The sequence below is a fragment of the Sphaeramia orbicularis genome, chromosome 13, assembly GCF_902148855.1.
Source record: "Sphaeramia orbicularis chromosome 13, fSphaOr1.1, whole genome shotgun sequence".
In the NCBI taxonomy this organism is placed as follows: domain Eukaryota; kingdom Metazoa; phylum Chordata; class Actinopteri; order Kurtiformes; family Apogonidae; genus Sphaeramia; species Sphaeramia orbicularis.
The window spans coordinates 22,301,884-22,446,062 of record NC_043969.1 but is presented as its reverse complement, the minus strand read 5'-3'; the positions used below and the strand labels follow the sequence as shown (position 1 = coordinate 22,446,062).

Below are 144,179 nucleotides of genomic sequence, written 5' to 3'. Positions count from 1 at the left end.
ACCTTCTTGCTGTGAGGCAAAAGAGCTAACCACTGCACCACCATGCTGCCCTTTGAGCTATTTTCTACTGTTTTCTAAGTCGGTGTATGCTTATCAACTATTGAATTAAGAGACTTGCAGAAATTGTGGAGAGCTTTTTCCACATTTTAGCAGTATCATGAATATTACTTCCCTAAACACCATTCATGAGGTGTCTGTCAACATTTTTGAAATTCTGTTTAATCAACATATGCAGATGTTTTGACCTAGCACTAATACAAGCTATTTGACAATGGTAACTAGCTAAACAAAGCTAAAATCTTCCAGGGGTAGGGATTTCTGTCTGCTTTTTTTCAGTTAATACATGTACTTTATTTGGTCAACACTTTCAGATCAATTACAAGAAATTTCACAAGGCTATTAGCACCAACAAATAAAAGGGGAAGAAAAATAAACAAACAGACGTAGACAGAATTTAAAATGAGTTGAATTTACAATATGCCAACTAGGGCTGGGTGATAAAACGATTATGATATTTTTCATGATATATCTTTTCCTTAATAGAAATATGACACATGCTCAATACAATTTTGATACAATTCATTTGTCCATGTTTTCACAGACGTAAGAACAGCCAATCATAATTAGGTAGTGCTGAACTGAACCAATCAGGCTAGAGCCACGCCAAGTTAGGCTGACACACACAGCACAGGTGTAACAGCAGCCGCAGCACACACGCTAATGTTTGGGCTGTAGCAAGAGATAAATTATTGTATGTTCCCTTGGGAGAAAATCTGACCAAGAATTTGGGTGACCGGGTTACTGAAAAGTAGGATGCGGCATTGAAGCCAGGAGTCGGACATTCAAAGCGTGTTAAGTTTCATTTTCGGCAGTTATGGCAGTTACAGGACGCACCCCCATGTGTATACCCCTGGCATTGTTTGGTGAGGATGGTCTGTTTTGAGTTCTCTTTTAAAATTTTAAATATATGTACCTGTTTTATTCATCTGAAACAGTTGTATAATGTTCTTCAGCACATCTGTCATGTTCAACCTCTGACAGAAAATAAATCATATTTAATTCAAAAATAACCTTCTGATGTCTTCACAACTAACTTATGAGTAACAGAAAATTTAAGTTTGAAAAAAATTGTGATTTGATTTATATTGTGATACATATTGATATCGTCTGATATGAAAAAATTATCGTGATATGATTTTTTTTTTTCATATCACTCAGCCCTAATGCCAACATTAGGTACATGCCTGTCTATAAACCAGTTAGTGTCAAGGATAAGAAGATACAGAACATGTAGGTGATGTTGGTGATTCCCAAAATTTCTGCATTAAAAACAAAATACCTACGACTGTGAATGCACCCTTTGAGGGGGTTCTTTAAGTTAGCTCTTAATTCAGTAATTTTCCATAAAATATTAACACTGCTACATATTTAATGAAATAACATTAACAGCAGTGAGAGGTCCACACTTTCCAACCACAATAATGTAAAACAGTTATCTCAGAATTTTAGACCCAATTCAAAACATTTTTCTATTCTAACGCCACAGAACAGAATAAGTAAAAATATCATCTTGTAAAATATTCTTCATCCTCTAATATGATATATTGACATCGTAAGGTGTGTGGTGTTCTTCAAACTGATCTCATATTATACTATCAGCTTTCATTTGGAATTCATAATATTGTTAGCAGTTAGCATATTTTCTAAAAATTTCATCTCAAAATCTCAATCTCCTTTTAGGTACAGTAGATATAAATATAATTCACATGCTTTCACAGCTCTGACAGGCCTTATTTCTCGAATGGATCAATTATAAAGCACTTTACATTAGTTGCAATTCTTTTTCATCACTGGATTTTTTCCACCTAATCAAGAGGGATTACTTTAAGCCTTTACTTGAGGCTGTTACTGTAAGAGGAATAACTGCTGCTGTGTTTCTGCTTGTCAATCTGCCATGTTCCTGCTCAAAAAGTCATCACACTGTTTAAACTGGATCATGTGGACTTTGTTATAAAGCCGATAAAACCTCAGCATGACGCAACAGGTGTGCTATGAGTACTTGAACAGGCTTGATCCATGTTACAGAAATAGATGTGACACGAAACAAACCAAGAAAAATAAAGTATTGGTGTTATGGATGCAAGTAGTTTCATGTGCACAAGCTAGACAAGAACATGTATTCAAAATGTTAACAGAAACAGATTTACTTTATTGATCCCCAGAGGAAAATTCACCATTTTCAGCAGAAAGAAAGCAAGAAAGAAAGAAAGAAAGAAAGAAAGAAAGAAAGAAAGAAATCATTAGTCCAATGAATCATCAAACTGAAGTGTTGAGTATGGTGATTTCCAAATTAATGTTTCGATATCTTTCAATCTTTCCTGAGTAATTTATATACACTGTTGCCCATAAAGTTGGAATACTTGTGTTTTCAGACACATTTCTCTTTTTATTCTTATTTATACACATCAATAATCACCTTTGACCAGATGTAATGATTACATACTGAGTCACATTTACACTTCACCAACAATAATAATGGATTAGATTTCTATAGCACTTTTTAAGGCACCCACAGCACTTTATGTTATTGATCAATTACTCATTCTCTGTCACATTCACACTCTGGTGGTGATAAAGTATGTTTGTAGCCACAGCTGCCCTGGGGCAAGCTGACGGAAGTGTGGCTGCCAATTCGCACCAAACGGCCCCTCCGACCACCACCGAATATTCATAGGCATTCACCAGGTATTAAACATTTTATATCAGTAAACCAGTGTGAGTGACACTGGAGGCAAGGTTGGTGAAGTATCTTGCCCAAGGACATAACAGCACATGACTAGGACAGAGTGGGATTCAAATCACCAACGCTATACCTCCTGAGCCATGGCCGTCCTATCAAGAGTAAATCACAGTATCACAATTATTTCATGAAAAGAGGACAGAATAATGTTCTAATTTTATGGACAACAGAGTAATATCATTGAATATAATATTATCCTTTGCATTTTTCAGTGAAAAGCAAGAATTTTCCTATATTTAATTAATCACCATGTGGAAAACAATGCAGCCGAAAATAAAAACAAGTCTGTCCAATCACTGTCATTTGTCAAATTACGTAGATTTTACTGGTTGCAGAAGATGACAGTGTTTTCATGTTCACTACGGAGCCTCTGAGCGTCCAAATGGATTATACATGGTGTCATTGAAAAGCTGAGAAACTGTATTATACCCAAATTATTTTCATGTACTGATAGGATTAGTGGTTCAGTGGTTATTAAACATTTTAGATCAGTGGATGCTTTTGGTCCCCAGTGTATGTTTACTCACTGACATTAACCCATAAAGACCCAAACATCCATTGGCGAGTGAAATTATTTACTGATATAAACTGTTTAATACCTGTTGATCCACTAATCCTATCAATACATGTAAATAATTGGTGTAAAATACAGTTTGTCATCTTTTCATGGTGATCAGATATGACCCATTTGGACGTTCAGAAGCTCCATAGTTACCATGGAAACACCCTCATCGTCTACAACATTGATTCACCAGTAAAACCCACGGAGTTGGATCAATGACAGTTAATGGAGGCACTTGGTTTATGTTCAGTTAATTGTATATTTTACTGAATTAGTCACTTTTTCTTCAGTTTTCTCTGTTTCTGATATAATAACCCTGAATTGTAATCTAAGTTTTCATGGACCTCTACATGATCAAAAAATTAAATATGGGAAAAACTGCAAAATTCAGGGCATAAATTACAATAAATGGTAATAAATCAAAAGGTAAAAGGTAAAAAAATAAAGAAAAAATCATTTGGGAACTCCCACAAAAGTAGCTCTAGGTCTTTATGGGTTAAGTGATGGCTTTTAATATGCATCACCCAAACACACACAGCCACTAACATCATCAAGAAGAGCAACAGGAAGGTAGAGCCACTTAACGTACTATTTATAACTTCACATTGCTCAAGCAAACAACATATCAGCAGCCACACAGTGAACAAACTGAAAATGTGTTTAAATGCAGTATAATCACAGATGGACTTTCATTTGATACCAATAGAAATGTGTGTTTATGCAGAACAAGGCAAAGAAAAACCATGAAATGACATTATTGACGAAATTGAAGAAATGCTTTAACATGGCTCTTGCATAGCTGTGTCTCAGTGTGTGTGTGTGCACGTGGGGGGGGGGGGGGTGTCTTGTGTGCATGTACACTATTAGCCGGGTAGAGAGTGGCCTTCCTAATCTGCTTTCTCCTAATTAAAAGCCTGTGACTAAATGGACCAGCACTGGAGCTGTCTGCCAGGGAAATAAAAAAAAACGAGAGATGATTAGAGGACAGAAGAAAGAGGGAGGTGACAGTGGGATGGAGGGACGAAGGATGAAAGGCGTTGAAGATGAAGTACAACAATGGGAGGGGAGGGAGAGGGGAATAAAGAGCGACAAGAGGTGTGGAATTAGAGAAATGGGGGGGGGTACAGAGGAGGAAGAGGATCAGATGTGAGGAAAGGGAAAGGAGGAACAGGGAAAAGGAGTCAGTAGCGATCAGAATTCAGTGAGGTAATAGAATAAATGAAGAGGGGGTTGAGTGAAAAAGATGGACCAGACAGACAGAAACTAGAAAAACATGAATCTCTCATCAGTAAATGCAACGGTTAACAATAGCTTGTTTAACCCTTTTTTGGGCAAGTGACTATTTTTGGTCATTTCCACACACATTACAAGTTAATGACAGCCACAGTTCCAGTGAGGACAGTGAGTTAACAATCTCAGGTCCAATGTGGTCTACAGGGTCTGTAAGGTCCACCTCTGCATGAACAGTGAGTGGACCTGCTTTGTTAGGTACCATGAAGTAATGGTACTAATGTAAAGAATGATGTTCAAAGGGATAATGTGGATGTGGACAGGTATCTGGATCAGCACTTATGTTCTAAAAGCGATATTCTAATGTTCTAAAATACAGTCAAGGAAAAAAATATTTGACCACCCCTTGTTTTCTTCAATTTCTTGTTCATTTTAATGCCTGGTACAACTAAAGGTACATTTGTTTGGACAAATATAATGATAACAACAAAAATAGCTCATAAGAGTTTAATTTAAGAGCTGATATCTAGTCATTTTCCATGTTTTCTTGATAATAACCAAATCACTTCAGTTCTAAAATCAGTATCTATGGCATTGTACTGCCAAAAACAGTGCTTTTAGGCATTCCATGTTTTCTTTTCTATCTGTTTTAGTCACATGATACACACAGGAGTTAGTACTTGATTGCATAACCATTGTTTCTGATAACTTTTGATGGTCTAATATTTTTTTCATGGCTGTGTATGTATTTTTTATATGTACTTCTTGGATTTATTTACTAATTTGTTTTGCCACATACGGGCAAGGAACCAAATACGGTAACTTCATTGATCTTGATTTTCCACATGACAAAAAAAAAAAAAAAAAAAAATTGAAAAATTTCACAAACGTAATAAAGTTTTATTATGTCCTCCCAGGGGCGCCGCTACCAATTGTGGGCCCCATGAAAGCATAAACATTGTAGACCCTTCATAAATTCAGTATGTTCTGTCGGGGGTGTGGGGGTCCGTACATAATGCCACTTACGCTAGCATGAAACGAAACCAAAACAACATGCTTTCAATGTCCGACAATTTTCACAACTTCTAACCTGTATCCAGTGGACCCCCTCCACTCCTCTATGGGCCCCCCACAAATGCTGGGTCGCATGAATTTGTCATGTTTACCCCCCCCTTATCGGCACCCCAGTGTCCTCCAATAACACACTAGGGTTGAAATTTTGTATTTCAGAGTATTTCTATGAGTGCCCTATAAAGGGTTAATTCAAGCTAAGCATTCTGAATTACTTCACTGACACAAAAACAGTTATAAGAGGATGCCTTTACACTGAATAAAAAGACACACACACACACACACACAAACACACACAAAATCATGTGCATTAAAGCCTCAAAAATGCTGCAGAGAACTTCTGCCCTGCAGCACATACATTTAAATTCTGGAGGATGCTGCCTTGTGTCCCACTAAGCTTTCCATCCACCCAAAAACAGAGCATGGATAAGAATAAAGGGTAGGCTAAAACAATAGAGGGAAAGAAAGGAAAAAGGAGGGAGAGGAATGCGTCGAAGATGAAAAAAGCAGCAGTGATAAAGACAGAGAGAAACTGTGCATGCGAGACAAGACAAGAGTGTTTGATCATCCCAGCTGAATCAGCAGTGTACTTTGGCTGAATGTAGATGTACTTGATCCTCACACTCTGAGTTTGCAGTTCATTTATATGTATCACTACCTCCTTCTCTCTTTCACTTAGACACAACTTGTCTTTTCCACTCCCCGTTCTGTATTTTCCTGACAGCCTCTTTCGCTCTTTCTCTGTCTGGCACTAACGCTGGCCCATCTTCTCCCTTTTGCTTCCACAATGAAAACCACCCTGATATGATTACTTATTCTCCTCTGTACGAAAATGTGCCAATTTCTTTACCCCGAGGCCTCGACTGTAAGAATAAGGAAATATACTGTAAAAATGTAATACACACAAAGTGAATGTAAGTGGGTACTTTGGTTTAGAGTGCCTGGAGGTTTAGGGAGTGAAACAGCAGTAACGGCCTGACACCAGCATGTGGACTGGCAAGCAATACATCTGTTTTAGCTGAATGTGACTACTTGCAAGAAGAAATTTGCCATCTTTATTTACAGAATGTGTTTATTTTGTGCCAATCATGTTGTGCTACAAGCCAGAGGGGAACGAATAATTAGTTTGTGAATATGAATACGAGCAATTGTTGCCCAGTTTGTTTATCTCAGGGGTCAGACACAACAAGGCGGCATCAAACTTCCACATTTTCCAGCAACAATTTAGAGTTTGGCGCAGGGAAAATCCACTGATATTACTCGCAGTTTTCAGTAAAGAAAAGTATTTTGTGTGCGTGTTGTGCATCAGTCCTCTGCTTTTATTTACTTGCGGTGCTAAATTATAGAATTGACAGCTGGATTACTTGAAAGATAGATTTACCAGTGAGTCAGGTTAACTCCATAATAAATCTTAACCCTTTAGGGCACTTATTAGGGCTGCACGATATTGGAAAAAACTGACAATGCCATTTTTTTTTAACCCTGCGATATATATTGCAATATGAAAAAATACTCAGGTGGATATTATAGCTGTGTGGTGCGGACATAAATGGTAAAAAAAAATTGGCTGTGTTTCCTGTCGTTGTGGCAACAGGTGCAAGGCACTGTCAACACAGTATCATCCTTCTTGTAGCCGAAATAATTCAAGATAACTGACATTGCTTTTCTTTTTGGCACCAAGTCTTCGTTTACGGTGATTTTCTCTTGTCTGTTGCTCATTACCTCCGCCAAAGAGGTTATGATTTAACAGGCGTTGGTTTGTCTGTTTTTCTGTCCGTGTGCAAGATAACTCAAAAAAGTTATTCACGGATTTGGATGAAAATTTCAGGAAATGTTGATACTGGCACAAGGAACAAATGATTAAATTTTGGTGGTGATTGGGGGTGGGGGGGTGGGGGGGCCACGGGGGCCCACTGATCTGCTGTGGCGGAGGTCTGCGCTCTCCAAATACTTTTCTAGAAATTTTCCTCAGAGTTCCTGAAATTTTCATCCAAATCCGTCCATAACTTTTTTGAGTTATCTTGCACATGGACAGACAGACAGACAGACAGACAGATAAACAAACATCGGGGGAAGGTGGGGGGCACCGATCTGCCTGAGCGGAGGTCTGCACTTTCCGAGTGCTTTTCTAGTTTTTCAATGTTGTTACCACCAACTCATTCCAAACTGATTTAGAATGATTGTGATTGGTGGATTGCTGCATGCAGTGTGTGTCAGGTACCCTTGAAACTAGAAGACAACACATTGAGTTCATTTGCAGAACTTGTGATGTGGCTACTGCGCACACGTACATTGTGATGACGATGCTCAAACAATATATTGTGCAGCTCTAGCACTCATTGAAATACTCTGAAATTCAAAATTTCAAGCTTGGTGTGTTATTGGACATCGTCATCTACCTCCTCGTCAGTTGGTGTGACAACAGTCTCCCCCCTCTTGTCGAAATATCGAGCAGCACTTGCAAAAAAGTAAAACTATCCAATAAAACAACTGTTATAAGGTCATAAATGGACAAAAGTCCCTCATATTCATTATTTACACCTTCAAAAATTCAATAAAATATCTCTGAATCACTGTATAGTTATAAAAACCAACATGCTTCTTGACTTCACTGAGGCACAGGATTAGCCCCATATTTAATGTTTGTGGAAATTACCAAAAATAGTCACTTACCCGATCCAGAGGAGATGTTTTTGATTTTTGTGCTCTTTTCCTGGTTGTACTATAATTCAGGAGGTGGCCCTGCTGCCTGTCAGAAACACAGACCAAATTTGAAGACAATTGCAAGGAAAAAACCCATGTGTGCACAGTCATTTCACAAGTGTTAACATGTAGTGGTTGTTTAGTTTAATGGTTGTACCAGTGGTTCCCAACCTTTTTTGCCTTGTGACCCCATTTTAACATCACAAATTTCTGGCGACCCCAGACATTCAAAACGGAAACTTTTTTTTTTGCTAAAATTAATTTGGTTTTGATCATGTAATAGTTTGCTATACTATGTTGCAAATAAATGTTAATGTTAGATTTCATTTAGTCTATATAATGTACATTATTATGGACAGAGGCAGAAAAGCCAGGTGTAGATTACTGCACAAAGTGTGACTTTTATTTTCCTTGGTCAGGATATGTACAGTCAGTCCAGCTTGGATTTACAAGGATGACAATTAATACTGAACAAACAATAACCCAAACTATGAATTATGAAAGAGCTGCAGCATCTGAAACTGACCACAATGAACATTTGACAGATAAACAGTACCACAGTGCTTCAGTTTCAGCTTCACAGTTTGTCATGTCTTTTACGTATTCGGATTGTCTCTCTCAACTCACCATGTTTATTATTAGTAAGTTCTTAGTTTTATCAATTACTAGAAATTTCAGGCCACCCCATTTGAATTCTAGGCGACCCCACATGGGGTTCTGACCCCAAGGTTAAAAAACACTACTAAAGATAAGGCACTACTCAGCGTTGAAACCATCCAGTTTGTGGTTATTGATGAGGTGAACCCTTTACTTTACATAATCAAAAGTGGTGCAGTGGTGGAGTTTTCTATCACATTGCTGACCTAAATGTGAAAGAAGTAGGCCTTTGAGAGGAGGATCATGGGTTTGATCCTTTGAATTGGCGAAAGAATAACAGAGAAAAAAAAAGACACTTAATCCCCAACTGTCTGAATAGAGCAGCTCAACGGTCAACAGAGGCTCCCCGTCGTGAATATACAAATTGTAAGTTTATGAATGTAAAGTAGGGCACAGTCGGAAAACAATTTCCCCGGACACAAAGTTTGGAGAAATTGCAAATTAAATTCAAAATCGGTCAGTGACTTGTGTCCACAGAGCCCCAAAAGAGGAAAAAGGGTTTAAAGAAAGAATTATTTTCAGAAGAATTACAGAGCACAAATAGATAGAAGTCTCTTTCCCAATGCAGAATTTAACCCTCAACCCAGCAATTAACTAGACGAGTTTGTACCCTCAATCATACCTCAGTAGATACATAATAAAAAGTGTGTTTCATTTTTTTATGGGTTTGGGAAGAATGTGTTCAGTGCATGCTAATCGTATGAATTCTACTTTCACAACTGAATCTATGAATTCATGATCATTTCATACTTTTCTTGATTTAAACCCACATCACCCATTATCTGTTGCTTGCTATCCAGTCCTAGACAAAAGTTCTGGCAGTAACACAAATTGATTCTTTGCTTAAATGTCATTTATTTATCAAAAAAACATCTTTGGAAGTTATCAAGGACTTTCATTTAGTCTTTTATATACTTCAGAAACACGTAGGAAAAAACTGAAGCAGTAATGTTTGTGAAAAACAAAACTTGTATTTGTCAGTGCCAATGGATGAATTCTAAAAAAAAAAAAAAAAAAAAAAAAAAAGACAGAAATCAAATGGTGCTTCTTGGTAACAGTTGAGCTGTGGTTCAATACTGAGCAAAACATACACCTCATAATGCTCTCCAACCACTCACCAGAGATGAGTCTGGCAAGGTCACACTACTGCAACTTCTTACTGGTCCGTCCGTCCGTCCGTCCGTCCGTCCGTCCTTCCATCCATCCATCCATCCATCCATCCATCCATCCATCCATCCATCCATCCATCCATCCATCCATCCATCCATCTATCTATCTATCTATCTATCTATCTATCTATCTATCTATCACCATTCTTAGTTCCACATTATCCTGAGGCTCATCAGTGCCAATGAAAGTAAAAAACAATTGCAGCCAGTGCCCTTTTGAATGGACCTGATTCTAAATGCCAGGGGTTAGTCCGTAGCCCATGCCTTACCCTTTCACCAAATTTCATGTGATGGATGGACATTCAAACTGTAATGATCACGTAAGCTGTGATGAAGGTAATAAATAAAACTGTATGCAGTGCTATAGAGACTGCAAGACACATAACTTCAAATGGAAGAATTAAAGAGCAAGTCCTTTGTCTAAGCCTGCTCAATGTGTGTGTGTGTGTGTGTGTGTGTGTGTGTGTGTGTGTGTGTGTGTGTGTGTTCGTGTGTTTGAGTGAGCATCAGGTTATCCTGTCACGTAACATGCTAAATATCTCTGAGTGAAGCGCAGGGATTAATGGGCCATTTTAGGCTACTTGACATTTCTGACGACTATTTTTTTTCCGCAGAGAATGAGAAATACAACTCTGGCAGCTGCTACACACAAAAAGCCAAAGAACTACAACAGGAATGTTAACAGATATGATTGTATTAATGCTGCAAAAGAGTTATGACAATGCTGCATTTTTGTCAACTTCACATGCTTTATGAAGTAATAACATAATAATAATAAAGTTTATTTATATGGGTGCTTCAATGAAACTGGGTACATTTTGGTATCTGGCACTTTTCCAGCTTTTAAGACCCAATAGTAAAAGACAAATTTAGACATATTCCCCCCAGGATGTACCTAATGATGACCTCAGATAAATGCAAAAAAATTATACTCCTGCTCTGAGCCATCCCAAAATTAATGAATTTTTAATAAAATATTTGGGCCAAAAATAGGACCAAAATTGGGACAGGAAAAGCTACCTAGGTGTCAGTGCATTTGATCAGGAAAACATGGCTTGAAATGGTCTTATATACTGCTATAAATTAAGACAGTGTTAAATTTGACGATCCTAGTGGTTTTTCTGATTCAGACATACAGGTTTTTCAGGAATCGGCAGTCTCATTCTAGGTTTTGTGTGCAACCCATCGTGTCCACTCACGTTACACACAGAACCTCCCCATTTAAACACAAATAAATTGCAAGTGATTTTGCAACAGTGGCCATTTTTATGAAACACTTTGCCTTGCATAATTAGTTCGATTCCCAAAATGTACCTGTGAGAGAATAAAAAGATATTAGAAAAAATAGTGTGTCCTTTTTGTGTTTTATCTGAAAAATAGTTTCTCTTTTATCTCAGTAAATATTTCTTTTAAAATAGACCCAAAGTGCCTCCAAACTTGCCTCATAACATTAGTCTACATCTGGTTTGAATTTTTAACCCCTCTGTCCTGTTTTTTAGGGACCAGTTTCATAGAAGCACCCATAAAGCACTTTTTGCAGAAAGATTTCAAAAAGTGCTTTACAATAAAATCTTTAGTAAAATACATAGGCAAAAAAACAACAACACACAGTTACATGCACAGACACAGGCATAAAAACATAAAAGCAAATGGTTATAAAACCCACCCCTAACTCAAAGCCAGTCTAAACAAAAGGGTCTTCAGTTGTTTTTTAAAAGACTCAGTTGAGTTTAAAAATACCTTCTAACGTGAGGAAAGAACCCCCTAAACCACAGGTGTCAAACATGCGGCCCGGGGGCCAAATCCGGCCCACCACAGGGTCCAGTCCGGCCCTTGGGATGAATTTGTGAAATGCAAAAATTACACTAAGATATTAACAATCCCTTTATTTCAGGTTCCACATTCAGACCAATTCAATCTCAAGTGGGCAGGACCAGTAAAATACGATCATAATAACCTATAAGTAATGACAATTCCAAATGTTTCTCTTTGTAAATGTAAATATTTTCATGTATTTACCCTAAAACAAAATAAAATTTCACAAAAAATGTGAATAACCTGAACAAATATGAACAACCTGAAATGTCTTAAGAGAAGTAAGTACAATTTAACAATATTCTGTCTGTTATTAAATGTTTTGTGTGTTTGTAGATCCACTGTGATCTGTAAGTTATAATGTAAATGTGGCAATGATAAACTGAGGCTGAATATTGTAAAAATTACAGTTATTTTTTCAGTTTGTTCATGTTATTCACATCTTTTGAAAGGATAGTTTGTAGATGTAAACCTTTTCATAATGTAAATATATATATTTTTTTCACTCTAAAACATAGAGAAAAGTTTGGAGTTGACATTGTTTATATATTATTGTGTTATTATTTTACTGGTTCGGCCCACTTCAGATCCAATTTAGCTGAATGTGGCCCCTGGAATAAAATGAGTTTAACACCCCTGCCCTAAACCCACTCCTTTCACACAGACACACACACACACACTGTAGGAGAGGAAATGAAAGGGGGAAAATTCTGCACAGTGGAGACGGAGCATGTGTGTGCAAGATGGCTGATGGATGGCATTCACTTATTTTAACATTATTTATAGACACACAAGCACATTTATTAATATACTATACACAGGGGACAGATCATTTATAATGTCAATATCAGTTAGAAACTTATTCTATTCAACTAAATTATTCACAGAGTGTGCACTTAATAAATCTAGGTAATAGACTAACAGAGCCAGGACAGACAAGTTAAACTTTTAATGGAACTAAATCCAGAGGGTCACACAAAACATGCGTTCTTCATCATACTTGCGCCTGGCGTCCAAAGCTGCTGGTGATTTATCTTTGCCCAAGTAGGTGGTACTGAACCTCTAGCTCCTTTCAGCACAAATATGGTTTGAGTAATGTTTCAGGTGGCTAAGCTCTTATCTCATGATCTATCTCTAGAAATCACTCACATTAGTCTCACATGTCAAGATTTTTTGGCTGTAACTTCAGGTTTTTACTTTGCTACAAGAACATTTTCATTGCCACAGTCTCGTAAAATAGTGAAACCCATTAAAAGCTGATAAACACCTTTTGTGTGTCATCCACTGTGTCGTAACTTTTCTTGTCAGATGGTTAGTTTTACCTGTTGTCTCCACCTCAGCTACTCCCTCCTATGAATAACAATATTTACCTGCTGGACTTTTATCAGCGCATGATAAGAACTGGAATATGTTGTGTATGTAAATGTAGGGTCAGTCTGCCTCGTCTGTTTGCTGTCCTGATAAGTCTCCATCTTCAGGTTTCAGACCTTCAACCTGTGTCTGTTGCAGTTGCCTCACCTGCTTTATCCATTTCAGTGTACTTCCTATCCGGTCTGTTTGCTCTGCTGCTTCTTCTGCCTGATATGGTTCCCTGGGTCGTCTGCTCCACTGATCCGGCCTCATGGTTCTGATCAAAACCCCCGATCAGGATCCCCACCCCAGTGTTGTATAAAGTACTGGAAAGTCACTTTTGAGTAGAAGTACAGGTACCCTACCAAAAAAAGTCCTCAACTGAAATGCTACCCAAGTTAATATCTTTAAGTATCCAGTATTTACTGTACTTAAGTATATCAAGTAATCTACAATTACATGTACTCAAATTATGAAAGGAAAAGTACAAGAAATGTTAAAAACAGTATTTGGAATATTACACTAGTCGCTTTTCCACTGACCCTCAAATTGCGCAAATATAACTTGCGCATAAAAATGTACCAAATGGAAAAACAACAATTTCACCAAAAGTCAAATTTTTCAATTAAAAGTTTTTGCGCTGGCAAGAGGTGGTTTTTCGGGCATAGTGCAAATAGTATATCATGCAAAACTGCAATGGAAAGACCTTTTTTCACAACTAGAGTCAGGTGAATTGAATCGGATGTTGACGTACGTTACAACAAGCGAAGAAGAAAACATGTCGCGGTATGTGTGAACACACCTGGAAACCCAATCATTTTTTAATTTAGTACGAGATAGAGGGGTAATATATAATAATATAAATGAATATATCTGTAAATCAACACCATATTTATGTTGGTCGCCATGTTTATGGAATGAGCTCTCATGTCATCTCACAATAATAATTAACAAATCATCACATTTGTGATTTAATGTCAAAACCAACATTACGCACTTCTGCTTTTTCAACATTTAGTGAATATCGGTAAAGTTTTGCGCAGATGTCCAATGGAAAAGTCACTACTGATGCAAACATCAACAGATTGCCAACAGGTTGAGTGTGGACCGTCGTTTGCATTTGTGCATTATTTGACTAGGTCCAATGACAAATCAACATCCTGACTTTGTTGCAGTCACTAATCTCAGCGGTGAAAATACCAAATTTCCTTTCATGTCTTTAGTGCATTATTTGTAATGAGTACTGATCATGTGCTTAAAAAAATGTATCAGAGTAGGAGTGTGCAATTGAGTTAAGAAATGTACTGAAGTAAAAGTGAAAATAAACAGAATAAAAAATACTCAGTAAAGTACAAATTCTCCCAAAACAAACTTGAGCACAGTAGTGCAGTATTATTACTTTGTTATTATACAACACTGCCCTGCCCTCAAGTCTGCTGTACTAGACCAGATTTATGAACGCTTTGCACAAACCCATGTTTGAGTAAAAATGAGTTTTATCCCAAACCTTAATGTTAAAGATCAGTGCAAGTTTTACTAAATAGGCATGTAATGAAGTTAGCATTAGAAGGCTACTTCTGCACCTAGCATAAATGATTGACACTGTCTATCATGCTTCTCTGAGGTTTATTACAAATTCTAAAACCATGACACATCATTGTGACTTGTATTCCAGAGTGGGCTGGCCTGCCCTGTCCACTAGGAGGCTGGGACACTGGTATACCTTCATTTATTAGGCCATACTTGGGCTACTGCCTTCCTATATCTGTGGTTTGATTACGAGAAGAAGTGTCGATTCTTACTGTCTGCGATCGAATGAGCATTTGTTCCTCTTTGTGCCATTTGCCCGTACATAGCTGGGAAAAAGGGCATTTGTGTACTCTGCTCCATCCACATGGAATATGTTGCTAAAAGACTGGAAACTCTCTGAATTGATCTCCCTGAATGCTTTTAAATCCAAACTCAAAGTGCTGGAGAAGAACTCAATGACTTGCACATGTTTTTCATAGGTTGACTTGTCCTGTAAATTATTGTTTGTTGTAACTGTATGGGGTAATTGTATGTTGCAACTGTGTTGTGTTTCATGCTGTCTCTTGGCCAGGACTCCCTTGAAAAAGAGGCTCTTAATCTCAATGGGATACTTTTCCTGGTTAAATAAAGGTTAAATAAATAATTTTTTAAAAAAATGCATTTGTGGAGTTTTGCTCAGTTTTAAAACAGTCATGCAATATAATTAACTAAGGTTTGCTGTTCTTGATTAACTGCTAATCACGCCATTATTTTAATGCAAAAAAAATTCTTGTCTTGACCCATTTGTGCTTGGCATCAGAACAGGTGGTAGGAGAGAGATTTTTACCTCCGCCAAGTGAAACGGCAGAGCTTATGTTTTCATCGGGGTTTGTCTGTCTGTCTGTTTGTCTGTTAGCAAGATAACTCAAAAAGCTATGGGCGGATTTTAAGGAAATTTTCAGGAAATGTTGACACTGGCACAAGGAGCAAATTATTAAATTTTGATGGTGATGGGGGGGGTTGATGAAATTTTCAGGAAATGTTCTGATTTGCTTTGGTGGAGGTCTGCACTCCCCAAGTGCTTTTCTAGTTTTCAAGTAATGTTAAATGAAGTTATTAACATAGTGTGGGCCTTGAGTAATTAATGTTAATGTTAATGAACACTGGTCACCCCTCATTTTTTATTTTGTTTGTTGATTGTTTTATTTATTTTCAGTAACAGCTGTTATGTTTCAGGCATATTTTTTGGTACGCTGATACAGTTTGATACAGGCATTATGGGGGCAGTGGTCCCCACAGGGTCCTCAGGTGGGACAGGCAGAGGAACACCTGTTGTCAGAAGTGTCTGAAGTGTATGCCTGTTTTGCTGCACAAAAGAAAGTAAACTTATTTTTGAAAAACTCATGCATACCTTGAACTCCGTTTGTGTCCGAGTGTGCAACAATAGGTTGATGAACACAGAACACCCGTCACATTATCTACTTTCCTGTGTTTCCTTATATTGGTGCGTCTAATGCCTTTCTCTTCTGTTTATCTCAAGTCTCACATTTCTATCCCCATGCCTTCTTCGTGTTTCCTCTCCTCTCTCTCTTATTATAGGCACCATGGGGGCAATAAGCCTGAAGCTTCCAGAGACATACCCCATCCTGAGCCTCTCTCCAGGAACGTCTTCCACCCTCCATTCAATCCATCGCCCTTAATCCTTCTCATCCTTTCCCCTTGACCCCTCATCCCTTCATACCTTATCCCTTAGAATCAGCAATTAAATAAACAGTATCTCATCCAATACAATGGCATGGTCTTTGTTCGTAGATTTACTTGTAATAACAGAGAAAGGTGTTATCAGATCAGACTTCCATGGTCCTGGTCTTTAGAACATTATTGGAAAAAGCACACAGTCATATAATGTCACTAAATGACCAGGAAGCTAAACCAGAAGTCAAGCAGAGGTTTAATAAAGGCTTAGAGCTCAGTTTTGACCATAAAGGGTTGTTTCACTGTCATATTTAGGTGTGTCCCTTTGTTTAAACCAAACTGAAATGTCCCTCTTTCCCTGTTATAGTCCCACTGAAACCATCCGTTCAACAGCATGCTTTTAATTAACTAAGTCACCGGCTATTGTGCCTCTGATTCCAACAATCAACCCCCACCTTTGAAACCGCCACATGACCTCCATAGATTATCAGTAATGATGACCATGTTGGAGGCATTTGTTGTTGAAAACTTGTGGGTTCATTACAGTAAACTGGCAGTATGCCCAGAAGAGGTCTGCAGCAAACATTCATTCACTGTCATTCCTTCATTTACATGATGTTGTACCTGTAGTTCATCTTCTTACTGAAGTACATGGACAATGTCTGCTGATGGTTGCACTATGACTGCACATATGATGTTTGTTATGTTTTATTTGATGTGTTTTCAGTCATCAGGAATCCCATCTGTAAATTGGTCAATCGCTGTTGACAGTTCTTTGCTCAAAAAGTCATAGAAATTACCTGCTTGGCTATGGCTTGGCTGTGTTTGTTGTTTTGTTTTTACATAAAATGTTAGGACAAAGACTGCCTGCCAACATGGCCATGAACTAACAGTAATGTTCAGCTTTTGCATCTAATTTGTAATCAGTGTATAATGACCTTGGCTCATGCCTGATCACATCTATTTCCTCTGTAGCAATGGCCACAGTTTCCTCTCTGCACTAAGAACAAGACCCTTTTTTTTCCTTGTAAACACTTAGGCTGCGTTCAGACTGCAGTAAAATGTGGCCCAAATCTGATTTTTTTGCCCATATGTGACCTGTATCTGATCTGTTAGACAGTTTGAACAGCACAAATCCGATTTTTTTCAAATCCAACCCAGGCCACTTTCATATGTGGTCCTAAATCTGATTTGTATCTGATATTTTGCAATGCAACTTCAGTCTGAATGGCCAGGGTGCATTTATCTGACCTTTACGTCATTGAAATAATAATAATAATAACACATTTTATTTATAATGTACTTTACATTTTTACCTAAAAACCTCAAAGTGCTACAAGCAGGGTACAATAAATACGATTAAAAGGGAAGTTAAGAAATAGAAAGCAAGTAAGACAGATAAAAACAGTTCAAAAACAGTTAAAACAGGTGAAGCATGCACAGACCAGGAAAGAAATGTAACAAATATCACAATTCTGCGTCCCAGGAGGAGAAGCGTCGGGAAAAACATATTTACAGTGCGTGCCTGCGTGGTCACGTATCATGTCAGGACCTGTTTTGCGTATGTGGGTCACTTCAGGGTCACATTCAGTTAATAATCAAAACTGATAGAAGTTGTATTTAATGTGTAATATGAACCAGCACACCAAAAAATCAGAATTGTGCTTTTAAGACTCGCTGTCTGAATGTAGCTGTAGTTAGATATTCATTAAAGAAATATCTCATACTGATCCAAATAGATGTTTTTAAATCTACAAGACAAACAGTGACATAATTTTCAGCAGATTGGCTGCAGCTTGTGGTCCCAAAAACTAAAAAGAAGTTTCATGGGGACCATTCCTTTTCTGTTGCTGCCCCAAAGCTGTGGAACCAGTTGCCTTTAGATGTTGGACAGGCTCAGTCTCTGCCTGTATTTAAATCATGTCTAAAAACACACTTTTTCTCACTGGCTTTTAATCAGTAAGTGAGATGTTTTTTAGATTCCCCATGTTGTTATTACCAGATTTGAATTTGTCCTTGTTTTTATGATGGTTGTATTTTGTTCTTAGCCCACTTTGCATCTTGTGTTATCATTGTTTTACTTACAGTATCTATTCCCTTGTTTTACAATTTGTGAACGGCACTTTGGCCAGCTGTAAAGTTTTTAAAATGCTTTACAAATAAAATTGGTATGGTATAATATAAGTTTGATTATAGAACAGACAGTTCCAGTTCTTACGTTGTGTTCCTGCTGAACTGAGTACTCACCTGTGGGCCACATTACATCAGTAATACTGCATCAAACGAAATGCTCCAAAATGTCTGTTGTAGTTGTTAATTGTGACTTACTGGGTGAACTAAGAGTGGATGAGTGTTGGAGAGAGATAGACAGGGTGGAGGAGGAATGTAAAAAAGAGAGGACACACACAGGAATTAATGAGGGGGAGAAAAAAAAGTCTATGATGCCGGCTGAGAAATTGTGTGAGTGACGGGGCATAAATGTGAATCGTAAACAGCAATAAGAGAAGACACTGAAGGGTTATCCTTGGATCTGTCACCACACAACTAAAGTGCACCTTCCTCTGCACAATTAATGATGACATCCAGATAGGTGTTAATTATCAACCCTATCTTTTACTATATTACATTATACCCGCGTTGTACCAATCATCCTGCATGTCATTGCTTGGAATAAGAATTAATGAAATGATTTGTTTTTTTTTTTTCAATAAATTGTATTGTTATGTACTGCATTTTTTACTTGTTTATAATTCATGACTTTTTTCCAGGTATATAGTGACAGCTACGAGGAACTGAACGTGACGCAAACCAAGGCCTGTTGGGGTTTATCGCTTCATTTCAGTGATATTCATGCCATTATGCTCTCATGTAAGCAAGTCATGTAGAAAATAAGTGAAATATTGCAGTAGATTAGACTCTATAGACACACACAAAATAAGGAAACTTAATCATTTTATCAATATTAATATCTATTTTATAATTTTATTGTGATATTATTAGTTATACTGTAGATGTACGTAAACAAATTGAGTCTATGTTTTATCTGGTATTTAATGTTTAGGCGCTTAATAAAGTGTTTTATATTCTTGTAATGGCCGTAAAGGATTTAATTTCACATTTTATGGCTCTGTTGTGTGCTTGATAATAAGGAGCTAAGGCAATTAAGTCTTATCAGCTCTGTCGGGAAGCATAGTGTATGCTTCATCTTCTGTTTGTGCATGTTTTGTGTGCATGCTTGTGAGAGAAAACGAGAACGTGTGCATGTACTGGTATGTTTAAGGTTGCATGTGCGTTTGTTTTTAAACATGCGTGACATGTGTAATTGTTTTTACTGTTTATATTATGTGCGTGTTCATACATCTTGTAGGTATTTTTATTATATAATGATCATTATGTCTAAATGACCTGTTTTGTGTTTACACTTTTCTTGTTATATGGACCAGTGTGTGGTTGTGTGTGGACATGCTGATGATTGTATGTGGAAGTATGTCCGTGTGCAGTGGTTGATGTAGCACGTGCATATGTTTCTAAGCTAAAAACAACTGTGTCAGTAGAGCAAAGACAATCAGAAGACACATTATCTTGCCATAGTAATCCTCCTTTTTCAAACCAGCTTAATACACCTACCCAATAATAATTTGTCTGACGCATCTGACAACTGGAAACAATACACACAGTGAAGAACAAATGAATGTATATCTGCAAAAAAGAAATAGCTTAAGCTGGGCACACACTTGAGGACTTGCACAAAGAAAGCATTCGTCACAAAGCACTCAACCACTGAGTCAGTCCACTACACAACACATGGCATGATTGGTTGTAACAAGTAGACATTCTCTGCTTCCGACACATGAACTTTTGAGCGCTAATTGTTCACTTGCTGCATCACACTAAGTGAAAGGTACCATTATAATGAGATATTCAACAGCATTACTATTTCACCTGTCAGTGGTCAGATTGTGTGTCTAACTTGTATATGAACCACATAAAGATACAATGAAATCCTGTTTATGTGATACATTGATTTTCTAAGTCTGTAAAAATTTCCTTTAAAGATGTTATGTGTAGTATTGATATTCTAAACTCTCAACAGTGAAGTTAAGTCACTTTCCAGAACACACTTTTGACAACCAAAACCATGACTGAATCAATGCTATACATCCACAGACTGCATCACTCGCTGAATAAAGCATAAAGTCCATTGTTTACTTACATCTGTATTATGGTATCCTTAAGTTTTCACTTTCAACTAAAAACTTATTGTCATTTATTCTGACAGTTAGTTAAAATCACACTGTCTTATAATCTTCACACACTGCAAAAGATGATAGTTTATAGGCCTGTAACCGTACACATACCAAACCGAACCGTTTTGGTACGCACCTGTTCGGTTTGGTACACAGCTGGACTGAAATGAATGGCACAGTATGTTGAGAAAAAGAAAAAGTAACTAAAGACGTTGGTTGATGCGAAACTTTAAATCCATGCAAGTTCCACACGGACATATTGAAGGAGCACACATTGACCCGAAATATGAAATAGTAGCTGATATAAGGTAAAAAAAACAAAAAAACAAATATGATGTTTACCTGGAAGGAAGAGATTGAAGACTCTCTGCCATCATTACAGTCCTGTTTGGGATCACTACAGGTTCAGGTGAAAGACAACTGCCTATGTCCGGTAGTTCTCAAACACTTACACTTACTCTCTCTCTCTCTCTCTCTCCCACACACACACTGTATAATAGAGGAATAGAACCAGGGAGTTGGACGTTGAAAGTATGTAAAGTTTCACTTGCGTTTCACACCACCATTAGTTATGGACTGCACATATATTGATGCACTGCACCCCCACCCCCACCCCCCCACTTCACTCCAACAAAAACAAAAAAAAGAAACATTGTTTTTGACAAATCGCACTCTGCACACACACACACACACACACACAAATACAAATACACAAAGTGGCCTAAACAGTTTGTTAGCTGTCCTAAAATAAATAATTGGTTAATTTTATTGTCAATGTTGCTCTTAAGTTTGTTAAAAGAGAATACGAGTTTGCCCTCTTGTTAATGTTGCACTTCACGTGGAATTTTTTTATTAATTTAATGCAGAATGTTAACTGACAGAACTGTGATTTGATTTTTGTTGTTTATTCAAAACTACCTTTCCGGGAAAAGTGCAATACTAATGTTTAAAATACATTTAGTAATATTTCATTTATTTTATTTTCTATTTGATTTATAGCAGCAGAATTATATTATTCCTGTTTTTCTATATTCTATTGTCTCCAAAAATTGGGGGGGGGGAATGTTCAAAAATTAATAATAAATGCATTAAAGACATTTTGAGGGGTTTTCTTTCTTCCCGTAGAGAACTGAAAAACAAACAAACCGTGGCTTTCAAAACCGAAAATGTACCGAACTGAAAATTTTGTGTACCATTACAGGCCTAATAGTTTACATTATAGCTTAGCTCTGTTTTAAGACAGTAAAACCACAAATCATCCATTTTATGTACAGATTGTGTTGTCAGTAGCTGCACTGAAGATCTGTTTGGAATCGTCCAAACAAGGTCAGAACTGTGACAGTTTAGTCTGAATGGCGATCTTCAAAAAGATAATAACATCACATAATAACTTTATACCTTCATAAACTTACATAATCAAACTTACCTGTGTAGAAAAAAAACTGTAATTTCATCATCAAACTCCATTCTTTCAGAGCTGTGTCCAGTGGTGAGAACAACAGTACTGATAGCTTTTATCAGTTTGTCACTTTCTTTGACTCCAAGAGCTGTTTTTTTTTTTTTTAGGAGCCCTCATCCCATCTCATCGTTTTCTGATGTTTTGGTTGTTCTGGTTGTTTTAGCGATAGTTTTCCTCACCATGGCAGACCAGCAGAGTGACTCACTACTCCCTCTAGTGGTCACATAAACCCCTTGGCCCATCAGTGTCTTTACAGTTGAATACATCAGCTTCTTTGGCAGAACTTCAGAACTCTTTATTCTAAACACTAAAGATAATTTTATGTATTTTTTTTTAAATATTTGAAGGCAGAAATACTACATATAAATTGACAACCTTTTTCTGTTTCATATTTGTATTGATGTGTATACAAGAGGAACAGAGGCACTTACATATACCTGGGCACACTGATGTCAGCATTAAACAGGTTAGTATACACCATTAGATTTAGATTTGCATATTTTTAAGAACAAATTACAAAAAATAAAACCAGATGGACAATACAATGAAAAGAATACTTAAACATAGTTCGTATAAAATAGTTAAACTGGTCACATAAACATAAGAATAAATAAAAATGAATAAATAACGGTGAATTAAAAAAAAAAAAGGGGGGGGGGGGGGGGGGGTTACATTGCCGCAAAAAAATCTATAAACAGTTGCTATCTATTGTAGACTTTGTTCAAGTTTCCCCTTTTTAATATCTAATTTTCTCTACTTTTAAAAAGGACATAAACTTGTTAATCCATTGTGTGCTCGGAGGAGCTGTTGTGGATTTCCAGTTTAGAAGGAGGTGGCGTTTAGCAATTACGGAGGTTAAAGGTATTACTTAACCCTAAAATGCCAAATGTATCACATTTGATACATGAGTTCTGAAGCCCTCTATATCACAGGTGTCAAACATGCGGCCTGGGGGCCAAATCCGGCCTGCCAAAGGGTCCAATCCGGCCCTTGGGATGAAGTTGTGAAATGCAAAAATTACACTAAGATATTAACAATCCTTTTAGTTCAGATTCCACATTTTGACCAATTCAATCTCAAGTGGGTCAAACCAGTAAAATGCTATCATAATAACATATAAATAATGACAACTTCAAATTTCTCTCTTTGTAAATGTAAATATTTTCATGTATTTAAACTAAAACAAAGCATAATTTCACAAAAATGTGAATAACCTGAACAAGTATGAACAACCTGAAATGTCTTAAGAGAAGTAGATACAATTTTAACAATATTCCACCTGATATTAAATATTTTGTGTATTTGTAGACCTGCTGTGATCTGTAAATTAAAATGATCACGTCAAAATGCTAAACTGAAGCATAATATTGTTAAAATTACACTTATTTTTTGAGTTTGTTTATGTTATTCACATTGTTTGAAAGGATAGTTTGTAGATGTAAACATTTTCATTGTTTAATTTTACTTATTCTAATAAATAGAGAAAATTTTGTAGTTGACATTATTTATATATTATTTTGTTATTATTTTACTGGTTCAGCCCATTTCAGATCAAATTTAGCTGAATGTAGCCCCTGAACTAAAATGAGTTTGACCCCCCTGCTCTATATGATCAGTGGGATATTTTTTGTCTTGAAAAACCTGATGTATAAAATTAGATACATGCAATACACAGACAATCCACCAGGGGGGAGGAATTCGTTTAATAGAGGCCTTTCCAGTGACACTACAAGATTGTCATTAATGAAGAAGGAGGCAGAACTTTGCCAGTTTTGAAAAGGAATTACCAATTTGTTAAACATGTTTGTGTTATGTTTTTGGTTGTTCAAAAATAATAATATTTGAGCACTGAGACCCGATGTATCAAATATGATACAAAATGGAAATTCATGCATGGAAATTGATATTTTAAAAAAAACTAAACATTTTTTGGTTGTTCAGAAGGACCAATAAAGGCTCCAGTTTCAAAAAACTGGAAATTTCTGTCAATGATTTAATGGTTCAGGCTTTACAGGGTTAAACTGACAAACTTTAGATGTGTAATTGATTCAAATGGGACCGAAAATGTTTGCGTTTCTTTTTTTTTCTTTTTTTTTTTTTGGGGGGGGGGGGGGGGGGGGGGCATCCAGAAAGGACGGGACTTCACTTCTCTATGTAAAGCTGTTTTTTCTCACTTGCTATGCATATTAAACAATATTTGCATGTATTTTTGTGGGCATTTTATCTGTGATAAATGTGCAGTAAATGTCATATGTGTTTGTTGACAAAGGTTACATTTTCACGGTGGAAGGTCATGTCTGTGTTTTCATGGTGAGTAATATGAATCATCCTCAGATTGTCATGGGGTCACTTGCCTCCGTCGACAGGATGCCATAACTCTGCCTGGAGTTACAGAATCCCTAACTACTGAGAACTGGGAATGGAACACGACTGAACGGAGCATGTCAGAACACACACACGGGACACACACATGTTCCACAGACATGTACTCACCTTTCACTTCTACACACTTACACAATGCAAGCACAGCAAATACCCTTAAAAACTGCATGCCTCATTGCTCATATTAGCCTATGACACACACACATGCACACACACATGAGTAGGCACACACTTGCATGTTCATACACACAGATGTTGAGCTCATTAAGAGATTCCCAGAGGGCAGCCAAGAAAGGCAGGCTACTGTGGGAACCTGGAGGAACCTGCCACTCTGACCTGAACGACACACTTAACATGTAAATAGAATAAAACAATAGAAGGTGGAAATATTTTGTTTGCCCTCTCCAACTCCACAGCAGAGTAGAAATGTATATGGAGCACAGAGATATAGAATGTAATTTAGTCTTAAAAATATCAAAACAGTTCAGGAAAATGAACTTACATCTGTATGTAGAGCAGGATCTGAGAGTTTAAGATGATATTCCACCCAGAGATGTATGAATTTTTTGAGACTATATCATCACAGTATTACCCCACAGACATAAAAGTAAATGTTAAAAGGTACTTTCTTCCTTCAAAGTTAAAGTGAAAAGATCAATAGGAATATCTCCTAATGCTTAATCCTCTTGGATATCCGTACACACAATGTGGTCCAGTTTTAGAGGAGAAGCAAAGATATTCACACAGCTTCTTTCAGGCTCCACATATAGTGCACTGTTTAAACTAAACTGAGCAGAAACGCCTAATGTACATTCAGTGAGTACACTAAAATGTCATAGTTGCAGCTTTTTTAAAAATATGTTTTTCTTAGCAGTTTTCAAACGGAGCACGCATTCACACTAAAAAAAAAAAAAAAAACTGGTCACATCTCCCTCCGCCTAAGCTAATCCTCCTTCATCTGACATTAAGCCAAAGGATGGAGGGATGGAGCTCTGTATGAGACAAAGAAGACCAAAGAATAAGCAGAGAAAGGAAAATGAAAAAAAAAAAAGATAACAGTGCTCTTTGCCCTGTTCACCTTTGACTAGGGATGTCTGGCTCCCAGTGGCTGAGCACATCTGATGTCAAGTGTCTGCAGAAACCTTGGCATTTTGAGTCAGACATTTCTACCTCCTCAAAGCATTAGCAGGTTTTTAAATTCCACATTTCTACCCATATATGCTAATTATACTCGAGAACATTTTTCATTCTTCAGTTTCTTGCATTAATAATGTCAGTTAAGTCCATCACAGTGCATAGATGTGTCCATGTCAGCAGTAAGGCTTAAATTTTATATCATGGCAATTATTCCGTACTATTTTCCTCATTTATTTGGAACTTTCATATAAACAAAAATAACTGAGTCACATGAGACAAAACAGCTTGGAGCTGTCATTATGATGTCATTTAAAACACACTAAGTAGTCCTGCCTGCCCTGATCGTACAGCAGAGAAACTAATGGATAGTTCCTGCAGTGCAAATGGTATTGCCAAATCTCTACCAGGGGACACATTTCTACCGCTGCACGTTATACGTCATCATTTGGCCCAAACCTAACTACCTATGTGAGTAATTTCTCACCAACATTGAACCAAGGTTGTACAATTAATGAGCCCATATGCCTACACAGGCTTGCATAAATATATGGTGTCTAAGGACGAACAATAAAGACATTAAAGACCTACTATATGCATACAGGCTACACAGACTGAACAAACACACACTTTCACACACATGCTTTCTTTGTATGTATTTTTGTTTCTAAAATGATGTTGTGAAGGAGATATAAATAGCATGGAATATGAAGCATTTATTCCATCTCCGGCCTCATCTCCAAAAAGAACTGTTTGCCCTCAATTTCATTCCAGGATCTTTACTTCATTACCAGTTGTAACAATAATTTATTTTTTTCTCTTCCTCATTTCCCCTCCCTCACTTTCTTTTTGTTCTTTTTTGGCTTTTCATTCCTTCCTCCTTCTCTTACACCCCTTTATATGTCTTCGCTCTGCCAAAGTCTCCATATCATGATGGATCAGACGCTGGCCTCAAAAGCACTAACCTGAAGAGGTCTGTTACTCATATAATAACTATGGCTTTTATCAGTCAATGCACACACACACTCGTGCATGTCCATGCAGACACACACTAATGGATATATTATCAGGACCACACCAATTCTGGGAAACCAGCCTGGTTGGACCTAAACCAGAAACTCTATTATAACAATGTGTGTGAGACTGGGTGTATGTGTATAAAAGGAGAGAGTTGATGGCACCTACTGTACGTCTCTGAAATGAGCCTTGTTCGTCTGGAGTGGTTGATAACATTTTACTTCTAGGGTGTGTGAATTCTTGCCTAAAATACTTTGGTGTGTGTGCTAACAAACTCATATACACTTTGGTGTAAGAGCAAAAAGGTCAGCTCTAATTTAGTGCATTTATAGTGTATGTCAGAGAAATGCAGACAAGTAATACCAAAGGGTAAGTGTGTTTTTCCTTTCTATTTCTATTATTTATATAATAATTTAAGTAAGTATGCTTGTGTATTATGCCAAGCAATCAGAAAGTTCAACATTAAGGTGTTAAAAACAGCCATAATGGATCTAGAAAAATCAAATCCTGTAAATAAAGGTGTTATCTTAGATACCTTTACCTCATTTTCTGATTTTCTGAGTTAATTTGAGAAAACTGGGAAAATGTTAATTATTGTAGTTCCAAATGGTATAATATTCCAGACTAAAATAGGCTAGAGACTGATGCTGTGTAACATTTTCAGGTCAAAATGTGCTGTAAATTTTGCATTACAGGTTCACAAAAGCTGACACATACACATACATACATACAGTTGCAGAAAAAAATTATTAAACCATCAAAAGTCATCAAAAACAATGGTTATGCAATCAAGTATTTACTCCTGTGTGTATTATGTGACTAAAACAGACAGAAAAGAAAACATGGAATGCCTAAAAGCACTGTTTTTGTTAGTAAAATGCCATAGCTATTGATGTAAGAACTTAAGTGATTTTCTTTACTGTTTATTGTATTATATATAAGAAAACATGGAAAATAGATAGATATCAGGTCTGAAATTAAACTCTTATGAGCTATTTTTGTTATTTTCATTATATTTGTCCAAACAAATGTACCTTTAGTTGTACCAGGTATTAAAATGAACATGAAATTGAAGAAAACAAGGGTGGCCTAATCATTTTTTCTTTGACTATACATACATACTTGATCACTATACCTGTGCAGGAGCAAAAAAAGTCTTTGAGCACATTGTCCAAGTTTCCTTTGCTAGTTACAGATCTGTTTGGAGCTCAAGGGCACTTCAGCAATTGTGGCAGGTCTGTCAGTGATGGGGATTAAACCAGCACCTTTTAATTTAGCGGTTGACGTACCTGCCTTGAGGCAACACTGCACCCCCATAAACACGTAAACACACATCGAGGTAACACTATAGTACGTCTGTGCGCTGTGAAGTTGCTTCAGGGGAGACAAGACAGATGCAGAATCACTCGAGCACACACATGCTGTGGACATACACGTACAGAGACACTTAAAGAAAAACGGTTGGGAAAGTAGAGTAAAGAAATATTACCACCACCGGCACTCTTATGTGTTCCGTTATAGTTATAAGGTAACTGATTTTGCTTAAAATAAATGAATTACAGACACACAACCCCTTGCAACAAAGTTCAGACCCAACAGGGACAGGACAAGATGCTTAAAGGCGAAGACACACCACAACAACCCGACTGCCGATCGTCGCCAGAAAAGGTAGGCCGACTATCAGTCAGCTCCCGTCTCCCCGGTCGGTCAAAAAAGTGTGAAGAACACACCAAATCAACTATCGACTTCAGCGTACATTCTTCGATTATGCAAGACGTAAAACTGGAAAATGACAGAACATCTCTCTAAACCCAGAGCTCGCTGTCATCAGTTATTGTTGTCAGCAGAGAGTGTTGAGTAGTCCAGAAGGGTTGTTGTTGTTGTTGTACTTGTTGAACGGATGGTTAGTAATAAGAAGATACTGGTGTTGTCAGCTCTCTGGCTTCTTCTTGTGGAGGAAGAAAGATGTCGCAGGTGAAAACTAAGGAGAAATCGCACTATGCTAACAATGCTAACAGTGTTCACTTCATGGAATGAATGAATGAAGTCCATAGTCAACACTGACTGTCACTCATTCAGATACGATATGAGCAGTGAATGGCCTACTATAGAAGACAATAATACTGTGGAGTACCTTGGCATAGCTGGATTCACATGGAAACTTCTCCTTCACTGATTCACTAGTCATGGGCTACTCGTCCACCAATCAGATTGGTCCGACCGAATGATGGGTAGTGGCCGATTACACATGTTGAATCGGCCGAAAAGACTGGTGATGGCATTAACGATGGCCAATCACAGAGAACACACCAACCAAACTCATGTCACCGACCTCGCCAGACTGCGATGTCTAACCCCAGAAAATCAGATTGGTGTGTCTTCGCCTTAAAACAACCTGTATTTAACCCTTTCATGCATAGTGGTCACTACAGTGGACAGTTTACTCTACAGCTTTACTCTTGTATATTCATGGGTTTTGTTGTTTTAGTTCCATATCAACCAACACAGTGGACACTTATACATCATCTCATAAACTGCAATTCATACCATTACTGTAACTTTGCTGTTCTTGATTGGTTCTTGAGTGGAAATCAATTGTTAACATTTATTTTTTGCATATTATCTCCATGAAGTGAGTAATAACTAGTATTAGAATATGTTAAAATGTGAGAAAACATCAGATTAGCTGCATTAAACATGGTGTCATTTCACTGTTTTCATATCACTTTATGATATTGGGTTTTAAATACATGTTTCTTTGCTTCAAGAATAAAATTCATGGTGTAGCTGAGTGGACATTTTTGTAACTCCATGAAAAACAGGTTGATTTAAAAAAAAAAAAAAAAAAAAAAAAAAAAAAAAAAAAAATTAAATCACATTGGGGTTTTTTTTATGCCTAAAGAGGAATAAAAACACTCAGGAAAAAAAAAAATCTTGATTAAGGTTCTCATAATTCATGCATGAAAGGGTTAAGGTCAGTTGATGTTTGGGTGACATCTTGCAGTTGTCTGAGGAAGAGTATGTTTTAAAGAAGGTAACATCGGCCCATGCATTAGTCTCGTATATATATGTCCGATCTTTAGAAGGATGCAGAATGGGAGGGATATGGTGGAAAAATGACCTCTGAGGATGTAAACACAGGACACCAGTACTCATATCCTGTTTCCAACCACATATAAATAGGGCTTATTTTTATTACGTTCATCATGTACCTTACTTCTAACCATTCCCACAATGGTTTCTTCCTTCCTTTATGAGCTTTTTTTTTTTTTTTTTAACAAACATGTGACTTGGTTATTTTAGTCCATTCACTGACTCTTTTTCAACCTTGTGCCTACACTCAACCACATTTAAGCAATGACACTGTAACGCCAAATCAGTTATGGAGTATCTTTTAATGCACTTAATTTTAACAGTGTTTTATGACTTGAGTGCGTTGCTTTTGGAGTGGATGGAAATAGTATTTAGGTGTGAGGATGAAGGTTAAAGGCTGGATAAAGTAAGCCAAAGATGAAACCATTTCTATCTAATTGAAAAGGATTTTGTTAAATTTATTTCATTCTACTTCTGTATGTGTGGTGTGTTGTAGTTTTATGAGAATAAAAATACTATATTTTTATTACCTTTGTATATATCAGTGTGTGTAAAAGCCCCAGGATAAGAGTTGAAAATAAGCAGTTACTATAAATTACCTGCAGGACACCAGTTTCATGCTCCACAATGGAGTTATGTTATAGTGCATCATCTCTATGAAATAAATACAATGATACAGCTGACTGCATTGTATTGATGTATCTATAATATGATTTCTGGCAATGCTTTGTGTGTTTTTTATCATTAATGGTGGAGTAAGTAATTGTAATCCAATAAACCTTATGTTAGATTGTCTCCTCAGGGTCTGCTAGTGATCCATCCTATATGTGCCCTGAAACTATGCAGTGTTTGGACAGCCCTGGCACTAGAAATAGGTGAAGAAAATAAAGAAAAGAGGCTAAGACTGATCTACACAACAGCACCCACAACCCATATTACTATTGTGATGCAACTGAAGCAAAAATGCAGGAAAGTCACATCTGACTACCTGCTGGATATCTGATTGGTTTTTGACCATATGTCTGATGGATTCTGAGCTGGGATTGGTTGTCATGGCTGTCAGTCACATTTTATGCTATCAAATGAATTATAACAAACAAACTGATAATAGATGACAATAGGAGCACATTATCTGCCTGATAAAATCTGATAAGACTATTTGTGAAAAAAATGCATCGGACATCTACTTTTATATACTTTTTTTTTTTTTTTTTTTTTTTATTACCCCGCTCTCTGAAGGGGAGGAAAGAGGTATTGTTTTTGGTTTGGTTTATTTGTTTCTTCGTTTGATTGTTAACACTTTAGCAGCAAAACTATTGGGTGAATTCATACCATATTGGGTTTATACATTGCCAGTTACTCAGAATAGATGTCATTACATTTTGGGAAATGTAGGCCAAAGATCACATTTTTTTGTGAATTTTTAAAATATTTTTTTCCCTCATTTACGTATAATGGGCGGAATTTTATGTCTATAAAAACATCAATTTTGCTCCAATTTACTTCAGATTTGGCACATATATAGAGGTAATTGATATGCTGACATCAGCACATGCATAGACATGATGACATCAGCTGGATTGATGCCAAAATAAGGTACAATATGTGCAAGGGCCAGGGTTTGTTGTGCCTGGCACTTGTTTTATTAAGGTTTTATTTCGGCCAAAGTCACATTACATGGTCGGTAATTACATGGAGGGGGTTGGATTAATGACTTTTACGGTAACTAGCCACTAGGGGGAAATTGAGATTATAGGTTACAGTTTTGAGAAGCCGTCACTCTGTCCATCTTTATATACAGTCTATGTTTGTGTTACAGTATGTTTCTGTTTGTAAAAATTATAATGATATGTAAATGAAATGGGCGTACATAAGTTTGAGGGGTGGAGTTAAATCAAGAATGACACCCTCCACTTTCAGAATAGTGTAATATGTGAGCTCACAGTCTGTGTTGAAGTGCACTAATTATTACATTTTCCTATTATCCCAGCTGGTCCAGGTTACCATTCCAGTGTCGTTAAATCTGACTCGTGTGTGTGTATGTGTGTGTGCATGCATGGTGTATGATACATTTGTGCCTAGCAGCGATCCTTATGTGTACTTACAAATTCATTCCCCGGGTGCATATGCCTTTGAAGCTCAGCAGGGTAGACTAATAGCTTTTAATTTTAATTAATTTCCTCTCTCTATTAATAACCTATATCATTCCCTAAGTGGTTCCAAGTTTTAAAGGTGCTGCATTACTCATTAGCCAATTGCTTGGTAATGGGAAGGCTTTGTGCATAGCCAGCAGAAACTACAAGTTGGCAAGGTCATCCTATAAAGTCTGAATAACTCTCACTATCAGATGTGATTGTGTGCACAGACGTGGTGACAAGAAACAAACGTGGAGGGGAGATGTGTGTGATCACTCAGTCAAAAAGTGAAAGATAAGGTAAAACAGCTTTAAATAGGGGGATAAAACTAGCCTGAGGGGGATTAGTTTGATCAGAAACAAATTCATAAACTCTCTGGAGGTGGTGGAACACACTGCCTTGTTGTGCTGCAAATGCTGCATGTAAACACCTTGGCATTTCACAATGTTGGATAAATCACTTTGAAATTTACTTACTGAAATTACTTCAAACGGAATGCCTGTCTGAAAAGGTCTGCCTTTGGCTCACACAAAGCTGCCTAGTGAATGATTGCTGGCAACCCATTTCCAGGATTTACTTATTCGACTCCTCTACAAGTGCAATCATGCAGTCTGTGTTCTGACAGATGAGTTGTAACGACTTCATTTGAAGGGAGTGATCTGAGGGAGACAACCTGGTAGAGAGAGAGGACAGAGAGAAGATTTGATTTTTTAATGTGCAGTTTATTTTATTCCCAACATTATTTTTTCTTCAAACCAAAACTCTATACCTCATACCTTATAAAATGTTCAGAATCAGATCAGAAATACTTTATTAATCCCTGGGAAGAAATTTGTGAGTTACAGTTGCACAAACGTAGTTAAAGTAAAGAAAGAAAGCAACTCAAGGGCAAGGAAAAACAAAATAAATGATAAGTAAACAATAAACAATGCTATGTAGTTATGTACCAGATAAGTACAGAAATGTAAGGGAAGGGAGTTACAGTATTACTGTTAGTCATGAAAAAATGGAAATTGATTATAATAATATAACTGTAATGCTGACATACAGCCGCAGAAAAAAATTATTAGACCATCAAAAGTCATCAAAAACAATGGTTATGCAATCAAGTACTAACTCCTGTGTGTATCATGTGACTAAAACAGACAGAAAAGAAAACATGGAATGCCGAAAAACACTGTTTTTGTCAGTACAATGCCATAGCTCAGTGTTTTTCAACCTTGGGGTCGGAAGCCCACGTGGGGTCGCCTGGAATTCAAATGGGGTCGCCTGAAATTTCTAGTAATTGATAAAAAAAAAAAAAAAACAAAACAACTTACTAATAAAAACATGGTGAGTTGACAGAGACATTCCCAATCCATAAAAGACAAACTGTGGCTGTGAAACTGCAGCACTGTGGCTCTGTTTATGTGTCAAATGTTTATTGTGGTCGGTTTCAGATGCGGCAGCTCTTTCACAATTCATAGTTTGAGTTATTGTTTGTTCAGTATTAATTGTCAGCCTTGTAAATCCAAGCTGGACTGACTGTACATATCCTGACCAAGGAAAATAAAATTCTCACTTTGTGCAGTAATCTACACCTGGCTTTTCTGTCTCCGTCCATAATAATATACATTATATAGACTAAATGTCCTCTAAAACTGACATTTATTTGCAATATAGTATAGCGAACTATTACATGATCAAAAACTACTTAATCCCCCCCCCCCCCAAAAAAAAATAAAAAAATCTCCATTTTGAATGTCTGGAGTCGCCAAAAATGTGTGATGTTAAAATGGGGTCATGAGCCAAAAAAGGTTGGGAACCACTGCCATAGCTATTGATGTAAGAACTGAAGTGATTTTGGTTATTATCAAGAAAACATGGGAAATGGATAGATATCAGTTCTTAAATTAAACTCTTTTGAGCTATTTTTGTTGTTATCATTATATCTGTCCAAACAAATGAACCTTTAGTTCTACCAGGCATTAAAATGAATAAGAAATTGAAGAAAACAAGGGGTGGTCTAATAATTTTTTCAGCGACTGTATATGTCTACAGATATTCCTGTCCCCATCTACTGAACACATGCTTCCTAAGGTCTCCTGTCTTTCAGTTCACTCATGTCAGCTGTTTCCTGAGCTCTGTAATGCCTACTCCCCTCACTAGAGTTAACTAAAGAGGTTTCCCCTCTCTTCATTTCTGCTCCTGCAATGTTTCCTCTCTTGTGCCTGACTGGAGTTTCCTTCAAAAAAAAAAAAAAAAAAAAAAAAAAAAAAAAGTTCCCTCTCTGGCGCATTTCCTTACAGTCTGCCTTTCTTTGACTTCCCTCCCCAGCATCTTGGTCGCGGAGCCATAATACAGACGCACACGCAGACACTGACGCGCCTGCGTGAACGCGCACCGCTCATTTGGCAAAGTTTGAGGCGCCGACTTTCCAACTCATTTCAGACGCGTCAGATAGAAACGGGTAAAATATGCGGGATATTTCCCACTGACTGAACAGAATTTATTCCCTCCTCAGTGATAAGAAGCTGGGCGCCTGCGATCTTTTATCTGGCCATGAACGGAGCTATATTATCCTCCACCTGCACTCAGTTGTTTCGGAGTTGAACTGGGTGTCTGTGCGCACAACTTTCCAACAGCCGAGTGGTTTGGACTCTGTGGCGTAACAGGGTACACCGTGTGCGTGGGTCAGCTGACAAGTGGGAGAATGAAATCTGGAGTTTTCCATTGACTAAGACTTTGTTTTATTCTAAAACACTTCAGAAAATAACCTAACTAGAAAGTGGGAAGGCCATTTTAAAGGACATTTTCACTGCATTACTGCTGGAGTTTGTTGGTGCCATGAGTGGACCAGTGGTTTTCCAGATGTGGATGCTTTTATTATTGGGGACTACAAGTGAAGTCGTCAAGGCTCACGTCTCCCCAGCTCAAGTGATCAGGAGGAACGTGAGGAGCGATGGTGAGTTCACTGACTGTTGAATGGTTTTGCTCTTCAGACTTTTGCTGCATGTTTCATCCTTAGTCTTCTGTTATTAATGTGTGTGTTTGTGACTAGACTGTAATATTTTTCCTTTAGATGAAATCAGACCAAGTTTTAAGAATTTCTAAATCCCTTTCAACTGTGGACAAAAGTTCCTTTAGATTTTTCCCAGAACAGTACATATTTGTATCATCCGCAAAAATAATAAATTTGAATAATTCAGTGACATTACAAATATCATTAATATAGAGCAGAAAAAGTTTTGGACCAATCACCGATCCTTGGGGGATGCCACAGGTGACCTTCCTGTATTGTGACATAGTATTGTTAATTTGTACATATTGCTGTCTATTTTCCAAGTAGCTTTTCAGCCAAGAATAAGCCACACCTCTTATCCCATACTTCCCCAGTTTTCCCAATAATATGCTGTGATCTATTGTATCAAATGCCTTCTGTAAAAAAAAAAAAAAAAAAAAAAAAATTATATATATATATATATATATATATATATATATATATATATATATACCAACTGAATATTCCTCATTTTCATTTGCCTTTGCTATTTTTTCTACCATCTCCATTACAGCATAGTTAGTAGTTCTGTTCTCCCTGAAGCCATATTGATGTTCACCCAATATTTTACATTTTTCAGTAAAAATATCCAGTTGTTTAGCAAATAATTTCTCTAATATTTTTGAGAATTGGGGAAGAAGGGACATTGGTCTGTAGTTATCAATGCAATGCTTATCTCCATCATCATCATGTTTTTTCGTCAAATATCCCATATTATAAATGATATTATCCATACAGTGTTACTTAACCCTTTCATGCATAGTGGTCACCACAGTGGACAGCTATTCAAAGCTGTTCTCTTGTATATTCATGGATTTTGTTGTTGTAGCTCCCTGTCAGCTAACACATTGGGTGCTCATGCATCATCCCATACACTGCAATTCATACCATTACTGTAACTTTGATGTTCTTGATCAACCTGATATGCAGTAACATGTTTGAGTGTAAAGCAATTGCTTGTTTTTTTGTTTTTTTTTTTAAATTGTAATTAACAACAAAAAGGTGTTTTTTTTTTTGCATATTATCTCCATGAAGTGAGTAATGACTAGTATTAGAGTATGTTAAAATACAAGAAAACATCAGATTAGCAGCATTAAAAACATTTTCATTTCATAGTTTTTACACAGTATATTAGTAAATACATGTTTCTTTGCTTCAAAAATTAAACACATGATGTCCAGCTGAGTGGACACTTTTGCAACTCTGTGAAAATAAATTCATAAAAACTTTTTCAATTGCATAGTTTTTGAAATGCCTAAAGAGGTATAAAAACAAATCTTGATTAAGGTTCTCATAATTCATGCATGAAAGGGTTAAAGGAGACAGATCTTGGCTGAAAACACTTTTAGTGACAGATACTAAAAACTTAAACCTGTAATTAAACTCCCCTCTGTTCTTTTTTCTCTCTAAGAAATGACTCAGAAATATTCAGAAATATTCAGAAACAAAGCCTTGGGCCTTTCCAGCTTTACACAGATGCACCATGCTTACCAGTTACCTGGCCCAGAGGCTAAAGTCATGGTCCTGCACACATACACACACAGCCACAGGGTTTCTTTTGGCACAGAAACATGAAAATACCACTGTATTAGGTTCTAACCTGGACGACTGCCCCAAAGCCTTTTCACCTCTCAAGCCTGCCTTTTTACAAAAACAATAACATGAAGGTCTGACACATAAAACAGCCCACATATCAGTGACCTGCTCAGTTAATTGACCTCTGTTTGGCCAGTCAGTTGACTTTGAAAACCTCTATAGGTGAAAAAAACATTTCATATAAAAGTTGTATTACATGCTAGTTGACATACAGTGTGGATGTTGTTCACCCAAAATCCTTACAGCTATTTTTTTTTTTTTTACATCACAGGGTTGTTTGTTTCAAAATTACACTATTATTCTCAGTTGTTTTTACTGTTTTCATTGCTTTATCTTTTAACTAAAAACTGTCAAATTGTCTGACAGACCTTTATAAGAAAATCTGCAACTGCCTGTGGTTTATCATTTATTCTCATTTAGACAATGTAGTGTTAATATATCTTTCACAGGCTTGACAAAGAATGTGATGGCTTCCTTGAACAATGTAATTTATTGGGTCAGGGGTTGTTAACTATCAAGCTACCTTTAAGAACCAATAATATCAAATAAGACTGATTTAATTGAAGTCAATGATTTTGATCTCTTTATAAGATGCTATTTTTGCAGCAGAATCTTTGTTAGATGATGCACAGTCCCAGCAGCTTGAGGACTATCTAATCCACTGCACACAATCTTACAATAATGTACTCAACCCAGTTCTTATCTTTTATGTGTGTGTTTATGCATTTTTGGTTGGTTTATGTGGAATTTGAGAACTTAGCCTCATTATTTGATTGACTGGTGTTGATGGACTGATTTTCCATGCCTAGGAGTGAGCTGAAACGGGCTCTGCAGGGTTCACTTGCCCATTTACCATTGTTAAAATATGTGCGTGTGTGTGTGCAAATGTGTGTCAGTGTTCTGACAGTAGGCCTTAGCTCATTCCAGGAATTCACCCGAAGGTTTTTCCTCCTGTGTTTGTTCAGCATTTTGCTCGTTCTTCTCTCCTTCCATTGAAGTGTGTCAGTGTGTACATTAAAGAGGCTGAGAGGGGTAGTTGATAAGCTGTATTTATAGGAAAGGAAAGACTCTAGTACACACATAAACATGAAGCAAAGTAAACATTTTTTTATTTATGTTCTGAACATCTGTGTTCTTGTTGCACACATTTGTGTTAGCAAGGAAATATGTACTTGCATGTGCAGGTATAGACAGAAACAGTCACACACACACAGTCACTTTAACCTCATTATGAACCTCTGGATGACTTTCAGAGTTTTTACTAGTCAGTTAAATTCCTCACTGCAAAAATCAAAATCTTACCAAGTATATTTTTCTCATTCTAGTCAAAGTATCTCATCACACTTAAAATAAGACAAAATCACCTAAAGAATAACTTGTGAGATATTATAAGAACTTATTTTTAGACAATAGATCTTGAAAATCTTATTTCAAGAAATCTTACCAAGATCATTTTCACTTGTTCCATTGGCAGATTTATTTTTTTTTTTTTTTTGCTTAATTCAAGCAAAAAAATCTGAAAATTGTGGAAAAAAAGTGAAAACTATCTTGGTAAGATTTTGATTTTTGCGGTGCTTACTCAACCAAGTAGTGAAATCAATGGTTAGTAGAACATCATAATTTGAGAAAACACTGCTCTGACTTTGAATGCCCGCTAGTGAAATATACAGCAGTGCATTTACAGTAGTTCATCAGTGTTGGATGATCCACATCATGACTGTTCCTATAATGTATGGATGTTTATCCATAGTGTTTTGAATCCAGTAGACCACTGTATATCCACAGTTTTAAGATGTTATAATAAACAACAATACACATTCAATTAATTAATTAATGTTACATGATAAGTATGAAGGAAGTTTGTTTGACAAGTAATTTATTCATTTACCCCAGTTATAAAAAGATGTAGAACTAGGTCATTCTTTTATGCCACTTGGTGTCAGTCTGGTCTGTACTATGCAGATTGATTATTGATCATTTATTAGGCTTTTTGTCATCACATTATTGAACCATGTTATTGCACACTACTGATGTTCCCTATATCATGCAGATCTTTTATTATTTGAACTGACACTGACTGGAGTGTAAATTCACCATGAGAGAAACACGTTAACACAAGCACACAGTGGTCCAATGAGGGCATCACACAGCATTATGAGTTGGACTGTAAGGGTGAAAAACCCCTGAACCATCCTCCGACTCCTCATCCATTGAGGCCAACTGGCCATTAGAGAGTATAATTTATATTCCTCAATGCCAGGCTCCCTGCATGTATCTTTTTGATTCTCCTTTCATTTCTTCTAGTAGTTCTCCTCTTATCTGGTGCCTTCTTCTCTCAGTGCTGTCTTATCAGCCTGTGCTTCACCACATATCACTCCATCTCTCTAGATCCTCCTCTTTCAATCTCTCCCTTTCTCATTTCTGTCTTTATCTTCCCATCTTCTCCCATCTGTTTCAGCTCTTTTTAATCAAAACCTATTTCACCCTCTTGGCTTTCTGAGCAAATATAATGTGGCAAACAGCGTTACAGACACATACTCACACACCATGAAGGTACCTGTACAAGGACGGAGCATTCCATCAACCTCTGTGAGGCCACAGACATTTCTATAGCTATTGCAGCCATATTTTTAAAGACATGCATTCAAACATTTATGATAGAAAAGCATAAATTCACTAAAGGAAATTTGAAGTGCTAGTTGCACACTGCACTTATATACACTGGTACAGACACGAAATACATGGACTCTCAAAGGCTTTTTTTGCTGTCATTCTCATGAGAAAGGTATTGACATTTCAGTTCATGTGATGTTATCGTTCCTGATCATGTCTGAGAACTTGAGGTGGCCTTGTATCTGATAATACATACCAATGGTGGATTTACCTACCAGTGCCCTCGGCACAATGTTGAAAATAATATATATGCTGCTGCCAGGATTTGAACCCTGCTCTCCCACATTGTAGACCATTGAGTTACTTACTGAATTATCCATCCACATGTGCTTCAAATGCAAATTTATGTGCCCCAACACTCTCTTATCTCTTGTATTGGAGGGTGTGTGTGTGTGTGTGTGTGTGTGTGTGTGTGTGTGTGTGTGTAATGCACATGCACCATTTGTGGTGAGAGCCTATATGGTAGAGGGAGTTTATTCTAAACTAAAGTCTAATCATGAAGAGACAAGTGTCTATTCAAGCAGCATTTGGGTCTACATATTGGAAAAACAAACAGGCAGCCACAGAAGGTATGTAATGTATTATTATACGGTAGGAACTATTTTACTGCATGGCCTGAATATTAAATATCTTTGAGTTGCCGTGGAACACAGCCAGTGATTGAGTGAATCACACAAAGTTGTCAAACATAGGCCTATACCTTCATCCTGTTGTTTCTGATTTTAAATTATTTGGAATGCAACGGAATTCAATGCCATAACTGAGGCCAACCTTATTAAAGCAAACTCTTTGCTTTGGTTCCAAAAGTGGTCATATTAGTGAGGTTAAATTGTATTCATTTTATTAGTTTATGATAATAAAAAAACAACATAGTTTTATGTGATTTAAAGCATTTATAATCTCAATTTTGCTTTGCCTTACCTCCTTGAATCCCAACTGGTGCTCCGACACCCCCCCCTTCTATTTTTTTTCTGGATCCACCAATGCATACACACAAAGTTCTGTAGTTTGTGAAAAAGACATATATTGAAGCATGCTAAACATACTGTCATTTTATACCAGATAATGTATATTATATTATTAAGGCTGTTGGCTACCAGAGAAGTGTTTGTATAGAATGGATACTTCAAGTACTGGAGTGTGAAGTGGAATTTTTGTTTGAATACACTTCTGTTGTGAATTTGGATTTATTGGCTGAGTCATTGTGAATGAGAGTTAGAAAGCTGACATGATAGAGGAGGAATATAAAATAGAAAGGAGATGCATTCAACTTAATGAGAGAGCAACTCAAGAGCTTAAAAAGTCAAGACACAAAGCCAGGACAATAGACAAAATAATGTGGTCCATTCATTGTTTTCAGACCCAGTGTGAGAGAAATGTACAAAAGCTGTGTTATTGGATTGTAAGTGGGTATAAATGTGATGTACAGTAAAGTCACCAAAGGAAAGACGAGACAACGCTGAAGCAATATACTTTCTTTTGACGTAAAGCAATTGAAGCACACTTCTGCCGAGTCAAACAGTCCATTAGCTTTGATCAGATACTGAGATCAGAGCGAAAAGCAGTGTTAACATAATGAGTCAATCTGCATAGTGATATCCACACACACTATACGGACGACAGCACTGGGACACGGTGAATTCAGGCATTTCATCGCTAACGGGCGCAAACATGAAGCTATTTTATGTAAGTGTGATAAATATTATTGCAATAAATGTTATTTTGTCTTTTGGGTTAACTTCATTTACATGCTTCAGAGTTTGATTTCACTTAATTCTACTCAATGCTGAAAATGTTTAATCATTAAAACTGTTTAAAACCTAGTTTGCTTTTTAAAAAAAAAAAAATTTCAAATTCTAACCATAAATAATCATTTTCAATCACACAAGTATCAATCTGGTTTATTCAGCTCTCACTCAGGAAAAAAAAAAATCATCCTTTAAACTTAAAAGAAATATTGATTTGACATTAATTGAGATAATTATTGATATTTTTTTATCATGATAATGATTAAAACCAACAGGGATTTGTAAGTTCTACAAGCTGTAGGTGTGATGTGTCCTTGTGTTTTCATCCATTTAGTGTTAATGATCAACCCAGTCTTTACTGTACTTAGCTGCCATGCCATTATACTGAAGAACTGCATTGCTAGGCGGTTGTTGTCATTGCAGTCATCTGGAACCTTTCCTGGACAACTTCATGTTTTACATCTACTCTTAACCTGACTGGATAGTTTCTCTGTGCTTTGAGGTGGATCAAACAATAGTTTTGTCCCGGGTCACACCACGTTAAACGGTGTACAGTTCTGGCTCTGATGGATCAATCTCAGACAGACTGTAAATGATTGGAAAGGTTTTTATGTCATCATATAACCCTGCAGGATGAAGGAGAGGAGGAGTGTCACTGAGGTTATTGGAATTCATGATTCACACACAGGACACCCGACATGGAACAGCTCACCGCCCGCCCACCCAGGCCGACACACACAAACAATTACAGGATCTCCCTTTTCCAGAGAATCCCCCAATAAACACTTGTCATCTAACCCTCACACACACACACACACACACACACACACACACACACACACACACACACACACACACACACACACACACACACACACACACACACATACTTCATGCAAAAAATGCATGAGCCAAGCTTACCCCACCCCAGTGTTGATCCCTGGCAGACCGTGGCGGATAGTCTTTTCCTCTCCTGCACAGAGAAAATAGGGTGGTAACCACTTGGACAGTCTGACAGAAGAGGAGTGTGTGTATGTGTGTGTGTGTGTGTGTGTGTGTGTGTGTGTGTGTGTGTGTGTGTGTGTGTAACAAGAGAAGCAAAGGGTGAGATGATACCTTAGAAATGGAGTGTAGCCGGATTGAGGCGCTATATATGTTGTGTGTGTAAGTATATAGCTGAGATTTTAGGAGCAGAAGAGGGCAGAGGTAAAGAACTGAAAGTGTAGATGGGAGCTTATAAAAGTTAGAGGGCGCAAAGGAGGAGGTGGAGGAGAGGGAAAAGGTGTGTAGAGAGAGATACGCCAACTTAAAAGACACATCGCTCCACTTTTCTGCCCCGTCAGCTCACAGAGAAAGAGAGAGAGAGAGAGAGAGATAGGAGGACTAACAGCATGCCAAATGGACAAACTATAAAAGAGGAGGTGGAAGAAAGAAGAGGGAGATAGGGAAAAGAAAGAGGAGGAGGGAAAGATAAGGCAATATTGGAGGGAAAGAGCAGGACAGAGCACCAAACATCAGCAAAGTATCCAATCTTAGGATCTCATCAAAGTCAGGATTAGGAAAAAAAACATTTTACATTTTACAGAATGTCCCTTAATCTGAAAAAAAGATGATGAAGGTGATGACAGCCACTACGACATAATCTCCTCAAGAAGATCAACAGTGACTCATGGATCAGATGCTGATTAACAACTTGAAAGCAAAATTAACATAACAATGTGTCTTAGAGTTAGAAAATGTGAAAAATTAATAAACCAATTAACAGCATGTGAAATAGGTTAATACTCTGTGGCCTATAATATATGTTGCCAAGAACATTTAAATTCACAGGGTGTTGGTCAGACTACAGGCAAAATAAATACTGACAGGTCAACAAGACTCATCAGGGAGTTAATACTAGGTCAGTGAGGTCAATTGTGCATTTTTTTTTATTTGAATCTATCATTTTCCTGTCACTCAGTCTGTTGCTCCATTTCTGCTCAGCCTGTCAGGAGGCAGGTGACAGGAAACAATAAATAAAATGTAACAATGCATCAGAGGTATATGCTGGCATATGTAGAGTTTTTCCTGCATACGAAATTAGAGGCGATGGGCAACTCTGTCAAGTTCTGTGACACCTACGAGTCACGACAAAACTCTGTTGGGTTGTTATGAAAAATACTTCTCTAACAGGAGCTACACTCTGTGATTTGCTGTCATTTGAAACATAATGCCAATGTGACGGCACTGGCAATTTTTGCAAAATAAAAATGTCATTTTACAAGTGTAGAAAGGAGGCTCTAAACTTTATTGTAAGAGTTTTACTAGACTCTTCTTCAAGACTTCCAACCATCAGTGGATGTGGAGATAATAAAATGATGGCACAGGATGAATTTATGGACTGTTTAATACTAGTTACTGTTTTAATTCAAGTGTCTTTTTCATAAATCATGTGGTTATTATAACTCCCAAACTATGTTATTTGTATAAAGCAGGATCCAGCTGAAGGCATAGTACACACGATCAGGACTGTATTGTATTCAGAATAAGGAAAAACCCTGATGTGTATGCCAACTACACCTCTGTATGTGTGTGTGTGTGTGTGTGTGTGTGTGTGTGCATGCGTGTGTGTGTGAAGGCTTGTTGCAATGCTGGAGGTTGCCTGAGTGCATGTCCTCAGTAGGAGTGTGTTGCACTTTTCCAACTGCTGCTTACTATACACATGGAGTTTCCCTTCCCTTCCCTTGGTCATCCAACGATGAATTTAATTAATAAGAAAAATAAAGGGTGACATCATTGGTGACACGGTGGCGTAGTGGTCAGTGCATACGCCTCAGGCCTCACAACATGAACATTCTGGGTTCGACCTCCTCAGAATGGAATCTTTATCTGCTGAGTTTACCGGTTTGCTCCACTTTTCCTGTCATTAAAAAACAGGTACATACAGGTTAATTCTCCTGATGAAGGTTTGGAGTCCCTGAGCGCCTTCAGTGGCAGCTCACTGCTCCTAATGAGTGTATGCTAATGCTAATGCTAGGTACTGTGTGTATGTATTACGACAGGTAAAATGCAGAGTAGTAATAGGGAGAGGACCACCTATGTCAAGACCAAGACTGTTGGTTTGTAAATGCAGTCGAGACCGAGTCTTTGAGGAAGCAAGACTGAATCAAGTCCAAGTCTTTCAGGAGTCGAGACCGTGTTGAGACCAAGACCATAAAAACAAGTCAGTTTTCATAACCGTGATTTAATATCATCCCAGTTAATAATCAGCAGTTAGGCCCACAGACTAAGATAGACTGGGAATTGTATACAGGAGCAGTTGTCGTTAGATATATATAAATATCACTGCAAATATTGAAAATCATCATTTTTTGAATGAATGCTTTGTTTTGTACATGATAATTTAAATCATTCAACAAAACAATATTTAGTTAACAATGAACAAAAATATATGCATTTACAACACATCAACAGTGATATACTCTCAACCGAGTACTGGGTTAAGTACTTTGCTCATACTACAGTATATTCCAGACAGATTTGCTTTCTGCAGATTTCACACCACACTGTCTAGAACACACAGAAGAGGCAGCACTATGGCTCTGCAACCAGGTCCTTGTAGACTTTCTAGGGTTAAACTTGGAAGTAGGTGGGCCATTTATATTGATCATCATCAAGTTGAAAGATGTTTATTCTGTCTTTTTCATTCACATTTCCAACAATCGTGCATCTTTCAATGAGACGTACTGTACCCTGTCAATCAACTGGGATGACACTGGTACCTGAGGTGTCCAGTCAGGTTCCAGAGGTGGCCAGCACTAGTTAGCAATATTTTCCTCGACCGGTAGGTCACTCGGGCATTTTCGGAAATTTGTCACGACGTGCATTGTGGGAAGCGGAGCTCCACGCAGCCGCATTATGGCCGCAGAGGCAACAAACATGGAAACAGCTTCATCACCTTTTGCTACTGCGGCTGTGTGGAGTTCTACTTCCCACAAAGCACGTCGCGACAAATTTCCAAAAATGCCCAAGTGACCTACCGGCACTGTTTGTAAAAAAATGGATTGTTTATGGTGGAGTACACTTCGAAAATGTTCACCATGAGGGAAGAGATTCAAGTGTGTACTCACAGAAAGACTGACGGATTCGTGATACGTAGGCTATGACTCTGGTTTTACAGATTTGATGAAAAATTGGTGATGAAAGTCCTACACAGCTTTAAGCAAGAATAAGAGATGTCTTTTTTTATTCTTAAAATGACCAATGCTGCAGCATATCCTCACACAGACTGTAGGCAATGAAATAAAAATTTAAACTTCCACACAGATGAGGTTAGGGATGGGAATAGATAAGAATTTAACGAATCCGATTCCATTATCAATTTTGCTTATCGATCCGATTCCTTATTGATTCTCTTATTGATTCTCATTGGGTGAGGGAATAGAAGAGTACCAACAGGTGTGTTTGTATTAACTGTCTTTTGTATGTCTGCACAGAAAATATAACATATGCAGTATGTACAAATAATAATAACAGATGATGCCGGGCCCAGTTTGGGGGGGTGGGGGTGGGACCGCGTATAGTGAAAGTGAAACTAAAGACGCTTTACTAATTCCTCTATTGCCGCATTTCCACTACGTGGAACCGGTTCAACTCTGCCCGTCTCCCGTTGTTGTGCATCTCATTTCCTTTCCCCTACCTTTGGAAACTAGTATTTGAGGGGGTATGACATTTGTTGCCCACACTGGAACCAGAACTGGGCCCAGATGACAGCCTGGTGTTAGCTAGATTCACAAGCACCGCTAAGTAGCGGATCAAATGAATCACATGCTGTGGACAAATGTTTGAGCATATTGGAGGGACTCCACCCTTTTGAAGAAATGGAAGCTTTGACAGTGCTCCAGTGGACCTGGTGTCGTCTTTTTAGACCGTCTCTGCCTCAACACCATGTTGGCTATGTTCTGACCAAAATAATGCAGTGTATGTGGGACATCATCGCGCATGCGCAATGAAGGCAGAATCGATAAGCAGAATTGTTTAGCAGGCAGACAAACGATTCCAAGGAATCGAGCAACTGGGATCCGGTTCTCAAAAAGAACCAGTTCTCGATTCCCATCCCTAGATAAGGTAGACACAATGTTACAGGTGTTTACAGTCACACAGACACGCGAAGACAAACACAAACTTTCAAGTTCTCCACTGCTTTAACAGACTTCCCCAGTAAAAAACAAGGTTAAACAGTACAGACCTGAACTGAATACAGATCAGCCAAAGAGCAGAGCTGAGTCAGCGGATCAAACTGCCAGAAATTCACACCCAGAGAATTCGAAAGTTATGCCCCACTGTAGATCAATTAAAAAAGGCCCTGAAGTCATTAAAACCAGCTTTTACCTGAAATATGAAGCAAAGGATTTATGAAAATATCAAGAATATTAAAGAGTTTGGTGTTTCTGCTCAAGTGACAGCCCACTGTTCCAGTGTAGTTGTTCACAGAAAAAACCCAGTTAAGAAATAAGTGAGAACTATCCACGGTAAGGCTTTTAATGTGGAATGGTCAGTGGAAGTGTTTCTATAAATAGCCAGATGTGCAATCATGTTATACACACATCTAGTTTCATAAAGACTGATGTATCCATTGCTGAGATCGAGTGCATTTGATCACACAGATTCTGGTGCTTATAAAGCCCAGTTCTACTGTCCAACCTAAACTGCTAATAAACTAAAGTAATCTCACATATGGGTCCGATCAAGCGGTAACACATGGACACAGCTCGTGTTCAACAGTCTCTGTCATGTAAGCAGAGTAACTTATATGCACATATGCTATATATTTGAGTCGGTCTTTATAAGCACTTTAACATTATCCACAACAAAATTTGGGGAGTGAAACTTTTTAGATGAAAAATGTCAAATTACTGCTTGGTAACACGTGGACTTGAAATGGACATAAATTTTTAAGCTTTACGCAAACATTTAAAACATGCGGTTCTCAACAGAAATTGATATCAAGTTGAACAAAACCTTTTAAATATTATGTTCAGCTATGTTGATAAGTAGTAAATGTTGGAGTATTTGGAGTTGTTTACAATTTGTGGTGGTCCATACTGATACAGGTAAATTACAAATAAAGAGTCATGTCTCAGTAACAGTTCACAGATAGTCTTAGTAAATGTGACAGATTGAATACATTTTCAGATTTTTTAGATATGAATTTTTGCATCAAATTCAATGTCTGAGACATTGCTATGGTGTAAAAAGTACAAGCGCTAAAATCAGTTTTAACTTTTTTTCTAGATGTGGTATTTTAAAAAGGATGACAGTTCTGTAAAATAGAGATCTTTTGCTAAAAAATGAGCCCACTTGATAAATGATGTGTGCAAATGTACTTTTTCATGTTAATGTTCACTTTCATTTGATCGGTCTCATATACTTGTAGCTTAATTAAAAAACATCAGGCACTTTATGACCCATTTTTTCCTAAAGGGCCACACACTTTGTGCTGCGTATAAGTGTGATACATAAAACATCTGTCATATAGTTGCTCTATACGGTTGGAATTCTGGAATATTAACAGAGCAATTAATTTTAAGACATCTGGGTGTGGATAATGAGGTGATACGAGATTGATTCATAGCAACCAATGTGTATATGTGTAAACAAAAAGAAAAGATTCTCCTGACTCCCAGCTCTTTCAGTCACTTAGTGCAAGCCTGTTGTAAGTTTGCAGAAACATACATGCTCTCGAGTTCTACAGTGGAGAAGAATTACAGCAAGATTTGTCCATTGTAGCCAGTGTTGTAGCTGACACAGTGGATGCCGATAACACAGCGGGTAAATGAGGTAAAGTGAACAAAGAGGGTAGAGAGTGTGTAAGATAAGAGAGAAAGAAGAACCAGTGAAAACAGTGATTAGGCCAGTGGATAAAACAGGAGCAAAGATAAAGAGATGGTGAAGAAGGAAAGACGCACTTTGGGAGAGAGTGAAAGTAGAGAAAAACAGAACAAACAAATAAGGAAGAATTATAGGGAACACATGACAGGGAATAGAGAGATGATGCAGTTTGCAATGGGAGCTTCACCAAAACAGCTGACGAGCAGGTGAAAAAAGGTGTCGTGGAGAGAGAAAGGGAGATGAAGATAGAGTGAGAGAGAATGATAGATGTGAAAACAAAAAGAGAAGAAGGTGTGAGGAGAGAGAGAGAGTGTAGCATCATAGAAAAGAAACATTAGTGGGATGGAAGGTGCTGAATAAGCACAGAAAGTGAAGGCATAAGTGATGGAGGGTTAGACAGAAAGAAAAGTTCAGAGATGGACAGAGAGTTTATATTCACCCAAGGAGGTGGGCTGTACTGCGAAAGAGAGCGAGTGATGAATTAGACTGAAGGATAATAAGAGGAAAATAGTGCATAATAGAGTGTGCAGATTTAACCCTTTATAGGGCACTCATAGAAATACTTAAAATGTCAACCTTAGTGTGTTATTGGAGGACATAACAAGACTTTATTATTTGTTTTGAATTTAAAAAAAAAAAGGTTATTGTCATGTAGAAAATCAAGGTCAATGAAGTTACCATATTCGGTTCCTTGCCCATAATTGGCAAAAAAAGAAATGAAATAAAATAGAAGGATATACATATATATATCAAGGTTATTATCGTTAACGAAAACGAACGAAATGACGAAAACTAAAATTGAAAAAACATTTTCGTTAACTGAAATTAATAAAAACTCTAATTAAAAGAAAAAAACGATAACAAACTGAAACTGTATCGTGAGCTTACAAAACTAACTAAAACGTATAAAAATTATGGATACAATTCCCTTCGTTTTCGTCTCTGTCAATGTCGGATTGATATGAAATTGATTTATTTGGCTCCAGCAGTTTGAGCTGGTGACAACATACGACACTTCCCAGTCTGTCATGTCTGGTCACTGGTGGTTTCCAGTGGTCTTCTGGTCCCCACTCTACCTGGAACATACAGACTAAAGCTGGGACAAAGCAGCACAGTCCTGTCTGGGGTTTACTGTAGTGATACATGGGTCGGGTTTTTTTTTTTTTTTTTTTTTCGGCGTACCGTGTGTGTGCGCGTGAGTGACAGAGACAGAGCAGAGCTAAATGACAGTCAGTGTTGAACTAGCATCCAGGTTAAAACTGGAGAGTTTATCACCATGAAAAGGCCTTCCAAGCCCTGAACTGCACAGTTTAGAAGAGGAGAGAAGAGGAGGAGGAAAACTAATCCAATTACAGAGGTATGGAACCTGTTAGAATGTTAAAAAACGTTTGATGTTACTAGCTACAGCTAGCTGAACTGAACTGAAGCAAAGTTGGCTAATAATGGAACTGGAGATGATTAAGAGATGAGATATCTGCTAAGGTGTGGTTTACTGATGAGGAACTGGGTTATATATGTTTATAAGTGGTTTATATATGTTTCTGTCTGCTTTAACTGCTGGGTAGCTGGTTTATAATAGGTTCCTATCTGCTTTAACTGCTGGGTAGCTGGTTTATAATAGGTTCCTATCTACTTTAACTGCTGGTTAGCTGGTTTATATATGTTTCTATCTGCTTTAACTGCTGGTTAGCTGGTTTATAATAGGTTCCTATCTGCTTTAACTGCTGGTTAGCTGGTTTATATATGTTTCTGTCTGCTTTAACTGCTGGTTAGCTGGTTTATAATAGGTTCCTATCTGCTTTAACTGCTGGTTAGCTGGTTTATATATGTTTCTGTCTGCTTTAACTGCTGGTTAGCTGGTTTATAATAGGTTCCTATCTGCTTTAACTGCTGGTTAGCTGGTTTATAATATGTTCCTATCTGCTTTAACTGCTGGTTAGCTGGTTTATATATGTTTCTATCTGCTTTAACTGCTGGTTAGCTGGTTATATATGTTTCTATCTGGTTTAACTGCTGGCTGCTTTGTGCATCTCCTCTCCTGCTTTGCACATCTTCGCATTGTTTCACGTAAGTGACGTGTATGGATTGCACCCCACCTCAACCTGCTATAGGGAATTTATACATTGTACGGTACATTGTGTCTCTGCTCAGTCCATGAGCCGCCCTAACCCGACCCCCAAATAAAGTGTCCAGGGTAACCCATATCCATGCCTCACTAATTTCTTTGAACAGGATGATGAGGAAGATAAAATATATGAAATAACTAAAACTAATACTAAAGCTAAACTAAACTAAACTAAACTAAACTAAAACTAAGCATTCAGAAAAAAAACGATAACTAATAAAAACTAACAAACCTGCTCTAAAAACTAATTAAAACTAACTGAATAAGAGAAAAAAAAGTCAAAACTAATTAAAACTAAACTATAATTAAAAATCCAAAACTATTATAACCTTGATATATATATATATACACACAAGAAAAACACATGTAAGGTAAAAGGAACATGTATTTTAGAACATTAGAACATCACTTTTAGAACATTACAGCAACTTAGGACCTGAACCACTCACTCAATTTGTTGAGACAAAACACAGAGTCACCAGAAGCTCCTCAAACCTAAATTGCAAAATCCCATTCTGCAGGACAACTTTTGGACAGGCATCCTTCTCCTGTAGGAGTATTAAACTCTGGAACTCACTGCCATCAGAAATAAAATCCATCTCAGAGTTTAAGATGTTCACCACCAGAACCAAAACCTGGTTAAAGACAAAACACAAATGTAGTCATCTGTAAATATTATGTATAATGTGTGGAAGAATGAGTAAGTGAATGAATGCATCATATCATATAAATGCAACACTGGATTATTGAATTGTATGGTATGATTGTTTCAAATGGTGTATATTTTATATTGTACTGCAGTCTTGTGGAAGAGCCCAACCGGGGACTGGACTTGAGAATTAGCATTAGCTATAAACTCTATATGCATCACATCAGCTGCAACTATGCTTGACTGCATTGTCAAATAAATAAATAAATAAATAAAATAAGTGCTGATCCAGACCCCTGTCCACATCCACATTCTCCCTTTGAACCTCATTCCTTACATTAGTCCCATTACTTCATGGTACCTAACAAAGCAGGTCCACTCACTGATCATGCAGAGGTGGACCTTACAGACCCTGTAGACCACATTGGACCTGAAATTGTTGACCCACTGTCCTCACTGTAACTGTTGCTGTCACAGTCTTGTAATGCATGCAGAAATTACCAAAAATAGTCACTAGTCTGATATAGGGTTAAAAAGGATGTAGATTAGCTGGCTTGTGAGCTCATCCCATGGTGGTTTCTCTGTTTCAGTCCTTGACAAACAAAGCTAACATGACTTCAGTAAATACACGAGGAAACTGCTGATCAGATTGTGTGCATGTGTTAAAGATAAAGAGAAAAAAAAGGATGTGTTTAGGGATGGGATGAGTAAAAGCTCTGTGTCTTGGTGTACAAAACCAAAAAAAAAGTCATTTTCTGGCTTTTAGCAGATAAGTCTGCTAATTAATTTATCCCAAACCTAAATATATTAATTGTCCTATAAGATATGATAAAGAATAGCATCAGATTACATTTGAGAAGCTGCACTCAGCAAAAGTTTGCCATTTTCTCCAAATCCTGGATAGTAAACTATAAGAAAGTTGAGGCTCTTCATAAATGCACCTTTTGTAATATAACCTTCACTGTTCTTCTCTACATGCAGCAACTCCTGCTGTTTCACTGCTCAAAATTACAAACTGCTGCACCGATGCACCAATCTTCAATTCTATCCACTTTAGTTCCTAACTTTAGGTATCCTGAGAAGCATGTAGACACTGTGCTCAGTTTAGTGTATCCTTGAGAGAGTGATGAGGTCAACACAGACACACTCCCCACATATTGTACTTTAATAAGATACACTATATTTTGCTTCTTCTAGCAAAATAAATTTCCTGTTTAATTTTGTCTCACAAAGCCTTATCTTGTGTAGTATTCTTGTATCTTGTATTTTTCCATGGTGTTGTCTACCAAAAATAGAAGTAACTTGATCAAACTCTATGAACCAGGTCACATTTACTTTATATAATAAAACAAAAGAGGACCAAGCAGGACTGAAACAATTATTACATACTTGCCTTATCACAATAATTTGAGCTGACCACATTAGCTTTTACATAACTCAGATAAACCTACGTATCCATTCGCATGCATGTAAAAATTAATCTACCAGTCACTTCTGTACAGAAGGGAGCATCAGGATAAACTGTGCAAGGCTAGTTATACCCAATTTTATAATTCACTATTCCAACCTAGAACCTTTTGCTTGACCGGTCCATTTCAAACATCCTGTTTGAACACAGGGCCCCTCCTTCTACTTTTACCTTATAATTGGAATCTGTTGCTCTTTATCAGGAAATGACAAGCACTGGAATACAAAAAAACATGTGTCTAATAAGAAAAAATGGAAATACTAATTGGATATCACTAGCCATACACAGCTGCAAAACTGAGTGGAGTTCACATTTTGAACTCCGTTTTATTTTATTTTTTTTTTCCTTTTGACAAAAAACACCTTTGATGCATACCTTCTTTACCTTGCATGTTCCAATATTTCTCACTCTGCTGTCTTTTTTAGAATTTAAATGAAAGCAGTGGCTTGTTTTTCTGAGACACCCTGTATTAGTAGAGTTAATAGTAATGAAATACCCTAATGATAGTTTGCACTTTTTTCAAGCCTAGAACATGACAAAAAGGCATAAATGCAGCTTTTATTTATGTGTTCTAATGCTCAGTGCCAATACATAGCTCTTCTTTATCTTTAGGTGAACTATTTGTGTGTAAGTTAACAATTATTATTTATCTATACAGGGTGTTCCAAAAAAAAAGACATCATTTGAGATGTCCATATCGGAGTGACTACATGGTCAGGAGAAATTTTATTTAATAGGATTTAGTTGGGACATAAAATGTTTTACTCTACAAATTTCAAATGAAAAATTCTGGGGAATGGTAATTTTATAATGTTCCAAAGTTATTACAAATGTTCAATGTGTGTGCCACTTGTGACGCGACACACATCAAGTCGGTAGTGGAGTTCCTGCCACACTCACTGCAGCATGTCATGTGTGACATTCTCCAGAGCCTCAGTGATTCTCCTCTTGAGTTCCTCTACACATGTGGGAAGTGGTGGGATATATTGTAGACCAGTCCTTTCATGTAACCCCACACAAATTATTAGGTGATGAAATTATGTCAAAGTTATAAGGTGAAGGGAAAAAAGAAACAATTAATCAGTTATTTAACCCATAAAGACCCAAACAGCCACTGGCAACACAAACCATCTACAGATAAAAACTATTTAATACATGCTGATTAGGGCTGAACAATATGGACAAAATTTCATATCTCGATATTCATGCCAGATATCTCGATACGATACGATATGACTACTGGTTTGGTGAAAACCAAGCATTTTTCAGAAAAATACAAACATCATAATACAAAAGAATGTGGAAAGTGCAGTTTTATTTATAAGAACTCACTGCCAGTCATCAACATTAACATAAAGTACGAATAAATAAATTACAAATCAAACATTTTCCTGCAGAAAATATTTTTTTTACTGCAGAAATCTTTATCGTTTATATCGTTGCTTTTTCGATATTAATATCTTGAATGTTCATATCTAGATATAGATACGATAACAATATATCTTTCAGCCCTATTGCTGATCCATTAATCCTATCAATCCATGTAAATAATTGGTGCAAAATACAGTATGTCATCTTTTCACGGTCATCAGATATGACCCATTTGGATGTTCAGAGGCTCCATAGTGAACGTGGAAACACCCTCATCTTTTGCAACACAGATTCACTAGTAAAACCCATGGAGCTGGATCAGTGACAGTGGATGGACACACTTGTTTTTACATTCAGTTAGCAATATCTTTGCTGAAAAAGTAAATTTTTCCTAATTTTTCTGTTTTGATAAAATTAACTTTGAATTTACTCTGAGTTTTCATGAACATCTACATGATCTGTGAATTAAATATTAGAAAATACATCATTTATATAAAGGTGATAAATCAGTTAACAAAGGTAGAAATAGAGAAAAATCCATTTGGGACAACTGCCACAAAAGTAGCACTAGGTCTTTATGGGTTAAAATACCAGCTCAGTCTAAAGAAACTCATGGGGTGCCGGGGCCAACCCTGGCTACCTATAGGTGAAGGCAGGGTGCACTGTGGATATGTCAGCAGTTCATCAAAGGGCTGACACAACTATTCACTCCTCTGGGTAGTTTAGATCGGCCAATTAACCTATTAAGTGCATGTCTTTGCACGGTGGGAGGAAGCAGCAGTACTTATTGAGAACTCAGACAAACATGGAGAAAACATGTCAACTCCACACACAGCACTGGAATCCAACTTTGGACCTTCTTGCTGTGAGGTGATAGTGTTAACCACTGCATGACCCTGATCCAAAACCTGTGTTTGTAAAAAATCAAATAGTAGTACACATGTTTGTAAAAAAAAAAAAAAAAAAAAAAAAAAAAAGAAAGGAGAACCACCAGGAAAGCAAACGCAGTGGATGTTTTCAACACCTGCTGAAATTTAAGAGAACAAGTTGCAGATACAGAAAAGAAAGGTTTGACACCAGTAGGTTTCTGCTATTGGGGCTACGAGAGGTTGAAAACATGACAAATGTCAGAAGTGACACTGCAGAAAGAGGAGAGCAGGAGCCGCTCTCACCCCAGGAGATTCGTCCCTGCTGAAGGAAAGAGATAAACACTGTGTATTTATGACGTGTGGTTTATATGTGTGTGTATGTGAGTGTTTGACAAATCCTCTAGTGCACTGTGAGAGCTATGTCTTTGTTACTCTAACAATGGTGCTCTGACACAAATGAAAAAGATTCTTTTTTCCCCCTCTGTCACTTTTATCTTTCCCTCTCCAATTGTCAGCGTTTCTCCCCATATTTCCCCTCAACTCTCTGCGATTCTGTGTTTGTGGATCTCAGCATTTCTCCATCTGTCTTGCTCCTTTTCCTTGTCTCCTCTTGTCTTCATTAGGTTCACCCTCTCCTGTTTTCATTTCATCATTAACTCTGTGAATTTGGCATCTGAACAGCAGAGCGTGAGGAAGAGAGAGGTGCAAGTGTGGAGAGAAGTAGAATACAAATACAAAGTGAGAGAGGGAGAACTGGGGATAGGGGACATGGATAGGAGTGCAGAAGAAAAAAGGGCTATGTATTGTTAGAGCGCTATTAGAAGAGAGAAAGGAGAGACGGACAGAAATAAAAGTTCAAAGGCAGAAAAATAAGCAGAAGAGAGAAAGAAAAGAAATGGCAGGAGGATGGTGTTATGTGCTACTGTGGAGCCTGCAGCAGGATAAGTGATCCCAGTGGTAGATAGAAGGTCAGATCCACACTGACAGCCAGACCGCTGCTTAACCCTGCTCTGTAACACACACACACACACACACACACGCGCGCGCGCGCAAAGGCTATGCAACGCTAGGCCACAAGTGTGCATACACAAATGCACACTTATAAAGAGACAGTCACACACATACAGAGCTGATGTGAGGCAGGCAGACTGAGAGCAGGATGGCTGTCAAAACATCAGCATCTGCTCAGCATCACACACATCGCTTAGAGCAAACACACATACGACCGTACGTCGAGCAAACAGCGTCCAAGCAGCCCTTAGAGGGATCAAGGCAGATATTTGATAAACTCATGCTACCCCAGCTGAGGCTTATCTAAAACACACACTCACATGCACACACACACACACGTCCCAGCAACAGCTAATCTCACCAGATTTTTGCGCAATTAAATCAAATAAATAAAGTCCATTTACATGCATAGTTTGATATATTAAGTGTTTACCGATTTCACATGCTGTCCACTACTCTAGATGAGTTCTTTACTTTGTACATATCTTTACGTGAATATCAATGTGCAGAGTGTGTGTATGTGAGATGCAGGGCTAATTGATTGTCCTCGTCAGCCCTGCTGTTCAGACTGCAGTAGCTGTCAGCAGGAGCCAACTGCTAGTCTAACAAGCAGTACAAACACACACATACATAACACTGGCATCCTCTCACTGAAGCAAACACACACATGCGCGTTATCATATTAACCTTTAATGCAGAATCACACTCACGTAGTCACAAAAATCAGCACAAAATTCCTCCAAACTGCATACATGCATGCAGGGATGCAGCTCAAGAAATCCATAAAATGTGTGTGGTGTGAGTGTAGGCTGCATTCTTGACATTTGCCAGCGTGAATGACAGACGTTAGAAGTATGTGAAGAATCCCTTGGCATTTCTTAAAGACGTGACAAGTATAACAAAGGCCCAGCCCTTAATCCAACCCTAAGCCGCAGTTACACATAACAGAAATTCAATCTGTGTTTTGTTTACAGGAGTGATGATCAGAGGTTTTGGACCACTACACTTCAGATGCAGAATCTCTGATCTGTGGCTCAGATTCATGTACATTCGCCACAACTGATACAGAGCAAAGAGATGACATGAAAAATAATGTACACAACACTCTGCACCAAGCCACACATGCCGACGCACTCACAGAGGGAGGATATTGCTGATGAAGTGTTGGTAAATACGCTCCATCACAGTGTAAGGGGGTTACGCAGGGACAAGCCCCTCTTATCCCTTATTCTGTGCATCTTTCTGTCCTGCCCCTCCCTCAAAACCCTCCTCGCAATCTGTTGTTACAACTCCAGCATCCATTCCAACCCACCTGTTTTCACCTCTCTGGTTTCCTCGTCTTCTTAATTTTTTTCCTCACTGCCGCTTTCATTTATTCATCTCCATTTTCTTCCTCTCTCCCTGTCTTTTCCTCGTCCCTCCATCTGCTGTCACACTGTTTTTAGAAATCTGTTTCTCTTGCTTCTCATTTAACAAGATGGATCTCTTGTCCTTTGGCACCTACTCCTTTCTTCCATGTCTGTAACACTGTAGTTGTGTATGTGTGTCTGTGTATGTGTGTGTATGTGACACAGCATGCGTCTATGTGGGCTGCAGTATGACCATGTGAGCACCAAGTTAATGTGGGTACGATTCTGACTGGAAGACACTTTATAGATATGGCTCTGTCACCACATTGTGAACTAAAGTAAGACAAATTTAACATCCATGTCACAGCACTGGATAGCATGACAAAAAGTGTGTGTATAAGAAATGCATTGATTATTATAGGGTTTGCTTGGTTCCACAAAATAATGCAATGCATGAGGAAATTGTATATTGTGCAAACTGCAACATGGTAATGAGAGAATGTACAAATAAATGGATGCCAAAAATGTTAACGTTGCAGAAATTTACAGTACTATGCACAAGTCGTAGGCCACCATTTTGCTGAGCGTACGTAAGTATTTCTAAGGCTCTGTATTCATGATGCAAACAAAATATATAGAGAATATGTAATAAACATGTTTAGGAAAAAAACTTTTGGTGTCAACTATTAGTGTGACCTCCTTTTGCACATAACATGTCTTGGTCTGTTTTATTCAGACAATATGAGATTTACTGAACTAATCTTTTAGTGTTTTACACCAGGATTCATTCAACACATATCAGTCACGTGATATTGTTTGACTTTTTTTAGAGTCACTCAAAAAACAGAGGTCACACCTAATAATGAATATTAAAGCTGGGGTAGGAGATCTTGGAAAAAACGGTTCGAGCAAACTACATTTTGAAAATACTCAATTCAAAAGTCCAAACCGCTTTCTTTAGACAACCCCCTGAAGCCATGCCTCCAGAGTACTGGCACCTGCAATGCTTGCTCCCGAGGGTTCACGAGCACTGCACAGCATGAATTCGCCTCAGCTCCAGTCCCGGCTCCGGCCCTAGCTCCGACCCTGGCCCTGACTTCGGCTCAAGGATCCATGTGTTCCTCATTCAGTCTCCTCCAACACCCCCCTGTTTGTCGGCAGAACAGTACCAGTCCATACCTATCCGTCTAACGTTATATTCCCTAGTGATTTATGTTAGTGACAAAACAGTTTGCTGGTGAACTTTACATCCTAATATAGCTAATATATCCAAGCTCTGGCTTTGTTTCCTGTACAGTTGCTCCAAGTCTCTGACAATGTGCGATTCATGCCCAAAGAGGGGGACGTGCGGGGGGGTGGGGGTGGGGGGGGGACAGACAAATGGCAGTTGAGTTTGATAGATATATCACCATTCAATCATTTCGATGGGCCAGTTGAAATGATTGGATATTTTTTTTCAGTCCTGTCTGTTCCACAGGGGATTAATTTTTTTTATTTTGTGTTAGAACATTTAATTAATTGGTTGCAATTGGGGTGTGAAGGGGATTTTAAGCAATATAGTAAAAAATACTCCAGGAAAAAATATCCTGCTCCACCTTTAATAGTGTAATGGTTTGTCTCTTAATAAATAAATAAATACCATTTACAACGCTGCAAAAACAGCAACGCAAGTATGGCCTAAGACTTTTGCACAGTTCTGTACAAAAACTAGTTATTGGTAACGTTGTTCCATTTCTAAAAATTATCTATTTTATTTCGTAAACATAAGATGAAAAAAATGAAAAAAGCATCTAAATTTAAAAGAAAACAAAATGGAATTTAAAGAGAATGAATGGAAAAAGCCACAGGTAGGGATGGAACCTCTGAAACCTACAATGATCTCTAATGATGGAACCATTTGTTCACAGCAGTGTTGGGTTTGGAGAGATTTACATTATATATAAAATTAAACACTGTTTGTTCAGTGTCATTGCATGAGCTGGTGTTGCCTGTAATGGTAATGGTGCCTTCTCTTCAATTTAAATAAGTATCTTTATGATGATGATGCTGTGTGTAATATTTTGCTGCCAGCTCCTGTGGTTTTATCTCATTCATAGTATGTGACGTACATAATTGTATTGGCAGAACTGTTACAGTGGTGGAAACTATTCTAGAATTTGCTGTTGCTTTTTAAGATAACCAGCCTGTCTCTGGGTCCATTTCAACATTATGTTGTATTCAATACGCTTAAGTACTGTGTCCCTGAGTCCATGAAACACCTCCATTTGTCACTCTACCACTTTACATGCATGATAAAGAGCAGAGGAAGTTACTGAAGTTGATAGGAAAAGTAACAATTCTTAAGCAAATGAGAAAAAAAAAAGAAGTTTGTCACATGCTAACATTACTTCCCACTGCATCTGCCAAACCCGATGTTCATGGATTCCTTTGAATTAGATTAAGGTTTTTATGAGGTGTTTCTCATCTTCACACTTTGTATTTCATTTGACCCATTATCTGAACTGTCCATCTCAGGGGAAGGTTAAAGGAGCTGTATGTAAGAATTACGTTCCAAGTAATCATAAAATGGCCCTGACTGTTGCCAGACATTAAGAAATCATGTTCATTTCAAATACTGATATCACTGATGGGAGTAGCCCAGCCAGAATATTTGCATTTGAAAAGCTAAGTGTCAGCTCACAAGTAATGTTTATGTTGTCATTTGTGTTTTGGTCTGATGCTCCAGCCATCACCTATCTCCCAATCACCAAGTCAGCAGCATTTGGGCATCCAGGTTGCCAGTTCCGCCTGAGCTACAGCTGTAACATTTCTGATCACGAATGTCTGATGTTACTAAACCTAAAAGGCCTCTTATGATTCCCAAATAGGTCTTGACAAAGTGAGAAACAAAAAAGATGGAGACAGCTAAAACCGGAGAAGAATATGAAGACCATCGCCTGAATGTGATTGCAGTACCCATTTTGTTATGCACCGCTGTAAATGGACCAGCAGCCTAAACAGTTTTTCGATTTAAAAAAACAAGAAAAATGTTAATTAATTGTATGGCAAATCCAGATAAATGTATAAATTTTATTCAGCTGTAATTCTGTTTAGCTCCCTCTGAACCCTAAATGGTGCCTCAGTAAAGAAAGAAGCTATACTAAATAAGCATACAGGCTCCACTAGTATTGCCTTTGGACCTGGAAATTTGTTTTATGGCACAGTGACTTAACTGTTTTTTTAGCCATGTTACAATATGATAGTATATAAAATATTCATATTGTAGAGGAAATTAAAACTGATATATTGGTTTGTTTATTTTGCAGCACTAATGTGTTATAACCTGCAGCCAACATACACTGTGTATGCAGACATTTCATTGAAATATTTATCTTAGAGCTAGAAAACACTCAACATTTCCATAAAATACTTGATGAATTTCCTGCAGTTTAGTATTTATTTTGATAGCTGGGGCACAATTCTGAAACAGTAAAAGAAATATCTTTCTGAAAAATAAAAAGAAAGATATTTGCAAGAATGTCTAAACCTGTGGTGTGTATATATAGTTTTTATTGCAGCAGGTTAGCTGATCAGACAGTGACTGAGTAGCTCCTCTGTAGCTAATCAGTGTGCCATTGTGCTGTACAGGCAGATGTGTAGGCTATGAAACGTGCTTTAATGTGCATTGATTATGCATTTTATCCCTATCTCTTACCCGCAGAGCTGTATGCCTCTTTTTGCAGGGCTCCCCCTCTCTATCCCCCTCACTCGTTATATGTGTCCTTGTACATGTACTCAGAAACTTAACTGCATCCATGTGCACATATCATTTGATGTTGATGTAGATGTCCAAGCACTCATGCATTTACTTGTGTGTGCGCCTCTGCATTTGTGTATCGCAGCTGCCAGAACCGTTCATCCACGGCATCTCCACTGACCTGTCCTCAGTGCTGACTCAGCTATAGCGTTAGTCCCCTCTGCATAATTCAGCAAGCCTAGCCAAGGTGTTAACCAGGAGCACATCACAGCAGAGGACAGGGGCATGCTAAACGGTCTGGCACAAGACAACAAGGATGTGAAGATATCAGCTCAGTGCAAGATGAGGATAAACTGATCCAAACAGGAATCAGTCACTCCAGAAAAATGCAGGCAAAAATCTTTGATTATGTGATGGAATATGTGGGTGTTTTATGTGATTTTATGCAGTGAAATTGTGGGAATTTAAAAAAAAAATGCAGTAAGTTGTGAAAATATGCGGGAACTGGAAAAACAGTCTTTTCCCACACCCTGTTCTAACTAGGCTAATACTAAATGAAAAATGTCTAATTACATCATATGATAAGCAGCATACAATAAGTAAGCATCCACTACATCCCAGAAAGGGCTGGTTCTGTTTCAGTTTCTTTATTTTCTAAGAATGGCTCAAACATGGCTTTAACATTCCTGAGTCACAAGTGTCAAAAATTAAGTAACTACTTCCTGCTTCACAAAAGTGAGGTAGAACAGGCTGTCTGTTTCAAGGCTATTAGAGTCTTTATGTTCATATAACATTATTATTGCTACAGCAGAAACCATTTTCAAATATTTCTTGCTGGAAAAGTGGCTCCAGCGTCGATTTTCTCTAATGTTCCAACGTACAGTTGCATGGGTGTAAAAAGTATGACCTGCTTTCCTGTAGGACATCAGGTACTGGTTTGTTCTGTCTTTTGCAGATATTTGTGTTGGCAAATAAGATGCGTTTATCATTATCTTGCAGGATTCTTTCTGAGGTTCGTGGTTAGGTTACCTTCTGTAGACTCGTGAGCCGATGATGTTGCGCTACGCATATTACATCACTATCCGTGTCAAGTTACAATGCAATATTTTTGAAACTTTATGTGGAAAAATGTGGGGATTATGAAGGCCCGCATATTTTACATTTTTTGCATGTTTTATGTGGAAATATGCTGTAATTGCGGTGAATATGCGCTCTTTTTGAAAAAATGTGAATTCCTGCATAATCTGCGCTATTTGCTTGATTATGCATTGAATTATACAATTGCATAATCGTGGTTTTCTGAAGGGACTGATCAATAACACCACATCAAAGACCAAAGCAACAACCCAATTATATGTCATATTACCATAGTTATATTTTAATATTGTTTAAATCATATGATAAAATACAAAAAATATCCTGCTAATTTGATATTTGACATCATTTTATTTTCATTTTGAACAAACAGTTTATCTTTACAATGGTTCTGAATGTTGTATCTGTAGATTTATGAAATATGGAGAGATATTATGGCTTAGCACTTATGATGATAATTATTCATCATTTTTGGACATATTGCCCTTCTATGTCACGTTTCCATATGTGCAAGATGTGAATAAGCTTTCAAAGATATTTCTCTGCAATGTATTTGTATATTTTCAGACAGAAATGTAGAAGAGAATTTCTGTTGAACATAAATTGAAGATGAGTGAAAATGTGTGGGTTTTAAGAGGAAATAACATGTTGTTTGACACAAGAAACCCCAGTAGAAGAAATTTTACTCACTGTAAACTTCACAATGAGTAACAGATTTATTGAAGTTACTATTTAAGTCCCCCAGTTTTTGACCTTTACTAAAATTATATCCCCCTTCTGTTGTTAAATATAATCAAATAAAATCCAAACAAAAACATGGACATTTATAGCTCCACCTACAATCTTGTAAAATGGACCTGTATATAAAAATGCAGTAATATTTGAAGGGTTTATGTTCACTGGAGTGTCTGATCTGAAAACTACATCAACTTGTTCATAACCACTATACAGTAAATGCATATGTGCTGTAGCGGAGCTGTGCGATCTGAAAATTACATCAACTCCTTCATACCAGCTGCCATAAATACATGAGTGCTGTACTGGAGATGCATAAGTGAGAACATCCTCAAAAGGGACTTCATGTTTGGCCCAGGCTGCACACAAAGTGTATAGTGTTAAAAGAGGCACTGTGTGTCTCAAGTTCCTTAGTGATGTTTCCACTTGCACACACTGCTGAAATGCTTAAACTAATAGTTGACATGGATAAATTGTGTGCTTGACTTTGTGAAACATTAAATCAGCCATATGTGATGTGCTTATTGTTTCTCATTATGGCTCATTATTGTCCATTTGGGATATTTTGTGTACTTTAGACATTTAAATGACATGTTTTATTTCATTATGCAATAAATGTGGTTTTATTATCCTAAAACATTTCTAATATTTTCTTCCAGTACCCATTTTCATTTTGTCATTTTAAACTGATTTAGACTAACAGCCGTGCAAAGTGAGTTTGAAGGGCTAAGTGAGTATTAAAGAGGACCAAAGCACAGGTGATGATCAAACAAACCCCTTTTATGACTTGATAATGCCTTAGAACTTTAGTACACAATAGTTTTATTATTATTATTATTATTATTACTTTGCAGAAAATTACATAATTAACTTTTAACATAATGTAGTTTAAGTGGTTTGAGTGGAAACTAGAGTTCTGCTCCTGACTCTGGACTCCCACCCTATGAGGTATTGGCTGCTCTTTATTTATTTATTTATTTAATTGTTTATTTTATTTTTTATTTGCTTGTTTATATATTTGTTTTTCAGACTGTTAGAGGGGTTGATTATGTGATTGATGGTTGTGCTAATCACTTTCCATCTGTCAAAACCAAAGGGAATGGATCTCAGTTCTTAAATGAAGCCGATGTGAAAGTATTTCAAAGTTGCAAAACCATTGATGGATACTGGGATTGGCTCCAAAAGCCCTGATAAGCCCTAATAAGTGATCTGAAGATCCATTTTTAAAATTGTCTTCCGTTAATTAGATCTCTGGTCAAAAAGAAGGCACTGATGTCTGCCGTGTCATCCTTTAATTAACAGGTGTGTTCACCGTCTGAGTTGAACTAAGAGAATTTTGGTTTATTTAATAAAATACACTTTTCTACTAACAAGACCATAAAATTACTTTGTTAACAATGTTTAATGAAGTTTACATTTTACTGAGTCTGTAAGCTAGCACTTAGCAGTAGCTCAACTGCAAGCCCTCAGGCTCTTGTAGTCCCACCCCTCCTGTCCATATATGGTCACTTTGGCTCTAAAGGGCCAACATGGCAAATTCAGAAACTACTAGCTTCAAAATAGCAGTTCAGAAACCAATAGGTCACATCATAATTACTCTGTTCACTAATTACAGTGTTTCCTATTACTGATATGTGGTAATTTCCTTCATCTATTCTACTCCGACATGGTCTAAAATGAACCAGAAATATTGTGGTGAGCGCAATCACACTAAACCATGTTGATAATGTTTATGTTTATGTTTATGTTTACGCATTTGGCAGACGCTTTTTTCCAAAGCGACTTACAGGGGAAAACCAATTAAATCACTCAATCAATCAAATTTTATTTATATAGCGCCAGATCACAAAAAAGTTATCTCTTGACATTTTATATATAGAGTTGTTCAAAACCAGACTCTAAGTCAATTTACAGAAACCCAACAGAATCCTCCAGGAGCAAACACTTGTGACTGGTGACAGTGGCGAGGAAAAACTTCCCTTTAACAGCAGAAACCTCGAGCAGACCCAGACTCCTGGAGGATGGCCGTCTGCCTTGACCAGTTGGGGTTAAAGAGAGAGAGTAGAGAAGGGGAAAAAGAGAGAGCAATAGAGATAGAGACTGGGGGAGAGGGGGAGAAGGGGGGAGTAGGGGGAGACACATGGAGGCGGTTGAGGATAAGTGAGTGGTGATGATGAGGGCAGGGAAGAGGCCGGACCACCGCAGCAGGTACAGAGATAATCGTGAAAGAATCTGTGGTTATCCTGGGAAAAACCTTATTAGAATATTTAAAATGGAATGTTTGAAAGTGCTAGGATAGGAGGTGCTCTCGGAAGAGCTGGGTCTTCAGGAGCTTCTTGAAGATAGGCAGGGATGACTCTGTTCTTGTAGCACTTGGTAGAGCATTCCACCAACGTGGAACGACCCATGAAAAGAGCCTGGATTGTCTTGTACAAGGTCTGGGGACCACCAGACTACGTTCCCCAGATGAGCGGAGTGGTCGTGGGGCGACATAAGCTTTTATTAGTGCACCTAAGTAGTCAGGAGCAGACCCACTGAGAATTTTGTAGGCTAGGATTAAAGATTTGAATTTGATGCGGGCAGCTATGGGTAGCCAGTGTAACTCAATGAGTAAGGGGGTGACATGTGCCCTTTTAGGCTGATTGAAGACCAGATGCGCTGCTGCATTCTGGACCATTTGTAGTGGTTTGACAGCACAAGCTGGGAGGCCCGTTAGAAGAGCATTGCAGTAGTCAAGACGGGAGATAACCATAGTCTGCACCAGGAGCTGGGTGGCCTGTTCGGCTAGGTATGGCCTGATCTTTCTTAGGTTGAACAGAGTGAAACGGCATGATCGGGTGACAGAGGCAACATGATCCGTGAAGGTCAACTGATTATCAATCATGACTCCCAAGTTACGTACTACACTGGTAGGAGCCAGAGGTATGGAGTCAATAGTGATGGAGATGTCCTGCTGTATGGTTGGCTTAGCTGGGAAGACCAGCAGTTCAGTTTTGGACAGGTTCAGCTGAAGGTGATGGGCTTTCATCCATGCAGATATGTCAGAGAGACAATCTGAGATCCGCACTGAGACTGTGGATTCATCAGGTGGGAATGACAGATAGAGCTGGGTATCATCAGCATAGCAATGATATGAGAAGCCGTGTGAGTGGATGATCTGACCGAGTGAGGTGGTGTATATGGCAAAAAGGAGGGGGCCCAACACAGAGCCTTGGGGGACCCCCGTGGTGAGGCGGTGAACTGCTGATGTGTGCCCTAGCCAGGACACACTGAAGGACCGACCAGTAAGGTAAGATTGAAACCAGGAGTGTGCGCGGCCTGTGATGCCCATGTTCCAGAGTATGGATAACAGGATATCATGATTGACAGTGTCAAATGCTGCTGATAAGTCCAGTAGAATGAGTACTGAAGACTTGGCTGCTGCTCTAGCCTCTTTCAAGGCTTCTGTCACAGACAACAGAGCCGTTTCAGTGGAGTGGCCGATTTTGAAGCCAGATTGGTTGATGTCAAGGAGGTTATTTTGGGAGAGGAATTCTGTGACCTGTTTGAAGACCGCCCTTTCGATGAGCTTAGAAAGGTATGGGAGGAGTGAGACTGGTCGATAATTCTCCACTTGAGTGGGGGTGAGGGAAGGTTTTTTGAGAAGTGGTGTTACCTGCGCTTGTTTAAATACTGTAGGAAATGTTCCTGAAGTCAGTGAAGCATTAATCACATGTGTGATTGGTGCTGTGATAGTAGGGGCAACAGACTGTAAGAGGTTGGATGGAATAGGGTCCAACAGGCATGTTGTAGGACGGCTGGAGGAAAGGAGTTTAGACACCTCGTTCTCTGTGAGGGGAGTAAATGAGGGGAATGACGCAGTTGGGCTTTTATCAGTTGAGTTAGTAGTAGCCATAGTCAGGGGAGAAGAAGCAGTGTGTGATGATGATGTTGAAGAAGGAGGCGTGCAGTCTATGGGTGGATCAGTGAACTGACTACTGATAGTAGACACTTTATTTATGAAAAATGAAGCAAAATTGTCTGCTGTCAGATTAGTAGTGGGCGATGGAGGTGGAGGGTTGAGTAGTGTTTTAAAGGTTGAGAATAGTTTCTTGGTGTCGGTGGCAGAATGAATTTTGTTATTATAGTAAGCCTTCTTCGCAGCAGTGACACTGGATGAGAAGGATACCAATAGTGGCTGGAATGTGATCAGGTCAGAAGAGCTTTTTGTTTTGTGCCATTTTCTCTCTGCGGCTCTGAGGTTGGTACGCAGCGACCGGAGGTTATCATTGAGCCATGGGTGGGACTGGGAGGATCGAGCGGGTCTAGTAGATAGAGGGCACAGATTATCCAGACAGGAGCTAAGTGTAGAGCACAGAGACTCAGTGGCATCATTAACCTCTAAGGAGGAAAAAGTGCTGGGGGGAGGGAGAGCGGAGGCTACGACAGTGGAGAAGGGGGTGGGGGACAAATTGCGGAGGTTGCGGCGGAAAGAGACCATGGGAGAGGGAGCAGAGTGTTTTTCAGGGAGAGACACACTGAACTGAATGAAATAGTGGTCAGACAGGTGTAAAGGTGTGACTGTGAGGGCATCTGTGATGCAGTTTCGGGTGAAAATGAGATCGAGCTCTTTACCAGCTTTGTGGGTTGGAGGACTGCAAACCCGCTGTAGCTCAAAAGAGAGTATTAGTGACATGAAATCTGAGAAGCTGGGATTGTCTAAGTGGATGTTCATGTCACCGAGGACTAGCATGGGGCAGTCATGCTCTGGGATGGAGGAAAGCAGAGTGTCAAGCTCATCAAGAAAATCACCCAGTTGCCCTGGTGGACGATAAATGACAATTATGTAAAGTTTGACTGGTGCTGTCACTAGGATGGCATGGTATTCAAAGGAGTTGTATTTGACTGAAGGTAGGAGTTGATTGTATTTCCATTTGTTGGAAATTAACAGACCCACACCACCTCCTCATCCAGATGGACGAGAGGTATGAGAGAATGTGTGGCTGATAGAAAGTGCGGCTGGGGTTGCACTGTTTTCAGGCGTAATCCAGGTTTCAGTGAGAGCCAGGATGTCCAGTGTGTGATGGTTGGCATAGGCAGCAATAAAATCTGCTTTGTTCACTGCAGATTGGCAATTCCATAACCCTACAGAGAAGGACGCACCAATGACTGTGGTGTATATTAATGGGCGGAGATTGGTGATATTACGATGCCTTTTAGCAGTGTGAAACCCCATACGTGAACCGAAAATAACAGGAATGGGATGGTGACCAGTAGAGAGATTGTTCCTCAGAGGTGAGCTGGTGTGAGTGAGGGGTGTAACTGTCATTAGTGAGGGGCTGGGAGAGGAGGAGAGATCAGCTGGGGTGGTATTCAGTCTGACTACAGACTGTACAGGAGACTCTGAACGTGGTGATGTTTGATGTGACCAGCAGGGGGAGCAGGTGACTGCAGCAGAAGACGGGGAGCGTAGTCACATAGGTGTGGGTGTGGTTTTAGTCTGGACAGTGTGTTGAATGTTTTGAGCCAGGACGCTGCTGCCTAGTGTAGAGGGGTGGACGCCATCGGACTTGTAAAAGGAGGAGCGGTTCCAGAACAGATTAAAGTTATCAATAAAACTGAAGCCGTTCAGAGCAGAGGCGGACTGGAGCCAGGTGTTCAGGCTGAGGAGTCGGCTGAAACGGCCCACACCACGGGCAAAGGAGGGGAGGGGCCCGGAAATGAAAACAGCCTTCCCGGATCCTTTCAGTTTATCAAAGAGGTTTTTAAAATGAACCTTCGTCACTTCGGACTGTTGAAGAGAAGTGTCATTGAAGCCCACGTGAACTATGATCCGGGTAACGGTGGACGGCAGTGAGAGCAGCAGCTGAGGCAGTTCATGGAGGATGGAGGTGACGGTGGAACCAGGAAAACACCTGGTTATGGCGTTAAAGAAACGGACGTTACGGATGATGGAGTCCCCGAGGATAGCGGTGGTCGGAGGGAAAAGTGGTCGAGGAGACAGTGTTGAAGGTGAAGGGTTCCTGGTCTCTCTAGGTGGACATTCCACGGGTGGACTGTCAGTGTGACGGCGGACGGCCTCTCGGAGAAGGCGGCGCCGGGCAGAGGAGCGGACCGAGGAGCGGGGACCCTTGTTCGACGGCTTTACAGGAGGACCGGCTTTAGGACCGTCGCCGGTAATCAGCTCGGTGGCAGCCACGGAGTCAGCAGGAGCCGGTTCCGGGACAGAGCCAGGTGGGATGGGGGGCACACCAGCCGCGGGGGGAGGAGCCGGAGCGTCCTCCACGGACAGGACGCCGAAGCGGTTTGATGTGTTGATGGTCGGCAGTGGTGAGTCTTTGCTCGTGTTCTTTTTGCGGCCACGAATCACCACTTCAGACCAGGGTGTAGAACACGGGGGGCGAGAACAGGCAGAGGAAGGATCCCATAACACCGTATCATCACAGGAGGCTTTGGGCTTCTCTGCGCTTTTCAGGAACAGACTGGACAGTGTGGGAAGGCGGCTGGAGAAACCACAGAGCTGGGCATTTTTCTCCTCGAGTTCTGCGGAGAGGCGCAGTATTTCCTCTTTGAGATCCGCGATAGTTTGGTAAGCCTTTACCAGGGTTTTGTTGGCTTCGACAAGAGGACTATCTCCGGCTGATGAGGATGACGCCATGGTGGAAACAGCGAGATACCGGGGCAGAGCGCGGGAAGCGGTGGGTGACAACCAGAGGTAAGGATCCACTGACAATACTGACCTGCCCTGATGGAGGTTTGGATTGATGGCGTCAAGTTAAAAAGGCACAGTTAAGAGGTTAGGTTCAAGTGAGTAAGCGTTGAAAGGCAAGAAATAAGTAGTTAAAAAGCTGTATTTCTAGGAGTAGATCCGCCGGCGGTTTGACAGACGCCACGCAATGATAATGATGTAAATTAGTTTACAGACAAACATGGTTCTTGATGTGATGTTACTAATTATATGCAGTCTACATACAATGTTCACTAAACAACCTTTTTACAACCTTTAACAATGTGTGCAAAACACTCTACCTACCCTAACTCTGAACCATCTGCCTCTGAAACCATGAGAGCTGCAGCTGCAGAACATCAACCAAACTAAATGAGATAAATATAAGCCTTAATAGCAGTCACAGTCGTTTTATTGTTTATTTGTTTACTAGCTATCCTTGAGTATCCAACAGTTTTACAAAGTTTTACAGTCGACTGAGCAGCTCCTCAGCACACAACCCTGGTAGCATCAGTAATGCTTGTCCTCGAATACGTGTTATTTTGACAAACAAATGTGACATCAGATAATCAGCATATATTTATCAAACCGAGAGGTGCTCTGTGCATGACTGTGTGTTTATTGCAGTGACAGAAACTGGCCCATGCTGATTTTGATTCTCTGCACGTTCTTGTTTCAGTGTAAAACAGAACAACCTATACTTGGACCAAACACCCATTTTCTCACAAGATGAAAAAGAACTTCACTGTTATGATTCCTCTGCAAGGTCCGGAAAATTTCAACAGTGAAAATTAAGGCTGCAACTAACAACAATTTTAATAATCGATTAATCTGTAGATTTTAATAACTAATTGATTTATCAGATAAACACAAAAGGCTCAATTCTCAAAGATTGGCATTTAACCCAAAGTAATATAGGCTGCAGACGAGTCACTAATGGTTACATCCAAACAATGGTTTCTGGTGTAGTTAATGAGTACTAGCCCACTACCTAGACTTGTTATGGCTAGAGACTAGTAAGATATAGTCTTCAACCAGCTCTAGTAGGCAACATTAGTCTGGTGGCCTGATAAACAGAAATGGATAAAAAAAATATAATTATGACAACAGTGTCTAACTAGCTAGAGGGCTAAAGTAATCATGACATGTAGGCTATCTTAAGCTAGGTTTATGTTCCCGGTGGCCACGACAGTTCTGTTTGCCCGAAACGTAGTGTGCCGTGGGATTTTGGCTATTTTTTTCTCTATATTCAAAATTTGTTACATTAACAGTGCACTATATTTCTTTATTTTCGGGTGGCCACTGCAAACATAACGTCAAGCTTTAAAAATCTGGCCTGGCATCCGAAACCTCAGCTATGCTGCTCTGTTTTCCTCTGTTACACTACACAGCATGCGGGCATGCCTCAATACTAAAATACTCAAGACCCGACGACTTGACTGCCGAATTCGTTGCCAACTCTTTTAAGAATAATTTTTCATCTATTTAATCGATGTGTTGTTGGAGCACTAGTGAAAATGTAATAGTTTCATATTTTTGGTAATTTTTGGTAAATATCGCACAAACAACAAACAAAGTTTTTCAGTTACAATCTGTGACCCATGGCAGAAGCTGGAAAAAGTGGCTTTGTTTCTCCATAGTGATGTTAAACAGTATCAGATCATCCATCTTTACATTTCGGATTTTGATTTGGAAACAAATAAAGAGGTGCAGAAAGCGTTTTCAAGTCTTCATATTTTTTAACTCGAATTAGGTGTGTGCAGCTTTAATGTACTGACAGAATACATTTTTATGAACTAGAAACAGGTACTTTTTGCCTGTTGGTGGGTTTTAGTAAAGTGACTCAGGTGCTTAGTGTGCATAGGTTTTCTACTGATAGTTTCAGTGATTACTTTAATAAAGTAATTACACTGTGATCAAGAAGTTGATAACAAATAACATCCTTCCTCGCCATTAACGGTTATATAATAGAGCCTAAAATAACAGTACTGACTTACTCCAGCTGTCAGAGTGCAGCTCATCCCTCTTTGTACACATTAGGCTAATTTAGCCTGTCGACAGGTTCTGAGTCATAGACACCTGAGAGCCACTCACAAAGGCAGAGTGGAGGGTAATGCTAATCAAACACTCCAAAGGACCATTGAGACCAGATAGAGAAGATGTAAGGACCAGTTAAAAAGTTCCAGCTCCAAGAAAAATTGAAATGCTTTTTGAGTCACAGCTTTCCAGTGATGGTTTTTCCCTTTGAAACAGATGACAAATACCACGTAATGGTGCATTTGCAAAAATCACAGCTCATCACAACAAAGCATTGGACAAAATAACCACATATTTTCACAGATGTACAGAAAGTAGTTAGTATCTTTGCTTATTTATGAGTCTAACTCGTACATGCTCTTTGTTGTAGCCTATACAGTGTTTGATGTGTTGAGGGATTCTGGGACTTTGTGGACTTTCCTTGTTCTTTTTTTCCCTACAGTAGCTGTGGCAGTTTTTTTCCGGCTTTCACTGCCATTCCTCCATCTCTCAGCTCTGTTTCTAGATTTATTTTCTCTCGCTGTTTCCTTTTCACTCGCCTCTGTCCTTCTCTACTTCACTCAATCACTGTCTTAGTGTGTTTTTCTCTCATCCATTCCACTGTCCTTCATCTCTGTTCTGTCTCATTCTTGATTCTCAGCCTTCGTCACTTTCTTTTTGTTCTTCTCTGCTTGTCTCTCTGTGTCTGTGAGGTTGTCCACTTAGAATCCTGTGTAGTCCTCAGTGTATGAAGAGTCTGTGTGAGTGTAGATGGGGTTTTGGTCATGTCTCCTGCTGTTTTTATAACCTCCTTTGTCCGTGTCACAGGACATGCCTTTGTGTCTGCTTCAAAAGGAACACAGACATGCAAACACACACACGGTAGGTTTCCATGCATTCAAGGGATTGACTTACATTTAATCCACGGTAGGGGTGGGCGATATGGGCAAGAAAAAATATCTCGATTATTTTTTTTAATTTCTCGATAATTATAATATGACGATATCCTTTAAAATGTGAATTTCTTTCTTTCTTTCTTTTTTTTTTTTTTTTAAATGCTGTAAAACTCTACTTACTTACCAGGACATCTATGGATAGACACAGCGCTTCAGAACAACAGTTAAGCACTTCATACATCTTCTGCAAAATATGGAGGGGGGTACATGGGGTAGGGGCAGTAGTTATATATGTGGGTGTGCGGTCCATAACTGATGTAACTAACACTGGGGTGAAACAAAAGTGAAACCTAGCATGCTTTCAATGTCTAACTCTTGGCTTCTATTCCTCTATTATACAGCGGTTCTTATATGAAATTTTCACAACTTCTAACCTGTATCCACTGGACCCCCTCCACATGAATTTGTTACATTTATGCCCCCTTTACAGTGCCCCAGCTTGCATATAATGTTATTTTGACCGACATCAGTCTCGTCAAAACTAAACCATTTCCAGGCTAGTGAGGAGACTCCTGCATATGTCCTCTATGTGAGACGATGTTGTGTTTTGGGTGCCGCTGAGTCACCACGAGACTGAATCCTGTCCGCTGATTGGCTTTTGAGGCACCCATTCAGCCAATGATGACTTTCATGTGCCTCTCCTTTACCATCTATGCACCATCCATTTGTTTTCTTTTTGAGACAGTATGAATACTCGATAATGTAAATTTGCACACTGTCAATCAACATTCACGATATTATCATAGGCAATATATATTGCCCACATCTAATCCATGGAGACTTTCCTTAACCATAACTGCAACCAACCAGCATAACCTGTATCCTAACTATGACCAACATTAAAATGACTCTTATCCTCAAATTTAATGAGTTTCATTGCTATGATTAACTTTATGTCCCCACAGTGTGACTGCACAAATAGGTTCACATCTTAACCCTTGCTCAAATACTCTGAAATTCAAAATTTCATCCTTAGTGTGTTATTGGACATCGTCATCTACCTCCTTGTCAGTTGGTGTGACAACAGTCTCCCTCCTCTTGCCATAAAACATCTGAGCAGCCCTTCCTAAAAAGTAAATCCATGCAATAAAACAACTGTTACAAGGTCATAAACTGACAAAAATCTCCCATATTCACTATTTACAGCTTCAAAATTTCAATAAAATCTCTCTGAATCACTGTATAGTGTTGTTTGCAGAAATTACCATAAATAGTCGATAAAGGTTTAAGAAGACATGGATTCACAGATGTCACGTATCTTCACAAGTATATGCTTACCTACCAGTGGCAAGACTGTAGTGGTGCAAGATAGTATGAACTTATGTGCAAAGCCAAATTTTGAATGTTTCAGTCAGACTGGAGGAAACCCGTGTGTCATGGAGAGAACAGGTAAACTCAATACAGAAAGGCTGTGGTCCAACTGAGAATCCTGTCCAGAACCTTGTAGCTGTGAGGCGTGTTAACCACCACCCAATGCCTGCACAGAAATTAAGTAAATACAGTTACAAACAGCCTCAGTAAATAGCATGTATTACAACCCACAGGAATAGTATTATATCATAATAACTGAAATAGTTTTTTGAATCCATCCATCCATCCATCCACTTTTTGAACCACTTATTCCTCATCAAAGTTGAGAGGTTTTTTTTGTTTTGTTTTTTTTCAGGGTTTTGTTTTAATAGGGTTTCTTCCTCATGTAATTCTATGAGTTGTGGCGCCCCTATGCCCCCTATGGACCAGCTGACACTGATACCAAAACAGACGGCCGACAAAAAATACATTTTGCAATGTATCGTCATACAGATGGACACACAAAATCCACCCACCTACGCAGATGGACACACACTGAGGGTGTAACCTCTGCTATGAGTGGAGAATGGAGTAAGCCAAAACACCCTACAGTGTTTTGGATTGTATTAAAATTGTCCCTAAGCAGGGGGTTACAGGGACGATAGAGGTCACGATGAACAAGATGAAGTTTTATTTCTACTGTCCCGATGAAGAGGAGTGAAGGAAAGTATGTGGATCGACATCATCTGAGAGAGAAAACGGTAGAAATGGGAGGTGAAACAAAAAAGAGAGAAAGAGTGAGAATGACAGGCTTTTACAAATACTGTATGTTTGTTATTGTGATGTGTTTTCATGTAGAACCTCAAAGGTGTGTATGTGGAGGTGTTTGTGGAGGATTTAAAGCAGGTCGTGAGTCAGTAGTATCTACACAGTCCTGCCACTGAAGTCCCTAAGGCTAAATAAAAAACTTGAGTATGATAATGCCGCCCAGCAACTAAGATGTTTCCAAGCAGATGTTTCAAGTCAAACACTAAAATGTTACACAGTTCCAAAAGTTAGATAATTGGTATTGCAATAAGAAGAGAAACAGCTTCCAAATAAACACATTTGTCTGTTATTTGACACTTCTTTGCTAATTTAAAAAAAGACCTCCAAGGAACAAATATTTTTATTTAATCAAACTAATGCAGCAGTTCTGTTGTGTCCAACTGAGGGGACATAAGACACATAATTACATACTGCACAGTACAGTATATAGGCACACTGTTCTCTATAATTCATGCTTTGTACACCCCAGATGCCAAGGCATGTATGCAACTCTCAGATGAATGCTTCTGTGGCCTCCTTAATGCACTGGACACTCCCACACATGCTGTCTTGAAATATTTCCCTTCTTTCCATCTCGATCATCCTTTACTTACTTAGCCTAGAGATTAACTGAAAGGTCCCTCTTGACTTTCATTCGTTTCTATATTCTGCTTTTGTACCATCACTTTACAATATCTCAATTCCCTACACTTTTACTGCAAAAAAAGTGTGTAGTCTCTGCATAAATAAACTGATATTGTGGAATTATTTGGTTTAAATTGTAAAATTGGAAATGCACCAAAAAAGCTTATCAGCGTAAGAAAGGTGAGATGTCAGAAAGGAAAATGACTGTAAACGGTGCTGTAGTGTGTTTTCACCATTTACAACGATGGGTTTGTTTAGTCCCAGAGGCATGAATTACAATATAATGTGATTTTTTTTTTGTTATTATTATCAGTTGTACAAAGAAAGAAAGATAGGACTTTTATGTTTTTGTCAGAAAGAGAAGCAAATAGAGGTAGAGGAGATGGTGCAGGATGGAGGGAACAGTGGAAGTACAGAAGAAGAGAGAGGAGGAGAGATGTGGGGCAAGAGTCGATGCTGACCAAAGCTGACACCCCTCGGCATGCAGCGTTCACCCCCAGGGTGTGTGTGTGTGCTTGTCTTTTTCATGCCTCTATGCTTGTGTGAGCGTGACTGAGAAACAAGGGAGAATATTTAAAGCTGATTTGTCATGAGAGAATGGCAAAAGAGTGGAGCCAGCACAGGCTTTGATAAGCAGCATAGCAATGTGCACAAACACACAAACACACAAAACACACATATAGGCCTTGAGCTAACATTTAGCCAGATGGAAAAAGCTTTGGTTATTTCTCATGGGTGTAAATACTCTGAGGGTATAAGTATGGGTTCCCACATCAACAACTAACACACATATATGCACACAAATGTACACCCATGTACAGTGACAAACAGATGTGCACATGCTAACCCACTGTACACACTCAACCAATGGCATAAACACACACACACACACACACACACACACACATGCATGCATGTCCCGAGCAGTGTTTAGCAGCCGTTTTCCTGCTAATGGGCAATGTTTTACACTCTGTTGCCAAACACAGATGAGTAAACAATTTAGCAGATAACAGGCAGTGATAGAAAATGGGGCAAAAATAGTAAATATAGGAAAAACAGGAAGATAAAGATATACTACACCTCTGAAAAAATCATGAAGAGTTGGTAGCATAGAAGCATTGTTGTCTTTTTTTCTTAACTTGTGTGTGAGCTACTATCATATGCAAAATGGCTCCTAACAGACATTTGCTAGACATCCATTACTGCAGCATAAATACAAATATGTTGCCTGGTTTATTATGAAAGTTTGCTATTTTTCCTTGTAAAGTGATGCAAAATTAATTTAATGAATTCAATAATTCACATTTATATCTCCAGACTTATGCAGTCCCAATCAACAGCAGGTTGAAAGGCCTATTTTATAAGTACAGGGAATGCCACCAAGAACAAGAGCAGAAACATAGCATTTCTCTGGGGAGTTTTTCACAGCTGAAATTGAAAGTATTATGTATTTCCTGTTAGCTATTGTTGAGACTTATGAGAATTCATTTTGAAAAGATGAAAGCCAGACAGGATATGTTAGTCGCGGGATGGCAGATGTAGGAAATGGGGTTGGTTTTTTATAGGTAATGTCCTGTGGGAGCGTGTCTCTGAGTGAGAATCTATCATATGCAAACTGTCACTCAGGAAACACAGGGTTGAGTTTGCACAGAAAGAAAGGAGTGGATTGCAACAGTGTGAAGTTCTTAACACTCATGGAGAACACTAAAACCAACTTTTAATTAAGTTTAACATTGTGTTCATCATCATTATATTAAATCTTTTCTCCACAGAGCTTTTTTTTCTGTGTGTGTGTGTGTGTGTCTGATGCACATTCGTTACTGTGTGATTAGAGGGTGATTGGCACTTAGATCAGAAATAGATTTCAGAGCCACAAAGAACATCACACCCTGGCACTGGAGGTGGCAGAGCCAAGTTTAATTAGTGAGAATTTACCCACATGCATCCTTAGCAGACTTGTGTCTATGCACGTACACACATACAATCAAGAACTTTTTCTTAGAATCTAACACATGCAAAACACCCTTTAACAGACCACACATGTACACACACATTACACACACACATATCACACAGTCATGAAGCATCATTGTCAGGGTTATTTAAGTGTCAGATCAGTACTCTGAAATCTTAATTGCTTGTGTCAGACATTGCGTATGTGTTTGTTAAATGTAGGAGTGTGAATCAGATTATGGGTGATATTATCAGCACTGTTGACATCATCTTTGTTTCCAGGGACTTTAAAACTTTGACTCTGATTCTTAGTTTTCGTAAAGAAGAGTTTCATAGACTAAAGATTCAGTGTTAAAGCTGCAGTGATAGCTGCTTTAGCACCGCTGAGCCAAAAGCAAACAAACAATAACTATAATTACCTTTCAGCGTGTTGTAATTCAAGTGGTCTGAGACGACATGAGACTTCTGCATGGACTCTTTGGCTGTGTTTCAGGCTGTAGAAAAAAAAAGACACACATTTTAGCCAATTACAAATGTTGTTTTAGACAGTTAGGGGGTTTTAATATGTGACTGTCCGCTGTTCAACTTCTACTACAGTACTCCACAAGAGCATTGTGTCATCCATAGTTATATTTGGATTTGGATTTGGACTAAGGAGAGAGCTGCAGAGGAATGGTGTGTATTTTCAGATTTTGGTGCATTTGACCCTTGATTTTAGCTCCTGTAGGTTTAATTTGATGCAATGATCTTGTTTCAGAGTTTTTTAACTTTTCTGCATTGTATATCTTACTGTGCAGAAGGGATGTAACAATTATAATGATAAACAACGGTAAAATTCCCAACAGTTAGTATTACCTTTTCAAATTCTAATTATCATTAAAACCACGTTTAATTACCGCACTTTGAAAAACTCATGGTGATACTGCTTATTTCCTGGAGAGGCAGCAGCACTCCAGGTGTGCATATGCAGTTTGCAATGATTTGCCTCTGAAAACATGACGGAGGGCACCTGCACAGACAGTACTCTGGGGATTTTCTCCCCACTAACAGGACAAAGGATTTTTAAAAGATGCTTGGTTGAATTATTTCAGTGTGTGTAGAAGTACTTTTTGAACATTTTGAGCACATTTCAACTATACCGCGATAATAATGATAATAAATGAAATTTTCATATCGTTACATCTCTACTGTGCAGCATACACCAAATATCACTACCTGGATTTAACTAAACAAATAGTCTTTTGCTGGGTTATTACTGCAGTGACAGTACTGTATGTTTCAGCAGCAACAAGTTCTTTAACTGATGCAGTCAACAGCTTCTCATTTCTTAAACAACCATCAGTTTGATAGAAAGCATAAAGACTGGACTGTGTTTCAATATGGAAAAGGTCATGAGGTCTGATGAGTCCAGATTGACCCTGTTCTACAGTGAAGGATGCATCAGGGTGAAAAGAGAGGTGGATGAAGTGATTACCCATCATGCCTAGTGACTATGGTATAAGGTTATGGGTGTAATGACATGGCCTAGGGTTGATTCACTTGGACAGGTCGAAGTTCAGCAATTCAGCAGTTCATAAAATGAGGTCAGGAACTTTACAAAGTGGTCCAACTCCCCCATCATCAATACAAGATATTGACCAAAAATTTATGCAGCCGTGGGCAGAAATTAATGTGACATTGAGGAAGCGTGTGGCATACACAATACCGTGGCAAATGCATCCTGTAATTAAAGGTAAAGGTCCAACTTTTTATAATTTTTTTAGATGGACAGTGGGTGTGATGACTTTTTTTTTTTTTTTTTTTGTAATTTTGTTCTACCCCATAACCACAAATGAAGCTCAGTTTCTAGCAGTGAATCTTAAATAGGCATTTCTTTCTTATGATTGTGTCATTTGCATTTTTGCAATAGTCTCATTGACTCACTGCATGAGTTATGGTAAGGTCAGTGATATGACTGAGAAATGGGGGGGGGGGGTATGGGCAAAACAAAAATCTCTTTCTTTTTTTTTTAATTTTCCGATAAGAATCTGACAGTATCCTTTAAAATGTGATTTTCTTTCTTTCTTTCTTTCTTTTTTTGTTTTTTTTTTTTACAAAAACACTGTACTTGCTTACCAGGACATCTATGGATAGACACAGCATCTCAGAACAGCTCTTGTTTATTTTTAATGTGTTTTATGCACCTTCTGCAAAACATGCACCAAAACATATATTAGGCCTTCTGCAAAACATTGCCCAACAATATTCTATGACCATATTTAACAATGGCCAACTTCAAGTTATATCCAGGCTGTATATAAATCACAGGAGAATATGTCAAATCAGGTTTGCTCAGTAGTATCTTAGTTAAGCTTTTGTACAAAAATAAATAAAAAAAAATTGTAAACAAATATTATTAAATTACAATGACATCAAAATGTAAACCTAATCAAATATTTTAAATCAAATAGACAAATAATACCAAGTACTGTCCCTACAGCACATACTGGCATACAAAGGGTTTGTCTCCTTTCTGTACCTTCCTGCCCACCTTCACAGACTTACTCAGAAATAGTTGAATTTTTGATTCCAAGAAGGATCCATCTTATGATGCCACATACTGATCTTCTCCAACTATCTAAACCTCCAGATGCTGTTACAGCAGCAGCTGAACTCGCCCCCATTTACCATCACCTTGTACCAGCAACATTTCCTAAAAATCCCATCAAAGCTCTTATACAATTTTATCAACTTATATATCATTCATGCATATAATACTGAAATAGTGCCTTTAATACATATTCAGCTCCATAGAATGACCAAACATGACCTTTGACCTGAACTCATTTGAATATCATGTTGGAAAATACAGCAAAATCATTAGGTTTGATTTTTAAAATCTAAAATAATATTCTTGCCCACCTTGTAGATTCTAATGCTTGAAATATGTTAAACACACAGTATTTATACATAAAATATATATCAAGATTTAGAATCTACGAGGAGGGCAAGATGTTTAATTTTAAGGCAAACTAAGAAGGTTTAAAAATTATACATTACATGCAAAAGTGAATGGAACATCCCAACTGATCACGTAAACATGTCTTATTTACAAATGTTTGTTATTATTATGACCGTAAGTATTTGTTGCTTTAATGGAACTCCTTTCCAGTTGAATAAATCATGTTGCTGTCAATACAAAAGAGTTCCAGACTTAGTATAACAGACATTATCAGGATAAAAAGGATCCATTTTGGAGATGCTTGATATTACTGTTCTGCTACAGTAACTGAGTTATGCATCATTGAACATGGTCCAAAATGATTTTCTAGACATAATTATGCATTTTTCTGTGCCAGACACACCTATTTTTGAAATAAATCCAAAGTGGGCAAAACAGATAGGATACCAGAACATGCCCTTTGGCTAGAACTCTGCAGAAAGAAATGTAGGCCAACTGTTCCCAAGCACAGGTTATTTACTTGAAGTTCTGAGCCAAAAACACCAGTCTGTCCACAGCATCAGGCCTGAGTGAAGCCCTGTGGCAGGTTACAACATTTCTCCCTGTGCTGAATGCCCTGTCTGAAGGCCTTCTTCAGGCAGGTATGCATAGATATTTTCTGTCCAGTTTCACCAGCCTGGGGAAATTCACCTCTTGTGATTCCACCACTCAAGAGGACTGGCATCACTGTCCACCTCAAGGATCATCAGGTAGATCTTCAGCTCATTTTCAATGGCAGTAGCTAGTGACTCCCCTTATTTTGTGTCTTCTTTTTTGAAGTAACTCTTTCCCTGACTGAGTGTTTTACGGTAAGATGCTAGCCAGCGCCAGTTTTTTTGGTCACATCCATTGATCTTTGAAGGCCCACTGAAAATGTAGTGTTAGGAGTATGTGCACACTGAATACATCAAAAGAACGAACAGAACTTCAACTTTTAAACACAAAAAGCTTTTTTATTCTATCTTCATTCATTCATGATATATTAACATTTGAATATTGGTAATTTTCAGGTAAAAAAACACATTTCAGTCATTCTAAAATATCCTAACATTCCGCAAAATGTTAGGTTAAACCAAAGACTACACACCAAACTTTACACAAAACATCCCCTAAAACACCAGATTCCTTACAAATGTTACACATTTACATACATTAATTATGAGTCATCCATATATTAGTGATTCGAGTTTGAAAACTTTACAACCAGTCCTTCATTTTTCTGGAAAAGCTGCTTCTTTGTTTGTTTTTGGACTAAGGAAAGTAATTCACATGATCCATAACAGCACCAGCTACAGTATAACAGTGAAAACACGGAAAATCTCGTCAATGGCGGGGAAAGAGGTAACATCTGAACGAGTCACCACGAGACTGAATCCTGTCCGCTGATTGGCTTCTGAGACACGTATTCGGCGAATGAGGACTTTTACGCACCTCTCCTTTACCGTCCATGCACCGTCCGTTTGTTTTCTTTTCAAGACAGTATGAATACTCGATAATGTAAAATTGCACATTGTCAAAGCAACATTTACAATATTATCATATTGCAATATATATCACCCACCTCTACTGAGAAACCATTCAAAAGAGTTAGACGCTTCGTAAGCAAATTTGCATATTTTTTCATTTAAGTGCATTCCTTCTCCTTTGCATCCTCTCAGCCTGTATCACACTCACTTCTCTCCCAGAAAGACCTGCACACACATTTTTTCATGTCTAACTTCCAATGAAAAACTTGGGCTGCAGATTTGTTTCTATTTCTTCAATAGAAACACACATACTCGTGGAATTATAGAAATACTATGAATGCACCGTTTCAATACAGATACTGGATAATGATATGATACTGACTCAAATATCTGGATCAGTTATGAAAATTGCTTTGGTCCATAAAACAATCTACTCAATAAAGGTAAAGAAGGAGCTGCATAATAGTTTCTTATTTTGAAACGAAATAATATATTAAATGTACAATGTGTATCTATTTATTTTTCACACTTTATTTTACAGTTCGAGAGCAAGGTTTAAGGTCAGTTTAACACATTTCATATTTATATGTTCATAATTAGTTTTACCTGGAACTATTTTTATGGCAACTTCCAAATGAATATTTCTCTACATTTAATATTTCCTAAGCGATTTATCACCATTCATGACAATAACGTCCTCTGCATTTTGCATTGCTAGAAGTACGTGCCTATGTTTAATTTACTGGACAATCTAAATGAAGAAAAATATTTTCAGCAAAATGTATCATCAACTGAACATAAAAGCAGCATCTGTTTGTCATATTACATGAGCTTTAGTAGTGAATCAATGTTGCAGAAGCTGATGGTGTTTTCATGTTCATTATAGAGGCTCTAAACACCCAATGAGTCATATCTGATGCCAGTTAACAGCTAAGAGACTTCATTTTACCAGAATTATTTACATGTATTGATAGGATTAGTGGTTCAGATGTTATTAGACATTTTAGATCAATAGATACTTTTGGTTGCTGGCAGCTGTTTAGGTTTTTGAGGTTTAAACGCTAGCACTGAATCAATACTTAGACGTTATCAGTATCAAAAAATTGGTGCTTCCCTGTAAATTGCATCCTATAATCTTATCAAACACATATATTGTATTTGGTTCTTGAGGACAGGTAAATTTACCAGAAGATACAATTCTATAGCTAAGAACAAAACAACAAAATACATAAAAAAAAATAAAAAAAAAACATTCTTACTCACAAACAGGATCATGTTCCCTAGAGATCTTAATGGGTGAAAGTTCCTGAGACATAAACAGACTCACACGCATTTTTATGACTGAATGGACCTACACAGTCGGGCTTCTGATCAGCAGAGTGGAAGAACTCCACTGCAAACAAACTCTGCCCCAGCATCCACGAACACACGCAAAACACCCACCCACACATTCACAAAGACACATGCACACACAAGCATGAATACTCATAACTGGAGGTGTTTTTCTTCCTTATATGTAAATGCATCACACTAATGTTGCACTGTCACTGAAGACAGGAATAGCAAATAGACAGAATCACTGACTTAAGCCAAATGAATGTAAAGAGAGGGAGAGAGGAAACCAAACGATGAGATGAGAAAGCAGAAGGAGGACTGAAAGAGTTTGCAGTAAAGAGGTGGAGGAAAAGGCCAAAGCTTCATCATCATCTCCCAGGGGTGCAGGCTGTGGTGCCTTGATTATGCATTCAGCTTTCTTGCGAAAAACCACACACCCCTCAGAAAATACAGCCCTGTCAGCCCACTTCAGCACACAACCTGACCTTCACTGTGTGTGTATGTGCATGAAAATTTACCTAATTTTCAGGAAGTCAGCATTAAAATATCAGGAGGTTGTGCAATATCAATATTAAAAGTTACAAATCACGATTAAACAGTGAGTTAGTGTGATTAAAATGTTTTCAAGAACAACTATTAAACTTTATGAAAAAAACAATTAAAATTATTGACAATAATAGTGTTTTTATTTTTTTTTAATATATATTTTAGATGGTGAGTATGTATAAGTGATAAAATAAAGCAATAGATCTCATGAACTTTACAGTGACTTTAGAATAGTTAAAAGAGTTGCATATACTGTAGTACATCGATTTGTCACTATTGAAAAATGTATTGTTTGTAGAGATATGAACTGAATTTATTCACAGACACAGGCCAATGTGTCACTGTGAATGCTTATTACCACTAGAGGGAGTAGTGAGTCAATCTGCTGGTCTCCTATAGCGATGAAAACTAACGCCAAGGCCAGCTGAGAATGAGAACCAGTAAGAAACAATTTTCCAAGTTAAAGAAAGTGGAAGTGTCAAATAGACGCATTGTTGTCCATAAATCATTTACACGGTGTTCATAGCATTTTTTACAGCATTTGTGGTTAGGAAGATGGATGGATGGATGGATGGATGGATGGATGGATGCTATCACTGGAACTCTATAGTATAAGAATCACATTTGAAGCTGAAATCACAGCTATTCTTCTACACAGGTACGTTTTATTATGAAGGTTAAAGTTATTACGTGATATCGTCTTTTCTAAGTTCATCATTTATAGATCCATGGTTCAGACACTTCTGACCTTGTTGGAAGATTCTATACAGTGCAGAATGTTCTTCTTTAGTGCAACTATTTTCAACAAAGGATTTATGAAAAAAATAGAATAGATTTGTGGTTTTACTGTAGCTGTTTTCTGTCTAAAAACAGTGCAACGCCAAAAGAGCTATAATGTAAACTTGATAAGATGGCATTCGTAGATGCCATTTTGACTGGCTGACTTTTTATATAAGGTAGAAAACTTACACATCTCTGACTAAATAAAGTGTGAGTCTCATTCTGTGAGGACGTAGCATTAATTCACTGGTGGTTTTGGTAGCTATGGGTACATTCTGGTATGTGACGTGACGTTGTTCTGCTGCTGATAGTTAGACATTAATACATGTATTACCCTTTTAGCCAGCTTGTTTGATTTAAAGTACGCCTGGCAAATTTCGTAAAATACAGAACAACAAAATAAGCAAATATTCATTTGGACACTAGCAAATGTTCTTAAACAATGTTTAGCATAGTGTTTCTCAAACAACATACAGACATTGGAACTCAAAGATATGTTGGAAAACATACTGCACTGGGGCGATTATACTATTTCGTCACACATATCTGTTGGTACCGAGTGGTTTGACTCCAGGAAAGTGTTTTTTGTTTTTTTTTTAATTAAATATATCACTCCAGGATCGTATTCTGTTACACTTTTGACAACATGTACATATGCATTAATTATCATTTGAATCTCAGCCAGCTACATAGACTTTTTGTACAGTTTTTGGCAATATAAAACAATGCTAGCTTCATATCTTGACATTTACAGCTCTTCAGTTTCTCTGTCATTTGTTTTATCTTACTCTTCTGTCATGTTCATCTCTGTCTTGAAATCTGACATTTTAAAGCAAATTGTTTTTCACAGTAGTACTGATATACAGTGGATAAATCATAATATATGACAATAAAGAACCAGAGAGATAAACTTTGAGTTTTTGGGGGTTTTTTTATATTCATTCAAGTAGAGTTGAAATATATACATATGTAGTTTTACTGCAACATTTATTAAGTTACAAAAATTGCTAAACACCATAGAAGAAACTGTCCTGTCCTTCTACATTTTGCTGATTACAAATCTTTTTCTGAGGTTGTGTCATTATTTGTCCCTTTGGCTTTGTGTTTTGTTTTATTTTGGGTTTTTTTCATATGTATGTGTTTACCATGTAATGTTTTTCAGTGTGGATTTGCCCATTGTGCATCTGTGAATAAGCTGTTCCATTTGTGTTTATTAGTAACTGGACTAATTTACTGATTAGTTACAACCACTAACAGACAGCAATCACCTCACAACAGACTTGTACCGCAAAGAGGAAACCATCAGTGTAACGCCATTGGGTGGAATAATCCACAGCCCACGCTACCCCAACGCTTATCCTCGCTGCCTGCTGTTGTCATGGAAACTGCTGTCTCCGCCAGGAACTCGCATACACCTGGAGTTTGACAGACACTTCAACTTGGAGGAGGGTGAAAATGGAGTTTGCAGGTAAAATATGAGATACACCAAGACAGAAAGTAGATGCTGTGAAAAGTGATAAGAGTGGAAAAGGTAAATGTAAAAAGAAAATAAGGGAATGATAAAGAAGGATAGCAGTAAACTGAGAAGAAAGCATTGATGAATTACATACTGCTGTAAAGGAGAAAAGTCAGATGAAAGTAAGAGTGATTAAAGAACCAGGGAGAGTTGGAGAAGGAATGATTAAGGGGACAGTTGAGAGCGACAGAGGGAAAGAAAAGTTTATTGAGTAAAAGTCTGAAGCTGAAAAGACAACTAATAGTAAAAAAAAAAACATATATACTGCATATATAAAGCAAAAAAAAATTATGCACATTAATTCACCAATAAACTATGATTAAAAAGGGGTGAGGGAAAAGAATATAAAAAGGCGAGGGAGGAATCACTCTAAGGGAGATGGATAGTTGAAGTTTGCTTTCTTGGCAAGAAGCATGAGAAGTTTGTCCTTGAGGGTTGAGGGGAGAAAATAGACTTTTTAATCCCCATATGCAACTCAGCCGTCTTTGTAAGCACTTTACTGAGAAGACAAGGGAAAGCAGCAGGGGGGGAGGGGGGTGATTTAGAAAGGTATGAGCAGGGAGAGAGAAACTTTGCCCAGTTTCTCAAATCTTGTTTGTCACATTGGCTCTTGTATGCATTTGTGTATTGGGGGTGTGTGTGTTTGCTTGATGGATGGACTCCCTAATTGACTCGAGCATTGATTGAATGGAAGGTCAAAGTTATTCAAAAACTTTTCCCACAAAAGAGTTGTGGTCAAAACTTTGTAAACTTGTTATAATTAGGGCTGATTGCAGGTTTATGCTAGGGTGCAATAGAAGTCATAGAATGATACTGTACTTACATAAATATAGGCTACAGTAAGGAAAACGTCAAACAAATTAGGACTTATTTTTGTCTGATTTATTGTTTCTATTATTATTTTTGTTGTTCAATTATTAGTAACTGTACTCAGGACATTCATGTTGAGCTGCTGAGATGCATGATTCCCACCAAGGGGCAACAATTGCAGCTTATAATTGAAGCCGCTGCAAAAGTGCCAATAATACCTTGACAGTCACCACATGCTTGATACAAAAAGACCTGGCTCTAATAAATAGTGATTTACTCCAGGAGTCATTTCACTCTCATTCATTTAATTTGGATCCTTTTCTTGGAACTTCAAATGAAGCTGTGGTTAAGACGTTACATTAACAAGGCATTTGAGGATTTTGTAAACATTTGTGTTCTAAGTGTACTGGTTTAGTATTACCTCTGTTGCTCCTTTCCAGTTACACCTTTTCAATCAGATATGGTCCCTTTTGGCTCCAGAAAGCCAAGATGATGGAAATCCAAGGCTTCAAACAAGTTGTCAAGAAATAAATGGGAGGCATAAACATCTTTCTACAGTTCTTGGTTTCTGCAGTGCATTAATGAATACAATAAATTATCTAGTTTCCGTCAGCACACCGGTAGGACTTACATCACAACAAACATTAAGTGTCACACCAGTGAAAAACTCTTTGTGAGGTCAAACCACTGATGACCACAGTGACCGTCTGACCTACAGTATAAACATAAACCCATTAATACAGTCTGGGACAGATGTTTTGGCAGTGACACAAATGAACTCTTTGCATTAATAAATGTATCTATCAATACAAGTCTTAGAAACTAATAAAATGTTTTTAATTGTTCTTTAATGAACCTCAGATGTGTGAAAATTTGAGAAATGAGAAATTTGAGAAATTAAAGCAAAAAGTGAAATTTGTATTGCTGCCAGAATTTTTGACCCCAACAGTAGTGGTTAGTTAGACATAGTTAGACTCATATTTGGTTCCTACAGACTGAGATCTGAAAAGGAACAGGAATACTGCATTAGTTAAAAGAGGACGAGAAAGACACTCGCCTGAAAAATGATATTCACTGTATTTGGAAATATATATTGTAAAGAAATCAAATTCTAATTGGTTGAAAGTGTCTATGAATTGTGATACAGTGATGGTGTTATAATCTGTGATGGACATACTATATGGACAGAAGTATTGGGACAGAAAAGATCACACCTACAACGTATCATCACAATGTCAGCTGCTGCCACTAACTATCTGTAAAAATGTATCTTTTAAGTACAGTCATCGATTCATATTCTGATCTACTGGAGTCTGTCCCAACTACCAACGCGTGAAGGCGGAGTACAACCTGGATGTGTCTCCAGTTCTTCGTAGAGCTGACATATACAGACGAACAACCATTCACTCTTACATTCACACCTATGGATGATGTAGACTGACAAGTTAACCTACTAGTGCATGTCATTGTGCAGTTAGAGGAGGTTGGAGTAACTGTAGAAAACCCACGCAGACACCTAGGGAACATCCCAGCACCGACCGGCTGTGAGACGACAGTGTTAACTACTGGATCAGCTTTTTTTTTTTTTTAATTTAAAGGCTGTTTTTTTTTTCCTTTTGACAAAGAGCTAAAGAAACCAGACAGTTAGTGGCTTAAAATGATTATTTGTGGTCAAAAACTGACAAATGCTTCAGAAATCTCAACATTTCATAATGAGAAAATGATGAATTATAATGATGGAACCCTAAAGATAAAATACATGTATTGTTCATATTGTTGTTTAAAGCGATGACTTGTAGCCCCATATAAAATTACATGATATCAACTGTCATCCTTGTTTTGTAGCCCAATCCCCAGTTGTCAATGAAGAACCTGAATTCAATACATTCCAATACTTTTGTTCTTATACTGTAAGTTTATCCAGATTGATGTGATATGTGAAATGAATCATCATCCAAATTAAAGAATGACATATAAAGTATCACAGTCCCTCATAGAGCAGTTAGCATGTACTGTATGTCCGTCATGGGTTCGATCTTGTCCACACATGCTGCTGACTGACTACTCCACTCCTCTGCCATCAATGAGCAAAGTCAACGAAACTAAGCAGCAGCAAGTACCACTCTGTGATTTTTACGGGGGCTAGGGGATAGGTCATAATCTGATGGCTCTTGTCTGTAATGTTCTTTCTTCTATTCATGAGAACAGACTCATCAACTGATTTTCTTGTCTTTGGAATCTCCTTTTTGTATCCATCACCCCAGGTATGACTTTATTGAAGTGGAGGACCAATCAGAGACCTCAACTATAATTTGGGGTCGCTGGTGTGGGGAGAGAGCACCGCCCACCGTCATCTCCAAAACCAATGCACTCAAAGTCACCTTCAAGTCTGATGACTACTTTGTTGCAAAGCCTGGATTCAAGATCTACTACACCATGATGGTGAGACACATGCACAAATGATGAATCACGAGCCGTTATTTAGGACATAGCTTTAGGTTTTCATTATTTTTCTTATCACAACGGGTTCAGCCCGAGTACCACAGCTACGCTTTAGGTAAAACGCTACTTTTACTCTCTTAGCACAATAAAGGAGATAGATGGGATGATAGAGAGGGCAATGGATACACAGATGGAATAAGAGGAAGGGGAAAAGGGAGGATCCACTAATACTGTCAGTAAAATGCCAAAATGTATTAGGCAACAGTGTTTTTCTCACATGTCCACTTGACAGTAAAGGAGAGACAGAGGAATATGGGAAGGAAGGCAGGAGGGAGGAAGCATGAGAGAGTATTCTTTTAAAGGCTGTCAAAGGAACAGATAAGAAGATTAGCTTTGTCATTCTGTCAGGAGGAGGGAAGAAGAAAGGAGAGGGACTCTGATTTGAAGATGTTCTCCCACCCTGTAATCAGAGGGGAAAGGGGAAGAGAAAGAGCAGCACAGAAACAGAGAGGCATTTAAAGATGTTCCATGACTTCCCCTTTTATGAGAGCTGAGGAGAGAGGAAAGAAGACGAAAAAAAAAAAAAAAAAAAAAAGACGCAGCATCACAGATGGATTTGAACTGGTGGCATCGCTTATTATCTGAAAAAATAAATAATATAGGGGCAGAAAAATGGCACGAGCACAGATGGAGTAAAGGGCAAGACAGACAGATAGCAGGAGTGTAAGGGTGGGAAAGAAATGCTGTATTCGCTGGTGATCTCTTCCTTTCATGCAGTTAATTAAATAGGGAATTCAATTACCCTTGTATTTGTCATACTTGTTTTATCATGTCCACATGCAGTGGTGGAGGACCAGCAGATTTCGATATGTTGAAGTTGGCAACAAAAATGTTCAGATTTTATGTTTTTTTAGTAAAATTGCATTTAATGGAGATTAGGAATCTCACTGTTGGGATCAGAGGAGCCCAAGAGCAGCAAAACCAACAGTGGTGGTAACAAAGTAAAAATACATCTGAGTCATACTTAAGTACAGTGCTTGACTAAATGTACTTAATTACTTTTCATCACTGCATGAAACCACAAACAACTTCCTTATCTCTATTTCTCAGATGCTCTCTGTCTCCTCATTTCTCTTCATATCTCCTCTGGTCAAATAATCACCTCTCTGTACATTTACAACAGAATCCAACTCTTAGCTTTATCATCTTATTTCATCAGTTTTACCCATTTTTCAAAGTGCTATGTAGGTTTTTGTCTGGCACACAGACACAGATGCACACAGCGCTTCCCTTCAGCTAGACTGGAGCTGTGTGTGTGGCTTAATTTAGCAGGTCTAATTTGTTCTCTCCAGACCTGTCGAACTGATAAGAGGAAGGAGGAGAGGAGGCAGTGAGAGCGAAAAGAGGAGAGAGACGGAGAAAGGCAGAGGGAGAATGAGAAGAAGGAGAGAACAGGTGTCTGAGATCGTATCAGCATGTCAGCTAATGACTAAAACAACCTTAACTGAGAGAGGCAGAGAGAGACAGGCAGCTGTGAGGTAGTAAGAGATTTGCACTGGACTGGGTTGGACTAGATAAAAGAAAGTCCATGAAGGAAAGTAAAGCAGCATCCCTTTGAGAGAGAAAAGGCAAATCGAGGTCAAACAGGCATATAGGGAAAATATAGGGAAGAAAAACCTAAACAAACTGCATCCTCACCATTCGTCATTAACCTATAAAGACCCAAACATCCATCACCAAGAAAAAAGCATTTACTGTTTAATACCCGTTGAAGCACTAATCCAATCAATACATGTAAATAATTGTTGTAAAGTACAGTTTGTCGTCTTTTCATGGTCATCAGATATGACCCATTTGGACGTTTAGAGGCTCTGTAGTGAACATGAAAACACTGTCATCTTCTACAACACTGATTCACCAGTAAAACCCATGGAGTTGGATCAATAACAGTGGATGGAAATGCTTGGTTTACGTTCAGCTATTGAAATATTTTGCTGAAAAAGTCACTTTTGCTTCAGGTTTCTCTGTTTCTGATATAATAACCGTTAACTTTAATCTGAGCTTTAATGAACATCTACATGATCAGTAACTTAAATGCAGGAAAATACCTGATTTCACTCATTCAGTCATTCATTATCTGAACCCGCTTTATCCTCACTAGAGTCACGGGGGTCGCTGGAGCCTATCCCAGCTACTTATGGGCGAAGGCAGGGTACACCCTGAACATGTTGCCAGTTCATCACAGGGCTGACATATAGAGACAAAAAAATCACTCTCGCATTCACTCCTATGGGCAATTTAGATTAACAGATTAACCTATCAATGCATGTCTTTGGATGATGGGAGAAAGCCAAAGTACCTGGAGAGAACCCACGCAGACACGGGGAGAACATACAAACTCCACACAGAAATGTCCCACCCCCATTGACTGGTGTAATACCTGATGTATCCTGATAAAACGCAAAATACAGAGGATAATAGTAAAATTTAATTTGGGAACTGACACAAAAATAGCGCTGGGCCTTAATGGGTTAATTGTTGCCTGTTTGTTTACATCTACCCATTTTTTATACACATCTTCATAACCAGTGTCCTGGTAGCTTCTTATTCTTTGTATTCATTACATCACTGCTTTGTTAGTATTTAATTCCTCGTTTACACTATGCCACTAAATGCAACTTGGAATAGGTAACTGTCTGATTGCAATAAATCTAAGAATAACTGCATTTGAAACACATTACAAATCTGACTGCTCAGATCTTCTTACCTTTAATAGGTCTTTAGAGACACAATTCAACCAGTTGGAAATAGGCCTGGGCAGTAAAAAAAATCAAATATTCAATAGTTTCACTTAAATGCATCAATAATGGAACATGCTATGAGTGACAACCAGCCAGTTACTTAACAGGTGTGTTGTTGGGTTGCATCATCGCTACGCTGGTGAAATATCAGCCAGTGAAACATGAGTGGCAGCGTTTATGGCATTTATAAGACACACAGCTCTGCTATATGATATCTTCACTGGAAAATATCTGCTAGACCGTGGAAGTTATAGTAAAACCAGCTGTGGTTGTCATGATTTATAGTGTAGAAAGCAGTTAAATTCAGTGTAAGGTGGTTAACCAAACAACATTTTTCCTTCATGAACAAACGTGGCTCATACGATGTGTCTTTGTGTCTTTATCCTTTATTAAAAAATCATACAGTTGGGTTTACTGATTTCCATAGGCATATATTGGATGATTGCCGTGTAATTTCTGATCAACTCAGCTGTTGAGTCATCAGTCATAACACACCATATCACTGCAAATCACTGCAGGGATTTACTGCATGGAAAGCTTAAAGGCCGTTATCAATCGGATAATTATCTATTGCTCATGTGTCATAACACAAATCTGACAAATTGTGCACACAAGGTCAGGGCAATCCATTCCTTCTTGTCCACATTCCAAGGTAAAAATACATCTGATAACCCATTAACCTCTTTTATAACAGCTCATCCATTCATTATCCAGCCTTATCATTTAACATGTTAGATAAGAATAACCTAAAACTACCAGACCATCATCTGCAGGCAATGATCTACATAAGGCTTACTCATTATTTCCCCCCCAAAATATAATTTCTTTGATCCTTTCCAAATCTTGTTTTCAGTGGGTGTGATTCTGCAATGCAGCCTCACATGAACGCATGCACAAAATAAACTTTTGAGGAGCTGCGCTGCTATGAAGGAACCACAGATCAGCCTGTTTGTGAACTTGAGAAGCCTAAAACAATTCAAAACTCCCTCATTACAGTAACTATTTGGTCCATCTTTGATCAAATATTGTTGTTATTGTTTGACATCCTAGAGGTGATCTAAGTTAGTTACCAGAATCTCCCTCGGAGTCATCCTACATATGTTTTCCATGCAGACCTGGCTTTAGGATAATTCTTGTAAAATGACCCACTGATGAAACCAAAAACACATGTTAATGTCTTAAGTGAAGGTATTAGTGCAAAGCAAAATCTTAGATGTATGTAGAATAAGTTTACGCCACCATTTCCCAACTGTGTTTTGTGAACCAAAACAAAGTGTTTTCTGTGTTAAAGCATTTACGTAATAGTAGTGCAGATTAAGACCAGATGTTACACACTGCATGACTAGAAGGCGATATTTTCTAACAGCATAAATGTGACTTATCTACTACCTTACATGTCCTCAGGCTGAAAGTACTGTAACTGGTCATGCGGGCTAAAAGTCGACAAGGAAATTTTCTCACCTTCCTCACCATCTACCACACATTCGGTCTTCAGCTGCCCCAGTGTCCAGCAGTACAAAATAGAGGTTGTAAAGGGCAGCTCCCTGGTGTCCCCTCCACTAGACTGCCACAGTAAATAAGAATGGGTTCCCTCTACACCACTGAATGTGGCAACACAGGCTTCTGTACCAAATATTACTATATATCTCCCAGAAATTACTAATCAAAAACAATATTGCAATGATGTTACATTATTACTCTGTATTGTGTTGAATACATCTTATTCACACTACTTTACAGCTGTGAGGATTCAGAAATTTCATGAATAAAGAAAGTTGAGGGAAGTGTTTTTTGTTAATATGCAAACATATGTGTCACACCAATCAATGCGTCATTTCATTCTGCGTTCCAATTCACCAGAGGTAGATGTAGGTCGTTGCAGCGGTTGCACGGTAAGGTGGTCCATATAAATTTCTGACATTTTGAGAATTTTTTCCCAGGCTATATTTGATCACAAGACCATGGAAACGGATGTCTATGAAGTGCGAAATAGAGCCGGTGTTTTCTATTCTTTCCTCTGGGACAGCCCAGAATCACACTATGTATTTGTGGGAAATGGTTTTGTAGACTGAAGAACACTCTTTGAAACCTAACCAAAAGATGTTCATGTCATTTCACTGATATCTTGAGGGTTTTTATTTGTATTTTCTGCTGATTCTGTATTAAGTGTTACTAGCACATTGACCCATGGGGGTCCACAGATTCTAGATGTGGTAGTTTTTATGCTGTTGTGCATTTGTGCATGTTGTACTGCATTTGTCCAGCAGTCACCGCCAAAGTGTTCTGGTGATAGTAACGTGATTGTAAGGCTATTGTATCCCAAAATTACTAATATCTCCCAAAATATTGGTCCTATCAACGTGTCGTTTTCACTAGTCTCTTCCTTGACCATAAATACATAAGTATGACAAACTGCAGCAGCCAGCTGTTTCTGGATTTTGTGTGAATCCCCGGACACACACACATGAAAGTCCTGGCTTTTATAAAATAGATGACATGAGATATGTGAGATATGACAAAAAATATATAATGGACTTAGTGTTATAGTTAATTAATGAAAAATACCCAAATGAAGTAAGATATTCTTTATTGTCAGTATACAGTACATGCACCATGCACTGAAATTTAACTTCTGCTTTTAACCCATCACTAGAACATGCAGGAAAACACCACACACTGCAGACTAGAAGCAGCAGGCTTGCCATATCAGGCACCCGGGAAGCAAATGGGGGGTTAAGTGCCTTGCTCAACGGCACATCAGCCAATAACTTTTTCTGCTAGTCCGTAGAATCAAACCAGCAACCCTTTGGTGACAAGCCGACTCCAGCCCTCTCTAGCCTCTGAAGTGATGCGTAAGAGCCAGTTCAGGCTGGCTCCACTGCTACATCCATACTGCTATAGCCCCTCTCCGTATTTACCCCGCCCACCAATTATGTAGCTAACTATGCTGCTTCTTAGGACTGTTGCCCTCGGTACCAGGTGCAGCCACAGTTCCATCAGTGTTGCAATGGTAATGCCATGTGATGCTTGTAGTAGTGACATTCTATACATCCATATAAACAGAAGAACATCAGCAAAAAGCTCAGTGAAGCCAATTTTCAGACAACAGAACTCAAGTTAAATAGCCAGCACTTAAATGGACAAATATCAAAAACAAGGTAAGATTCCAAGACCAGCGTATGTCATGGATAATTTCATAAAACAAAAGACTAATGTGACAAACTTTGCACCACTAAGCTAATACTAAGCAAGTCCAATTGTACAAGCATTATTTTTCTACAACTAAAACTCACTGAATGAGCCAAAGAAGTGCAAAAATCTAATATGAAATGATGATTATAACTTTTGTCTGAATTTGTTTTGTTTTCTGATCATGACTTGCTTTGATATAAATGCAGCCTCTGGTATCAGTTGCACCACTGTTTTGTTTCTGACTAAAACATATGGCCCAGGGGTTCATGGGTTCAACTGCAAGACTTTCCAAGCATCAATGCCAGCTCTTTAAACCCCCTCCACCACCCCAGCATCTACCTGTAGGCTCTGGGAGGAAGTTATTTATTCATCACTCCCCTGTACATATATGTAAAACATCTGTGGGGAGTGATGATCCTGGAGCCTAGACATCACACTCTAAATGTGTCTTGGTACTACAATTAATAATATAAAATAAATTTACTGACTGAACTGTTTTTCTAACTTTTAAGGTTCACTTTTATGCAAAAGGAATATTTTAGTCCACTTCCTTCAGGGTTTGGTGCAGCTTTTTTTCTACAGCAACACTAGACTAATTGCAGGATTGTATCAAGTAGATTTCCCTTTCAGCAAGAAATCAAAGTTAAATTATTAACCAATCCATCTGCTAAAATTGAAGCAACCTGAATATGGGTGACTGTAAATAATTACACAAGATAATCTGGAAACCATGGCAACATGTAGGTGAATCTGCACTAAGGCTGAGTTACATATAAGGAAGTATAAACCTGCAACATGGTTTCCCTCTGCCTCTACCACATAATCACAATCAGAACAAGTGGTACCAGGCAAAACAAACCTTGCCTCTTGCATGTATTGTAGCTTATTTTGGTGTTGATCCAGCTGATGTCATCATATCTATGCATGTGCTGATGTCAGCATATTAATTGCTTCTATATATGTGCCAAATTTGAAGTAAATTAAAACAAAATTGATGTACGTATAGACATTTGAAATTCCACCCATTATAAGTAAATGGGAGAACAAAAAAGATTTTAAAAGTTCATCAAAAAATTTTAACTTTGACCTACTTTTCCCAAAATGTAACAACATCTATTCTGGGTCACTGGCAATCTATAAACCCAATTTGGTATGAATTCAACCAATAGCTTTGTTGTTACAGACATTTGAAATTTTGTCCATTATAAGTAAATGGGGAAAAAAATGCTTAAAAAAAAATCATAAAAAATTTTAACTTTGACCTACTGTTCCCAAAATGTAATCAGATCTATTCTGGGTCACTGACAATCCATAAACCCAATCTGGTATTAACTGAAGCAATAGTTTTGCTGCTAGAGTGTTAAACAAACAAACAAAGAAGCAAACTGAACCAAAAACAATACCCCTTGCCTCTTCTTTGGGGGGCGGGGTAATAATTTATTAATGGCCACAACATAACAAGGTGGTGGAATTTGCTTTCAGTACAGCATGTTACAGATCACATCAAAAAAAGACACATACAGCCAACTCGGACAACAGATAAGGACAAATATACTATACATTGAGACGTAGCCAAGTGCAGGTTGTTTCAGTTCATGGTCTGATTCCATTTCCTTATGTTAGAGGGAACGAAACTGTTGTTTAGTCTTTGAGATCTGGTGGGCAAGGGCCTAATTTACAGACTAAAGAATAAACATGCAATAAGTTACATAATCAGGAGGTTTCACACCAAAAAAGTGTATAAGTATCATGACTTTACAGCTAATGAGGTGAAAGGGAGTCGACTGGGTGGTAGTTGTTACACTCCTTGTACTCGTACGTTTCAGGTCCATGTCTGCACATCAGATCCCTGCCTCTTAAACTTTTTTCCATCTGTACTAAGTGCCCAAGATGTGCCTGATATAAAGCATTTAACCTTAAAAGGAAATGACACAAGGAATCTGTAAACATGTATTCACTCGTACACCGACACACACACACAGACACACACCCTAACAGGAAACCTTCTGACCTCATTCACAGCTGGCTTGGGTGTGTGTGAGTGTGTTTATCCAAGGGCCACATGCAAGAGACTATTAAACAAAAACCTTTGCACACCAACAGGCTTTGATGTCAAATCTATTACATTCACAGACACACACACAGACAAAGTGAGGGCACTGTGTCTTTGAAGTGTAGTTGAGACAGATTTACTGTTCCACATTGACCGGAGATGGTATTTAAGACTCTTGAAGGAGAGGGATTCGATAGCCTGTGAGATTTTATGCGTGTGTGGAAAGAGGGTGATACTGGAGAGACAGTGTGTGAAAGACAGAAGCAAAGACAGACGGAAGAAAACGGAAGAAAAAAGGGGAAGAATCCAGTACATGTGTGCCAGATATGTCATTCTGATGTGTGTTTATCACCTCAACATGCCTTGACCAGAGTCTGAGTCCTTGTTCTTTCTTTCTTACACACATACAAGGCATGCAGCAACCAGCCTTATTTAACCCATAAAGGCCCAGAGCTACTTTTGTGTCAGTTCCCAAATGACATTTTTTCTATAGCTAACCTTTCCTAAGTGATTTATCACTATTTATTTGAATAATATCTTCTGCATTTTATCAGGATAAATCTGGTATTTTCCTGTATTTAATTTACTGATCATGTAGATGTTCATAAAAACTCAGATTACAGTTGAGGATTATTATATCAAAAACAGAGAAAACTGAAGAAAATGGAACTTTTTCAGTAAAATATATCATTAACTGAACATAAACCAAGCATTTCCATCCACTGTCATTTGTCAGACTCCAAGGGTTTTACTGCTGAATCAATGTTGTAGAAGATGCTGATGTTCCCACATTCACTACGGAGCCTCTGAACGTTCAAATGGGTCATATCTGATGACCATGAAAAGATGACGAACTGCATTTTACACCAATTATTTACATGTATTGATAGGATTAGTGGAATAACAGGTATTAAATGGTTTAGATCAGTAGATGCTTTTGGTGTGTGGTAGATGTTTGGATCTTTATGGGTTAAGACTTTGCTGGCATACTATCAGTAACACAAGCAAACACTCCTCTAGTTGTTTTGAAAGGCTGTCATATAAGTTGAAATAATAGGGTCAGATGAGTGATCAGCGAAAGTGTTCATGTAACCTGTCCAGACTAGTCTGATGACCGGGATTTCTCCCTATTTTTTTTTTTTTTTAACATGTGGCTTTATTTGCATTGCTTTAACTTTAATTCATTTCTATTCTTGCTTAATGGTTCCTTGTCCATTACATGGCAGTCTGACAGATTAAATTGTCTCTGCTTTCACAGCATGACCCTCCTCATTCTCAATCTAAAACCAACTGGGAGCCTGTCACTCTGTCTTCGCCGCACGAGTTGGTGAGTCATGTAAACACACAACAAACAGTTAGAGATAATCCAAAAACTGAAACTGAACAGGTATGTTTAACCCATGTAACAACCCAAAGGTGACCTAAAGCCAAATACTATCTTAATTATGAGATGGTCATGTGAATGTAACTTACTATTACAGTTTCTGTCTGACAGGGAAAAAATATTATTATCAATTATCATAAAATGAAGTTGTAAAAGACAGATTTGGCAGATGAGCGGTCTGTCATACAGACCTGTATGTTGAAACCCAATGCAATTTAACCTGAGATCTTAAAGGGCCCAAAACACACACACACACACACACAAAAAGACATGACGAGAGTGTAAAAGTAATATTGCACAAATAATAAATCCTCCTAATACTTAGATCAACCACATTTGTCACATTCAATAAAAACATAAAATAGGAGGACTTTTATTTTGGAAAAACCACAGTAATATTGTAATGTTAGAGGTATTTCCTGAAATACTAGCGTGGCAAAAAAAAGTACGTTACCAGGGCTTTTTTTTTTTAAAAGGTTTGTATTAAAAGCATGCCTTTATTTCTAATGTATTCTGTTTAATTAGAACTGATTCTACTCAGTCCACTCCTATTGTGATTTTAAAAGTACCGTATAGTGATGCTTACTGACAAATACAAGTTACCTATTTCAAAATAAAAGCCTTCTAGCATTTCAGTGGATAGAAACTATTCATTACTTAACAGAGCCTTGATTGTGTAAACATTGTCTTCCTGTAACACTTGTAAGTTTCTACGAGTTTCATTGAAAGTGTGTGAAACACCCACCTGCAGTGACTGAAATCAGACAACAGTACTTTAGATGAGTGAGCAACAAAGTGCTGGATTATATCATTAAATGGACTAAATTACACTTGCACTTTAGGGCTGTTATTTTATGTTATATGAAAATAATTATTTGAATGTGATACCTAATATTTGACAGCATAGGCATATTATATTATATTACCCAGTGGCTTAATCTGTTGTCCTTTTCATAAATTAATCTCCACTATAGATTGAAGGCATAATACACACAATGACTTTGGACATAGGATATAAATCTATATTCAGCGGTTGTGCACCTCAGAAAAAGAAATGAAAATGAATGAAAAAAATGCTGACTTGACCGTGTAAAAGGTAACTACACTGCATCAGATGGTATGATGGGATTCTTCACACACCGCCTTCCTTCTTTCCACTGACATAACACCAAACACAAGTGATTTCTGAAGCACATATAGTAACAGTGGTGACACTTTTAATTATGACATCTGGTCCATGAGCTAATGCACACCCACACAGTGCACATTCATGCATGTATGTACTGTATATTATTCATGAAGCTTGAGCTGTAAAATGACATGCTTCCTTAATCTAATGTTTTTATAAGTGTATGTAATCAGTATAATGGGTGTGTCATTGTAAGATCCGTGGGTTCAGTGGTTCAGTGACATTTGTGATGATAAAATCAGCCTGTATGGCAGATTTTCTGCATGAACTGATGATGGCTGTGTGTGGGCACATGCTTTTGTCCCCTATATGTTGAAATCACTGTCAAAATGCATCTGCTTTGAGTTGTTTACTGTCACTTTAATCAATCAGTCTGAGAAACTACAGGGTATTTTCCAAAGTAATCACAATATCATCTACCGTGTTCAAGAACAGCAGAATATCATCATATATTGGGTAGAACTTAGACAAACTCTGTAGATGATTAATTGTTGTCTGTGTACTGTTTCCTCAAGTATAAGATTTACATTTGTAAATGCATGCAGTGACTACATTATAATGTGAAGAATTATTACATTTCAGCAACATAAGTTGCTCTGATAATATCAGAATAACAGGGATAATACCTTTTTAAACATGAAAATATCCCAAAGATCCCACTACTTCTGATTTTCATGGTCTCACATAAAGCTGTAGGGACTGAAATCAGGAGAATAAATGCCAAAGCCTTTCTTCTGCAGTTCTCTCCTCTGGTTTCAAATCAAAAGACTAAACACAAATATAGATGCCCTGACATCACTTCTGACTGTTCTGAAAAAGTAAAGCTACTTTTTCAAGCTTCTGCATTGAAGTATTTATTCATGTACTTAACCTCCTATCTGTCTGGAAACATCTGTGAACAGCCAAAATCTGGGCATCACAGAAGAGATGTTCTACAGCCTGAAAACATAGGAAAGCAGTGTTTGCACAAGTCTCACTTCCTCTCACACTGTTTGAATTATGGAATATTTGCTCAATAATGCTAAAAAACTAATTCTGAACTGTAGCATTAATGAAAATGTTTGTTAACCTGGATGAGAGTTGATCTGTTTTGGACTTGGTAAAGTGTCTATGAAATTCACTGTTTGTTGTCACTAATGCAGCAGTGACCGGTCACAGTATTTACTACCTGCGCTGCAGCACTGGTCATGACCTGTTACACAACACTGTCCAACAATGCGATGCTGTAGACGGTGCAGTCCTTTATATACAGCCAAGTACTTGGACAGTCGTGACAGACAAACAATGCCATTTTGCCTGTGTACACACAACAGTAAATTGGAAATGAAGAAATAAAGATGTAATTGAAATATCACATTAACTGTTTAGTAACTGTAGCCATTTTAAATGTAGTTTATTCATCCTGAGAAACCACAGATCATAACACTGCCCCCAACCGGCTCATACTCTAGGCACTAAGCATGATGGGTAATCATTTCATAAACCTCTCCTCTGACTCCGATGTGATCATCACACTGGATCTGGACTCATCAGACCACATAACCTTTTTTTATTGAAACACAGTCCAATCTTTGTACACCAAGACAGATCTAAGCCTTTGTTTCCAATTACCTTCACCCTCAAGTGGTTTTATTAAGGATCTGCTGCTGTTAAGTCCCAGTCTCTTGAGTTCTCTTCACATTGTGCATGTGGAAATACTGTGAAAATACTGCTGATTTGCTATGCATTCATTTCACCAAGACTGAAGTGATCACCAGCCAATTTTCTTCTCTCTTTTAGGAAATAAAAAAAAAAATACAGGGTGGGGAAGCAAAATTTACAATATTTTGAGGCAGGGATTGAAAGACAGTGTATGACCAATTAGTTTATTGAAAGTCATGAGAATTTATTTGCCACAAGAAAATTGACATAAGAGAAAATGTTTTTATTCTATGTGTCCTCCTTCTTTCTCAATAACTGCCTTCACACGCTTCCTGAAACTTGCGCAAGTGTTCCTCAAATATTCGGGTGACAACTTCTCCCATTCTTCTTTAATAGTATCTTCCAGACTTTCTGGTAATAGTTTTGCTCATAGTCATTCTCTTCTTTACATTATAAACAGTCTTTATGGACACTCCAACTATTTTTGAAATCTCCTTTGGTGTGACGAGTGCATTCAGCAAATCACACACTCTTTGACGTTTGCTTTCCTGATTACTCATATGGGCAAAAGTTTCTGAAAAGGTATGGATAATAGTGTTAGATATGATTATGACATCAATATATGTTTGGTTTCAAAACAATTGACGTAGTGCCTGCTGAGAAAAAACAACTAAATGTTCATTGTAAATTTTGCTTCCCCACCCTGTAAATAAGTAAATAAAAATAAATAAATAAATAAATAAAAAAATAATAATAATAATAATAGTAATAATAATAATAATAATAATAATAATAATAATAATCAGTCTGAAAACTATGAGAGAGTTCTTGTGTAACAGCACATACACACTACAAATACCCAAGGCTACTTATGTTGAAGAGAGTTAAATATTAACCCTGTAAAGCCTGAACCATTAAATCATTGACAGAAAATTCCAGTTCTATGAAACTGGAGCCTTTATTGGACCTTCTTAACAACCAAAAAAAAATTTTTTTTCAAATATCAAAGTATGAGTTTCAATTTTGTATCATATCACAAACAAAAACATAATATAACACAAACATGTCTAACAAATTGGTAATTCCTTTTCAAAATTGGCAAAGTTCTCCTTCCTTCCTCATTAATGACAATCTTGTAGTATCACTGGAAAGGCCTCTGGTGAACGAATTCCTACCCCCTTGTGGATTGTCCATGTATTGCATGTATCTAATTTTATACATCAGGTTTTAAAAAAAAAAAAAAAATCACACTGATAATGTAGCGGGCTTCAAAACTCATGTATCAAATATGATACATTTGGCGTTATAGGGTTAACTAAATAGAGTCACTACTTACTCTCCAGTGCCCCTTTTCCACCAACAGGAGCCTGCTGCTGGTTCATGGCCAGTGTGGAATAGGTGTTTCTTCATTGCGGGCCCTCTAAGACCCCTTGGCTTTCCCACTGGCTAGGAGTCAGTCCCTGACAGACCAGTTCTTTGTTATAGCCCTGCATAGAGTTGGTACCACTGTGGAAGTGGTATTTCTGGTCCCAATCCAGTTCGTCAACACTGGAAATAAGGAAAAGATAGTCTCAGGGTAGACACTGGCCCTGAACAAGCCCTGGAACCATTTCAGTGGAAAAGGGGTATCTTAGTGTGAAATGAACATGGGTGATTGGACCCAGACAGACACTTTAGACATGTTGAGATGAAACTGACAGTGTTAATTTGGCTGATTTTGCTGTGTGGGTCTGATTGCAGTGGTTGTGGTTTTCTCCTTGAGAGTTGTTTTGCTAGTTTGGAGGGCAGAGTAACACATCTTGCACATCTTAACAGAGAACATCAAACCCTATAAATGCAATTTCAGATGATCTGAAAGCATGCAATATCAAGCAGCTTTTGCAGTTTATGCTGGATAACTGTGCATATTTTATTGTTTTTACTTGTATTCAGCAAAAATGCCTTATGCAGAAAAAGGTAAAAGAAAAGCAGGTATGCATAAGCTTCTGCCTCAGGTATACATAAGCTTCTACAGAAATCTGAAAAGATGCAGTGTAACCACAGGCGTCACTACCAGTTCCCCTTTGAACAAGGCTACATATACACTTAATAATAATGGTGGAAGAAAGGAAGACTAGCCAGATGGAGTAGAGAGGCTGTGGAACATAGCTATAATGCTTAAAACTAAGGATGGGTACTGAGACTTGGCACTTAACGGGCCCTATGCCTGAATTATTAAAGACCAGAGCATCAATAAGCTCATATGTTATCAGTTTTCCAAACAGTACTGTAGAGAGAAAAATAGACAGATAAGTCTCCTATGCACTACAGGAACATAAAGGCAAATTTTTTCTCACTAACTCTGTCTCCACCGAAGGCATTCGAATGTGATGCATTTGTGTGATTTTTCAGTCCAGATGAGAGACCTGGGTTCGGGTCTCTGAGGACCTAGAGCCAAAGAAAGTGGACACTTCACTCAATGACACAAGTGCAACAAGTGTTTTATATATTCAGGCAGAAACAGCAGCGATCTGTCACAAACCGAACAAAGTCTGTGGTAGAGAAAGGAACAGTTGGATGTTTAGCTCATAGTTCATCTGTCTGCCCTGTTTGTTGTCAAAATGTATGCAGCCTGGAGTACGAACACAAATATGAGTTTATGGTTAGAAGTGACCAGTAGCCGTTGATCCTTTCACTTGTTGGGTCTGAAATGGTCACAGCATTATCATATCTTAATTGTTTATGTGTTACATTGTGCCTTTTTGGAGTTGAAAGCCATCAAAATATCATTATGTGTGAGCATTATGACAAAGAATTCTTACGTCTTATGTCTTAAACAAATGTCAAATTATTTACTGCAAAAGAAAACAGTCTTTGTTTAAACCTGTGCATGATGTTCATTCCCAAGTTTTCATCAAATCTGTAAAACCCAAGCGATAGTCTAAGTATAATGAATCCGTTAGTCTTTCTCTGATTACGCACCTGAATCACTCCCCTAACGGTGAACAACTTCGCAGTGTACTCCACCACAAACGGTCCATTTGTTTACATACCAAACCGAAACCTAAACAAAACCGTCACTGTTAAGAAGACAAACAAATGGACCAGAGAAAAACAAAACAACTATAAAATATCCCTTAAACTCCCAATAAATAGGTGCAATATACATAATGTCGATAGCATAGCTACATAACAATGTAGTAAAAGTGCAGGATAATGCAGGTTCCAAGTCTTTAAGACATGAGTAAGAAAATCAGAAACTATGATAGTGGTCAGTTCAAAACAATGCTGTTGCACAACTCAAGAATATATATACATAAATGAGAAAATAAAGCAAATAATTCTGCTTACAATTTACAATGTAGTCCTAATCCTAACCTGAAAACAGAGCAGATAAAAATACTGTTAAAGTACCAGATCGATAAGATTACAAGTATTGATCAAATCTTAACGATATCCCTCCCCTCTCTGAATATGGCTGCAGAAGTGACTGCTTTAAATGAAGGACATAATAAACTCTGTGTCTGTGCTCTTTGTTTTGTACAGGCGTATGATGAGGGTGGGGTGCCAGAAGCAGTCACAGAGGCTCCTCTGTCACTGGAGGATCTGGACCAGACCATAGCAATCTTTGACACTATAGAGGACCTCCTCAAGACCCTGAACCCAGACACATGGAAACAGGACTTGGACAACATTTACACACAACCATACATACAGTATAGATCAAGAGCATATCATCTGATGAGCAGACACAATAAAGGTAAGACACCAGCACTTGTTCAAGTTTAATGTGCCTTTGGGTATTTATCCTGTTCATGACATAATCCAGCAAATAAAGGACAAGGGTAGTTACTTTGAGATAAATATACTAGGGAAGTGGGAAATATACTCAGGAAGTTATGTCTTATTGAATGATTGATTCATCATTTATTTCAAGCATGTGCATATGCATACCGGCTAAAATTTGCTTAGAGGTCTTATTTCTGTCTTTGTGCATAAGAAATCAATATAAGTGAATCCCCAAAGGAACTTTGTGTTGGTAAATGCAAGTTATGCAAATTTACAGGATTTCAGTTCTGTTGCAACATGTTGATGGTCATATGAACTATGTTTTCAGCTCAAAAATGTCCAATTTCATCACAATTAATGCTATATTTTCATGTCACAAATGGCCAAGTTATATTTTAACTGAATTTACCTGAAAAACAAATATTCTATTCTTTTAGATTCCCCAATTTTTCTTACAAGATTATACACTACATATCACATGTTTTATTTTTACAGGTTGCAATATGGAGAATGGTGCTGATCCATCCTGCTTATGTTACTCGAATACATACATTAAGAATGTCACACATCACTTTTTAAATCAACAGTTTTCTAATAATAAGCATTTTTATAAAGAAATAACAATTCTATATTGTTATTTACTCTTTAGTATGATGATAAACTAAATAATTACGATACTAGTTTTTGCACAGGGATCATTTGTGGAAACGGTGACATGGCTGCCGAGCATCAGTATGATGGGATCCGTAACAACCATGTCACATCCGTCCACTGCCACATTTTGTGTTTTTGTGTCAGCTGTTATTGTTTTAGATCCACAATACTAACATTTATGAATAAGAGGATAAATAGCAATAGTAACTATATAAGTTTATTACTAATAAAGTACTGGTACTGACCAGATCATCATGGGTAATGTCACGTCTGTCCACCAGCAAAAGTTTTCACATACACGTGCTATTCAAAATCCAATATTTCTGAAAATATAGCTTCCACTGTCAAATAATATCAGTAGTCGGTGCACAAATGTATTAGCGTTATTTCAACACAGTTCTATGCATTTCTTACAACTTTTTTTTTTTTTGACAAAAATGGCCACCCATTTGACCCCCTAAGTAAATTTTAGCCGATACATAAACGTATACCCTATATACACAGTACATCAAGCCAAAAAGTAGAGTAGAAAGAGTGGGAAGAAGTACAACTTATTTATACCTACACCCATATATTGCTTGGTATAAACTTCTTCAGCTGCTTTCTATCATATATGCCATATTGACATAATATTCTTGTAACCAATGTATCAGTAGTATTACTTGTAATAATCCAACATGTATTATCAATTATATTATATATGTTATTATTACTAGGGATGTAATGGTACAGGTTATCCACGGTTCGGTACATATTGCGGTTCTTGAGTCATGGTTCATGGTACGGTTCGGTTCGGATGCAGAAGCTGGCTGGAGCCCAGCTGTGCGCTCATTTATGTTCACTTAACATAAGTAAATAGGTACGTCCATTTCTAATGTTGTCATGCGTCACTGCCTTCATACTTCCATGCATCATGTACATTGGAATGAGCATTTCTCAATTAATCCACCAGAGGGCACTGCTCTTAATTACCATACTGGCCAAATACTAGGAAGAAGAGTAAAGTTTTTTGAGAAGAAGAAAAAGAGAGTCAGTAATAACAAACATGGCAACGACAGAGGAGGTTTTACTAATGTGGATACTAATGTTAATATTGAGAAGGGTAGTTGGAAGTAGAAGGCCTGGGCTCCGTGTTGGGCTCAGGCCTGCTCCACCATGTCCGGCTCTAACGGGCTTTGCTGTGTAATGCTTTAGACGGGCTCCATGTCCAGTTCCAACCAATGATTGTAGAATTCCATGAGTCAGTCATCTTGCAAAGCTCCAAAATAAATGCGAGTTGTCCGGAAATGTCATTTGAAAATGACAAATGAGCTGTACCGCGGTACATGATTGTACCGAACTGTGAGGGGTGTACTGTTTGGTACAACGTGTACCCCTAATTATTACTGTAATCATTATTATCATCATCACCACATCACTACTACAATAATAACAGAAATAATACATTATGTTGAGTATCACCATATTACCATGTTATACTACCATCAATAACAAAAACAAAAAGATCAACAATAGTAACAACAGCAGTAGCAACAATAATCAAGTGCATAATATCCTCCATCATAATCCATGAGAAACCCCAGTGAACCCCTATCATCTGCCGGAATACACAAATCACAAACATATACATATAACTAGATATTAGAGCTGTTAAAATGAAAGCATTAATTTTATTTATGGATATAAAATATGTTAAAAGAATCAACACAGCTGTGTTTTGGTTCGTTCTGACAGCATCTGACCTGTATTTCTACAAGCACCAGTTTTACAACTATAACAACATTTATTGGTATGATGACTCTTCACTACTGGATCAAACATCGTACTCTTTTCTTGATCAAATAGTAATGTTTTCCTGTGCAGCTTTCTACTATGTCCAAAATAAAGGGTTTGTACATACATAATAATACCCATAAATCAAAGAACTGTAATAGTTTTTGTTTCACCCTTTACAGCTGACACACACAGATGAATGCATGATGAAACATTTCTGTATGACAGTGACATGATGTACAAGTCAGTTGTCACAGATGATGTAATGTTTTTTCACATACTTTTATGGGCTATTGTGGCCCTTACTGAATTTCAGTTGGCACTTGAAGATAGAACACATTTTTGGTATTAATCATCATTTATATTAGTATGAGAGAGTATCATATTCTAAGCTCATATTAAATTTAATTGTTTGGGATGGTTTTATTGGAAATCTGTATTATTCAGTATAAAAAAGAAGACATTAAACTATCTTAACAGTCTTTAAAATTAAATATACTTCCTTGTGTTGAACTACTGAATCTATGATTATACATTTAAATATCCATTATTAAACATTTCAGTTTTAGGAAGAACAAAGCTATTAATAACAATTAATCCCAGTGAATATAGCAGTATAGATATTTTTCTTAATCGACTGACAGTTCTACGATAAAGTTTTACAGGAAATGTATGAAGCATTATTTTAGGGAAGGGGTTAGTCCAAAGTAATGATGCAGTATACTTATGAATCCAATAGGAATTATATAATGAGGACCCAGGACCAGCATTAAGGTCATAACTTAGTGAAGATGAGGCAGGAAGAAGAAAGCGTTGGTGGTCCTATCTCATTTTATTGTGCTGCAGATGGTGATCCTTAACACCTCTGCTGCGCTCACTGTATTCATCTGCAGAATGGTGCAGCTGTTGGTAGCTGGTGCAATTGAAGGGAGGGGAGGGCCTGCAGCCCTGTGTCGAACAAGAAAGACCCACACAGCAGGAGGCCAATTTTCACATATTAGGCTGTACATAAAACTCAACGGTACAGCGCTGCAGTTGGACATCATGTTTTGCTTGATCGTATGAAGAAAATGATGAATATGTCAGGGCTGGAGGGACTGGGATGGATCAAAGTGAGGCACAGGTGACAACTGATGGAATTCATCATTTTGAGTCATGAGGTTGTGCATTAATACCTGGTCTGGGATGGAGGAATATAATGCAGACAGCCATGTGTATGGAAATATACTGAAGTAATTTAGTGTTTTTAAAAGATAGTAGGGCTGCTCGATTATAGAAAAAAAAATAATCACGATTATTTTAGCAATAATTGAAATCACGATTATTAAAAACGATTATTTGTTAACCTTAAAGTTGTTTATTTTTTTCTTGCAAAACAATGTAAGATGTACTCTTTAAATATAAATAAAGCTTTTAACCATTAAAACAAAGTATGTTCACTTTTGCACGAAACAAAAAAATCTTTGAATGCAAATAAGTATACACTAAATTCAAGTGTGTTTCCTTTTGTAAACAAATAGTGCACTGGAATTAAACTGCTCTAGATTTGCCATAGAACTGGAGCAATAAAAAAAAAAACTCACGTAAAGTGCAAATTATAAATTCAAGTATGTTCAATGTAGTATGAAACATAGTAAATTCAGTGGCGTGCTGTGAGGTTTCAGTTAGGTTAATACAGGAGTTGCAGCGTAAAGAGATTCGGAGACTGAAGATTTTATTGCGGACAAAGTTGTAGACGGAGTTTTTTTTATGTGTTTTAGTTATTCATAAGATTATGATAAAGGTGGCGGTGGTTAAACTTTAGATGGTTAAAAAGGTTTGCTGTGTTACCGGTCAGTGCGGACACAACTACGAAACACTTTTTGCACGTAATGGGTTTTTGCTCTTCATCAAACCCAAAGTGATTCCATACAATTGAATTTGACTTGCCTTTTTTGTTTACCAAGCACTTCTGCTGCGATTCTCCTGCTATTTTTCCAGACCGCTAGGTACAACTTTCCTCTTGGGGTGGACCTGTCGGCTAGCTGGCAGCTGTAGCTTAGAGGGGGGCGGGGCAGAGCAGCTCATGGTAGCTTGTGTGCACGTGAATTAAACAACTCAAAATTAATAATCGTTTTTTCTCGATTACATAATTTTTGTAATCGTTGCGTCTAATAATCGAAATCGTAATTGAATTTCGATTAATTGCACAGCCCTAATAGATAGGAAGAAAAAGAACAGTAAAACCTGAACATTAAAATGCTAAAATATAGTTAGACTTGGCTGTTGCATCATTAACTGAGTAGTTTGCCCTCTAGTGGGTGTAATAGAGTCAGCGACAGATTTAAGATGAGACAAAACCAGCAGTTCAAGGTAATTCTTTGCTGTGAAGTCAGTGCCAACAACCTCAAGTCACTGAGGCAATAGATTTTGCCTTAAATTGCACAGCTACAGCAGATGTCTTGGAGCAGATAAAATTTCGCATGCATGTAGCACACACACACACACACACACACACACACACACCACACAATCATCGGTAAGTGCGTTCAGGGATGTGCATTTGTGTGTGTGTAAAAGACTCAAGCTTGCAACAGACCTTTCAACCCTATCTGTCTCACGTACGCCTCGGTATCTCCCTCTTGCACTCTCTCTACCTCAGGGCTCTCCTTTTATTTAGTAAATATTTGCACTTGACAGCAAATCTATCTCTATTTATCAGCGCATGTGTGTGCTCAGCTGGCATGACACGGTCCCATACATCGGAGGTTTGCGCATGTTGCAGCACTACAAAGAGGTGCATAGGTGCTGCTGGTCTTTGATACACTGTACCGCCAACTTCTCTCTAATTGGAAATTCAACCCGTGCAGTGAAGCAGAAATGTGCCACAGTCAGCAGCTTAGCTTTGTTTTCATTAACACACATACACAGTAGCTCATACCCACCTTGTTCGGATGAAGAACAGTAAGCCGTATCATAATATTAATTTTGGAACATTTTTACATCTCAGAAAGTTAGCATAAATTGCAAGATCTCATGCAAATTAAACAACAAAATCACAACAGAGAAGTTCATGAATACTAACTTGTGGGACAAAAGATTTCCTGTAAACTTCACTTTTTTTTTTTTTTTTTCACGTTAGTGACTGTGTGAGTGACACAGTCATTCTCTCGTCATACAGTCTTTCTGTCTTTTTCGCTCCCACACTGCCTCACAAGGTTCCACACCACTGCTTCTCTGAGATTACATTTATTCCCCTTTAACAGATACAAGCTCAGTCCTGCAGATAGACACACACACAGCACAGAGAGAAACACATGCACACACACTGGCAGTATCAGGACAACATACTATATAGCATGATTTGTTCCTACCTCTGTGTCTATATACAGTAGATGATCAGTATATGTATTTTCACCCATGCACATGAACACTCACAGATGTGTAACTAACGTTCAAGGAGTTCAACAGAGACAAAAGAGCGGCTGTTGACCCAGAATGCTCATGTACAACAGGTTTTTTATCACTGCAGAGTATAAACAAAACAACAGTCATCACTCTTGACATTCTTATACAGGGTTTCTACAGGTATCAGAAAATCTAATTTAATGCGTTTTAATGGCCCTTTTTTTATCAGTTTGTAAAATGTATTTTCATTGTGCATCTCCAAAAGTACAATACAAAAAAAAGAAAGAAATTCATATTTTTTTTATATAAGATTTTGTACCCCCTCCACCCCCCCAAGAAGCGATGGCGACCCCCATACCAGCCCAACCTGGATCTCAAAATGCAAAAACCACTAATAAAAACAAATACATGTATATAGATGAGAATGAATATAATTTACAGATATAAACAGATAGGTGATCAGGATAGTCATAGACAATTATGTTGCACTCTTTCTTTAACCATAATGTAAACACCATCCCACACACTAAGGGTTTTTCGACTGGCTGCATGCATCCGGCCCACTGACCTCTCCATCATAACTATATCTACAAAATATTTGGTCCATTGTTACCGTGATAAAGTATGAGGCGGCTGCCATCTCAATGCCTTCACTGCCCTTTTGTAATGCCACTTGAAACAAATGTAATGCCCATGTCCAACTGCAGATACAGTTTATATACTGTATATATTTTCACAATGGTTTACCAGTTGACAGGCTTTAACCAGGTTCTGAATAGTTCCTCCTCCAATCACTTCTGTTGAAACTTGCATTTTCCCATTTTTCCAACATTTGCTAATATCCTCTCCGCTCTTTTGCCACAACATGAGCACGCTCACAGCACATTACATTCCAAGCATCCGGTGTTGTGACTTTGTGCACCGGCTGTAAACAACAGCCAATTAAAGGGTTCCACCTGTCAATCATCACACTATACTTCCGATCAAAAGTATTAAATGTTTATATAATCAAAATAAATCATGAATAACAATGTTTTCGTGTCTCCATCTACTGTATTTAATTTTTTAATGCCTCTGGACATCGAATCTAATGCTTTTTAATGCCATTTAAGGCCTTAATTTTTGCAAAATCTATTTAATGACTTTTCCACATCCACATTCCATAGATGAAGGCAGCGAAATGCGGTCAAACTGACCACAAGGAATACACAAGGGACCCTGTTATACTTTTGTCATTTGATGAAAATATATTTTGTTCCTGAAATGATGAGCTCTTCTGTCACCAACTGAATTTACAAAGAAAAGGAAAGTAGCACCACTGATTTGTCTGTGGGTAGAAATGACTGGGATGAATTAGTGATGATGCTTATACACTATCCATGCGTTTTCACATGCACCTCAAAGCACAGCCTGAAGACAAATACTCTTACAGACATAATCCTCTTTGTATCCAGCCTACTGTACTATATAACACATGTGCACAATCCACAATACTTTTACAGAGACAGCTCAGTGTTAACACAGCTACACATACACATACAGTAGCATCCATTCACTGCACTGCACTTCTTTCCTATATTTCTTTATCTGTCATCATATCTTTTTGTCATTTCACTATGCTAAAAAGGCTGCAGACACAACACACTTGTGTACAGTTTAATGTACCACTGACTCACATTCAAAGCTGTCAATTCAGTAAGCACACTTTATCTTTGTGTCCCTGTATTTCCAAACCATCCCTGCTGCTTCGTCTCTTTATTGCTGTAAACTGTTCATTGAGCTTCATGCCTGATTTGCAGCATGAATAGACATCACATACTGCAAAGATCTACTTTATGTCAACAACTGCTTATTGATTTTCAATATCATTAGTCTCTCCCTGACCCCTGCCTCCCTTTACTTTCTCTGACTCACATATTCAATATTGCCTGCCATGCAGATTTTTTACAATAATACAACATACACATAAAATGTGTTGTCTATAAAGGTTGTATTGCATGACTGATCTCTTGTTACATTTTTTTCCAGCTAGGATCAAAGAAATTGTCAAATAGAGTCAATCAATACCATTCATACCAAGCTACACTGTTGCACTTAATGGGAAACTGCAAATATTGATCGTGACAAATACTTGAGCTTATATTGGTTGTAAAAGCCTACACTACTTGAGCCAAGGTATGCCATGTGAGAACTTCAGTCATTTTTACTGCAGATTAAGTTGTTTTAAAAGTTTTGTTTAAAGAAAAGAATTGCTATTGACCTAGAATGTGTGCTTAGCAAATTTTCCAGTCTTCCTTGAACAAACTACAGATTTGGCCGTAGAAACCAAACCCTTCCTCTGCTTTTGTCAATGTCATTAACGTCATCACCATCATCAGCATCATCATCATCATCATCTCCAGAACACCTATTTAGTGTAAGAGCAATAGGGCAGCTTTCAAATGCATGGGAAACTTTCCACAGCTGTCCGTAACACTTACATTTAGATCTATCAGTGGCAGTCGGTGCCAATGTGATCGTTACCCACTGTGGTGCAGCTCTGCAGTGTGCATCGGCCTCCACTTGTGACTTTAAGTAAAATCCTGTAATGTGACTAAACTGGTTAATTATCATGTTATCCAGTACTCTGTCATCCAGTGTCTGTTAGATTTCAGATTTCTTCCTCTCTCTGTGTGTGGCAGGTGCTTCTGTGGTGCCCAGCACTGACACTGTTAACAAGTGAAAACCTAAATGTTCATTGCTGAAATTAGTGCAGCTTACTTTTTTTTTTTGTTTGTTTGTCATTTTGAGTTAAGAGTGAATGAACAGAGTGAATATTACACAGTTGATATGCTTTTTGGGATTTGAGAGCTCATTTTCTTCCTTTCTTGTCTATAAAATACAGTTTATTGGGGTATACAAAATGATGCATATGGCCATTTTGGGATTTCCTCTGGGTTCTTCATAGGACAAGACAGTACCACATAAAATAACATAAATACTGATTTATTTACTATCTTAGAAACAAAAAAAAAAACTCTAAAAGACCAGTGGTTTGCGTAAATTTAAAACAGATAACATGACTATATTAAATGACTACTGGACGTTATACAAAACACACAATAGAACAGTAATATCATGTTTTTCATTGTTTGGCCTGGTTCATCACATTAAACACAGGGTAATTTTCTGCTTAACCCATAAAGACCCAAACATCCACACCTGAACAAAATTACCCACTGATGTAAACTGTTTTATACCTGTTGATTCACTAATCCTATCAATCCATGTAAATATTGGTGTAAAATGCAGCTTGTCATCTTTTCATGGTCATCAGACATGACTCATTTGGATGTTCAGAGGCTCTGTAGTTACCGTGGAAACACTGTCATCTTCTACAACATTGATTCGTCAGTAAAACCCATGGAGTTGGATCAATGACAGTGAATGGAGACACTTGTTTTACAGTCGCTGAAATGTTTTTTAGCCCACCCCTTGTTTTCTTCAGTTTTTCTGTCATTTTAATCCCTGGTACAACTAAAGGTACACTTGTTTGGACAAATACAATGATAACAACAAAAATAGCTCATAAGAGTTTAATTTCAAAGCTGATATCTAGACATTTTCCATGGTTTTCTTGATAATAACCAAAATCACTTCAGTTCTTATATCAATAGTTATGGCATTGTACTGACAAAAACAGTGCTTTTTGGCATTCCATGTTTTCTTTTCTATCTGTTTTAGTCACATGATACACACAGGAGTTAGTACTTGATAGCATAACCATTGTTTTTGATGACTTTTGACGGTCTAATAATTTTTTACGCAACTGTACTCTAATATATCAGCTATGTACTACAGGAAAACTGCCCTTAATGTTTCTCATTAGACCTCAGTTGTCACAAAAGTTTCATAGTTACTGAAAGTGTAAGAAAATCTGACTTTTGATGGTCTAATAATTTTTTCCCTGACTGTATGTTCAGTCAATGATGTATTTTACTGAAAAAGTCACTTTTTCTCCAATTTTCTCTGTCTTTGATACAATAACCTTTAACTTAACCTTTTATGAACATCTGTATGATCAGTAAATTAAATATTGAAAAATACCTGATTTTCGCTGGAAAAAATGCTAAATACGGAGGACTGTTTTGTAGTAAATGGTGTTAAATCACTTTGGAAATGTTGAATATAGAGAAAAAAATCATTTGGGAACTGCCACAAATGTAGCACTGGGTCTTTATGGGTTAAAATGGCTGATATAATGGACAGTAACTTCTGAGTCATATAAAAAAACTCCCAGAAAAAACAAAGTTGAGGCCCTAGTCTGGAAGCATAGATCGGTGTGTAAATGAACCAAAAAATTTCAGCTTTATTTTTCTATTCAATTTTTCCATAAATGAAACATCACTGCTCCCAAGTAAGTTGAGCCACTTGGACAAAAATCAGCCCAGACTTACTCAACTGTGTACCACAATGATTGAAGCAAAGCAAAATCAATTGCAAAATGCTTACAAATGGCCTGGTGTAATTGCCACCCATGGTACGGACAGTGTGGGTACAATTACCTTGCTGATGACCTCAGAGAGGTGGCTGGTCAATCAACCACTGATTACTCCTGTTCTTTTTTTTATATACCCTTTCCATCTTTCAGGCCACATAGGAACTGCCTGTTCATTCTTCTTACATAAGAAAATTCATAAAAGCTGAAGATCATCATATTGGTTTTCTTCATGGTGTCTTTTAACACAGCACTTACACAAATTTATCTGTGCACATCATTTATTTTTACACACAAACCAGTAGTGACTTCAAAATGAATACTCAAAGTGTGCTGACTCTGAGTGTAGTGCACAGAAACACCAGATACACACAGCTTTTAAGTCTGGGGATCACAGCATTCCCTGTTGGACATATCCCTTTAGTCCACAATTTGCAAAATATTTTTAAACTATTGCTGCGAGTCAGAAAATAAAGATCTTATGTGCACAATGAGCACATTTTTCTCTGTGGTGACATGGAGAAAGACTGTAGTCATTAAATTCAATTTTCAATCAATGGATGGCTGCTGCTTCCTTCACTGTCTTTTGTATTCATCCTTTCACTGCAACTCTTATTGCTCCACCCATCTATCCATCCACAATCAATTGTTGTTGCATTTGGACACAATAGTGGCTCTCAATCTTCCAGCCATTTACATTCAATCAATAATAAGCACATTTCTGGTGTGAATCCCAACTACTTTGTCTGATTTGCCTCTTCCCTCTGTGTAATGCTTTCATCACTGTCTTCAAATGCTACTTATTCCTGGTCATGACATGAAGAAATAGACAAGCAATATCTATGCAAATTGTTTTTATCATCCTGAGCCTTACCTACTGAAACAGGCATAACGTCAAGTATCAGAGGTTGGTATTATAATCAAAAAACAGCTGTTGAAATTATGTCCTTTTCATCATCATCAGGGGAAAATTTAACCCCCGAAGACCTAAACAGCTACCGCAGAACAAAAGTATGCACTGATCTAAAATGTTTAGTAACGCCTGAACCACTAATCCTATCAATACATTTAAATAATTCTATTTAAATGCAGTTTCTCAGTTTTTCAGGGGCATCAGATACAATCCACATGGACTTTTAGAGGTTCTGTGAACATGGAATCACTGTCATGTTCTGCAACATGGATTCATCTATAAAACCCATGTAGTTTGACAAATGATGGTTGTTGTGGATTGGCTTTGTTCTATTCAGTTAGTGATATATTTTTCTGAAAAATTAACTCCTTCCTCATTTTTCTCTGGTTTTATAATAAGATCTTGAATTTAATCTGAGTCTTTATGGAAATCTACATAGTGACCAAATTAACCCATAAGGACCCACTGTGACTTCTGTGGCAGTTGCCAAATGCATTTTTCGCTCTATTTAACCTTTCCTAAGTGATTTATCACCATTTATTATAATATTATCTTCTGAATTTTGCATTTTTTCCAGTGGAAATCATCTATTTTCCTATGTCTAATTAACTGATCATGTAGATGTTCATAAAACCTCAGTAAATTCAAAGGTTATTAAATCAAAACAAAAAAAAGAAAAAAATTGTGACTTTTTCAGCAAAATCTATCATTAACTGAAAAAAAAACCAGTGTCTCCATCTACTGTCATTGATCAAACTCTATGGGTTTTACTGGTGAATCAGTGTTGTAGAAGATGACGGTGTTTCCATGGTACGTACGGAGCCTCTGAACATCCAAATGGGTCAAATGTGATAACCATGAAAAGATGACAAACTGCATTTTACACCAATTATTTACATGGATTGATAGGATTAATTGATGAACAGTTTAGATCAGTAGATGCTTTTGGTCAACGGTGGATGTTTGGGTCTTTATGGGTTAAATGTAGGAAAATTTTCACTGAAAAATGTCAAATGCAGAGGATGATATGATAAACTGTGATAAATGACTTTCAAGAAAGGTATGCCTCTTACACATATGGTGCAGCCAGGTTCTATCTGTGTCGCTGTGGTAACACTACACAATGCTTGTTGCAATATACACATGCTATCCATCCACGTAACCAGAAGAATGTCAGCTGAAAGCTCAACAAAGTACATTTTTGTAAAACAGAACACAATCAAAACAGCAAGCACTTAAATGGGTAAATATCAAGAACAAGCAAATATGACATGAATAATTTTATAAAACAAAAGACCAATATGACAAACTTTGCACTGCTAAGCTAACACTAAGGAGATCCAACAATACAGGACTTCTGTACCACACAGCAATCAGTGAATGAGCCAAAGAAGAGCAAAAACAAACGTTGGATTATGAAGCAACGATAACACAATATGTCTTAACTTTGCTTTTTTTATGATCATAACTTAGTTTTATTTGAATGAAGCCTTTGCTATTGGCTAATCCATTGTTTTGTGTTATATACAGTATGAATGTAGAGAATAATTCATAAGGAAGTCACCACAAAAATAATCCAGGGTGAAAGCATCAAAAGTGGAAAGAAAAGGCGGAATCTGACTATCCAGAAACGTACAGTAGAAACTGAGCAAAGCCAAGTGTTTTCACATAGTAACCTCTAAACAGGGTGCTTGCACAGGTCTTAAAAGTCTTAAAAACTATGGAATTTTGTAACGCTGTTTTCTAGACCTTGAAAAGTCTGGAATTTTGTGTGAAAGTCTTAATAAAATACAGAAAAAAAGTTTCTCCCATAGTTGAATTTTAGAGTATACTCAAAGGCAGATAATCCTGTAAGATAAATACAGGAGGAAAGCATTTAAAAAAAAAAAAAAAAAAAAAAAAACTTGATATGATCTTTCTAAGTGGTCGGTGCTGGAATGATTCTAGTGAAACTTGTTTGTGTGATATCCATGCACTTTTGTGATTTTCATGTTTTGAAAACGTCTCTGTCAGTAAAACATAATTTACTGCAAATTATACATTTATTAATTCATACATTTATTAAAATGAACTTTTCTACTACACACAACAGGCACAATCTCAACCAAAAAAATAGGCATGCAAGTATTAAAGTATATAAAGTCAAGGTCTTGGGGGAAAAAAGTCTGGAATTCCTATTTGGATAAAGGGTAAGCACCCTGTGTAGAACACCACCATATTAGAAAGTTTAAGACTGAAACATTCACCCCTACTTTTCTATCTTTTTTCTCCTCATTTTGTAGTTGATCTAAACCGTCTCTATGACGATGTCAAGCGCTACAGCTGTACGCCTCGCAACTATTCTGTAAACCTCCGAGAGGAGCTGAGGGTCACCAACGCTGTGTTCTTCCCTCGCTGTCTGCTGGTCAAACGCTGTGGAGGCAACTGTGGCTGTGGCACCGATAACTGGAACAGCGGCTGCACCTGTCAGGCAGCTAAGACGACACTCAAGCTCCATGAGGTAGGTGTTAAAACAAAATGACATACAGACATATTTGTACTCCTTCAGACTGTCTTGTTTATTCTCTTCTTTTATTTCATTCCCTTTCTTTTAATTTGGAACCATGGACATCCATAGTGTACAGTGCAGCATAATCATTATACCCTCTTATGTTCACATCATCACACAAACAGACAGACTATTTTCATGTCTGTAAACACTTGACCAACTGCTGTGTTAAGCTGGTGTGATTGCTGGATGATTGTCTGTGTCAGACAGCCAGAGAAATTCGACCACATAAAGGCACATAATGACTTTTAAAAGATGGCAGAACGATTATAGTGAAGCAATGCTCAAATTATCATGAATACCTTGAACATTAGAGATTGTGCCAGTATTGTTGCAGACAATAGAACAGCTATTAAGAGGGAAATAATGATCGCAACCAAGAAGTTCTTTGTTCTGTTATAGGCTGCACCTGCATCAGTATCTCACTTATATGTAGTGTTTCCCCTGCAGTAAATAAAAATATAGACTCATGCCCTGTCTACATGAATGCCACACTAATGGAGAGATTGGAATACGATGACATCACATCCCCTTTTGCACATGTTTTATTATCATTGCATCACCTGAAACATCAAACCCAGGTGCATAAATCAGTGTATGACCTGAAGTAGATCCAAACCAGCATCATGACCAAACCCATATCTAATGGCAGAGTGGCTAATCAGGAGATTGGGGCCAATTCCCGAAGTGCCGGCTCATGTCGATCTGGAGTTTGGGCCGGTTGGATGGGAAAAATAATTTTGACACTTATCCATCACTTCTCTAATCTTCTTCTTGCATTCATTCTCCATTCATCTGACAGTGCAGCCCCTACATCGCAGTAGATTCAATGGGTTCGACCATCTGAAGGAATTCTCCCCTCCCAAATGTTGAAGTTGGTTTGGCCCACGAGTTGTGTTTTTTGGAGCGGTAGCACGAGGCAGTCGGTGGTCATGGAGGGCAGGAGTAGGACAATTCAGAGTAGGATATCGTGTATGTATTTAGCCCCTCCCCCTTTCATTTTTTCTGGATCCGCTCCTGCCTAACAATAGAGCACCTCTCTGTTGAGAAGAAAAATGCAATTTTAATTTCAGATTATTTTAATTTCAATTTATTGCTTCTGTACAAAGGTAAATACGCTTTCACTTTATCTTATTTTTTACCTTATAAATCTTTATCTGATTTAAATTTGAATTAAATATATTGTTAAAGGGAAGTGTTTTCTGTTAATTTACCAACATGTATCTGAACTTATACTCAATAAAAAGGCATTGTTAGAGTTAGCTGCTGTTTAATTTATTCAAATTCTTCCTCCGTGGAAAAAGTGGGCCGGTTTGGGCCTGAAATTCTCGAGTTGAAAAAGGAGCCCACTCAAACTCTGCCCATATCGTAAAAATTGCACTTCAACAACACACAGCAACATTTAAACTAACTTAAGGGGTCATATTTTGTTAAACCCACTTTTATTAGTCTTTGGTGCATTTATTTGTGTATTTGGGCCCTAATAGTTCAAAAATTCTGATTTTGAACCCTCCAGGTGCTGCAAAGCTATCTTTATATTCATTTGTAAAATCGAGTGGATTTCTACAACCTGTTTTAATTCCTGCTTAAATTGTTATGTCTATAACTAGTTATGTCACAACATTTGCACATATAAGGTCAAGACTTCCAATGAACATTTCTCCGAGTACGCCATAATTGTTTGTCAACAGCAGCGGTTGTAGTCCATACTGAAAATATGTCCAAACTTCGAGACGATTACCTAAAATGTTCAGCTGTTGGTTGTGTTAATGAACACAAGTGGCTGAATGGAACAGAAGGCACGGTCAACAACCTAGAGGTGGTAGGGAGTGAAGTGGCTCATGTGCATTTAAAGGGCCAGCGCTCAAAACGACCTTTCTGGTGTCATTACTCAGAAATTGGGTTGAAGATGGACCTGTGGAGTTGAATTGATGAAGAATTCAGACCCAAGCATAGCATTTACAGTTTATGTAGACCACAGGGAAATGTTTAAAAATGCATAATTCTATTTTAAAAAAAGCAAAATACCACTCCTTTAAGTTTATAACTTAAACCTATACCGTATGATGTGGCATTTTTACACTTTTCTTTTGTCATCTTAAAATGCTCCTAATAAGTGTCTGTCACATTAAGATGTAAAAGAGTTTCAATACCACCAGGTATTGAAACTCAAAAATGTTTAATTCTCACATATTGCTCATATTTCTGACAAAATTCTGACTAATCATTTTATTTGGTCTGAATGACATAATTGGCCGAACCTGGCTGAGCCCCCTGTCAATCATCCATTTTGGCCATCCAGCATCTGATCCATTATCATGGTCTCCGCATCCGATATGTGTACTTCTGAATCTGACGCTTCACTCGCGCTGCTTCTCCTGTCACTAACCACAGTCTCCTGTCTAGGATGTGTATGGATAGAACTCAAATGCACATGTGGAAGGGAAAAAACAGATTTGTAACAGAAACAACAACTAAGAGGAACAAACAGGAGTCCAATGAATGAAGGACGGAGATACAAGTCCGGAAGTCAGGTGTACTGACTAAACAGACATGTATGCACAAAGGTCAGCTTTCATGACCGTGGGACTCATACACGTACATGTACATGATGTCACACAATGTAGGATTATATAGGATGATAAATGTATGGACTCTGAAACCTCTAATGTCCACGGAAAATTTGCGGAGGCTGCGTGTTCACAGTGCGCACACCCATTGCCTGAGCACCTCATCTCCGTGGTGCAGTGACGACACTGACTCAGCGCTGCACAGACCAGACCCTTAAATACAGGGTCTACTGATGAAACAGGAGCCGTGGCAGGTGGATGATGTGTCTGATTACTGAGGGAGGGGTCCGCGGACACACTGAAGCGGACCAGACCTCCGCCTACACCTCCGCTTCCACTGCGCGCATCAGATGAGAGGAGGAAACCGTTAGAGCTAAGGAAGGGGGAAGTGGGCGGGGCTTTGGAGAGAGGCGGGTTGTTCATGTTCAAACTTTTACTAAGTGCTGTGAGAAATGCCACATCGGTAGGTATAGCTTTAACTTGTTGCTGCTTTGACAGATTAAAGCAGGGGTGTCAAACTCATATCATCAAGGGCCGGTATCCTGCATGTTTTAGATGTTTCCCTCTTCCAACACACCTGATTCAAATGATGAACCTATCATCCAACTCTGCAGAAGCCTGATAACGACCGTCAGGTGTGCTGGAAGAGGGAAACATCTAAAACATGCAGGATACCGGCCCTCGAGGACCGGAGTTTGACACCTGTGGATTAAAGCCTCTGCTACGTCCAGTATTATCCAGTCAGTGGTTTGTCTGGGCATTTGTATCAGTTTATAGTCATTTTTGTGTCGTAATATGTTGAGATGTTTTGTAAAATGGTTATTTGGAGAAAATTTATTCAAAAAATGGAAGAAGAAAATATATGTTTAGAAAATCACCCCTATCAGTGTGGACAGGGCGTTAATCCAACTATATTCAACTTTTTAGTAGTAAAATTCAAGGTAACAGCTACAGAGAGGAGATTGTATATAATAAAAACAATGTACTCTGTGATAACTTATGAAAAATGTTTATCAGTTGGTAAAAGCAGAAAGAGAATAAGGCCCTTTTGCTCAATATTCAGAATGAAACAAGAAAATGAAACAAAAAAAAAGGAAAAAGATGGAGAAGCTGCAGTTGTCAGTTTATTTTATTCATTAGATCGACATGAAATTGTTTCCACATTTTCAGAACAAGTACATTTTAATGGTAGATGGTGAGTGAGTGAGCAGACTAAGGAGTAAAATGAAACGAAACAAAATGACAAACAGAGAGAGAAGGGAAAGCCGCCATCACCTGCTCATTTATTTATAAATTAGATGAACGTGAAAGTGTCGCTGCATTTGCATAACATGTTGCTTTGGCGGTAGATGGTGAGTGGGTGAGGGAGGGGAGGGGAGTGGGGGAAAGCGCTGAGAAATTGGGCATGCAGAGTCAGGTGCTGCATCAACAATGAAGCAGCAATGCAGCAGCAGCCTCTCACTTTCCCCTTCCTTCTGTCCTCCATTTGTTTCTGTGTCGGCCCCATCTCTTTTTACAGTCTCTCCACTTCCCTCCTCTTAGTTTATTGTTCGCATTCTACCACTCTTTCTCTCTCTGGGCTTCCGTCATCCTTTCATTCTTTCCAATTCCCATTTTCAATTTATCCCTTTGCAATGCACCATTCTTGTTCTTTAAGCCTGTCATTCATTCTTTTCTCTCTTCCCTGCATCTCATTGTGTCTTTGTTCTTCCACAGCTTCATTATTGAAACATGGTCCGTAGGGCTCCCTCTTTTTCTCCCTGTTAAAAATCATACAATGGGACTCAAGACAAAAGTGGGATTTGGGTTGTAATTCTGCTGTGTGTATGTGTGTTTCTGTATAAGTCACTGTGTATGAGAGTGTAAAAAAAAAGGTGTGTTAGCATCTGTTGTCAGTGCAAAAACCTGCCTGCATACTCCTGAGTGCTTGAACAAGGATGAGCACATATTTGTAAGTATGGACAACAGCGTGTTTGCATGTTATAAAATGCTGGTGTGTATGTGTGTGTCTGTGTGTGTCTGTGTGTGTGATTTCTATTTTCTATCCTCTCCCCTTGCGGGAACTCATAGGCCTCTAACTGCTTCCTTCACTGACTTAACTTCTAAAGAGCCACATTATTACTCAGACTATTGTTTCAGTGCTGGCCAGTCCTGACATAAATCATGTGCAGTGTTGCTTTCACTGAGCCTTGGAGAACAAATTCACTGCATCAGTTCTAGAACAATTTGTACTCGCAGTCTATTTTCACATTATAAGTGGCACCTGCAAACAATCTGCGAAAAAGTGACTTTTAGTGACTTTGTTAAATTGCACTATAAAATAATTTGGTGGCACTTTATGAAGTCTTCGTGAAAACTGTACGACTGCGGGGTAATAATAAAAGCTTTTAACCTCTCCTGACATCTTTTTTTTTGGGGGGGGGGGGGGGGGGGGGTTAGATGTTTAAAATAGCAAATTGTATTCAGTGTGGTTGAATCCACACATGTGCCTATTTACCAACCTGATATCTAATGTCTTCTTTAACCCCTGGCATGTCTGTGGTGTTCGTTCAGTATGTATAGTTTATTTTAAATATTCATAAAAATTCAACGGGTTGCTCAATAGGACAACATTCAAAACACGCTCATAGAATAGACCTTGTTCTTTCCAAAGATGTCTGAGCATGCTCAGTGCACCCCTTGCCGCCTATGTAATGGAGGGTAAAACGCAAACTGCTTCTCTTAGCAGGTCAGCTCAGCTATGCTGAAAATGCAAAATTAGTCAATTTCCAGGAAACTTCCAGCAACTTGTGCAACCTCTAAAACATCTCCTTTTTCTTCCAAATTTTTTCCTAAATCATCTTTTGAATGCCAAAACCTAATGCAGGGTTCTAATTGAGGTTATCTGAAACTTTATTTTTTACCATGATTGTTGGACCACCCGAATACTGGCCCTCGAGGACAGGAGTTTGACACCCCTGATATAGAGGGTATCTCCGCTAGCAGAAGTCACCGTGGTTCCGCCCACTGAGTGGCAGAAAGAGGGAGATGAGTGGTAGCGTTGGCTTCAATACCGTCTAAACTTAAGAACAGTATTTAATAAAAAATGGGGAAGAGCTGTTGTGCGATTGATTGTATGAACAGGTTTGAAAAGCAGTTGGAGCTATCATTTTACAGGCACCGAAAGCCAAAGAAAAGAGACATAGATGGATCCACAAATCCAGGACACCAGACCTAGGTTTGTGGATTCCGTTAGGTGTCATCTAACATTAATTTATGCTGTACTTTTGAGTAAAATCATACCTTAAATTACGTATTGTTTTGGCTAACGTTACTTCTTAGTAAAGCTCTTGGTTTCATGATCAGATCTTTCATGGTTTTTGTCTTCATTTTATGATTATGAACCTTGTGCTCCTACATCATTAGTAAACTAACTTAAACTGAGGCTAACCCAGCTTTTCAAATACAGGGGAACTGGAGCATAAAGCAACAACGGCGTATTAGAGCCACATGAGAAAATAAAAACACTTGTCACTATGAGTATAAAGTCAGAAAATATCAATATAAAACCCATAATTTTATGAGAATAAAGTCGAATACAAAAAGAATCACAATGTTATGAGAATAAAGTCATAGTTATAAAAAAAACTCATAATTTAACAAAAATGTCATTCGTTTATGAGATTAAAGTTATCATATTGCTACAATAAAGCCATAATTATAAAAGAATAATGTTGCAATTTAAAAACAGGTGGGAAAAATATCATAATTTACAAGAATAAAGTCATACCCTGCTGGTCCACAGCAGTAGTATCTGTGTTGTATAAAGTACTTGATCTGAACTAGACTCAGTAAATCTCCTCAGTACCAGTAGATCATGCATATATTCACTGGGGGTCAGTACACGGTCTACTGTAAATGCATTTTGGATCAGTTGGTTTCTGCCTAGTTTTAGCCCCTGGTTGTCAGTAATGATGAAACCATGTATATTTGTTTCAGGCAAAAATCGCGATGATCCCCTACACCCTGGATGTCCGGATACGCGATTTTGGGTCACATGTCAATGTTCGTGGACAGCTCGTATGGATCCATGTCCAGTCCAATTGTCCTTAATTTTTCAATTTCATATTTCACATTTTCCCGGTCGTGCTGTGTTTACTGCTATACTCTGTCATGTTGAGCAGGTTGGTTTTTGCCACTCAGTCTGACTTAGAGGGGCGTGGACCGGGGGGGAAGTGACGTATGAGCATACCCTCTATAGTCTTGACAAAACCAACATTTTCTTGTAGTTAAAACCATTTTAGTTCAATCAAGGTTATCTTATCATCCTTATGGACTCAGAAATATATTATAGGCTGACAGTTACCATATCTGTATGTGAATATTCATGAATGAAGAATATTCACGATTATGATGAAGATATTTCGTCATAATTTTCGTTGACGAAAGCAACACTACCACAGACATGTGAGGGGTTAATATGAAATATCTTTTATGCCTATTACAGTTGTCCTCCTGTCCTATATTCTGTCATTTTTTTGTGTCTGCTGTTTCCCTTCTGTTTAAAGTGCATCTTCACCCCCACTCTGAACTGGACTGCTCCCCCGGCATGAATTTGAGAAGTGCAAAAAAATCAGGGTGAGGCCCTGAACTGCTCTTCAAACGCACTAGTCATTTGACAAAAACAGAAATTCTGTCACTGCCTCAGTTGCCCAGACCTCTTCTGTTATTTTGGGACTTTGCTGCTTTAACACATCAGCTTGGATCCAACCTGACAAACAGTTCAGCCGATCGATGCGGCGGTTGTGTCTGTAACGTTGCTGTTTATTTCAAGTGGGACCAGTGTTTCCAATTAGAGCAATAACGGATTTTCTCTTTGTTGTGGGTGAGACATTGCGAATCCAGCCCCTTCATCATTTCTGCATCGTCACTGTCTTTTTCTCTGTCTTTTGTAGGTGCTGAAGTACGCTCCGGAGGCCAATCTGTCTCAGCGCCATCGGAGGCCAAAGGTGCGCTGGGTCATAGATGAAGTCTTCCTCACACACCATGAAAAGTGTGAGTGCGCGTGTCCATCCCAGCCCCCCCGCTGAGACACTCAGACAGATGTATAAATCTGAGACTGTTTACCATCTTTTATCCATTTTGCAACAGACTTCATAACATAACAGCAACGCAAACAAATATGCAGCAAAGAAGAAAGCACCAATTATGCGACAGACAACCAACAACTTGTTCATATAAAATGACTTTTTTTCTTGCCTAAAGCCTTCCTCAGTTTGTTAAGTACTTTTAAATACACAAATGGGTTACAATTCAACAGCTAACATGTGCATCTCAAAGTGTTAAAATTTCCCAAAGACATTTTGTACAGTACAGTATGTTCTGACTGATTTTAACTTGTGTTTTACTAGGTTTTTTGTCTCGATTTGAGGCAGATCTTCCAGGTGCACGCTGAGATGAATGAGTGTGAGACAGAAGGAAGGTGGGGGATGGGCTGAAGGAAGTATAAACCAAAATAACACTTTATCTTGATGTGCAATTAGGCTAACCTCAACTCTTCAGATTTTTTGCAAACTATCACACTCAGCTGCTAATACACACATACACACCATGATTTCCACTCCTACCTAATGGCACCAAGTATAGTTATTACTTCATCAGTTTGTGAATGCCAGATATTCACTGCCCTGTTTTTCTACAAAGCGGTTCCATGTTTTGCACACATTCCTACGTGCAAATCTTCACGCTTCCCTTTGTCTGTCCCACTATACATACGCTTTTCTTTGTCTCTCACAAACTGTGTGTACTCTCTCACTCTATTCATTGCACTCTAATACATCAAACGAGGTGTCATATAAGGCCGCTGTGCTCTGCCCGCTTTTCTGAGCGTTCCTGGCATTCCATCTGCTAACCGGAATTCTGCTAACATGGATAAAACTGTGATCTTCAGACCTTAAAGGCATAGCAGAGGAAGGAGACAGAGATACTCAGGAAGAGAGAGGGGTGGGAGTTTTTAAAGGGAAAAGGGTATAAAACCTCCTCAATTCACTGTTTCAGTCAGCCTGTTCATGTTTCCAGCTCACCTGCTCACATGTATCACAATCTAACCCACTGTCCTGCCAGTTTAAAGCAGCACCACAGTGAAAAACAGATCTGTGGGAATTAGAGTAATGTTTTAGTGCTGTTTCCTTCTCTCCTGATGCTTAGAGAGGCAGAATGTAAGTGAGTGCCAGTCTGGCTGTTGCAGCTCAGGAAGCGGTCCTTTTGTTTAAGGGGTGGAGGGTTAGTCGCAGTCTGTGAGAGCTGGCAGCAGATACAAGCATGTGAATAAGTCAGCATGTCACCGCGGGTGCAAGTCTGAGCCTGTGATTGTTTGTGTGTATGCAGATAGGTAGAGTTTCACGGCTACACAGCGTAAAGTCAGTTATCATTTTCATACACATGACCAGGCAGCGAGAAATAAAGACACTGTCATCTTTCATCTTTTGATCCTTGCCTCCCATGTGTCCCAACATCTCACGATCACTTACAGGCTGGGTTTACACAGAGAAAATGGGATTTTACACACTTCTTTTGTTCTGAAGACAGACAAGGAATATATCTGGGCACTGAGACGATGCTTTGGTCACAGTGAAACCCGATCATCTGTGTGCCGACAGCGCTTTCATGTTCTGCATGTGTGTACTGTAAGTCATGGATGTTATTTCAGCAGATGTGGGATACAAAGCGCTTTTACATCGATGCAAGTGTGTCGGGTTATGTGGCAGTCGCATTCCAAGTGGTTCATCCCTTCCATACACACATGCACAGTCGCTTTTGGTCATAGTTCATCAAAGACTGCAGCTTCATTTAGCAGTAAAGAACCTTCTCAACTAGGCTTGTTTTCTCTGTTCTCTTTAGGGTTTTATTTCATTCCCGTGTTGCAATTTGAAAGACAAAGATAAACACAAACCCCCTCAAAGTGGGTGATTTGTTTTAAACTCAGAGAGGGTGGTTGGCAGGTAAATTACCCTGTATTTTCAGAAGCTAACGAGCCAGATGGCAATTAGGTAATGCGTCATTGTACAAGATGCGTTTTCTGCAAAATGTATCAGTACTGTACGACTGCATATGAGCTGAAATCTGCTGCACACAGGAGCTGTTTTGTTAGTGTAAAATGTATGCGTTGATGTATCGTATGTGTGCGTGCATCCTGAGTCCACCAATTTGTCGGTGTTATCAGCACATTCCATTGTTGTGGGCTACAAAGTGACATTCCTCTTTTTCCTCATAACTGTTTTGTTTTTCACTTCCACTTCTCTACAAAAGAACCGCAACGTCAGATACTTAAACCTGTTATCTGAACATTTCTTGGTTTATTCTAGATTCGCTTTCAGTACGCTTTAGTCCATTTAACAACAAAAAAACTGTTGTGCCGTCATTAAAGTCAGAGCAAAGTTGGGATGTTTGTCAGAGCAAAAATTGTCCAACTGCTTTTGCTGTATACAAAAAAAAATATTCATGATAAAACTGAATGCTTTCCCTGAATAATTTATTGTCTTTTTGTTGTTTTATTAAAAATATCAGCTGGTTGGTTTTGATAAATAAAGTATTTCTAGCATTACTGTCTCCGATGTTTTGATTTATTTTCCAGATCATATTTTAATCATAATAATAATCATACAATTTTTATATGTTTCTGATCAAGAGCTTGGTGTGATTACCTGTTATTGCAGTGTACCGAACCTCACAGAAGGTAAACTGTATGTATGTTTATATATTATTTATTTAACCATTTGATATCCTCACTGAGATAAAAATCTGTTTTCCAAGAGTGACCTGACCAAGAAAGAAAAAGCATTAACACTGTTACAACAATAAATAAAGACAGAACAAACAAACAACTTGAATACAATACAAATAAATATAATATCTGGTTATATACAATAAAAAGAGTTCAAGATCAATGTGGACAAATTTATAAACAATTTTGCTGCAAATTCAGAAGCAATCACATTGACCAAGTAGACTGTTTTTCTCAATCTTTTAAAATACAGTTAAATTGCCCTAAAGTAACAAGTTGTGACAGTTTCAGGTCTGCCAGTAAATCATTCCATGAAGAAGAGGCGGCGTATCGGAAAACTGTTTTATCCAACTCTGTTCTGACTTTGTAGGACGTTCTGACACTACAGACTACATGGCATTGACTTAGTTTTTATATACGGTACATTTGTACAAAGATGAAATGTAAGCAGCCCAAGGAGAGATCATGTTTTAATCATAATTGGCGAGATTTCTAAACAAATACCAGAATATCCGGACATGAATGGGAAGACATATAAAAAGCATACAGAGTACAATGGAGAACACAATGTCCACACCCAGTAATAAAACGTACAGAACAATGGTAAACAGTTGTCAACCCCTTTAGGTGTTATTAAGACGCATTCATTTCAAGAGCCGGTCACTGAAATCCAATAAAGGTAAGAATGTTACAAAAATGAAATATATCCTTTCAGGACAAAAAAAATAGGATTTGTTATTGAAGAGGAAAAGCAATTTAAGTTTCAGTCTGTCACAAAGAACTTCAATATGTGACTTTTATGACAAGTTCTGACCAATAAAAATACCTCAATCCTTACATAGTTATTTCAAGTTCAACTTCTTCTGCAGTTTTAATCGAGGAAACCTTTAACTTAGACTTGTCTGCACTTAACAACTTAATTAAATGAGACTGATTGATATCAAAATCAGAATGTAACAAGTGATGCCAGGCACAACAAACCCTGCCCCTCTCACGTATTGTAGCTTATTTTGGCATCGATCCACCATAATGTATACGTGTGTGGTGATGTCAGCATATCAGTTGCCTCTATATATGTGCCAGGTTGGAAGTAAATTGAAACAAAATGTATGTTTTTATAGATATTTGAAATTTCGCCCATTATAAGAAAATGGGAGAAGAAAAAAAAGATTTAAAAAATAAATAAATTAAAAAATTAAAAACTGAGCTTTGACCTATGTTTCCCAAAATGTAACCACATCTATTCTGGGTCACTGGCAATCTATAAACTCAATTTGGTATGAATTCAACCAATAGCTTTGCTGCTACAGACCTTTGAAATTTTGCCCATTATAAGTAAATGGGGGAAAAAAATTTTTTAAAAATTCATAAAAATTTTAACTTTGACTTAATTTTCCCAAAATGTAATCAGATCTATTCTGGGTCACTGGAAATCAATAAACCCAATTTGGTATGAATTTAATCTACAGTTTTGCTGCTAGAGTGTTAACAAACAAAGAAACAAACAAACCAAACCAAAAACAATACTCCTTGCTTCCCCTTCGGGGGGTGGGGTAAATATTCAAATATTTGTAATGATGAAGACGAGCAACTGATAATTATCATCAAAATAAAAATTTAAAGCAACTTATCACAGAGATTCTTAACTTGTGGACAATAACAGGGGACCTAGAATGAATCCATGGGGCACCTCTTTTGAAATAGAAATTTAAAAAAATGACAATCCAGAAAGATGGACAAATGGTATTCCTGAAAACCAAACAATAGCACAGTCAGATAAACCAGTTCAAACCATACACACTAAAAAACAAGAAACCAGACTGAGCTCATGAAATTGCGTTGTATGTCACACCAGTTCTTATGGCCTTTGGTGTGCTATACATACGCATTTTCATTTTTTTGTGTATTATTCAACATCATTTGATCGCGTGTCAATTTACACCAAGATCTCCAGTTTTCATATCCATAACCGCTAACCCTAACCACTAATTTGCGTGGTATGTGACGCAGCGTGAACATACACACAGAAAGCGTATAATGCGTACAGATAACATGCCAATTAAAAGTGGTGTGTGTTGTGTGCATATTGAAAGAAACACAAAAAGAACATCAAAAACACTAGGGTTCAACAAATAGAAACCTATAAACATATCAGTAACTATTTTATGGCATTATTAAGCCCTAACCATCCAGACACACATAAATAATAGAGAGGGCAAGAAAAAAGGAGATGGTGATGAAGATATAGTGAACAGTGACACCAAGGTCAGTAGAACGAGAAGAAGAGGAGGAGGCAATTTAACCAAGGTTTTATTGTCCTATTGCCGACAGGTCACCATGGAAAATAGTGATGCATTTTTAGAACTACTGTACTGTATCTATTTTGAAAACAGTGGTAGTCATTTGCATCAATGAGAAGTCTACCAATTACGGCACTTCTCACCTGTATTTTGCAGCAGCACTTTAGTGTCACTAGGATTTCAGCACCAGTTCTGCCTGATAAGCACCGAATAAGTTCATTTTCACTTAATTTTCAGTCTGACTTCTATTTATTTTATTACATTTCTTATTAAACTGGCAAATCAGAGAAATCCAAACTTTCATAAGCCAGTAATTCCCAATTACGTTATAATTAACTGAGTTCTGCTTGTTTACAGATCACAAATTGGAAAAAAATCCACTTTAGCAATAATGATGAAACTTGCAGAAAAGGGTCACCATTTGGATATAAATATATATTATTTGCCATGCATTTTCTATCTCTCAATCCTGTTTCCTGTCTCAGTGGCTGCCATGGCAACCCTTCCTGTGCTGTTATCATTATGCAGCAGTCTCTCCCCTACAGCCAGCCGGTCCCATCCAACCAGCCATCAAACAGCCAGTCATCTGTCCATCTATCCATCAGTCCCTTGCTGAGGAGTTTTAAAAGACCCGACAAACGAAAGCCTTCTCTTGGTCCCCACGGAGATGAGGAAGACAGAAAAGGAAACGTACAGCGGGATAAACAAGAGTGAGCAGAATTAAGATTAATCTTAAAAAGCTGAGTAAATCGAGAGAGAGAGTGAGAAGGTCAGACAGAGCGAGGCCATGCTATTTGTTTGAACCCATCATTCCTACAAGGCTGTTTTTATGTCTGTCAGCAGCTTCTTATCTGTCCCTTGTGGGCAAACCATACCAACACACAAAGACACACACACACACACAAAATGTCAACTTGCTTTGTCTTACAGATTAGCCAGCCCATGGACAGAATCTTTTTTGTTAACATGCAGAAAGCTAAGTGACTGTAGCGCAACACTTGACCTGATGTTTTAAACTGTCCTTCCATTGTGATACACGCTTGTATCACCCGTTTCTTTTGATCCAGTCATGTTTCACAGGCTCCCCTTGTTTCCATTATTTCCCTCTCATTGACTTTCTTTTTGCTCTCCATCCCATGATGCTTTCTTTGTGTTTCTTATCTGGATAAATCACCACCCTGCTGTTACCAAGGAAACCAGGAAATGAAACCACAAAAGATGGAGGGAAACATCTGAGGACCTTTATTCAAAACATGATATCTCTCTCCTTTCGGTCATCTTATATTTTATATATACCATTTGTCATTTGCCAGACTTCCCGTTCTCTGATGGTGCATATCTGGGAGCAGTGTCAAAACTGTCAATTTTCAATCTTAACGCCATGTATTAGTCATACGGCTGGCCTCCAATGTACATAATACCCTCACTGTGCTCACTCTTGAACCAATGTAATATCTCCTTCTTTGGACAGGGAGTCCGAGTTGCAATTTACTCCACAATGAAACATGTTTGCTTTCTGAAGAGGTCAATAGTAAGGAATTTTGAGAGGCTTTACAAATATCCTTCATTGACTGCCTTTTCATGACTGAAATTTCAATTTAATTTCCATTTTCACTTCATTCACTTACATACAGATTACAGACTTTTTATTGTGAGCCTGCTGCATCAAAGGGGCTCCATGTGAATAAAAAGAAATCACCAGCAAAAGAAGGAAGCTGAGTTATGGTGTGAAGAAAGTGAGCAGAGATCTAGACCATGTCCTGCTGAGTGAGTGGCATTAGCTATGGTTGTGTTGACAGAATGAATGTTATATATGTTTGCATGTACTTATGCTTATTATAACAGAAACTAATATGTAATGTAATGTGAACACCACACTGATAAAGTACTGTGGAGGTTAGACAGAGCATGACAAAAATAGAAGTCAGTGAGTTGCTGTTGGTGGCTATAATGGCTTTTCCATTGGACATCTGTGCAAAACTTTACTAATACTTACTAAATTTTGAAAAAACAGAAGTGCATAAAGGTTTTTCCATTAAATCACAAATACGATGATTTGTTTATTATCGCAAGATGACATGAGAAGTCATTCCATAAACATGGCAACAAATGTAAATATCGTGTTGATTTACAAATATATATTCATTATTATTACTATTATTATATATTACCCCTCTATCCTGGACTAAATTAAAAAATTATTTGGTTTCTTGGTGTGCCCACACATACCACGCCATGTTTCTTTTAAAACTCTTCTCCTTCTCTTGTAACGTCCATCAACATCCAATGTTTTTTTTTTAATTCACTCTAGTTGCAGGAAAAGGTCTTTCCATTGCAGTTTTGCATGATATACCAATTGTTCAAAGCCCAAATAACCACGTCTTGCCAGCGCAAAAATTTTTCATCAAAAAATTAGAGTTTTGGCGAAATTGTTTTTCCATTAGGTAAATTTTTATGTGCAAGTTATATTCGCACAATTTGAGGGTCAATGGAAAACTACTGATGCTGTCAGCTGCAGTGCTGAATGTAATACCTAGAGTAAACTGGTTACCTATCCTGAGTATGGCAGTTGAATTACCTCTTGATTTTTTGTTTCTGTGCCCATGTTAACACATTACAGCAGTCACAACAGCCGAGTGAGAAATGTGAGGCACAACCTAAGCCTTACTGAGGTCATCTAGAAAATAAGAGAAACAGCTTCTAAAGAAGTGCACAGCGACGACAGTGAAAAGCTCTGCAGATAGAGAATTATCTTAGCTGCAATATTTTACATTGCTTCACTGTAGTTTCAAAGTCTATAATAGATTATTTTTTCTGTTGTTCCAACAGTGAATTAAAATCCTGTGATGGCTCTTAGATGCTCAAGTTGTGACAAAATGAAATCACACTGATAGGTGTTACAAAAGGCAGAATGAGTGTTAAAAGCAGGAGCTGGATACCAGTAGCTGACTGATACTGGAAACACACCTTAGACTCTGTAGTCTGAAGTGAATCATGATTGCAGTTCTGCTTTTCTGAACGGCTGATTTAAAGCCAGTAATTTGGGAGTAGAGTGGAAATCAGAACCATCAGGGAGGGGTCAAGGGTAGGCTAATGCTAAACGCTAGGTAGTGACTCAGTAAAACAGCAAACAAAGTCATTTTACAGTCCTGTTTGACCGACCTATTAACCATAACTACAGTCAAGTTGTGTCAGAAAAAATGTGTTTTATTAAATAAAAAAAGGCTCTGACTTTTCAGGTGAACAACCTGTCACTCAGACCTGTCAATCAAAGCCTGACACAGACACCAAAGTCATTTATCTGACCTAAGATCAGATTAATGTACAAATACTAGCTGGACCAAAGAAGTAAGACTGGAATGATTCTTGGAAACAAAAACTATATTGAGTTTTTAGAGTGAATTTCAATGCAAGTCTATGGGAGTCAAGGCTTTTTGGAACCAACCCCAGCTGCCGTGAGTGCTATTACTATGTTAAGTTACTCCCACATTGGCTTCATTTTGGAGCCAAGGTCCTCACCCCAAGGGACACACACACACACACACACACAAGCAACATGCATCAGCACAGGGAAGCAGCCACTAGTCTGCAGGTAAAAGTAGACAGTGTGTTCCAGGCACTGGCGAGGGCAGCCAAACTACCTTTAGACCAGGTTCTGGCACAACTTCCCCTGCTGCTGCTCAGATACAGACTCCTCAGCCTGACAGCAGCCCCGGGACAGACACTCGGAGGTGCACCACAATTGTGTAATGGCAATATGACCAGAAAAATTTTTTTGTGGAAATTGGATCTGGTGATGCACTGGTTAGCAGGATTGCCTCACAGCAAGAAGGTTGTGGGTTTGATTCCAGCAGCAACCAGCATGTGCAGAGTTTGCATGTTCTCCTCGTACCTGCGTGGATTCTCTATGGGTAGTTCCTCCCATCATCCAAAGACATGCATTGATAGGTCAAGTGATCAATCTAAGGGTGTTTTCACACAGCGTACTCGAGTCTGTATCTGAATATGCTGGACCCCCAAGTCCGCTTAATTTTATCCATGTGAATGCAACCATTCCGTGCTCGAGTACCGTGCCAGAGTCCAGTTGAGAAGCTAGTCCTGGGTCTGGACTGCCCGTACTCCAACGTTGCCGTGTAAATGCGATCTGTGCCTGAGTCCGGAAGTGACGTAATCACCACTCCGACAACAGAAGTGGGTTACTCACCATGAGACCATGGCTAGCATGCCTGTTGTCTCCTGAAAAAGCCTCAGATCCACGCGGCACAGCCTCACCTTAACAACCGAACCACTCTGTGATATATCAGGGACAACAAAGCTCGCTCTTCTTCACTTTGCCTCAAACTAACAATAGGTAAGGGTTTGTCTTCTTCTGACTTCCACGTTTGTAGGATAGCGACAGAATTCCTTCCACACCGCCACCTGCTGTTTCGGCCCTGTAACACCCATTCGTACTCGGGCACGGGCCATGGTACATGCTTGTGAACGCAACAGCTGCAGGAAAGGTGTAAGCGTATCCAAGTACGGTACAGACTCAAGTATGCTGTTTGAAAACGCCCTAAATCCTCTATTGGAGTGAACGGTTGTTTGTCTGTATATGTCAGCTTTACAATGAAGTGGTGACACATCCATGTCATACCCTGCTTTTCGTTTTTTTATGAATACGGCAGAGCAGTTCACATATAGGCTCAGGCTTTACGGCAGCAACAACTTCACATCCTGGCCTGGGTTCTTTGCTGCACACGATGCCACCTCTTTCCCAATCTTCATGTCCTCCCTAATAATAATCCCTAATAAAGACAAAAAACCTGTTCGAAATATATGTGTAAAAAGTGAATAACCAAGTCATCAATGCGCACGTCTCTTGAGGTAAAATCTGTACTGTAAACATGCACTATATTGAACTGTAACCCTGGGAGGAGTGACGTGAACAGTGATTGTTCTTGTTCAACTAAACATAAAATAACCTAAGCAGCAGTATTCAGAAAAGAAGAAAACAATTCAGAAGGGATTTGGGAAACAGTAAATAAACAGCCCCTTTTCTGTGTTGTGTGTTTACTGCTTCACTGAGATGTAACAGGTCAGACATGTTTCCTTTTTGTGAAGAAATTCGCAGTAGTGGGGAAATTTTTTTTTTTTTATTTTCTGAGATCACTGCTGAAATAACTCAAATTTTTGTCCCCCTGATTTAGAAATTAAAACTCTTTTCAAAACTTATTTTTTCATGTGTGCAATTACCATCCAGTATATCTCCAAATAGAAATGCAATTTATGAGTTTCTTTAAGTGTGGGTCGTACATTGTCTGTCGCCTTGTGTGTTTGTTTTAGTGAAACTTTAGCAAGAGAAAAAAGTATGGTGTAAAGAAGTATGATGTAATTTAGGGTGTAATCAGCACACTTCAGCCTGCACAAGATCTGGTATGGAAAAGGTACTGACCAAAAGACAAACAGGGACAAGTGGAACCAGGTTCTACTTGACAGAGGAAGACAGAAAATTTGTGGGAGAGGAATGAAAACGAGGTAGACGTGCGTAGACAGAAAAAAAAAGGCTGTAAGACAGTGAAAAAAGGGTTTGAGAAAGATGGACAGACTTAGGAAAAGAGACACAGAGACAGATGATGAGGAGGTGGAGGAGAACTGATGAAGTCATTGAGGCGTGTAGGAAAGAATGGTGAGAATATGACCCATAACTGAGACACGATGTAGTGAGACAGGGTTGCCCTACATCACACACATTCAGCTGACATGCAGCAGAAATGAATGGGAGGAGCACTGTCAATCTGAACTTTCTTTAAAAACTGGGCCTTGTCTCTTTTTCTCTAGCCAATTTCTAATACAAGAAAAAACATGCTTCAGTATGACAGCTCATTACTGCATCCAATTTCACCATTCACTTTGTAATTTTGGGATGATTAATTTTGTCTTTTTTTTGCTCAAAATATCAAGTGCATGGAGTTTGTGTAAAAATGGGTGGGCAAACAGTTTACTTTTATTTTGCACTCTTTGACTTATTTGTCATGTCGGCTGATTCGCTTCCACCTGTCCCTGCCTGTATTTTTCCGCTCATTTGCATGTGATTTCGAAGTGATTCTTACATAGACTTCAGCAGGTACTCGTCCACCATCCACACATGCCATTATTTTTCAGTCCCTCATGACCCCCAGTCCCATCCTTCCTTCTTGTCTCTTGCTCCCTCTTTCCCCTCATTCACACTACATTATAGAACAGCTTTCATTTAGGTATGAATATTAGATATTTCCTTTGAATAATGGAGTGAGACTGTATGTGAGGAATCTGCAGACATAAGGAGAAAAAGGACAGACGTACTTGTGGGTCTTCACTTGCACATTTAAAATAGTTCAATAAAATGACATTCTCTGATCCAAACTGTTCTATTAAATAAAAGATTACCTTAAAGTGCAAGTCAAGAAGTCATGTGTGTGCTATTATGTGTATGCATAGTCGTCTTTCTGTACTCTTTTTACCACTGGTCTGGGGAGTCATAAGGGGGAGAAGAGGGATGACAATTCTAAGGACCCATGACGCACTGGGGCCCTAGAAAAACAGACAAAAAACATTAGTTATATATACATATATAGATATATATATTTTTTACATTTTTTTAAAGGAAAATTAGTAATATCTCACCATACAAGAATGTTTGCTTCACATGGCACAAATAAACATATTTGTTTTTTGCATTTGTTACCTCCGCCAATGAGGTTATGTTTTTGCTGGTGTTGGTTTGTCTGTCTGTCTGTCTGTCTGACTGTGTGCAAGATAACTCAAAAAGTTATGGACGGATTTGGATGAAAATTTCAGGAAATTTTGATACTGGCACAAGGAACATATAATTAAATTTTGGTGGTGATTGGAGGGGGGATCTGCCTTGGCGGAGGCCTGTGCTCTCCAAGTGCTTCTAGTTTTGTTTTGTTTTTGGCAAAAAAATAATAAAATCCAGCCAGCTTCTGACCCCCCCCCCCCCCCCCCCCCCGCCATTTCAGATATGGTTTGGTCCGGGTGTTAGAGCTCCTAGCTGAGGCTAGTAAATATACTTCCATCCACAATTGTTATTTGTATTTGTTTATCAATGAAAGAAAGTCAAATACTGTTATCATTAAAAAATATTATCAAAATGTTAAAAAGATGTCTTGCACATTTCTCATCGATCTTGCACAAAATCATAAAATCTATTAAAAGCAGAACATTGATCCATGCCTCCACATGTTATATTTTTAGGGTTTGCATGGTTTGCTGCATTGAAGTAGTGGAGCCTAAAATGATATTATTTTCTCAAAGCCCCAAATCCCTGGTGGTACCACTGCCACTGGTTGAAAACCACTCATTGTGCCATGCTATGATTTTATTTCCTTTCACCCTGCTGGGATTAGCTTCTGTAAAGGAGTCAATTAATATCTGGTCTCTGATAAGGATGGGGGCATTGTTCACACAAACAAATAAAGGCTGGTCCCACCGGAGCCAGAATAAGGGCCTGTCTGTGCCTGTTAGTATAGCATAATATAGCTACACCTTTGAATTAATATTGAAGTTTTAAATTAAACAAAAAGATCATGCCATGATTGTTTTTACTGAGAACTGGTATAATTAATTGCTTTTTGTCTCAGAGTATGTACGTGTTTTAATCTCTCAATCAATCTATAGTTTGCAGTAGCATACAAACACCATAAGGTGGCAAAGCTTTTCACAATAAAAGCCATGTTAAGAAATGAATGGTTTCCCTGATAGATAGGGGGATGGTAAGGGTTAAAGATTTTAATTTCATCAACTTCACCAAAGCAAACAAAATCGGACAAAAATTAGGTTTAATACTAAAATATGCCTATTTCCACGTACGACAGAAGCAAGTGAAACTTTCCTAAAGCCCTTCTCAATAATTGGGCACAGAAAGCCTGTCAGACTTTTAAGCATGTGAAGGCTGAAGTGACATGTGAATGGAGCTCATAGCATTTTTTTTTTTTTTTTTTTTTAGATATTTAGTCACTTAATGTGACAATCATTCATTTATTTATTTCTTGATGATGTGTTTACAGTGACAGTGGCTGGGGAAAAAACAGCAGATATATTTTAGGTTTAGAGGACAGTGGTGTGATTTTTTTATTTTCTGAAGCTAAAAGCCACTCTCAGCTGAATGCTTGCACCCATGTTACTTAACACAGACAGAGTAAATTTAGGAAGTGCATTACAGATCGACATAAGAGACTGAAAATAATATGGGTATTTTAGTTTAAGGACATCAGGGAACAGGTGATATGATTTTTCCATTGATATGGATCAGATATTCACAATTAAATAATATTGCATTTATATGATAATGGTTCTGCAATGTCAGAAAAATATTCACAGATATGAGAAAATATTTATTCAAAACTGCCTTCATATTCTAGCCTTAATGAATATTAATAATAGTTCCTTCATTTGCTCTGAGGTAAGATGCTTACTAATGTGAGCTCTGTTAGCCGACAGTTGATACGAAACAATGACAAATGTGAGTGAAACCAGTTGTATCGATGTTTCTTCTATGTGGTGTGCAGGATTTATTCAGGCTAAAATGATATAAAACCACCTAACTTAAAGTTAACATGAATAACTTTTTTAGAAAATGTTTGGGTATCTAATATTACATTTCACTGTACACTGTACTAAGTATAACTGTATACATGTCAAATGAACCTCTCATGTATCTTATTTTATAATCTTAATTAAAATGTTTGTTAATTAAATTAACAGTTAAGTGTGAAGATAGCTACTCATTTCAGTGTACATATCTTTCTTCTTCCTGTTTTTACAGAACTGTCCTATCATTTCCTCTGGAATATCTCTCTGATAACATTAGAAATGCCATAGAGTGGCATGCTGAGTGTTAATACTTGACAAGTAGTAAAAGTATCTAAGAGGGGCTAACAAAGGGTCATCTATGGTCATGAGCTGTGGGTAGTCACTGATAGAGTGAGATTCATCACATCACTTCAAAAGATCACACACTACAAATGGTTTGAAAGGAAATTCCTCTGCAGGGTGGATGGACTCTCGATTGGAGCTGGTATGGGGAGCCCAGAGTGGAGACACCGCTCCTCCACACCAAGAGGAGCCTGCTGAGGTGGTGTCAAACATCTAGTCAGGATGATGCTGAACACTTCAATGGTGAGGCGTTTTGTACATATCCAGCCAGGAGGAGACCTCAAGGCAGACCCACAAACTGCTGAATGTATACTGGGATGATGCCACAGTTAAGTTTATGCACAAAGTGGTCAGATTTAGGAAATGATTGTGGTTAAGGCTAAATTAACCCATTAAGACCCAGTGCTACTTTTGCGGTAGATCCCAAATGAATTTTTCTCTAGATGTAACCTTTCTTAAGTGATTTATCACCATTTATTATAATATCATCCTCTGTATTTTGCACGAAAATCAGGTATTTTCCTATATTTAATTTTTTGATCATGTAGATGTTCATAAAAGCTCAGATAAAAGTTAAGGGTTATCACATCAAAAACAGAGAAAACTGAAGAAAAACTAACTTTTTCAGCAAAATTTATCATTAACTGAACATAAACCCAGTGTCTTCATTCACTGTCATTGATCCAACCCCATGGGTTTTACTGGTGAATCAATGTTGTAGAAGATGACGGTGTTTCCACGTTCACTACGGAGCCTCTGAACGTCCAAATGGGTCATAGCTGATGACCATGAAAAGATGACAAACTGCCTTTTTGCACCAATTATTTATATGTATTGATAGGATTAATGGATCAACAGGTATTAATCATATTAGATCAGTTGATACTTTTGATCAATGGTAGATGTTTGGGACTTTAGGGGTTAAGAATGTTATATGTTGACCATTTTCTTCCTACTAAGAAGTTTATCACTGAAAAGACGTCACCTTATTTTATAGTCACTTATTCACATGACCACAAGTTTTTATGGTGAAGCCGGGCTGTTTTGTGTGATGCTATTTTTCTGTGGCTTTATTTTGCATGAAGCTTCAGAAAGTTTCACACCTGATCTCTAAACATATAACAACAAACCCAAACAAAATTTAAATTTCATTGTCACTTCCTGAAAAGTCAGCTTTGTGAAATTACATTTATAGCAGAGTCATACTGGAATAGAACAGGGCAAAGAGATCACAAAGAGAAAGAAAGGGGGAGAGAGGTGCAGGAAGAAACAAATAACACAAGGCCGGAGGCGCCGGAGTCGTTTTAATTTGATGGAAGTGATTCACTGCTGTGGGTATGTGCCGTTGTTGGGGAGGGGGTGTATTAGTTATAAGAGAGTTAGTTCTGGCGGCACAGGAACCTCATTGCACAGTTTATTCTTACAGGCTATTCAATTACCTGAATTACCTGGTGCAAGGATTTAAGAGCTTACCTACACACAAACGCACACTCACATGCATTAACACCGGCGTAACAGACAAAACATGCGCAAATACGACACAGACATACACATGTACAACCCACCAAACCCTGCTAAAAGAAAACTGCAAACATCAACAAGACAGAGGAAAACACAGATTTGAGTCACATTTAAATGAGATTAAGAGCTTTACCTCCAAAGTGACATATTCTAATCAGGTTTGCTTTGTGCAACTACTGGATCTATTCTAGTACCCGCACACATACACACACACACACACAAACACACACTCTACAGGCACAGCCATATCACTGGATGACAGTTTAGTGCACATTGAGACGCAGTTACGAGCAAGAATATAGGCATGGTTCCTGTTTATTCCTCGAGGTTTTACAGCACAAACACAAGCCTCTGTCTTTCTCTGAATTACTACGGGTTCTGGCTGTTGTCTTCTTCCCTGCTTCTCTTTACTGTATAACACCCCTTTCTTTACCTCATTACTTTTACAAAAAAAAATATATATATATAAATATATTTTAAAAAATATCACCTGCTTTCAGACAGGTTGGGTTCCTGGCAGCAGTACATCTGGCTTGGCAAAGTACAACAAACAGAGCTGGCACGGTTCACAAATGGGAACGGTGCCAGTCATGCCCTGGTTGATGCCTGACTCCCACAGGTTGGTCAGGATGTCTGTTCAGCAGGGATGTGGATATCTGTGGGAAATGGTGGGAACTTCAAGGCAAAACTCTGTGCCTTATATTTAAGATAGTGTCGGTATGTTCGCTCCCCGAGACAACACAGTGGGACCTTGTACAAAATGTGAACCCAATGGTTGCTGTTGCACCTACTGTTTAGTACAAACTGATTTTATTGATCTGTATTTGTTGTGCTATGCTTGCTAGCAAATTCTTCCAAAACTGTTTCATTGATATTTTTTGTCTTCCATGCATATACATAACATCTCTCCTGGGAAAATGAAAGACAAATTAGCTCTTGCAGTAACTTGGCCTACAGGATGTAGCCTGGAGGAATAATACTGGGCAACCATTTCAGTCAGCATTCTGCTCCCTTACGTTATCTACATATTACTGCTTTCAGAGGCTCCATCCATCTATCCATCCATCCATTGTTTTCTATTCATTTTTTCATTTATTTATTTGTATCAGAAATGTAAATAGTTACAATCCATAGAGTATAATAAACATTAAAATAATAATAATAATAATAAAAAGGGTTATAAATATAAAAACAACATGCATGCGCAAACCCTATCAATAACAATTTCAATAACATATTTCAATAACAAGTTTAAAGATGCTGGTGCCAGTATTTAACAAGTGTAGAATCAGCATAAAAGTCAGAGTTAACAAGTGTAAAAATCACAACATTTGGAGAGTGACTTAAACACAGTATAAAATTCAAAATTGCTTTCTGTAACATCTCATAATAAGAGCGAACATTATTAAAACAGAACATACCACTAGCACTACAGCTACGATAAAAACCATGTATAATACGGAACGCATTGTTAAAAGCAACTCTGACTGGGTGAGTAGTACAAGGTTTAAAATTAACCCATAAGTAACAGAGATAAATATTCGAGCAAAAAGATATGAACAATTTATTGTGAACAGTAGTGGAACAAAAATAAAACCTGCGAGAGATAAAAATTACTCCTGCCATAAAGAATCCTAACCTTAGTTTGAATGTCATTATCATCACTAATATTATCAGATACAATATGTCCAAGGTACTTGTAGGTTTTGACATATTCTAATGGAAGGTTATTCAACTCAAGTTTAGTTTTTACATTGTACCTATTTGTGTCAAACAGCATAATCTTTGACTCATCAGAGTAAAATAAAATATCATGAGACTGACCGTACTGGGAGCAAGTGTTGAGCAACTGCTGGACGCCCTTGGCAGATGGAGCAATTAAGACTATATCATCTGCATACATCAGATGATTAAAAAACAATTCCCGAACAACAACAACCAACTGGAACATTATTGAGTTCAATACTCAACAATTTGGTATAAAAATTAAACAGGAGTGGGGAGCGTTTTCCACCCTGTCGGACACCATTTGTGACAGAGAAATCCTAAAATAGTACTGAACCCCAACGAACACAGTAAACCTGACTAGAGTATCAATATCCTATGACTCTAACAATATACATTGGAACTCCACCATAGACCAATTTTGACAATAATTTCAAATGACTGAGTCGATTGAACGCTTTAGAAGCGTCGAGATAAGCTACGAACATCTGAGATCCATGTTTCATATAGTACCGAATCAACTCCTTCAATGCAAAAACACACAGGTCAGTACCGTGTTTGGATTTCAAGCCAAACTGGTTGAACGTTGTATATAAGTAGGGTTCAATCCTGTGAAGAATTATACCCTCCAACACCTTGGTTATAATATTAGACAAGCCAATGGGGTGATAGTTGTTTTTGTCACTAATACGTTTGTTAACCATTGTTAAAATTTCATCAGGGTTGAGGGAGAAAATGTTTCCTCCTTCAAAGGGGGGCCCAATAGAAAGAGTTTGAGAACCACTGTGTGAGGTGCAGACAGGATGTGACTCAGGTCTGGATTAGTCGGCCCCAACAATATAATTCTAAAGTACTCTCATTTTATCCTGCACTTTGCCACCAAAGACAAGTCTGAATTGTTTTAATACTAGATAACCAGACTAACCAAAAGAGTTTTGTAAACATAACTGTGAGACTAAACTACTGACAATCACTATAGAGCCAAGACTCACCT

At 38.0% G+C, this 144,179-nt stretch overlaps 1 protein-coding gene across 2 annotated transcripts; it reads left to right on the top strand.

Annotated features, from left to right (window-relative positions):
• Positions 1–34,403: 34,403 nt before the first annotated feature.
• Positions 34,404–128,540, top strand: pdgfd (platelet derived growth factor d). Of its 2 annotated transcripts, none has more exons than XM_030153084.1 (7): positions 34,404–34,972; positions 85,122–85,311; positions 88,434–88,611; positions 97,916–97,984; positions 104,397–104,610; positions 118,126–118,343; positions 125,896–128,540. In XM_030153084.1, the coding sequence occupies exons 1-7, from the start codon at positions 34,855–34,857 to the stop codon at positions 126,028–126,030; spliced, it is 1,122 nt and encodes a 373-aa protein (XP_030008944.1). In that variant the 5' UTR covers positions 34,404–34,854; the 3' UTR covers positions 126,031–128,540. The 2 variants fall into 2 exon arrangements, with proteins under 2 accessions (XP_030008944.1, XP_030008942.1); XM_030153082.1 differs by having other exon boundaries at positions 85,101–85,311.
• Positions 128,541–144,179: the final 15,639 nt, after the last annotated feature.

Coding starts and splice junctions, on each gene's coding strand:
- pdgfd (XM_030153082.1), top strand. CDS start 34,855: ATGAGTGGACCAGTGGTTTTCCAGATGTGGATGCTTTTATTATTGGGG. Junction 104,611..118,125: donor GATGAGCAGACACAATAAAG/GTAAGACACCAG, acceptor CTCATTTTGTAG/TTGATCTAAACCGTCTCTAT. Junction 118,344..125,895: donor CGACACTCAAGCTCCATGAG/GTAGGTGTTAAA, acceptor TGTCTTTTGTAG/GTGCTGAAGTACGCTCCGGA.